Raw genomic sequence first — 144,179 nt, forward strand, 5'->3', positions numbered from 1 at the left:
GGGAAAAATGACTAGAAGGAGAAATTCACAACAAAAGAAAGAATCAAAGGCAATACTCTCTGCTACAGATCTAAACCATATGTATATAAGTAAAATGTCAGAGCTGGAATTCAGGATAACAATTATAAAGTTACCTTACCAGCTGGACTGAAAAAATAAAGAAGAAGACATTGGAAAATCACTTAGTGCAGAAATGAAATCCAATCAGTCTGAAATGAAAAATTCTTTAACTTAGATGTAGTCAAAATTGGATGCTCTAACAAGTAGAATAAATAAGGTGGGAGAGAGACATAGGAGGCAAGTTGATGGGAAGGAAGGAAGCTGAAGAAAAGAGGAAAGAAATTAAGGGACCAAGAGAGGAGGCTTCAAGAAATCAGTGATGACACAAAATAAAACAATACTAGAATTATTGGGATCACTGAGAGAGAAGAAAGAGAGAGAGGCAGAATAGATTTTTGAGAATATCATAGCTAAGAAAATCTCTAATCTGGGGAGGGAAAAAGCCATCAAAGTCAAGAGATAGAGAGGACCCCTCCCCAAAGCAGTGAAAATATATCAATACCTCAACATGTAATAATGAATCTTGCAAATTTCAGAGATAAAGACAAAATCCTGAGAGAAGCTGAAGCAAAAAAGCCCTTAGTATAATGGGGTAGGAATATTAGACTGGCAGAATGTCTATCCACAGAGACCTGGCAGGACAGAAAGGGATGGCATGATATACTCAGGGTATTAAGTGAGAAAAACATACAGACAAGAACTTTATCCAGGAAGGCTGTCATTCCAAATGGAAGAAGAGATAAAGAGCTTCCAGGACAAACAGAAAATTAATGAATTTGTAACCACTACACCAGCCCCACAATGAATATTGAGGGGGACCCTGTAAGCAAAGAGAGAGCCCGAAGTAACATAGACCAGAGAGAAACAGACAATCCACAATAACAAGCACTTTACAAGTAATAAAATGGCACTAAATTCATATCTTTCAATACTTACTCTGCTATTTTGAAATGAGCAAAATGCTCTAAGAAAAAGACACAAGATATCAGATTGGCTAGAAAAGCAAGATTCATCCGTATGCTGTCTACAAGACTCATTTTATTCCTAAAGGCTACTACAGATTAAAAGTTATGGGGTGGAGGGGCACCCGAATGGCTCAGTGGTTGAGCATCAGCCATTAGCTCAGGTCATGATCCTGAAGTTCTGTGATCAAGTCCCTCATCAAGCTCCCCATGGGGAGCCTGCTTCTCCCTCTGCCTATGTCTTTTCCTCTCCCTCTGTGTCTCTCATGAATTAATAAATAAAATCTTTAAAAAAAATTAAAAGTGATGAGGTGGAGAACTATTTATCATGCTAATGTACCTCAAAAGAAAGCTGGGGTAGCAACCTCATATAAGACAAATTAGATTTTAAACCAAAGACTGTAGTATGGGATGAAGAGCGACACTATATCCTACTAAAAGGGTCTATCAAACAAGAATTTCTAACAATTACAAACATTTATGCTCCTAACTTGAAGCAGCCAATTATACCAACAATTAACCAAATTTAAGAAACACACAGATGATAATACAATAATAGTAGGGGACCTCAACACCCCACTCATAGCAATGGATATATCATCTATGCAAAAGATCAACAAGGAAACAAGGGCTTTGAATGCACACTGGACCAGGTGGAATTCACAGATATATTCAGAGCATTCCACTTTAAAACAACAGAATAATCATTCTTCTCAAGCACACATGGATTATTCTCCAGAATAGAAAACATACTAGGTCACAAATCAATACCAGAAGATTAGGAATATTCCCTACATATTTTCAGACCACAGTGCTTTGAATCTTGGACCCAATCACAAGATTTGGAAGGAACTCAAACACTTGTTGGTTAAAGAGCATCCTGCTAAAGAATGAAGAGGTCAACCCAGAAATTAAAAAAAAAAAAAAACTTTTTAAAATCATGAAAACTAGTGAATATGAAAACATAAATGTTCAAAGTCTTTTGGATAAAGCAAAAGTGGTCCTAAGAGGGAAGTAAATTTTAATACAAGACTTTCTCAAAAAATTAGAAAAGTCTCAAAGACATAAGCTAACTTTACACCTAAAAAACTGGAGAAAGAACAGCAAATAAAGCCTCAACCAAGCAGGAGAAGAGAAATAAAGTTTAGAGCATAAATCAATGAAATAGAACCCAGAAGTACTTGAGAGAAGAACAATGAAAGTAGAAGCTGGTTAGCTGAAAGAATTAATAAGATCTACAAATCCCTAGCCAGAGTATTCATGAAGAAAAGAGAAAGGACCCAGATAAATAACATCATGAATGAAAAAGGAGAAATCATGACCAACACCAAAGAAATATAAATGATTTTATTTATTTATTCGTGAGACACACACACACACACACAGAGAGAGAGGCAGAGACACAGGTAGAGGGAGAAGCAGGCTCCATGCAGGGAGCCTGATGCGGGACTCAATCCCAGGTCTCTGGGATCACGCCCTGGACTGAAGGTGGCGCTAAACCACTGAGCCACCCGGGCTGCCCAAAAATGATTTTAGAACATATTATAAACAATGATATGCCAAAATTAGGCAACCTGGAAGAAACGGATGCATTCCTGGAAACTTATAAACTACCACAACTGAAACAGGAAGAAATAGCAAGCCTGAACACCCCATAACCAACAAGGAGATAAAATTAATAATAAAAAATCTCCCAATGAATAAGAGTCCAGGGCTGGATAGCTTCCCAGCATAACTGTACCAATATTTAAAGAAGAAATAGTACTTTTCTTCTGAAGCTCTTTCAAAAAATAGAAATGGAAGAAAATCTACCAAACTCATTCTATGAGGCTAAAATTACCTTGACCCCAAAACCAAAGACCCCATCAAAAAGGGCAATCACAGATCAGTATTCCTGATGAACATGGATGCCAAAATTCTCACCAAGATACTAGCCAGTAGGATCCAACAGTACATTAAAAGGATTATTTACCATGACCAACTAGGTTTACTCCTGCAGTACAGGGGTGGTTTAATATGCACAAATTAATCAATGTGATACATACATCAATGAAAGAAAGGACAATAGCTATATATGATCTTCTCAATTGATGCAGAAAAAGCCTTTGACAAAATATAGTATTCTTTCTTGATTAAAAGTCTCCACAGTATAGGGATAGAGGGAACATATCTCAACATCAAAAAAGCCATCTACCAAAAGCCCAGAGTGAATATGATCATCAATCAGGAAAACTTGAGATCTTTTCTAAAATGTTAGGAATACAACAGGGATACCCACCCTCACCACTGTTGTTCAACATAGTACTAGAAGTCCTAGCATCAGCAATCAGACAACAAAAAAGAAATAAAAGACGTTCAAATTAACAAAGGAGTATTCTAGCTATACATATGTATATAGTATATATATATATCATATATATCAATACATATTAGAATATTACTCAGCCATCAGAAAGGACTAATACCACTTACATCAATATGGATGGAACTGGAAGGTATTATGCTGAGTGAAATCAATTGGAGAAAGACAATTATCATATGATTTCACTTATATGTGGAATATAGGAAACAGCACAGAGGATAATAGAGTAAGGGAGGAAAAACTGAATGGGAATGTATCAGAGAGAAAAACCATGAGAAACTCTTAGCTATAGGAAACAAACTGAGGGTTGCTGGAGGGGAGGTGGTTGGGAGGAGGAGTTAATTGAATGATTGGCATTAATAGGGCACATGATGTGATGAGCACTTGGTGTCTTAGGCAACTGATGAATTATTGAACACTACATCTGAAAATAAATATGTAATATATGTTGGCTAATTCATTTTAAATAAAATAAATAAATAAAATACCACCTATATTGCTGAAATAATATTTTTAAATAAAATGTAAGTCACAATTTCCCTGCAAATTTTAACTTACAAATAAAAACATTAAAACTTGTGCTTTGCATAATACAAATGTATAAAAATTATTTTAAAATAACTTTTAAGTATTATGTCTGAACCATGGAATATCTCTATATAGAAGTTCTTATTTATGCCTGAGGCTGAACTATGTGGATATTTGTTGATTCTGATAACAGTTGACTTCCCATTACTTTAACTTTTCTTATAACGTCTAAAGATCTTTAAGTTTCAAGCACTTAATTATATTCCATAGCTAAGGAAGTCCTTGATAATATAACATAATTACAGGTCATAGTTATATTAACATCTTAATAAGACAATGATTTGCTTAATGAGAGGAAAAATATTGTAATCAAAATCAGTCTTATCTCTAGGAGGGGCAGAATATATTGTAAATTTTGAAGCATACTAGGATACCTGTCTGATGAAATAGATTTTACAACTACATTGACCATGACATTTAGTTGGTGGTCATAAAATTTACTTAGGTTAGTAAATATCCCTGTTAAAATTCATTGTTATCAGGAATAGTTGAAACTTTGAAATAAGACTGTTGTATAACCACTTATTGTCAGTTAATTTCTACATTATCTTTATTCATCCAAGTTGAATGATATTGTAGTTATTCTTGTGTTCTTATATACAGAAATAATGACTCAAGTGTAGGGAGGGTGGAACTATTGTTGCTTGAAATGTTGGCAATATAGGTTCAAAAATTTCCATAGTTGAGGGGCCCCTGGGTGTCTCATTAATTCTCCAACTCTTGGTTTAAGCTCAGCTCATGATCTCAGGGTTGTGAGACAAGCCATGCATTGGGCTCCATGCTCAGAGTGGAGTCTGCTTGAGATTCTTTTCTGACTTTCTCCTTTTTTCTCTGCTCCTCACTCTGCTTTCACGTTCTCTCATTCTCTAAAATAAATACATAAAAACATAAATAAAACTTTAATTTATTAAAGGGGAACACTCTTCCAGAGTTGTTGGGAATGCAAACTTGTACAGCCACTCTGGAAACAGGTTGGAGGTTCCTTAAAAATTAAAAAAAAATAGAACTACTCTATGACCCAGTAATTGAACAAGTATATATTTACCCAAAGGATTCAAAACTACAGATCTGGGGGAGTCCACCCACCCCACCATTTATAGCAGTACAATCAATAATAGCCAAACTATGGAGAGAGCCCAAATGTCCATTGACTGATGAATAGATAAAGAAGAGTTATATATACCACACACAATGGAATATTAGTTAGGCATCAAAAGGAATGAAATCTGTACATTTGCAACATTGTAAATGGAGCTAGAGTGTATTATTCTAACTGAAACAAGTCAGTCAGAGAAAGACAAATATCATATGATCTCACTCATATGTGGAATTTAAGAAAGAAAATAGGTGGCCATATGGGAAGGGGGAAAAGAAAAATTGGAAGGTAAATAAGGCAAAAGAGACTCTTAAATGTAGAGAATAAAGTGAGTTTTGTTGGAGGAAGGTGGGGGGATAGGCTAGATGGGGGATGGGCATTAAAGAGGACACTTGGTGTTTTTTTTTTTTTAATTTTTTATTTATTTATGATAGTCACAGAGAGAGAGAGAGAGAGAGAGAGAGAGAGGCAGAGACACAGGCAGAGGGAGAAGCAGGCTCCATGCACTGGGAGCCTGATGTGGGATTCGATCCTGGGTCTCCAGGATCGCTCCCTGGGCCAAAGGCAGGCGCTAAACCGCTGCGCCACCCAGGGATCCCACACTTGGTGTTTTTATGTAAGTGATGGATCATTGAATTCTACTGTATTTTAACTAACTCTAAATTTAAAAATTAAATTTAAAAAAGTAAGCAAAAAAAAAGAGAAGAGGTTAGAGTAGTGGGAAGGAGTTAGATTGTGAGGGCTTTTGTTGGTCATATTATAGTAGCATTGTTTACCTTTGTCATAAGACCTAGATTGTTATTTTTTCTAAAGATTGGTGGCTTGAGGAATAGCATGACACATGATCCAATATGTTTTTAAAGATTTATTTATTTATTTACTCATGAGACACACACAGAGAGAGGCAGAGACATAGTTGGAGAAGCAGGCCCCTCACAGGGAGCCTGATGTGGGACTCAATTCCCCCACCCAGGATCAAGCCCTGAGCGGAAGGCAGACACTCAACCCCTGAGCCACCCAGGCATCCCATGGTCCAGGATTCTTAATAATTAAATAATAGCATATTATGAATAAAATTTTTAAAAAATAGCTTATACGCTTAAAAAATGATAATATGAAATTTTCATTGGAAAGTGTAAGAGTTCAGATACTGTACTTGTTTAATCCATCTTTGTAATTGTAGTCTACCATGGAGTCTGGTAGCATAGAGGGCCTCCAAAAACATTCATTGCATGTATGCATGGGTTGATGTAGAATTTTTTTATGTTCATAATGAATATTTTGCGTGCTGTCTTCTACACACATTCTGCACCTAATAAACATTTTTGAATGATGATCTTTCTGCCTACTTTACTCATCTTTCACAGTCCAATAACTTTCATTAGAATATTAAGCTACTAAAACTAAAAATCTCATCTCTATAATGACCATGCATAAAATAAAATTCCACACTGGACTTGATTTTCTATATTTTTCTGTTTTCAAATCCTGTGACTCAAAATATATTTTATTTTTTTAAAGATTTTAATTAATTAATTTATTTATTTATTTGAGAGGGAGAGTGTGTACATGAGTGGAGGAGGGGCAGGAGGAGAGGGAGAAGCAGATTTGTTACTGAGCAGTTGAACACAGTTTGGGCCTGAATCACACATATTGGGCCTGAATCCCAGGACCCTGAGATCATGACCTGAGCTGAAAGAAGGCAGATGCTTAACCAATTGAGCCACACAGGAACCCCTCAAAATTGATTTTTATACATATATAATAAGACTGAGGGGATCCCTGGGTGGCGCAGCAGTTTAGCGCCTGCCTTTGGCCCAGGGCGCGATCCTGGAGACCCGGGATCGAATCCCACGTCGTGCTCCCGGTGCATGGAGCCTGCTTCTCCCTCTGCCTATGCCTCTGCCTCTCTCTCTCTCTGTGTGTGTGTGACTATCATAAATAAATAAAAATTTAAAAAAAAGACTGAGGTTAAGTTTTTGGCTTCTCTCATATTTTTAAAATAGTGAAGGAAAATGTGTTCTTACTAGAGTTATTATGTGACTCCAAAAATGAATTTTCATTGTTTGGTGTCTGTTAAAATTCTCAATCTATTTCTGAAATATTATGTTGTCCCCCTTTATAGAGATATATTGAAACAATTATCCAGAGGCTACTCTTAAATGTGACATGTGTCCCACACTCCAATCCATAGTATAAAGTGCTCATTTGCTCTTCCGGTCCAAATTGCTGAAACATTCAATGAATTCAACCATCTTTTTCTGTGCATAAAGCAGGAAGTAGCCATTATGGAAAGATTTGAAGAAATACCAAATATCTACTAACCAATAAATTCTTTCCCTTTTCAAATTATGTGTTTTGTACAAAATTCAAACCAATAAAACTAGTTTTGGTTAGTGTCAGAAAGTAATGCTACTTGAATAACTATTATGTGTTACAAACTTCCAAGTATTTTAAAAATTATCTTTATTGAGATATATACATTTTATTGTATTTAACTATGTTTTAAGCATGCAGTTTGATGAGTTTTGACAAATGGGTACACATATGTGACCATGATACCAAACAAGATACAGAAAACTTCTATCACTCTAATAACTTCATTCCTGCTTCTGTTTAATCTCTACATTCCCACTACACATAAACACTCATGTGATTTCCATGTCTATAGATTAGTTTTTCTTCTTCTAAAACTTCATATAAACGGAATGTGTGTTGGTAAATTGTTTGTATTTATTTATTTATTTATTTATTTATTTACTTACTTTGCTGAGTGGCATTACTTTGAAGATACCATTAATTTCTCACCTATTTGCTTATTAATGGACATATCAATTTTTTAGTTGTGGCTTTTTTTCTTTTTTCTTTCTTATTTTACAATTGCTATTATAATTTTTGCCCAGGTGACAAGTGTTTCTATGGACACATTTTCAATTCTTTTGATTAAATACCAAACAGTTGATTTCCTGGCTTTAGAGCAAATTATCATTAGCTTTATAATAAAATGCCGATTTTCCCCAGATTTGTTATAATATTACTATACACTCACCACTATATAGGAATGAATCGTTTACTACATTTATTCATGTTAATATTTGATATTGTCAGTCTTTCTATTCTGATGGTCTGTGAAGTAATATAAGATTCACATTGTGATTTAAATTACATTTTCTCTAATGTTAGTAATATTGAGTACCTACTCATGGGTCCAATGTTGTTGAGTATATCTCTTGAGTTTATTAAAATCTTTCAAATTTTTTTCAAGTACTTTTATAACTGCTTTATTGAGATATAATTTTCCCTAGGAATCTTCCAATCTACTTTCTGTCTGTACATATGATTTCCTTATTTTTAATATTTCATATAAATGGAATTATAGAATTTTTAAATATTTTCTGACTGACTTCTTAGACATAGAAAAACATTTTAGGTGTTTTTTCACATGTTAGCATATCTTAGTGCTCCATTTTTTATGGCTGACTTGCATTATATATATATATATATATATATATATATATACCACATCTTCCTTATACATTTCTCACTTAATGAAAATTTGAATTGTTTTCATTTCTTAGCTACTATGAATAACATGCTATGAACATTTGCGTACAGATTTTTTTTAATATATGCTTTAATTCCCTAGATTATATATTTGGGAGTAGAACTTCTGGGTTGTATGGTAGCTTCATATTTGAATTTTGAAGAAATGCCAAATATTTCTAAATGCATTACACAATTTTACACTGTAACCAATAGTGTACAAGGTTAAAATATATTCACTTTGTTGTCAAAAATTATTATTATTTGTATTTTTATCTTACCCATTTCAGTGGGTATGAAGGGTTACCTCACTATGGTTTTGATCTGCATTTTTCAGATAGCTAACAATATAGGATATTTTTAACTGTCTTATTGGCAGTTTGTATGTATAGCTTAGATGATTGTTTAATCATTTTTAATTGGGATATATATCTTTTTCTTATTGAGATATAACTATTTATGTATTTTAGAAATAAATTCTTTTTCAGGTGTATGATTTTCAAATATTTATTTTATTCTGTGAGTTGTATTTTTACTAATTTGATGTTATATTTTGTACCAATAAAACTTCTTTATGAAGTTCAATTACTGATATGTTGCAAAAATTCAATGTTGTTGGAGCAATAATTTATATAAAATAAGATACATATATTTTTTCTTCCAAAGTTTTCATATAAATCCCAGTTAGTTAAAATACAGTGTAATATTAGTTTCAGGTATAGGATCTAGTGACTTATCACTTACATAAAACATCCATTGATCATCACAAGTGCTTCCTTAATACTCATTACTCATTTTACCCATCCCCTCATTCACCTCCCACCAGCAACCCTGAATTTGTTCCTATTGTTAAGAGGCTGCTTTACGTTTGGCCTTTCTCTCTTCCTCCACAATGTTCATCTGTTTTGTTTCTTAAATTTCACATATGAATGAAATAATATGGTATTTGTCTTTTCCTGACTTATTTTTCTTATTGTTATATTATCTAGTTCCATCCATGTCATTGGAAATAGCAAGATTTCATTCCTTTTTATGGCTACGATTCCATTATGTATACTACAACTTCTTTATCCATTCATCAGCCAGCGGATGATTGGGCTTTTCCATGATTTGACTATTGATAATTCTGCTATAAATATAAGGGTACATCGACCACTACAAATAAGTATTTTTGTATCATTTGGATAAATACCCAGTATTGTGGTTATTGGATCGTAGACAAGTCTTATTTTTAACTTTTTGAGAAGCCTCCATAGTGTTTTCCAGAGTGGCTCTGCTATTTTGCATTCCCATCAACATTTTTAGAGGGTTCTTCTTTCTCCACATCTTCACCAACATCTGTTGGTATTGTTAATTTTACACATTCTAACAGGTGTGAGGTGATATCTCATTGTAGTTTTTATTTGTATTTCTCTGATAATAAGTGACGTTGAACATCTTTTCATGTGTCTGATAGCCATTTGAATGTCTTCTTTAGAAAAATGTGCATTTATGACATCTTCCTATTTTTTAAGTGGATTATTTGTTTTTTGGATATTGAGTTTACAACCTTTTATATAATTTGGATACTAACCCTTTATCAGATATGTCATTTGTAAATATCTTCTCCCATTCTGAAGGTTACCTTTTAGTTTTGTTGATTGCTTCTTTCACCATGCAGAAGATTTTTTATCTTGATTAAGTCTTAATAGTTTATTTTTTTCTTTTTTTTCTTTTGCCTCAGGAGACATTTTTAGCAAGAATATGCTATAGCTGAGGTCAAAGAGGTTGCTACATGTGTTGTCCTCTAGAATTTTGATGGTTTATTGTCTCACACTTAGTTATTTCACCTTTGAATTTATTTTTGTGTATGTTGATACAGGTTCATTATTTTTCATGTTGCTGTCCAGTTTTCCCAGTACCATTTGAAGATACTGTCTTTTCCATTGGATAGTTCTTCCTGATTTGTTAAAAATTAGTTGACCGTATAGGTGTTGGTCCATTTCTGGATTTTATCTTCTGTTCCATTGATCTACATCTGCTTTTATGTCAGCATTATATAATAGCTTTGTAATATAGCTTGAAGTCTGGAATTGTGATGCACCTAGCTTTGCTTTGCTTTTTCAAGATTGTTTTGACTTTTGGGATTCCATATAAATTTTAATATTGTTAGTTCTAGCTCTGTGAAAAATGCTGGTGGTATTTTGATAGGGATTACATTAAATGTATAGATAACATTGGGTATTAGAGATATTTTATTTTTTAAGATTTAAAAAAATATTTGATAGGGAGTGAGAGAGCACAAGCAAGGGGAGCTGCAGAGGGAGAGGGAGAATCAGGCCCTCCACTGGAAAGAAAGCCCAATGTGGGGCTCAATCCCAGGAATCTGGGATCATGACCTGAGCCAGATAGACACTTAACAAGTGGAGCCACACAGGCTCCCTATTATAGACATTTTAACACTATTTATTCTTGCAATCCATGAGCATGGAGTGTTTTTCCATTTAATTTTGTCATCTCCAATTTCTTTCATTGGTGTTTTATAGTTTTCAGAATAGAGATCTTTTACCTCTTTAACCCAATTAAAGTTGGGTTATTCCTAGGTTTCTTATGGTTTGGACCCAATTGTAAATGGGATCGGTTCCTTGATTTCCATTTTTGCTTCTTCATTATTGGTGGTATACAAATGCAACAGATTTCTGTATGTTGATTTTATATTCTGCAACTTTGCTGAATTTGTGTATCACATCTAGCATTTTTTGTGGAGTCTTTCAGAATATCATGTCTTCCACAAATAGTGAAAGTTTGACTTCTTTCTTGCTGATTTGATGATTTTTGTTTATCTTTTTTTCTGATTCCTGAGGCTAGGACTTCCAGTACCATGTTAAATAACAGTGGTGCAAGTATACATGCCTGTCTTGTTCCTAACTATAGAAGAAAAGGTCTCTGTTTTTCCTCATTGAGAATAATATTAGCTGTGGGTTGTTCTATATGTCCTTTATGATGTTGAGGTATGTTCCCTCTGTCCCTGCTCTGTCCCTTTTTATCAAGAAAAGATGCTGTACTTTGCTAAATGCTTTTATCTGCATCTATTGAGAGGATCATATAGCTCTTAACCTTTATTTTATTAATGTGATGTATCACACTGATTGATTTGTGAATAGTGAACCATTCTTGCAGCCCTGAAATAAGTTGCTCTTGATTGTGGTGAATGATTCTTTTAAGGTACTATTGGATTAGATTTGCTAGCACTTTCTTAGTATTTTTGCATCCATGTTCATAGGGATATTGGTCTGTAGTTTCATCTTATAGTGGAATCTTTGGTTTCAAATCAGAGTAAAGCCAGCTTGGTAGAATGAGTTTAGAGATCTTTGTTCCATTTCTTTTTTTTTTTTTGGAATATTTTGAGAATAGGTTTTAACTCTTCCTTATGTATTTAATAACATTCACCTGTGAAGCCATCTGGCCATGGACTTATGTTTCTTGGCAGATTATTGATTACTGATTCAGTTTCTTTGCTTCTTTTTGGTCTGTACAAGTTTTTTATTTCTTTCTATTTATTTTGGAGTCTATATGTTTCTAAGAATGCATCCATTTCTTCTAGATTGCCCAATTTATTGGCACATATTTTTCATAATATTCTCTTATTGTTTTTCTGTGGTGTTGGTTGTGATATCTCTCAGTCATGATTTTATTTATTTGGTTCTTATCTGTTTTCTTTTTGATAAATCTGACTAGGGGTTTGTCATTTTTATTAATTCTTTCAGAGAAGTAGCACCTGGTTTTATTGATCTGTTCTACTGTTTGTTTGTTTCTATTTTGTTCTGGTTCCATTCTAGTCATTTAATTCTGTTCTAATTTTTGCTGTTTCCCTTCTTTGCTGCCCTTAGGCTTAATTTGTTGTTCTTTTTCTAGCTTTTTTAGGTGTAAATTAATGTATTTGTAATTTTTCTTGCTTCTTGAGGTAGGCTTGTATATAATTCCCTCTTATCACTGCTATTGCTGCATCCCAAAGTTTTAGACCCGTTCACTGCCATTTATTTATTTATTTATTTATTTATTTATTTATTTCTATCTTATTTAATTTCCTGGTTGACCCATTCATTACTTAGTCCCACTTTGTTGCTTCTTTTGTCATTGTTTTTGGAGATTTTCTCTGTTTCTTTGTAGTCTTTTTCACTATTGGTCTTTCCCACTCAAAGTACCCCCTTTACTATTTCTTGCAGGGCTGGTTTAGTGGTCACAAACTCCTTTAATTTTTGTTTATCTGGGAATCTCTTTATCTCTCCTTCTATTCTGAATGGTAGCCTTGCTGAGTAGAGTATCCTTGGCTGCAGATTTTTTTTTCCATTTAACACATCAAATATATCATACCACTCTCTTCTGGCCTGCAGGTTTCTGTGGGTAGTTCTTCTGCTAATCTTATTTGTCTGCCTTTGGAAGTTAGGGACTTCTTTTGTCTTTCTGCTTTTAGTATTTTTTCATCTATGTATTTTTAAAATTTGTGTATAATATATCTTGGTGTTGGTCTGCTCTTGTTGATTTTGATGGGAGTCTCTGTGCTTCCTAGTTTTGAAAGTTCATTTCAAGTTCTTAACTTCCTTAAGTTTTCAGCTATAATTTCCTCAAATAAACCTTATGCCCCTTTTTCTTTCTCTTCTTCTTCTATGATATAAATACTATTATGTCTCATGGAATCACTCAGTTCTCTAAGTATACTTTCATGGTCCAAGTTTTTCTTTCCCTCTTTTGTTCAGCTATATTATCTTCCATAATTCTATGTTCTCTATCACTTATTTATATTCCTCTGTTTCTTACATACTTGTCATTTCATCCACTTGGTTTTGAATCTTGATAATTGCATTTTTCATTTAAGCCTATTTGGTTTCAACTCTTTTATCTCTGCACTAAGCATATCCCTGATATTTTCTATGCTTTTCTCAAGTTCAGCTACTACCCTTACGATTGTTTCTTTAAATTCTGGATCAAGCATATTACTTTAACTGGTTTTGATTAGATCCCTGGCCATGACTTTTGTTGTTCTTTTTTGGGGGATGGATTCTTCACTCTTGGCATTTTGTCTAGGTCTCTGTCTTTTCTGTGTTAGGAAAACCTTTTATGTTTCCTGCTCTTGAGAGTAATTGCTTTCTGAAGAAGAGGTCATATAATGCCCATGGCCTGGTGTCAGCTACATGCATTCTGGTGCTGTTTTATGGCTGTTCTTTCCCTCAGCTCAGTATTCTGCAGATTTTTTTCCTTCCCTGCAGTGGGGATTCTTTTTTTAAAGATTTTATTTATTCATGAGCGACACAGAGAAAGAGAGGCAGAGACACAGGCAGAGGGAAAAGCAGGCTCCATGCAGGGAGCCCAATATAGGACTCAATCCCAGGACTCCAGGATCATCAGGATCATGCCCTGAGCTGAAGGCAGATGCTCAACCACTGAGCCACCCAGGTGTCCCTGCAGTGGGATTAGAACTTGATCAGAGTGTGGTGAGTTTTTACTAAGTGTGCTCTGGTTTGCTTGTTAAGGAACCTGATGCTATTTCCAGGAGAGCTGAAGCTTTGTAGAACTCTATAGTCAGTAGATGTGGTAAGTATGGGGTTTGTTCTGTCTTCTGGGGGAGGGGCCTGCTATGTTATTTCTCAGACACACTTGCCTGAGAAAAGCAGTACCAGTAAAGATCATAGGGGCAGGGCTTGGTGTAAACAGTTTAGGCAGCCACTGTTGGTGCTGTACTGTTTACTGAAGTTAGTTTATGCTGACAGATGAGGAACGTAAATGGTACTAGTCAGCTTCTTTGCCCTGGAGAGGAATTTATGCTTGCTGCTGTCAGGGAAGCCCTCTCAGAAAAACCTAGCCCAAATGAATATTAGGTATTTTTCAGATCACTGTTTTCACACTGTGTCCAGGTTGCTTGCCTGCCTGGAGAAGTGCAGTGCACTTTGGGCTCCCTACCCCATCTAGGTTGGCTCACTTAAAACTCCCAACTTTAAGGACCTGATTTGGCCTGAGCCTTCACTAGTCTTCTGGGGCAGTGTCTCGCCACACTGGGATTGATTCAAGTTAGATGCAGAAGGGCAGTTACACTAGAGTACAATAACATGGGGTTTGGAACAAAGCATACTAAAGAGCCAGTGTCCAGGTTGGCCACCTTTGGGAGGTGTCTCTGTACCTATGCTGAAAGGTGGAGGGGAAGAAAAGGTGTCCACACACTCTTTTGTCCCAGAATAGGAAATGGCACCCCTCTCCGATGTGCTTCAAGAAGAAGGAGCCATCTCTTCCAGTGTGTCTTAGGTGAGCCTCAGATATTTCCATCTGTCTGAGGTTACCTGCTTGCCTTCTCTACTAGAACACTGAAATGCTTTCTGGGGTCTATACCAGCCAAGACATAGACGTCTAAAACTCCAGCCTTTGAGCCTTACTGGTGGCAAAATCTCATGAAAATCATCCCCTCTCATTTCCTCAATGTCTTTGGGAAAGTGTTTTCCTTGTGTGATCCCCCTGTGTGCTCCTCTCTCCCTAATCGGTGCTCCTTCCCCTCTGTAGCACCCTTGACCCATTTCTTCCCCACACCATTTCTCTGCACCTCCTACCTTCCATGATGTGGTCTCTTCTCTCCCTTTAGTTGTGTAGTTTGTTATGTCAATCCTCAGAATGATTTCCTGTGTATTCAGAATATTTTGATATTTATCTAGTTGTGCTCAAGGGATGATAAACGCCTACGATCCTCCTACTAATCCATAATTGTAGCTACTCTCCCTAAGTTACATATATTTTAAATATATATTAAAATGAGTTTGGGGGGCATGTTGGTGGATCAGTCAGTTAAGCATCTATCTCTAGCTCAGGTTGTGATCCCAGGGTCCTGGGATCAAACCCAGAATTGGGCTCTCCGTTCAGCGGGAAGCCTGTTTATCCTTCTCTTCCTCACTCATACACTCTCTCTCTCAAATAAAGAAACAAAATCTTTAAATAAAAATAACATGAGTTTTGGCACTTATATTTATTTCCTACATACCTAATGCAGTTAACCACTAATGAGGTTTCTATCAATATAAATCATTTTGTCACTTCTAGATCTTTATGTAAATGGAATAATGCAAAATGGAGTAATGCAAAAGGCATTGCTTTTTAACTGGTTTCTTTAAACATGTTGTTTCTGAGATTTATTCATGTTGTTATATGTATCAGTGTTTATTCATTTTTATTGCAATGTAGTTATGGCTATACTAGTGTCTTTATCCAGTCATCATTTGATAGAAATTTAGTTTCTAGTTTTTTGTTATTATGAGTAAATTAGCTGCAAACATTTGTTCATAAGTCCTTTGTGTTTACCCATTTTTTATTGAGGGAAGTATAAAAGTTTTTGTTCCATATACAAGACTTTTGTCATATATATTTTTTTATATGTATTCACTTTCATGAAGCAATTGTAACCTTGGAAAACATTAACAAACTGGTCTTGTTGAGGGTAAGAGCTAGTGTAACAGATATTTATACCAAAGAAAACCACAAGGCAACATGACATTTTCTACATAATGAAAGTGGAAGCTTTGCTCAAGGTTGCAGGAAAAGGGGACTGGAGGGAATAAAGAAGTCATAATAAGGTAGATAATGAACTAAAAAAAGAAAAAAAACAAATTCTCACTATTTTACCATATTGCCTGTGTTTTTTATTCCACCAAAATAAATTAATACTCATTTATCTGAATAAAACTTCTATTTATTTCATGTTTTATACTGTCCCTTCCTTTTTTTTTAATTTTTATTTATTTATGATAGTCACAGAGAGAGAGAGAGAGAGAGAGAGAGAGAGAGGGAGAGACACAGGCAGAGGGAGAAGCAGGCTCCATGCACCGGGAGCCCGACGTGGGATTCAACCCCGGGTCTCCAGGATCGGGCCCTGGGCCAAAGGCAGGCGCCAAACCACTGCGCCACCCAGGGATCCCTATACTGTCCTTTCCTTTTGACTCCTTTTACAGAAGGAACAAAATGGTAGGTGCTTCTCCTACCACAAATATATATTTATGGCATAACTTTTGCCAGTGAGAAAGGATGACAATACATTGTAGAGTCAAAGACACAGACTTTACACTCAGAAATATTGCAATTTTAATTATATTTCTGCTATCTTAGATGTGTGACTTTGTATAAGATACTCAGTATCTCTAAGCATCTAGGATTTCATATGTTTTATGATACATATAATGATTACATATAAAGCAGGGTAGTTTCAGGATTTAAAAATGTGTATTTATAATTTGCTTAGCTATTATGATACATGATGATTATTTGTCAGTTCCTTAATTATGGGGGTTATTTCATAATAAATAATATAGCTTTACATGCTCATAATTAAAAAGGTTTAGGATAGGCCAGATATTGCCTCTGATGCTATACTTCTGGCAAGGCCTCTAATATATCATCATCTTCAATTTAGAAACTGAAAGAGTTACATGATCTATAGAATTTATTCCTTTTAGTCTACTATTCACTTATTGTCAGGTTTCTTACAGTTTGAAGCTCCTTGAGGAATAGGATTTATCTTCACAGCAATATCATTGATTAATCAGCAGCAGAAGTAAGAAATATGGCCATTTTACTCATTATTTGTTCTTTAATAATGAGACTCAATAGATATCTTTCCCTAGTTTTATTTAATTCTTATTATTTTGATATTTGCTTTTTTATTTGTTTATTTTCCATCTTTTACCACTGGAATATAAGCTCCATACTGCCAAGATAATTTCTGTTGTATTCACTTTTGTTTATCCAGAATAAACAGTGTCTGATGCATAGTATCAGCATAGTACATATTTTTGATAAGAATAAATGATTTAATGCCATCTTCTAGAGTTTATAATAGAAAAGTCTATTAGGTAGTTTTTACAATGCCTTATGAAGTTTATGAATAAGAAAATAATCCAGTGAAGTAGAAACATCAGTTTATTTTGCATAAATAATGTGCTACTTTAAAATTCTCCTTTTAAAACTTGCTTCTGAGGGCAATCTGAAAAAGTACACCAAGAAAGATAGCTAATGATTTTTTAAAATTTGTATTTATTTGAGGAGAGAGAGTGAGCAAGAGAGAAAGAGAGCATGAATGGGAGGAGAGGAAGAAGCAGACTCCCTGCTGAGCAGGAAGCCCAGTGCTGGGCTTGATCCTGGCCCTCCAGGATCATGATCTGAACCAAATGCATTTTAAAGTAATCACACTCAACAAAGGGCTGAAACTCACAGCCCTGTAATCAAGAGTTGCTCACTAAACCAACTGAGCCAGCCAGGTGCCCCACCCCCTAAGAAGGGTAACTTCAGAATATTTCCACTTTGTCTTCAATAAATATTTAATGCCAAGGGAATAATTTTATTATTTCCTATTGAGTTTTTTCCAGTGAAATTAATACTGAATTGTTTCTTTCCTCAGAAAGAAAAGGTAGCAACAATAAAAATATAGATTTATATCCCTTTCCAGTAAAAATCGTCTAAAGTTCCAAAGTGTTGGAAGAGAAGCTGGGAGTGGTGGTGTTGACTAAAATGTTCAGTGAGTACAAGAACTGTGAAACAATATCAAACTCCACTTAACCTGTGTTCTAAAGAAAAGACTTCTGGATATGCAGTTTGAAAATCAGCTGTAGTATTGTCTGTGTGACCAAACCTTGAGTCACTTACTTAATTTTCCTAATTCACAATTATTTGTATTACAGACTCTTAAAATGAGTGAGAAAACTCATGGCTCTCTGTCTCTTTTAATTTAGTTAAGGAATGTTTATTTCATATACAATGTTCTTTTTAAGGAATATGACAAGCTCAGGCACCTGTGTGGCACAGTCAGTTAAGCATCTGACTCTTGGTCGTGGCTCAGGTCATGATCTCAGTGTCATGAGATACAGCCCCATGTCAGGCTACATGTTTAGCATGGATTCTGCTTCAGATTCTCTTCTTCTGCACTTCCCTGCTGTTCTCTCTCTCTCTCTCATAAATAAATAAATAAATAAATAAATAAATAAATAAATAAATACATAAATAAATAAATATTTAAAAATATGATGAGCATAATACAAAGTATTATCTATCATTTAAAGTATTGATTTTGCTCATTAAAAACTCTTACTAAATCTTCCAACTCTGAATTGAGCTTCCTGTTTAATTCCTTAACTATGTCAAACCTTACTGCTTGTGAGCAGCTAGCAGCTTTTATACCTCACTCTTCAAATAGCATTTCATTATTGTTGCCCTATGAGTTAATCAGTGACACCAATAAAGATATGTCATTATCAATACATTTTATTCTCTACAGGTGATATGTACATAGCATAGTTGAAGCTGACAAGTGATGGCTCTGTTAAGAGGGTGTGAGGAAAGAAAAGTAGTATAAATTACTAAAATTCCCTTGGTTTCAAGGATAAGTAGAGTGTCATAGAGTGAACATTTGCATCATTAAATATACTGAAAGTACTTATCAGTGATTTTGAAGATGAAGGATTTTTTTAGCTTTTCATCTGTTTCAAACATAAGGATAAGAATATCAAATACTTTTCTGAAAACTTGCAAAATTCCTAAATTCCCTTTTTAAAATCTTTAAGCCATGTTCATCTTCTGTTTTTTTAATGTTATTTAAGAGGACATGTTCATTTGAAAAATAACCCTGCTATTTGGTTAATTTTATATTTCCTTGATTCTTCACTCATCTTCAGTCATTTTTCATCTCTAAACTCTCTTCATTCCTTTCTACCATCAAATATATAGTGGGCCTATGAAAACAAACAAACAAACAACAACGACCAAAACAAAGCAAAACAGAAAACATTGCTGTCATCATTCTTAATACCTAAATTTACATTTTTAAATCTATCTTCTTCCTTTTATCAACAAACATATGAAAAGAATAAGTTATGCATTTATTTTACTTTAAGATAAGATTTCCATCTATGTGATTTTGAATTCTGCCTTTATCACACTTACAGAAATTGTTGTCTCAGAAGTCAGCTAGAAAACCCTAAATAAAAATTCAAAAGCCTATTCTCAGTACTTCACATAATCTAAATCTGGAATATACCACTCTAATGACAAGCCACTTTTTGAAAATTTCTTTCTCTTTACTTTCATTGACTGTGCACTCTTCTATTTCTTATTCCACCTCTAACTTGTTTTTCATTCTTCACTGACTCTTCTTTGTTCATTTTCCCCTTATGTCAAAGTTGTCTTAAAACTACTCCCACAAGGTCTTTTCTTGGCCTCTGGCCCCTGCCCAACCTAAGCAAATTAAACCACTCTTAAAATTTCAATTGTCACATTTCTATGAATACGAATCCACATTTCTAATTCTGTTGTAAGATTTTGTCATGTATTTTCAATTGCCTTGAATACTGCCATATTGATATTTAGATATCAGCATGTCCAAATCCAAATATATATCATTATTCTCCCACATGTATAATTTTTATTATGTGTGTTTGTAGAACCATTTTTTTATTTTTAAAAAATATTTAATTTTTGTCTGTAACCTGTATACCCAATGTGGTGTCAAATTTACAACTCCAAGATCAAGAGTCACATGTTTTATCAAATTAGTCAGCCAGGTGCCCCAGATCAGAAATTTTCAAAGTTACAACAATATATTAATTATCTACTATTGCATCAATGGTATTTCATCTTTCCTCATAAGTTTATGAGGCAGATAATACTCTCCTTTTATATATAGGGATGTGAATAGTATTTTATCACTTGTTTATATTCATATGACATTAGGTGTTAGATTCAGAATTTGAATGAATTTGTCTCAAGTACATTGCATTATGACATGTTAACTCCCAGTCATATTCAAAAATGTGGAGTTGGTTTTAGTTTTTTATTTCTTTTCTCTGTTAGCCTCAATCCCTTAACTACACACTTAAGAGACCCCAGGAAATTTTAATCTGAAATGTTTCATGTCTATACCTCTTTTCAATTTTTTAAAAATTTTCCTTGTCACTGCTAATGCCCTAATACAGGCCTTCATCATTTCTTACCTTGATTGCAGAAATTATGATAACTGCTGTCCCTTTTTCAGTCTAATTACATACTCAATTATATTCTATATGGTCATGGAGATGATCCTTAAAAAATACTTCGCTGTTTGTGTCAATACATTGTTACAAGTTGCCTGAAAAGGAAAATCAGAAGAGAACATCATATTCAAGGTAATCCAAAACCTTATATCAATCTAACAATCCAATTACTATACTTTTATTTGTGTTTCCACTAAACCCATATCAGGTTATTTTTACTATTCCAAAAGGGTGGGACTTTACTTTTATCCCCCTATACCTTTGCTCATACATTTTCCTATATATTTAATGCATTTCTCTTTGTTAAAAAATGATGCAAATCAAGAAACAGATTTACATATAAATAGGCAGTTCATTTAAAACAAAAGTTCAAAGCAAATTGATGAAGAATCAATAGTCTTTTCATTAATGGTGCTGGAAGAATTGGATATCTCTATCCAAAATAAATAAAATAACATAACATAAGGTAAACTTGATTGAAAACTAATATTATATACACACACACTGTCTCAAAATGTTTCAGCAACCAACAATCATAAAACTAATAGAAGAAAGCAAAGAGAAAATTATGTGGCTGGATTAGGAAAATATTTATAAATATTTAACAAAATTATATTCACAGGAGAATAAAAATAAATAATGGACATTATAAAAAAAAAAAACTTTTCTCCAAAAGACATTGCCAAGGTAATGAAAAGACAAGCTACAGGTACGCCTGGGTGGCTCAGCAGTTGAGTGTCTGCCTTCAGCTTCACGTGATCCTGGAGTTCTGGGATCAAGTCCCACATCAGGATCCCTACATGGAGCCTGCTTCTCTATTTGCTTATGTTTCTGCCTCTCTCTCATAAATAAATAAATAAATAAATAAATAAATTCTTTTAATAAAAAAGAAAAGACATGATACATATTAGGAGAAAATATTTACAAAACATATGTCTGATAAAGGACTCATAACCAAAATATAAAAAGAACATTCAGATATCAATAACATACAAACAATAAACTTACAAACAGGAGGAAATATATTAATAAACACTTAACAAAATATATGGATGGCAAATGAGCACACAAAATAATCATTTTCAGTTTTCATGGAAAAGCAGGTGAGAAACACAATGAGATATCTCTATACACCTAAATGGTTTAAATAATTTTTAATGATATACTAAGGGCTTATGAATTTATGGAACCAATCGGAGCTCTTATACACTGCATATAAAAATGCAAAATAATACAGTCACTTGAGAAAAAAAAATGGTTGTTTCTTAAAAACTTGAACATGTACTTACCATGCGATCTGGTAATCCCATTGACATGTATTTTCCCATGTAGAATAAATATTCTACTTCACACAAAAACCAATACAATGATGTTTATAGCTAATTTATTCATAATTATGAGACACCAGGAACAACACAAATACCTCTGGAAACCCATGAATAAATGAGTAAACACAGTGTAGTACATGCAGAGTTGAATATGACTCAGAAATTTAAAAAGAATAAACTATGAAAAAACTAAAAAGAAAAGACTATGAATCCATTCAATAACATTGTCAAAACGCTACATTCTAGGGAGGGGCAAGATGGTGAAGTAGCTGTCTCAACTCATCTGGCCCCACAAACTTACCTAGATAACTTTCAAAATATTCCGAACACTTACTTATGAATTCGACCTGAGATTTCTTTCTCTGTTTTTTTAATATTTTATTTATTTATTCATGAGAGATGCAGAGAGAGACAGAGACACAAGCAGAGGGAGTAGCAGGCTCCACGCAGGGAGCCCGATGTGGGACTCAATCCCAGGTCCTCAGTATCACACCCTGGCCAAAGGCAGCACTAAACCGCTGAGCCACCGACTGCTCGTTGACCTGAGATTTTAAGAGAGAACAGCTGGAGTGCTACAGAGAGAAAATTTTTCGCTTCTAACAAGGTAGGAAGGTGAAAAAAAAAAATGAAAAAGAATAAATTGTGGGGGAGGGGAACCGTGAGTAGCCCTGCTAAAGCAGATCAGGAAAGCCTCCAGGGCAGGAAAGTCCATCCCTGGAGAAGGGAGAACTTTAAAAATCCATGCCAGAGTTTTCCCTGATGGAAAAGTGCTAAGCAGGGAAATCGGGCAGAATTGCAGGAGGGACAGTGAAGCCCGAAGATTCCCGAAGTCACTATAAGGGGAGGGTAGACCAGGGGAAATCTCAACGCAAACCTTGGTCAGATATAGGTAAAGGGTTGGAGCGCTGCAGCCCTCTGGGGCATTTGGGAGAAGCCAGTCAGTTAGGCGAGGCTGTTCTGTTTGGAGGTGGCTGTGCCCCATTCCCTTTCGGAGAGGCGGTCCCCTGGAGCACAGTCCAATGGCACAAGAAGCCCAAACACACAAAGCCCATGATGCATTCCCCCTGGGACAGGCAGAAGCGAGGAGGGCACAGGACAGTGAGAACTCTCCTGTCGCTGGGTGCCCTGTGAGCTGTGCCAATCAGTGCACTGGAATCGGCCCCGGGAGCATCTAGGCCAGTGCGGACTGGGAGACTGCAATTACCCGCAGAGAGCTGGACTCCAGAGCTGGAAATCTGTTTGTCGCCATTGTTGTTTTCCCCCTTTGATTCACCTTGTGCCTGGAAGAGGCAGGGCCTCTAGGGAACAAAGGCCTCACAGGATAAACAGCTCATACTGAGTCCAGCACCTGGCAAGGGGTGGGGCATCTCTGCCTAGGCACAGAAACTTGAGAATTAGCACAGCATAACTTTCCCCCAGAAGACTAGCTGGAAGAACAAGGGAAGACCAATTTATTGACCAAGCAGCACTGGAAAACTCCAGAACTGAGGGAAAATACTATATAAAACTAGAGGGTCCTTTTTTTTTTTTTCTTAGTTTTTTTTTTCTTCTTCCATTATGACTTTTTTTTTTTTTTATGATAGTCACACACAGAGAGAGCGAGAGAGGCAGAGACACAGGCAGAGGGAGAAGCAGGCTCCATACACCGGGAGCCTGACGTGGGACTCGATCCCAGGTCTCCAGGATCGCACCCTGGGCCAAAGGCAGGCGCTAAACCGCTGCGCCACCCAGGAATCCCCATTATGACTCATTTTTATAGCAAACTAGAAATTGCCAATTTCACTTCAACTATAATATTTTACCAGCTCTTCATTTTTAAGGTTTTTTTTTCCTTTTTGACTTTCACATTTCTACAATTACATATCTTAGATATATTTTTCACTTCTGGATTCTGTTCAATGTATTCAATTTAATTTTGGGAGATATATGACATATGAGTATTTGCTTTGTTTTTTTGCTTTTTCTGCCTCATTTTGTTTCACAATAGTGGAAATTAGTATCTCCTAAAACATGACCAACATACACCCAGAACCAAGTGGTTCTGTTTTGGTTCATTATGTGAAATTATATTATCTCCCATTCTGCCCCCCCCTTTTTATCTTGTTTATGTTTTGGTGGTCAGTGTTGGGTCTTTATATAAGTATGGCTGGTTTATATAAATTTTGGATTGAGCATCTTCTAACATAAGGAACAAAACACTCAGAACCAATAGGATCACCCTCTAGAACCCCCTCAGGGAGTCTAGATTTTCTCTCCGCTACCACTTACTCACCACCACCATCCTCCCTTTTTCTATTTCTCTTTTTCCTCTTTTCTTTACTTTTTTTTCTTTTTCTTTTTTCTTCTTCTTTCTTTTTGGTTTTTAGCTTTTTATTTTTACTACTATGATTTGAAAATTGGTTTTCACTTTAGTGGTCATTTTGTTTTTCTTTGTTCTGTTCTTTTTATTCTTTTATGTTCCAGTCTGACCTCTTTGGAGTCATCTAGGGTGTATTTTACTTAGGTTGTGGTTGATAATTTTGACTCAGACCACTCATACAGTCACTCTCTAATAGACAAAAAGACTAGAAGGAAGATTTCACCACAAAATAAAGTACGGGAAACAGTATTCTCTGCCACAGAGTTTCAGAATTTGGATTTCAATATGATGTTAGTAATTCAATTCAGAAGTATGATTATAAAGCTACTGGTGGCTCTGGGAAAAAAAAAGCATAAAGGACTCTAGAGACTTCCTTACTGCAGAATTAGGATCTAATCAGGGCGAAATTAAAAATAAATTGAATGAGGGCAGGGCAAGAGGGCAGAGGAGTTGGGTCCCCAAGTCAACTGTCTCCACCACCTTACCTAGATAAGGTTCAAATCATCCTGAAAACCTACGAATTCGGCCTGAGATTGAAAGAGAGAATAGCTGGAATGCCACAGTGAGAAGAGTTCATGCATCCATCAAGGTAGGGAGATAGAAAATAAATAAATAAAAAAACATCCAGTAGGGGAGGGGCCCCCGGGAGGAGACCAGCTAAGGTCGGGCAGCGAGAGCCTCCAGGACAGGAAAGCCAGACCCGGAGAAGCATGAACTTTACAAATCTTCCCAGACAGAAAGGCGCTCCCAGGGAACTCAGGCAGGACCACAGGAGGGGCAGTGGAGCCCCCAGTTTCCCAGGGTCACTAACAGAGGAAGTGCGCCCCGCGGGAGAGCGAGCCACCCACCACCCGCCGAGCTCCCTAAAGGGCTGGAACACGTGCCGGGTGAGGCCTCGGGAGTGGCTCAGGTGAGGGCTCAGGCGGGGGCTCCGCATGGAAGGGGATGAGTGGCCCCATGAGTACGATTCCAGCCGCCCAGGCCCCGGAGCCCCGGCCGCAGGGGGACAGAGTCCAGGATCCTGCACTCTCCCCCGGGATACGGGGAGGCCTGGAGGGCACAGGACAGTGAGGACACTCCTGCTACCACCAGCCCTGAGCTGTAAAGATCAGAGACCCCGCCCCTGGAGCATCCAGGCCAGTATGGACTGGGAGACTGCAGTAGCTACTGCCGGAGGTGAATCCAGGGCTGGAGATCTGGCCGCCACAGCTGTGGTTGTTCCTCCCTGTGTGACCTTGTGCATGGGATGGAGCAGAGCTTCCAGGGAACAGGGGCCTCACAGGATAAACAGCTCCCACTGAGCCGTGCACCTGGCAGGGAGCAGGGCAGCTCCCCCAGGTGCACACACCTGAGAATCAGCACAGCAGGCCCCACCCCAGAAGACCAGCTGGAAGGACAGGGGAAGAGCAAGTTCTTGGCTGAGCAGTGCTGGAAAGGTCCAGGGGAAGTCGAGGGACTTGTAGTATATAGAATCAGAGGATAACCCTTCTTGTTTTTCCTTTTTCTTTATCTTTCTTGTATTGTTTTGTGTTTTTGTTTTTGTTCTTTGTTTCCCCCCTGTTTTTCTCTTTTTTTCCCTTCCTTTTCCTAATACAACTTGTTTTTAGCCACTCTGAATTGAGCAAAATGACTAGAAATAAGAACTCACCACAAAAGAAAGAATCAGAAATAGTACTCTCTCCCACAGAGTTAAAGAATTTGGATTACAATTCGAAGTCAGAAAGCTAATTCAGAAGCACAATTATGAAGTTACTGGTGGCTCTGTAAAATGCAAAAAGAACTCAAGAGACTTCATGACTGCAGAATTTAGACTTAATCAGGCCAAAATTCAAAATCAATTAAAGGAGATGCAATCCAAACTGGAGGTCCTAAAGACGAGGGTTAATGAGGAACAAGAATGAGTGAATGACATAGAAGGCAAGTTTATGGCAAGGAAGGAAGCTGAGGAAAAAAGAGAAAAGCAATTAAAAGATCATGAGGATGGGTTAAGGGAAATAAATGACAGCCTCAGAAGGAAAAATCTACATGTAATTGGGGTTCCAGTGGGCGCCAAAAGGCACAGAGGTCCAGAATGTGTATTTGAAAAAATCATAGTTGAGAACTTCCCTAAATTGGGAAGGGAAACAGGCATTCAGATCCAGGAGATAGAGAGATCCCGCCTAAAATTAATAAAAACCTCTCAACACGTCAACATTTAATAGTGAAACTTGCAAATTCCAAAGATAAAGAGAAAATCCTTAAAGCAGCAAGAGAAAAGAAATCCCTAACTTTTATGGGGAGAAGCATTAGGATAACAGCAGACCTCTCCACAGAGACCTGGCCGGCCAGAAAGGGAAGGCAACATATATTCAGGGTCATAAAGGAGAAGAACCTGCAGCCAAGAATACTTTATCCAGCAAGGCTCTCATTCAAAATAGAAGGAGAGATAAAGAGCTTCCAAGATAGACAGAAACTGAAACAATATGTGACCACCAAACTGGCTCTGCAAGAAATATTAAGGGGGACTCTGTAAAAGAATGAGGAAGTCCAAGGAAACAATCCACAACAACAGGGACTGAACAGGTATCATGATGACACTGAATTCATATCTTTCAATAGTACCTCTGAACGTGAATGGGCTTAATGACCCCATCAAAGGTGCAGGGTCTTAGACTGGATAAAAAAGCAAGATTCATCTATTTGCTGTCTACAAGAAACTCATTTGAGACCTAAAGACACCTCCAGCCTGAAAATGAAAGGTTGGAGAACCATATAACTTTCAAATCGTCCTCAAAAGAAAGCAGGGGTAGCCATCGTTATATAAGATAAATTAAAGTTTATCCCGAAGACTGTAGTAACAGATGAAGAGGGACACTATATCATACTTAAAGGATCTCGCCAACAATAAGACCTAACAATCATGTATTTTTATGCCCCGAATGTGGGAGCTGCCAAGTATATCGATCAATTAATAACCAAAGTTAAGACATACTTAGATAATAATACACTTATACTTGGTGACTTGAATGCAGCACTTTCTACAATCGACAGATTTCTAAGCACAACATCTCCAAAGAAACGAGAGCTTTAAATGATACACTGGACCAGAGGATTTCACAGATATTTTCAGAACTTTACATCCAAATGCAACTGAATACACATTCTTCTCAAGTGCACATGGAACTTTCTCCAGAATAGACCACATAGTGGGTCACAAAACAGGGCTTAACCAATACCAAAAGATTGGGATTGTTCCATGCATATTTCCAGATCATAATACTTTATACATAGAACTAAATCGCAAGAAGAAGTTTGGAAGGATTTCAAACACGTGGAGGTTAAGGACCATCCTGCTAAAAGATGAAAGGGTCAACCAGGCAATTAGGAAAGAATTAAAAAGATTCATGGAAACTAATGAGAACGAAGATACAACTGTTCAAAATCTTTTGGGATACAGCAAAAGCAGTCTTGAGGGGGAAATACATCGCAATACAAGCATCCCGCAAAAAACTGGAAAAAACTCAAATACACCAGGCAACCTTGCACCTAATGGAACTGGAGTAAGAATAGCAAATAAAACCTATACCCAGCAGAGAAGAGAGTCAATGAAGACTGGAGCATAACTCAATGAAATAGAGACCAGAAGAACTGTGGAACAGATCAAAAAAACCAGGAGTTGGTTCTTTGAAAGAATTAATAAGATAGATAAGTCATTAGCCGGCATTATGAAAAACAAAAGAGAAAAAATTTTAATTAATCAAATCATGAATGAGAAAGGAGAGATCACCACCAATACCAAGGAAATACAAATGATTTTAAAAACATATAATGAGCAACTGTATGCCAATAAATTAGGTAATCTAAAGAAATAGACGCATTTTTGGAAAGCCACAAACTACCAAAACTGGAACAGGAAGAAATAGAAAAAGGGAACAGATGAATAACCAGGGAGGAATTTGAAGCAGTCATCAAAAACCTCGCAAAACACAAAAGTCCAGGGTCAAATGGCTTCCCAGGGGAATTCTATAAAACATTTAAAGAAGAAACCATACCTATTCTACTAAAGCTGTTCTGAAAGATAGAAAGAGATGGAATACTTACAAACTCGTTTTATGTGGCCAGTATCATCTTAATTCCAAAACCAGACAAAGACCTCAGCAAAAAGGAGAATTAGATACCAATATCCCTGATGAACACAGATGCAAAAATTCTCAACAAGATACCAGCCAATAGGATCCAACAGTACATTAAGAAGATTCTTCACCATTACCAAGTGGGATTTATCCCCGTGATGCAAGGCTAGTTCAACACTGGTAAAGCAATCAATGTGATAGATCATATCAGCAAGAGAAAAAACAAGAACCATATGATCCTCTCCATAAAAGCAAAGAAAGCATTTGACAACACACATAATCCATTCCTGATCAAAACTCTTCAGAGTGTAGGGATAGAGGGAACATTCCTCAGCATCTTAAAAGCCATCTACCAAAAGCCCACGGCAAATATCATTCTCAATGGGGAAACACTGGGAGCCTTTCCCCTAAGATAAAGAACAAGACAGGGATGTCCACTCTCACCCCTGCTATTCAACATAGTACTAGAAGTCCTAGCCTCAGCAATCAGGCCCCCCAAAAAACTAAAAGGCATTCAAATTGGCAAAGAAGAAGTTAAACTCTCTCTCTTTGCAGATGACATGATACTGTATGTAGGAAACCCGAAAGACTTCCCCATAAAATTTCTAAGACTCATACAGCAATTCAGCAGTATGGCAGGATACAAAATCAATGCTCAGGAGTCAATGGCATTTCTACACACTAACAATGAGACTGAGGAAAGAGAAATTTATGAGTCAATCCCATTTACAATTGCACCCAAAAGCATAAGATCCCTGGGAATAAACCTAACGAAAGAGGTAAAGTATCTATAACCTAAAAACTACAGAACATTTCTGAAAGAACTTAGGAAGACACAAAGAGATGGAAAAATATTCCATGCTCATGGATTGAAAGAATTAATATTGTGAAAATGTCAGTGTTACCCAGGGCAGTGTACACATTTAATGCAATTCTTATCAGAATACCATGGAATTCCTTCACAGAGTTGGAACAAAATCATCTTAAGATTTGTGTGGAATCAGAAAAGACCCTTAATAGCCAGGGGTACATTGAAAAAGACAACCGGAGTTAGGGGCATCACAATGCCACATTTCAGGTTGTACTACAAATCTGTGATCATCAAGGCAGTGTGGTAATGCCACAGAAACAAACACATAGATCAGTGAAAAAGAATAGAGCATCCAGAAATGCCCCCTCAACTTTATGGTCAACTAACATTCAACAAAGCAGGAAAGACTATCCAGTGGAAAAAAGAGTCTCTTCAATAAATGGTGCTGGGAAAATTGGACAGCCACATGCAGAAGACTGAAACTAGACCATTCTCTTACACCATACACAAAGATAAACTCAAAATGGATGAAAGATGTAAATGCAAGACAAGCATCCATTAAATTCCTAGAGGAGAACACAGGCAACACCATTTTTGAACTTGGGCACAGCAATTTCTTGCAAGATACATCCATGAAGTCAAGGGAAACAAAAGCAAAAATGAATTATTGGGACTTCATCAAGATAAGAAGCTTCTGCACAGCAAAAGAAACAGTCAACAAAACTAAAAGACAACCTACAGAATGAGACAAGATATTGGCAAAAGACGTATAAGAGAAAGGCTAGTATCCAAGATATATAAAGTATTTATTAAACTCAACAGCAAGGAAACAAAGAATCCAATCATGAAATGGGCAAAGACATGAACAGAAATTTCACAGAGGTAGACATAGACATGGCCAATATGCACATGAGAAAATGCTCCGCATCACTGGCCATCAGGGAAATACAAATCAAAACCACAATGAGATACCACCTCACACCAGTGAGAATGGGGATAATTAACAAGGCAGGAAACAACAAATGTTGGAGAGGATGTGGAGAAAGGGGAACCTTCTTGCACTGTTGGGATTGTGAACCGGTACAGCTTTCTGAAAAACTGTGTGGAAGTTCCTCAAAGAGATAAAAATAGAACTTCCCTATAATCCAGTAATTACAGTGCTGGTGATTTGCCCCAAAGATACAGTTGCAGTGAAACGTTGGCACTCCTGCTCCCTAATGCTTATAGCAGCAATGTCCACAATATCCAAACTGTGGAGGAAACCTCTGTGCCCATCCTAAGATACATGGATAAAGAAGATGTGGTAGATATATATATAATGGAATATTACTCAGCCATTAGAAACGACAAATACCTACCATTTTCTTCGACATGGATGTAACTGGAGGGTATTATGCTAATTGAAGTAAGTCATTCGGAGAAGGACAAACATTATATGGTCTCATTCATTTCGGGAATATAAAAAATAGTGAAAGGGAATAAAGGGGAAAATAGAGAAAATGAGTGAAAATATCAGTGATAGTGACAGAACATGGGAGATTCCTCCCTCTGGATAATGAACAAGGGGTAGTGGAAAGGGAGGTATGTGAGGGATTGGGTTACTGTGTGATGGGAACTGGTGATATGCTATATATTGGCAAATTGAACTCCAATAAAAAATAAATTTAAAAAAATTAAATGAGATAAAATCCAAACTGGATATTCTGTTAGGGTTAATGAGGTGGAAGAAACAGTAAGTAGCACAGAAGCTGATGATAGGAAGGTAGCTGAGGATAAAAGGAATAAAAAACAATTAAAAGCCCTTGAGCAAAGGCTTAGGGAAATTAATTATTGCTTGAGAAGGAAGAATATACATATACTGGGGATTCCAGAAGAGGTTAAGAGAGAGAGAGAGAGGACCACAAATACTTGAGCAAATCATAGCTTAGAACTTTCCAAATCTGTGGAAGGAATTAGGCATTCAGACCCAAGAGATAGGGAGGACACCCCCACAAAATCAATAAAAACCGTTCAGCACCTTAGCATTTAATAGTGAAACTTGCAAATTTTAAAGATAAAGAAAAGTTTCTTAAAGCAGTGTGAGTCAAGAGATTCTTAAATTATATGGGGAGAAATATCAGATTAACATAAGACCACTCCACACAGACCTGGCAGGCCAGAAGGGCCTGGCATGATATATAAAGGGTACTAAATGAGAAGAACATGCACCCAAAGATACATGATCCAGCAAGGCTGTCATTCAGAATAGAAGGAGAGATAAAGAGCTTCCAGGATAGACATAACTGAAAGAATATGTGAGGACCAACCTGGCTCTGCAAGAAATATTAAGGGGGACCCTATAAAAGAAAGAGGAAGCCCAAAGAAATAATCCACAAAACAGGGACTGAATAGGTATTACAATGCACTAAATTCATATCTTTCAATACTTACTCTGAACATGAATTGGTTAAATGATTCTATCAAAAAATGCAGGGTATTGGACTGGATAAAAAAAGCAAGACCCATCTATATGCTGTCTATAAGAGACTCAATGTAGACCTAAGGACAGTTCCAGCCTGAAAATGAAGGGGTGGAGAACCATTTACCTTTCAAATGGTCCTCACAATAAAGCTGGGGTATGATCCTCATATCAGATAACTTAAAGTTTACATCAAAGATTATAGTAAGAGATGAAGAGGGACACTATATCATACTTAAAGGGCCTACCCAACAAGAAGACCTAATAATCATGAATATTTATGCTCCTAATGTGGCAGATGCCAAATCAATCAATCAATTAATAACCCAAAATAAAGAGATATTTAGAAAATAATATACTAATAGTAGAAGATTCAACATGGCCATTCTGCAAATGACAGATCTTCTAAGTAGAACATCACCAAAGAAACAAGGCCTGGAATGATACAGTGGATGAAACAGATTTCACAAATATATACAGAACATTACTTCCTAATGCAAATGAATGCACATTCTTCTCATGTGCACAAGGAACTTTCTCCAGAATGGACCACATACTGGTCACAAAGTAGGTGTCAACCAATACCAAAAGATTGGGATTGTCCCCTGCATATTTTCAGACCATAAAGCTTTGAAACTTGAATTCAATTACAAGAAGAAATTTGGAAGAAATTCAAACACGTGGAGGTTAAAGATCATCCTACCAAAAGATGAGTGGGTCAACCAGGTAATTAGAGAAGAATTCAAAAGACTCATGGAAGCTAAGAAAAATGAAGATAAAACCAAAATATTTGGGATGCAGTAAAAGCAGTCATAAAAGGGAAACACCTGTCAATACAAGCCTCCCTCAAAAACTGGGAAAAAACTCAAATACACAAGCTAACCTTGTACATAAAGAACTGGAGAAAGAACACCAAGTAAAACTTACAGCAAACAGAAAAAGAGAAATAATAAATATTTGAGCAGAACTCAATGAAATAGAGACAAGAACTGTAGAACCATTCAACAAAACCAGGAGTTGGTTTTTAAAAGAATTAATAAGATAGATAAACCATTAGCCAGCCTTATTAACAAAAGAGGACTCAAATTTATAAAATCACAAATGAAAGAGGAAAGATCGCAACCATTACCAAAGAAATACAAACAATTTTAATAATGTGTTATGAGCAGCTATATGCCAACAAATTAGGCAATCTAGAAGAAATGGATGCATTTCTGGAAAACCACAAACTACAAAAACAGGAACAGGAAGAAACAGAAAACATGAACATGCCAATAACCAGGAAGGAAATTGAAGCAGTCATCAAAAAACCTCCCAAGACACAAAAATCCAGGGCCAGATGGCTTCCCAGGGGAATTCTACCAAACTTTTAAAGAAGAATACCCATTCTACTAAAGCTGTTTCAAAGGATAGAAAGGAACAGAATACTTCCAAACTTGTTTTATGAGGCCAGCTTTACCTTGATTTCAAAACCAGACAAAGATGTCACCAAAAGGAGAATTCGAGATCAATATCCCTGATGAACACATATGCAAATATTCTTAAAAACATATTAACCAATAGGATCCAACAGTACATTAAGAAGATTATTCACCATGACCAAATGGGATTTATCCCTGGGATTGAAGAGTGGTTCAGTATTAGTAAAACAATCAACATGATAGGTCACATCAATAAGAGAAAAAACAAGAACAATATGACCCTCTCATTAGATGCAGAGAAAGCATTTGACAAAATACAGCATGCATTCCTGATTAAAATTTTTCAAAGTGTAGGGATAGAGGGGCATTCCTCAATATCTTAAAAGCCATTTATGAAAAGCCCACAGTGAATATCATTCTCAAAGTGGAAAAGCTGAGGGCCTTTCCCTTAAGATCAGGAACATGACAGGGATGTCCACTCTCACCACTACTGTTCAACATAGTACTTGATGTCCTAGCCTCAGCAATCAGGCAATAAAAAGAAATAAAAGGCATTCAAATTGGCAAAGAAGAAGTCAAACTCTCCCTCTTTGCAAAGGGCATGATACTGTATATGGAGAACCCAAAAGACTCCATCCCAAAATTGCTAGAACTCATATAGCAATTCAACAATGTGGCAGGATACAAAATGAGTGCGCAGAAATCAGTGGTATTTCTATACAGGAACAATGAGACCAAAGAAAGAAATTAAGGAATAAATCTCATGTATAATTACACCCCAAATCATAAGATACCTAGGAATAAACCTAACCAAAGAGGTAAAGGACTTATACCCTAAAAACTACAGAACACTTCTGAAAGTAATTGAGGAAGACAAAAATAGATGGAAAAACATTCCATGCTCATGGATTGGAAGAATTAATATTGTGAAAATGTCTATGCTACCCAGAGCAATTTAGATGTTCAATGCAATCCTTATCATAATTTCTTGGACTTTCTTCACAGCGTTAGAACAAAGGACCTTAAGATTTAGACCCTGAAGAGTCAGACAAATATTGAAAAAGAAAAAGAATGCTGAAGCATCACATTGCCTGATTTCATGCTGTAGTACAAAGCTGTGATCATCAAGACAGCATGGTACTGGCACAAAAACAGACACCTAGATCAACAGAACAGAATAGAGAACCCAGAAATGGGCCCTTAACTCTATGGTTAATTAATTTTCAACAAAGCAGGAAAGAATATCCCCTGGAAAAAATACAATCTATTAAATAAATGGTGTTGGAAAAATAGGACAGCCATGTGCAAAATAATGAAACTAGACTATTCCCTTACACCACACACAACGATAAACTCAAAATGGATGAAATATCTAAATGTGAGACAAGAATCCATCAATATCCTAGGGGAGAACCCAGGCAACAACCTTTTTGAACTTAACCACAGTAACTTCTTTCAAGATATATCTATAAAGGCAAAGGAAACAAAAACAAAAATGAACTATGACTTAATCAGGATAAAAATCTTGTGCACAGCAAAAGAAACATACAGCAACACTAAAATACAACCTACAGAATGGGAGAAGATATTTGCAAGTGACATTTCAGATAAAGGGCTAGTATCCAATATCTATAGAGAACTAATGAAACACCCAAGAAACAAACAATCCAATCATGAACTGGGCAGATGACCTGAACAGAAATTTCACCAAAGAAGATAAAGACATGGCCAACAAGCACATGAGAAAATGCTCTGCATCACTTGCCATCAAGGAACTACAAATCATAACTACAATGAGATACCACCTCACAACAGTGAGAATGGCTAAAATTAACACAGGAAACAACAAATGTAGGAGAGGATGTGGAGAAGGGGGAACCTTCTTGCACTGTTGGCAGGAATGGAAACTGGTGCAGCCCCTCTGGAAAACAGTTTGTAGGTTCCTCAAAAAGTTAAAAATAGAGCTACCCTATGACTCAGCAATTGGACTAGTGGGGATTTAGCCCAAAGATACAAATGTAGTGAAACGTTGGTCCACCTGCACCCCAACATTCATAGCAGCAATGTTCACAATAGCCAAACTGTGGAAGGAGTCCTGATGTCATTCGACTGTTGAATGGATAAAGAAGATGTGGTATATGTATACACTCCAATATTACTCAACCATCAGAAAGGACTAATACCCACCATTTGCTTTGATGTGGATGGAACTGGAGGGTATTACGCTGAGTGAAGTAAGTCAATCAGAGAAGGATAATCATTATATACACTCACTCATACAGGGAATATAAAAAATAGTGAAAGGGATTATTAGGGGATGGGGAACATTAGAGAGGGACACAAATCATGAGAGTCTCTTAACTCTGGGAAACAAACAACGGGCTGCAGAAGGGGAGGTGCATGGGGTGTTGGGGTAACTGGGTGATGGGCATTAAGGAGAACATTTGATGGGATGAGCACTGGTTGTTATAGTATATGTTGACAAATCAAACTTCAGTAAATAAAATTTTAAAAAAACCCTAAAGGCTACATTCTCTATAATTCTACTAATATGATATTCTTAAATAAACCAAACAATAGGAGAGGAGGCTAGAAAGATGTCAGAGTGAAGTAAGTATCCTAAGCTTGCCTTGTCTTATGGATGAAACTAGATACATACATAGCAGGGTAAATAACTAGAAAAATGTCTGGAACACCAGTAGAACAAATTCCACTACTGAAGTAGAGAACATGCCACATACAAAAAAGGTAGGGAAGGTGAGAATGTGGTTTCAGAGCAAAAGGGAACATGGCTGTTCATTGTTGGAAGGGAGCCGGGGTTACAGAGAAAAGAAAAATACAGATTATCTTAGCAAGGAGGCTGTGCAAAGAAGGCAAATCCCCATAACATGTGGCTTTAAAAGTGAGAGGGATTGAATTTTGTTATTTATTGCAACCAGTTGGTCTTAGAGCTTGAAATTTTAAGAATCAGTGGGCTCTTCTCTGACATACTACAGAGGAGGGCATTAGGAAGCTGAGTTCTTGCCCTTAAAGAGACAGCATGACAAACAGCTAGTAGAGATACAGCCTGGAAGCAGCAGTTTGAAAAATGCAGGGAGCAGATGAAAGGGAGAGTTATTTACACATTTTAATGTGTCCAAGAGAAGCAGGGGTCACTGAGACTTTCTCTAGGAATAACGAAGCTACCACATATTATTTCCCTCTACAGCTCCTAAGCATAAACTCATGGTCACCTGTTGAAACTAGCATGGTGCCAACACTCACTATCTAACTTGCTTACACCAAGCCATATCACCATGCACTTTGGCAGATCCACACGTTCCAGCCATATTTGCCTCACTTCTGGCACTGAGAAGTCCCTCCCACAGAAGACCTGTGCAAATCTCCCCAGCACCATTTTTCCCAACTACTGCCTTTTACAGGGCTTCAATTCCAGCAGCAGTGGTGGCAGGTGGCAGTTTGAAATCAGACTAGTTTATAACTTGTTAAAATGTGACTCCCCTAGCTGGTGACCAAACAATGCCTGCAACAGGCAAAGAGAGTCTCTGTAGACAACTTGACTCAAGGAGAAAGAAGCCAGAACTGAACAACAGGACACATGAAATACACATAGGAGACTCCCACTGAGGCACCAGATCCTGAAGGACAGGAGACGCTGCATTGCAGGACACTACAGGACCTTTTCTTCATAAGACCATTACCTTCAAGAGCAGGAGACATAGGTAACATTCCTAATACAGAAAAAAAGATACAGAGATTTAGAGAAAATGAAGAAACATAGGAATATGCCCTAAATGAAAAAGCAGGGCAAAATCACAGCAATAGACCTAAGTGAAATGGATATAAATAATATGGCAGAAAGACTATTTAAAGTAACAATCATAAAGATACTCAATGGACTTGAGAAAAGAGTGGAGGACATCATGAGATCCTTAACAGAGAGATACAATGATCAGAGATGAAGAACTCAATACCCAAATTTTAAAATATACTTGATGGAATAAATAAAAGACTAGAGGAAGCAGAGGAACAAAGTCATGATGTGAAAGACAGATTAATGGAAAGCAATCAAGCTGAGCAAATGAGAGGTACAACAAAATATGCAAATTGAGAATAGTCTTAGGAAACTCAGGGATTACATCAAGCATAACATTCCCCTTATAAGGATCCCACAAAAACAGAAAGAAAAAGCACAGAAAAATTATTTGAAGAAACAATAACTGAAAACATCCTTATTCTGAATAGAGAAACCAATATCCAGATTCAGCAGTCACAGAGATCGCCCACCCCAAAATCAACTCAAGGATGCCTGCATTAAGACACATAATTAAAATGGCAACAAGTAGGGATAAAGAAAAAAATAAAAACAGCAAGAGAAAACAAGACAAATGCATACAAGGGAATATGCATAAGGCTCTCAACAGATTTTTCAGCAGAATTTCTGCAAGCAAGAAGATAGGGGTATTATATACTCAAAGTACCGAAAGGGAAAAATCTCTAGCCAAGAATACTTTATCCAGTAAGGCTATCATTCAGAATAGAAGAAGAAATAAAAAGTATCTCAGATAAGGAAAACTGAAGGAGTTTATGACGATTAACCCAGCCACACAAGGAATATTAAAAGTAATATTGTGCATGGAAAGGAAAGACAATAAGTGAAATAATGAAAAGTAAAAAAAAAAAAAAGTAAAAAAAAATCACAAAAGCAGTAAAAATAAATATTTTTGTAAAAATCAGTCAAGAAACTCACAAAATAAAATTATGTAAAATATGACACCATATACATAAAATATGTATGTTGGGAGTAAAAATGGTTTCAAATTTAAGCAAAAAACTCCAATATAATAAAAACTACTATTTACATAAGAAGTTATATACAAGCCTAATGGTAACCACAATTCAAAAGAAAGTAACAGATCTCGAAGAATAAAAAGAATGTAATACAAGTTTTATCACAAAAGAAAGACAATAAACCATGAGAGTAAGAGAAGAAAAGAACAGAGAAAAACTGCAAAAATGCAGAGAACAAGTAACAAAATGGCAAGAAAATACATATCCATCAATAAATATTTTGAATGTGAATGGACTGATTCCATCAAATAAAGAAGTGAGGTGACAGAGTGGATAAAAAACCAAGACCCATCTATATGCTGCCTAAAAGAGATTCATTTTAGACTTAAAGACATTTGGAGATGAAAGTGAGAGGATGAGAAACATTTATCATGCAAATTAATGTCCAAAAGTGCCAGAGTAGCAATATTTATATAGGACAAAACAAAATTTAAAATACAGACTATAATAACAGACAAAAAAAGGGCACTATATAATTATAAAGGGGATAATTGAACAAGAAGATATAACAATTGTAAATACTTATGCAACCAAGGGAAGCACCTAGATACATAACACAGTAAATAACAAACATAAAGGAGCCAGTCAATAGCAATAAAACAATAGTAGGGGACTTTAAGAATGCACTTAAATTGATGGACACATCATCCAAACAGAAAAGAAACAAAGAATGTTATTCAGCAACACACTCAAATGTTGGGGGGGGGGAGTGGGAGACATCACAATTCTAGACTCAAGCTGTAATACACAGCTGTAATCATCAAGATAGTGTGGTACTGGCATAGAAACAGACAGATAGATCAATGGAACACCATACAGAAACCATAAATTGACGCTCAACTTTATGGTCAAATACTCTTTTGCAAAGCAGGAAGGAATATCCAATGGAAAAGACAGTCTCTTCAATAAATGGTGCTGGGAAAATTGGATAGCCACATGCAGAAGAATGAACCTGGAGCACTTTCCTAAACCATACAAAAAAAATCAACCCAAAATTGATGGAAGACCTAAATGTGAGACGGAAATCCATTAAAATCCTAGAGAAGAACACAGCAGCAACCTCTTTGACTTCAGCTGCAGAAACTTCTTGCCTTACACGTCTTCAAATCAAAGGGCAACAAGAGCAAAAATGAACTATTGGGATAGCATCAAAATTAAAAGCTTTTGCACAGAAAAGGAAACTGTCAACAATGGAATAGGAGAAGATATTTATAAATGTCTTATCATATAAAGGGCTAGTATCCAAAATCTATAAATACTTATCAAACTCAACACCTACAAAATAAAAAGTCCAGTCAAGAAATGAGCAGAAGACATGAACAGACATATCTCCAAAGAAGACATACAAATAGCCAACAAATACATGAAAAAATGCCCCAGATCACTTAGACATTGGGGAAATACAAATGAAAACTACAATGAGATTAATACCTCACACCAGTTAAATTTTGTGAGTTCTTGTGACCACCATGGCTTAAAGTTTGGAGTTTTAAAACTCAGCAGTCTTGGCACAAGGAGAGTCCAAAAGACAATGTGCTGCTCTTAGAAAAGAAGGTGGGGTAAACAACCCGCAGCTGTACCGTGTGGGAGCACTGGAACACAGTGGAGAAGTTGTTTGTTCATCTTGGAGTGTATCCCAGAAAAGTAGCATTCATGGAGAGATCCTTCTAGGAACAAAAGAACTGGCAGATGCTATTCCTTTCACCCACCCCTCAACATAAGCACATGGCCACCTGTGTAAAATAGTGCAACCTGGACCTAACTTGCTTACACCAAGCCCCTCCCCCCCCCGGCTCTGGTGAATATACCTTTCCCTGTCATATGTGCCTCAGTCCCAGTGTGGGGGATATCCCCAAAAGACTTGCCCAAAGTGCTGCCTATACAGGAGTATTACAGTCTCAGTTCCAGTGGTGGTAGTAACAGATCTCATTTCTCAAAAAAATCAGAGCACACATTTAAAATTCAACACATTCAGACCAGAGAATAAACACCATGCACAACATGCAAAGAGGGCCTCTGCAGGTGACTGGCCTGAAGGATAAAGTGGCTAGGACACAAACAGCAAAGTGCAAATAATGCACATGGAGACACTCTTGAATTTTCAGGCCTTGGGGAACAGGAAACTCTATACTGCAAGACCCCATTTCTTCTTAAGGCTACTACCTTCAAGAACAAAAGATATATCTGACTTTTCTAACACAGAGAAGCAGGAACAGAGATGTTTAGTTTACAAAATGAGGAAACAGATGAAATTGGCCCAAATGAAAGAAAAAGACAAGGCTGGAGATCTTAGTGTAGCAGATATAAGTAAGATGACTGATAGAAAATTTAAAATAATGATCATAAATATACTTGCTGGACTTGAGAAAAGAGTGAAAGGCATCAGTAAGATCATTAACACAGACATAGGAATAACATAGCATACATATACAGGTCTCAATGAATGAATTCAGAAGCATATTTGATAGAATGACTAGCAGCCTGGAAGAATCAGAGCAATGAATCAATGATCTCAGAGACAAAATAGTAGAAATTAATCAAGCTGAACAAAAGACAGAAAAATAATTATGCAAAAGAATAATAGGCTTATTGCACTGAAAGACTCCATCAAATATAATAATATTCATATTATAGGAGACCCAGAAGAAGAGAGAAAAGGAGGCAGAAAATTTATTTGAAGAAATCATAATTGAAAACTTCCCTCATCTGGGAAACAGATATCCAGATCCAAGAGGCATAGAGAATCCCCAACAAAATCAACAAAAGTCGATTCACACCAAGACATATTGCAAGAGAAATGACAAAATATATTGATAAAGAAAAATCTTAAAAGCTGAAAGGGGTGCCTGAGTGGCTTAGTTGATTAAGCATTCAACTCTTGGTTTCAGCTCAGGGTTGTGAGATTGAGCCTTGCTTGCATCAGGCTCTGTGCTGGCATGGATCCTGCTTAAGATTCTCTCTCTTTCTCTTTCTCTCTCTCTCTCATTCTGCCCTGCCTCTTCTCTGAAAGAAAGAAAGAAAGAAAGAAAGAAAGAAAGAAAGAAAGAAAGAATTAAAAATTAAAAAAAAACAGCAAGAGAAAAGTAAACAGTTACATACAAAGGAAACTGCATAATGCTATCAGAAGATTTTTCAGTAGAATTTATCCTAGCCACAAGGGAGTGAGAGGATATATTTGAATTGCCAAAAGGAAAAAAAGAAAAAAAAACCTACAACCAAGAATATTCCAACCAACAAAGTTATTACTCAGAATAGAAGGAGAGATAGTTTCCCAGACAAACAAAAATTAAGCAGTTCATGATGACAAAGTAGCCCTGCAGGTGGGGATTTTGTGAGTGGGAAGGAAAGACCAAAAGTGAGAGTTTGAAGGTAGGAAAAAACAGAAACACAAAAGCAGTAAAAAGTGAATTTTTCTATAAAAAATCAGCAAAGGAACTCATAAAATAAAAGGATGTAAAATTCGACATGTCTAAAATGGCGAGGAGAGGAGTAAAGAATATGTTCAAACACAAATGAGCATTGATTTAACATAGACTGCTAAATGCAGAAGGTGTTATATAGAAACCAAATGGTACTTACCAATTAATAACCAGTAATAAATATGCAAAGTATAAAGAGAAAGAAATCCAAATATATCACTTAAGAAAACCAGTAAATCATGAAACAGAGGAAGACAAGAAAAGATCAGAGAAAAATCTTCAGAAATATCCACAAAACAAGAAATAAAATGGTAATAAATATATACCTATTAATAAATACTTTGAATATAAGTGGATTAAATGCTTCAATTAAAAGACATAAGGTATTAGAACAGATTAAAAAAACAAGACACATCTATATGCTGCCTATGAGACTCATTTTATATTTAAAGACATCTGCAGTTTGAAAGTTAGGAGATAAAAAAATATTGATCCTGTAAATGAATGTCAAAAGAAAGCCAAAGTAGCAATATTTATATCAAACAAAATAGGTTTTAAAACAAAGACTGCAACAAGAGATAAAGAGGGACACTATATAATAATAAAGGGGACAGTCCAATAAGAAGATATAATTGTGAATATTTACGCACCCAACATAAGAGCACCAAAATACGTTAAATAGTTAATAACAAATGTAAAGGAACTAATTGGTAATAATGCAAGGGACTTTAACACTTCACTTATATTGCTGGACAGATCATCTAAACAGAAAATCAACAAGGAAACAATGGCTTTGAATGACACGTTGGATCAGATGGTTTTAATACAAAAAGAAATAAAAGGCATTCAAATTGGCAAAGAAGCAGTCAAACTCTCCCTCTTTGCAGATGACATGAGACTGTACCTAGAAAACCCAAAAGACTCCACCCCAAGACACATAGATTAATGGAACAGAATAGAGAATTCAGAAGTGGATCTTCAGCTTTATGGTCAACTAATATCGACAAAGGAGGAAAGAGTATCCACTGGAAAAAAAGACAGTCTCTTCAATAAATGGTGCTGGGAAAATTGTACATCCACATGCAGAAGAATGATACTAGACCACTCTCTTATACCATACACAAAGATAAACTCAAAATTGATGAAAGATCTAAAAGTGAGATAAGATTCCATCAAAATCCTAGAGGATAACACAGGCAACACCCTTTGTGAACTTGGCCACAGCAACTTCTTGCAAGATACATCCAAGAAGGCAGGAGAAACAAAAGCAAAAAATGAATTATTGGGACTTCATCATGATAAGAAGCTTCTGCACAGCAAAAGAAACAGTCAACAAAACTAAAAGACAACCTACAGAATGGGAGAAGATAGTTGAAAATGATGTATCAGATCAAGGGCTAGTATCCAAGATCTATAAAGAACTTATGAAACTCAACAGCAAAGAAACAAACAATACAACCATGAAATGGGCAAAAGACATGAAGAGAAATCTCACAGAGGAAGACATAGACATGGTCAACAAGCACATGAGAAATGGTCTGCATCACTAGCCATCAGGGAAATACAAATCAAAACCACAATGAGATACCACCTCACACCAGTGAGGATGGGGAAAATTAACAAGGCAGGAAACAGCAAATATTGGAGAGGATGTAGAGAAAGGGGAACCCTCTTGCACTGTTTGTGGGAAAGTGAAGTGGTGCAGCCACTCTGGAAAACTGTGGAGGTTACTCAAAGAGTTAAAAATAGATCTGCCCTGCGAGCCAGCAATGGCACTGCTGGGGATTTACCCCAAAGATACAGATGCGGTGAAACGCTGGGACACCTGCACCCCGATGTTTATAGCAGCAATATCCACAATAGCCAAACTGTGGAAGGAGCCTCAGTGTCCATAGAAAGATGAATGGATAAAGAAGATGTGGTTTATGTATACAATGGAATATTACTCAGCCATTAGAAACAACAAATACCCCCTATTTGCTTCGACGTGGAGGGACCAGGAGGATATTTTGCTGAGTGAAATAAGTCAATCGGAGAAGGACAAACATTATATGTTCTCATTCATTTGGGGAATATAAATAATAGTGAAAGGGAATAAAGGGAAATGAGTGAAAATATCAGTGAGGGTGACAAAACATGAGAGACACTTAACTCTGGGAAATGAATAGGGGCTAGTGGACCGGGAAATGTGCAGGGGGTTGGCTGACTGGGTGATGGGCCCTGAGGGGGGCCCTTGGTGGGATGAGCACTGGGTGTTATGCTATATGTTGGCAAATTGAACTCCAATAAAAAAAGAGAGAAGGAAAAAAAACCCATTCTGATTATTTAATTAATTAATGTATTTATTTATTTTTCTTTGCTAACAGGGGACTTTGTGCTAATGTATCCTAGTCTGCTGTGAGGAAATAAACTGAAAAGGGTTCATTTCATAGAGCCCATCTGCATTACTTTGGAATTCCATAACATAATACCATTGACTGGGTGACTTAAAGCAGTATAAATTTATTTTCTTACAGTTTTGAAACCTGGAGGTCCAATATCAGAGTGCCAGCATGGTCAGTTTATGGTGAAGGCTTTCTTCCTGGCTTGCAGAATTCGAACTCAATGACTCCCACTTGCTCATTTTATTAAAGATTATTTATTTATTCCTGAGAGACACGGAGAGAAGCAGAGACATAGAGAGAGAAGCAGGCTCCTCACAGGGAGCCCGATGTGGGACTCAATCCCCAGACTGGGATCACGCCCTGAGCCAAAGGCAGACACTCAACCACTGAGCCACCCAGGCGTCCTGTAATGCAAAATTATTTTTCTGAACTTTTAGAAACATTTCTTCAGGATGGTCCTTTGAAGTTTATGGTTTTAAATAGTTCAAAGTTATTTAGTTGTTTTCTGAGATTCCTCTGCCTCTTTTCTCTTGTTCTATCTAGATTTTCTTCTCTCTTTTGCCTTTGTTTCCTAGTATTTCTGTTCGAAATTTATTTCCAAGAATTTCTTCTAAGTGTAAGCCTTTGTTATATGTGAGAGTTTTGGACCTGGAAAAGGGTGGCTTAACAAGAGAAAATATTTCTGGGGTGACTGAGGGGCTCAATTGGTTAAGTGTCTGCCCCAGCTAAGTCATGATCACAGGTTACTGGGATTGAGTCGCAAGTTGGGTTTTCTGCTCAGTGGGGAGTTTGCTTCTCCCTCTGCTCCTTCCCATTGTTTGTGCTCTGTCTCTCTCTTAAATAAATAAATAAATAAATAAATAAATAAATAATCTTTTTTTTAAGAGAAAATATTCCTATCAATCTCCACCCTACTTCAGGAAAATACCAAATAAAATAATTTCCCTTGTGATTTCAGAGGGGCTAAGCCAGAGGAAAATATCCCAACCTACCCTCACACCACTCAAGAAAGCTTCAGTAGTTCCAATGGTATTGCTGTGCAGAACAGGGAGTAAATCTTCTGCCTGCCCATTTATATCGTGGGATGATCAGGGAGTTGATGGTATATCCCCTGTCCAGAAAAATGAAAAAATATTTGTTTATAGGAGACTCAGAGAAGGCAGAACATAGGCAGAGGGAGAAGCAAGATCCCCACAGGAAGCCCAGTGCAGGACTTGATCCCTGGACCCTGGGATCATGCCCTGAGCCAAAGGCTGATGCTCAACCGCTGAGCCACCCAGAGGCATCCTGTGTTTTTGTATTCTTTAGGTAAATATCCAGTAGTGGAATTAGAGCATCATATGGTAATTCTATTTTTATTTTTTTTAAGAATGTCCATACAGTTTTCCACAGTGGTTGCACCAGTTTGCATTTCACCAAAATTGTAGGATGGTTGCCTTTTCTCCACATCCTTGCCAACACTTATTGTTTCATATATATATATAATCATATATAAATATCATATATAATATTATATATAAAATATAAAATTATTATTTATATAATTATATTATTTATATTATTATATAAAATTATATAATATTTTATATATAATATTTATATATAATTTTAGCCACACTGATAGATGTGAGGTATCTTAATGCAGTTTTGATTTACATATTCCTAATAATGAGGGATTTTGAGCATCTTTTCACATGTTTATTTGCCATCTGTGTCTTTTTTCAAAAAATATCTGTAGCTTCTCTCCATTTTAATTGGATTGTTTTACCTATTTTTAAAGTTGAGTTCTATAAGTGCTTTATAATATTATGAATATTAACACTTTATCAAATATATCTTCTGCAAATATCTTCTCTCATTCATTGAATGCCTGTTTGCTTTGTTGGTTGTTTCCTTTGTTGTGCAGAAGATTTTTATTTTGATGCAGTCCCAATAGTTTATTTTTGCTTTTGTTTCTCTTGCCTGAGGAAACATATCTCAAAATGTTACACTGACTATGTCAGAGAAATTACTGTCTGTGCTCTCTTCCAGCATTTTTACGGTTTCACATCTCACATTTAGGTCTTTAATACATTTTGAATTTATTTTTGTGTATGGTATGAGACAATGTTCTGTTTCATTTCTGCATGTAGCTGTCCAGCTTTTCCAATGGGATTTGTGGGAGACATTGTCTTTTTCTCATTGCATATTCTTTCCTATATTGTCAAAGATTAATTGGCCATATAATTCTGGGTTTATTTCTGAGGTCTCTATTCTGTTATACTCATCTATTAGTCTCTTTTTGTGCCAGTACCATACAGTTTTGTCTGCTACAGTTTTTATTATATTTTGATATCTAGGATTGTGATACCTCTGGTTCTGTGCACCTTTTACAAGATTGTTTCAGCTATTTGGGGTCTTTTTTATTACTTTATACAAATTTTAAGATTATTTCCTCAGTTCTATAAAAATTCTGTTGGTATTATGGTAAGGATTGCAATAAATCTGTAGATAGCTTTGGGTAGTATAGACATTTTAACAATAATTGGTCTTCAAAACCATGGACATGGAATATAATTTGATTTATTTTCATCATCTTCCATTTCTTTCATCAATATTTATAGTTTTCAGAGCATAGGTTATCTCTTGGGCTAAGTTTATACCTAGGTGTGTATACATATAAATTTTTTTGTGCATCTGAAGTATTTTTCATTTAAAAAGATCCAATTTTATTCAATGATGCATAATTAAATCATGAATTAATGTACTTTGACAAGTGCTTTTTCTACATCTGTTGAAATGATCATGTGGTTTTCAGTCATTTTCTTGTTGATATGATGTATCATGTAGATTGATTTGTGACTATTGAAACATTCTTCCATCATAGGAATAAATCTCACTTGATCGTGGTGAATGATTTTTTAATGTGTTGTTGGATTTTGTTTGCAAATATTTCATTGATGATTTTCCATCTGTGTTTATCAGAGATATGGGCCTGTTGTCCTCTTTTTTCCTACTGTCTTTATCTGGATTTATTTTTAGGGTAATGCCAGCCTTATAGAATAAAATTGGGGATTTATTATCAGGGGAATGCTGGCCTCCTAAAATAAATTTGGAGGCTTTCCTTCTTTTTCTACTTTTTTGGAATAGTTTGAGAATAATATGTATTAACTGTTCTTTAAATATTTGGTAATATTCACCTAATCAGCTCTCTGGTACTGGATTTTTGCTTTTGGGAGTTTTTTTTATTACAGATTGAATCAATGCTGGTAATTGGTCTGTTTAAATATTATATTTTTTTTTCCTGATTCAGTTTTGGGAGTCTATGTTTCCAGGAATTTATTAATGTTATCTAGATTGTCTAATTTTTGCATATAATTTTTCATAATACCTCATTACCCTATGTATTTCTGTGATTTCAGTTGTTATTTCTCTTCCTTCTTTTCTGAATTTGTATATTTGAATCTTCTCTGTCTGTCTGTTTCTCTCTTTCTGATGATTCTGGCTAAAAGTTTCCCAATTTTATTGATCTTTTCAAAGAACCAGCTCATAATATCATTAATCTGTTATGGTTTGTTTTTTTTACTTTCTATTTTTTAGTTACTACTGTAATTGTTATTATTTCCTTACTTCTATTGGTTTTTGGTTTAATTTATTCCTTTTCTAACTTCTTTAAGTGAAAGATTAGGTTGTTTATTTGAAATTTTTCTTGGTTTTTGAGGTAGGCCTATTTTGCTATAAACTTACATTATAGACTGGTTTGATCCCAAAGATTTTGGACTACTATGTTTCATTTTTTCCTCTAATTTTTAGGTTGACTCGTTTATTTTCTACTAGCATGTTATATAATGTCAATATATTTGTGTCTTTTCCAAATTTATTAATTGTAGTTGATTTCTTGTTTCATAGAGTTGTTGTTGAAGAAAATGCACAGTATGACTTCACTCCTTTTTAATTTGTTGAGATTCATTTTGTGGCCTAATATGTGATCTGTTCTAGAAAATATTTCATTTACCTCTGAGGAGAATGTATATTCTGTTGTTTTATGATGGAATATTTAGAATATATCTGTTAGATTAATTTGGTCCCATGTGTCATTCAAAGCCACCTTTTCTCTGTTGATTTTCTGTTTGGATGGTTTACCTATTAATGTAAGTGGGCTATTAAAGTTTCCTACCATTATTATTACTACATATTTATGTTTCTTATTTTTCTTATATGTTTCCTTTATGTTTTTTATTAACTTCCTTTATGTATCTTATTAAATATTTCATATATTTGGAAGAATCCATGTTGGCTGCATAAATATTTATAGTGCTATGTCTCCTTGTTGTGTTGTTCCCTTTATAATTATATAGTGCCCTTATTTATCTCCTATCATAGTCTTCATTTTAAAGTCCATTTTGTCTATGTATTTATTGCTAGCCCTACATTCTTTTCACTCCATTCCCCTGATAAATACTTTTCTGACTCTCCACATTCAATCTGCACCTGTCTTAAGGTCTAAAATGAGACTCTTGTAGGCAGCATATAGAAGGGCCTTACACTTTTGCTCTTTGCCCTGTCTTTTGATTGGAGAATTGAGTTCATTTACATTCAAAGTGATTACTGATAGATATGTACTTATTGCCATTTTGTTACTTGCTTTATGGTGGTTATTTACTTCGCTGTTAATTTTTTTCTCTTAAGCTTCTCTCTAATGGTTTCCTGGCTTTCTTTAGTGATGCACTTCATTCCTTTCTCATTATTATTATTTTTTTGCTTCTATCACTGGTTTTTCATCTCTGGTTATGATTAAGTTTGCACATAACATCTTATGTGTTTATTAGTCTATATTACATTGATGGTCACTTATATTTGAACCCATTATTTACTCCCTTTTCCCCTCAACATTTTAGGTATATAGATATATTTCTTTTTATTTTGTGAATCCTTTTACTAATTTTTATATTTAATTTTACTGCTTTTCTGTTTGTACTTTTCTTATCCATATTTATGGTCTTTCTTTTCCCCTTTAACATTTCTTGTAAGGCTGGTATATGGGTTATGAATTCTTTAAACTTTTCTTTGGGGAACTCAATGTCTCTCTCTCTCTCTCTTTAAATTTTGAATAATAGCCTGCTGGATAGAGTACTCTTGGCTGCAGTTTTTTTCTAACAGTGTCTTTTACATATTATACCACTCCCTTCTGTCTTGCATTGTTTATGCTAAAAATTCAGTTGATCTCATTATGGGTTTCCCTTGTATATAACTCTTCTTTTGCTGATTTTAAAATTATATTTATCACTACTTTTTGCCATTTTAATGACTACATATCTTAGTGTGGATCTCCATAGTTTGACTTTCTTGGGGGAATCTTTGTACTTCTTGAATTGGGATTTCTGTTTTCTTCCACACTTTCAGGAAGTTTTTAGTATTATTCTTGAAATAAATTTCTGCATCTTTTTCTCTGTCCTGGGATTCCTCAAAAGCAAATAGTATTACACTTGAAGGTGTGACTGGGTTCCCTAAATATACTTTCATTTATTGTTATTTTTTCTCTTTCCTATTAATCTTGGTTGTTTTCCATTTCTCTCTTCTTCATGTTGGCAATTCATCCTGCTTCTTCTAGTCTACCATTTATTCCATATAATGCATTTTTAATTTTGATTATTGAATTCTTCCTCAATAATTGATTCTTTTTATTTTTTAATCTCTTTGTTAAGGGTTTCATGTAGTTTCATGTTTTTTTTCTTAAGGCAAGTGTTTTTAAGACCGTTATATTAAACGCTATCAGGCTTATTACTTATTTCTATTTCAATTAGCTGTCTTGCTATTATTTTGTCCTGTTATTTCTTTTTTTACAGTAAACAATTTATTTTTTAAAGAGTTTATTTATTTAATGCATGAGAGACACACAGAGAGAGGCAGAGACACAGGAAGAGGGAGAAGCAGGCTCCGTGTAGGAAGCCTGATGTGGGACCCAATTCCAAGATTCAGGGATCATGCGCTGAACCAGAGGCAGATGCTCAACCGCTGAGCCACTCAGGTGTCGCTATGGTGAAAAAATTTATATTTAGATTTATAGCCAGCTGAACTCAGTTTAGATGATCCCAACTTTGTTGGCAACATCCAAAGCATCATAGTCAGGAGCCAGTTGAACATATGCTTTCTTCTCTCTATCAAGCCTTATCAAGGTGTTGACCTTGGCCACACCAATATCATAGAGCTTCTTCACAGCCTGTTTGATCTGGTGCTTATTGGTCTTGACATCCACAATGAACACAAGTGTGCCGTTGTTTTCTATTTTCTTCATGGCTGACTCAGTAGTCAGGGGGAACTTGTTGATGGCATAGTGATCAAGTTTGTTTCTCTTGGGGATACTCTTTTGAGGATATTTGGGCTGCCTTTGGAGATGCAAGGTCTTGGGTCATTGGAATGTAGGTGATGTGCGGATCTTCTTTTTTTTTTCTGACTGTGCATGCCTTTCAGCACCGTTTTTTTATTTTTTTATTTTTATTATTATTATTATTATTATTAGCTTTCAAAGCTTTTGCTTTGGCTTCAGCTTTGGGAGGGGCAGGGCTTTCTTCTTTGCCTTCAGCACCATCTTCGTAAAAGGCTGTCCTATTCTTTCATTTGGCTAGTAGAGCTCTGTATCTTCATATTTTCTGCCTGTCTGTGTACTTTACTATGTGAGTCAACTACCTTTACAGCTTTTGAAAGCAGTGACAACTGACCTGAGATTTGGAGCAGCCAAAACACAACAGCAGAGTGCAGGCAGACACACAAAAAACAACTCCTGAAGCACCAGGCCCTGGAGATTCTGAGACCTCTTCTTCACAAAGCCAATACTCTCAGAATCAGGAAACATGACAGGCTTCTTACACAGAGAAGATGGAAATTTAGAAAAAAATGAAAAGACAGAGGAACACATCCCAAATGAAGCAACAAAATAAGGTCACAGCCAGAGATCTAAGGAAAACAGATATACATTACATGCCGAATGGATAAACTAAAGCTACCATCATAATGATACTCACTGGGTTTGAGAAAAGAATGAAAGACTTTAGAGAGGTCTTTGCCACAAAGTAAGAGTTAAAAAACTGTCACAAGGAAAAGTGCAATAACCGATATTTGAAATAAGCTTGATGCAATGAACACAAAGGCTTGAAGAAGCAAAGGAAATAATAAGTGGTATATAAGTTAAAATAATGGAAAATAATTTAGTTGAACATAGAGAGAAATAATTATTGAACATGAGAATAGATGTTGAGAACTCATTGACTCCATCAAACACCTAACATTCATATTATAGGACTCCCATAAGAAGAAGAGAATGAAAAGGGGACAGAAAATTTATTTGAGTAAATAATAACAGAAAACTTCCCTCATCTAGGGAAATAAACAGACATCCATTTCCAGGGGATACAGTGAACTCCTATCAAAGTAAAAAAAAAAAAAAGGCAGGCCAACATAAAGACACATTGTAATTAAATTTGCAAAATATAAGAAGATATGGTATATGTATACAATGGAATATTACTCAGCCATCGGAAATGACAAATACCCACCATTTGCTTCGAGGTGGATGGAACTGGAGGGTATTATGCTGAGTGAAGTAAGTCAATCGGAGAAAGACAAACATTATATGGTCTCATTCATTTGGGGAATATAAAAAAAGTGAAAGGGCATAAAGGGGAAAGGAGACAAAATTAGTGGGAAATATCAGTGAAGGTGACAGAACATGAGAGACACCTAACTCTGGGAAATGAACAAGGGGTGGTGGAAAGGGAGGTGGGTGGGGGGTTGGGGTGATAGGGTAACAGGCACTGAGGGGGGCACTTGATGGGATGAGCACTGGATATTATGATATATGTTGGCAAATTGAACTCCAATAAAAAAATAGAGAGGCAAAGAAAAAAATCTTAAAAGAAGCAAGACATAACAAGCCTCTAACCTAGAAAGGAAGACCCATAAAGCTAGTTGTAGATCCCTCAGAAATTTTACAAGCCAGAAGAGAGTAGCATGATTTATTCAATGTGATGAATGGGAAAAATTTGCAGCAAAGAATACTCTTTCCAGTAAGACAACCATTCAGAATAGAAGGAGGGATAAATAGTTTCCCAGACAAACAGAATCTAAAAAAAGTTCATGACCACTAATTAAAACCTAGAAGAAATATTAAAAGGGACTTTTTGAGTGGAAAGGACAGAATAAAAGTGACAAAGACAAGAAAAACAAAATCTTCAGTAACAACAGCAAAAAAAGTACTAAAATGGAACTAAATGCATATCTGTCAATGAATCCTCTGAATGAAAATGGACTAGATGCCTTAATCAAAAGACATGGGGCTTAAGAATGGATAAAAAAGAATATAAAGGTACTCATTCAAGACCTATATACACTTGCAGATTGAGTGAGGGGATGGAGATTTATCTTACAAGTGGATGTAAAAAAAAAAAGCTAGAGTAGCAATACATATATCAGATAAACTAGACATTAAATCCAAGACAATATCAAGAGATGAAAAGGGCACTCTATCCTAATAAAAGGGACAATCCAAAAGAAGAGTTAACAATTGTAACTATTTAAGTCCCCAAGAAAATCCAAATATATTAAACAATTAATAAGAAACTTAAAGAAACAAATTGATAATGATAAAATTATGGTAGGGGATTTCAACACCCCACTTACAGTAGTAGACAGATCATCAAAGCATAAACTCAACAAGCAAATACTGGCTTTGAATGACACACTGGACCAAATGGACTTAACAAATATATTCAGAAAATGCCATTCTAAAGTGGCAGAAAACACATGATTTTCAAGTGTACACATAACATCCTCCAGAATAGATCACATACTAGGTCATAGATCAGGCTTCAAAAATACAAAAATATTGAGATCATACCCTGCATTGCTTCTCAGCACAATATAAAACTTGAAGTAAATCACTAGAAAACATTTGGAAGTCCACAAATACATAGAGGTTAAAACATATCCTAGTAAAGAAATTACAAACGAAGGAAAATTGCATGGAAATAAATGAAAAGAAAACAAGACAGAAAAAAAACTTTGGGATTCAGCAAAAGCAATCATAAGAGGGAAATATATAGCAATATAGACCTACTTTAAGAAGAAAGAAAAACCTCAATCTACTTTGAAAATAAAGAAGGTAGAAAATGAATAATAAATGAAGCCTAAAGACATCAGAAGACTGGAAGTAATAAGGACTAGAGAAGAAATAAATGATATGGAGACTAAAAATAACAATAGAAATGATCAATGAATCCACGAGCTGGTTCTTTGAAAAAATAGTAAAATTGATAACCCCCTAGCCAGGCTAATGACAAAGAAAAGAGAAAGAAATCAAATAAATAAAATAAAAAATGACAGAGGAGATAAAAACCAATACCACACAAATACAAACAACTATAAGAGAGCATTATGGAGGAGGGGCAAGATGGCGGAAGAGTAGGGTCTCCAAATCACCTGTCCCCACCAAATTACCTAGAAAACCTTCAAATTATCCTGAAAATCTATGAAATCGGCCTGAGAATTAAAGAGAGAACACCTGGAATGCTACAGTGAGAAGAATTCGCGCTTCTATCAAGGTAGGAAGACGGGGAAAAAGAAATAAAGAAACAAAAGGCATCCAATGGGGAGGGGCCACGGGAGGAGCCGGGCTGAGGCCGGGGCGAGTGTCCCCAGGACAGGAGAGCCCCGTCCCAGAGAAGCAGGAGCTGCACCGACCTTCCCGGGCGGAAAGGGGCTCGCAGGGAGTTGGAGCAGGACCCAGGAGGGCGGGGATGTCCTCGGGTTCCCTGGGACACTAACAGGTACCTGCACCCCGGGGAGAGTGCGCCGAGCTCCCTAAAGGGCTGCAGTGCATGCAGGGCTGGACTGGGGAGCAGCTCTGAGGGGGTCGGGCGGAGGCTCTGCGGAAGGGGCTGCGTGCCCAGGGAGCAGCTCGGAGGAGGCTCCGGCAGAGGAAGCTCCGGCAGAGGAAGAGGCTCCGTGCGGAGGGGGCTGCGCGGCCGGGAGCAGCTGGGAGGGGCTCGGGTGGCGGCTCCACAGAGAGGCGGCTGCGCTACCCCGAGCGCGAATCCAACAGTGCAGGCGCGGGATCACTGGGCGCCTGGGACAAGCCCAGGATCCGGCCTCCCCCCGGGAAAGGCAGAGGCCAGGAGGGCCCAGGACAGCAAGGACGCTCCTGCCCCAAGCTAAGCAGATCAGCGGCCCCGCCCCGGAGCCTCCAGGCCCTGCAGACCGAGAGCTCCGTAGTTCCTGCGGGAGCTGAATCCAGGGAGCCAGAGCTGGCCGCCGCCACTGTGGTTGTTCCTCCTGGGGCCTCAAGGGGTAAACCACCCCCACTGAGCCCCGCACCAGGCAGGGGGCAGAGCAGCTCCCCCAAGTGCTAACACCTGAAAATCAGCACAGCAGGGCCCTCCCCCAGAAGACCAGCTAGATAGACAAGTTCCAGGGGAAGTCAAGGGACTTAAAGTATACAGATTCAGAAGACACTCCCCGATGGTTTGTTTTTGTTTTTTTTCTTTTTTCTTTATTTCTGTTTGATTCCCCCACCCTTTTTTTCCCTTTCTTTCTTTTTCTTCCTCTTTTTCTTTTTTCTTCCTTTTCCCTTTTCTCCTTTTCTCTTTTCTTTATTTCTTTCTCTCCTCTCTTTTTCTCCTTTTACCAATACAACTTGCTTTTGTCCACTCTGCACTGAGCAAAATGACTAGAAGGAAAACCTCACCTCAAAAGAAAGAATCAGAAACAGTCCTCTCTCCCACAGAGTTACAAAATCTGCATTACAATTCAATGTCAGAAAGCCAATTCAGAAGCACTATTATAGAGCTACTGATGGCTCTAGAAAAAAGCATAAAGGACTCAAGAGACTTCGAGACTACAGAATTTAGAGCTAATCAGGCAGAAATTAAAAATCAATTGAATGAGATGCAATCGAAACTAGAACTCCTAATGACGAGGGTTAACGAGGTGGAAGAACAGGTGAGGGACATAGAAGACAAGTGGATAGCAAAGAGGAAAAGTGAGGAAAAAAGAGACAAACAATTAAAAGACCATGAAGATAGATTAAGGGAAATAAACGACAGCCTGACGAAGAAAAACTTACGTTTAATTGGAGTTCCCGAGGGTGCCGAAAGGGCCAGAGGGCCAGAATATGTATTTGAACAAATTCTAGCTGAAAACTTTCCTAATCTGGGAAGGGAAACAGGCATTCAGATCCAGGAAATAGAGAGATACCCCCCTAAAATCAATAAAACTGTTCAACACCTCGACATTTAATAGTGAAGCTTGCAAATTCCAAAGAGAACATCCTTAAAGCAGCAAGAGACAAGAAATCCCTGACTTTTATGGGGAGGAGTATTAGGGTAACAGCAGACCTGTCCACAGAGACCTGGCAGGCCAGAAAGGGCTGGCAGGATATATTCAGGGTCCTAAATGAGAAGAACATGCAACCAAGAATACTTTAGACAGCAAGGCTCTCATTCAAAATGGAAACAGAGATAAAGAGCTTCCAAGACAGGCAGCAACTGAAAGAATATGTGACCTCCAAACCAGCTCTGCAAGAAATTTTAAAGGGGGACTCTTAAAATTCCCCTTTAAGAAGAAGTCCAGTGGAACAATTCACAAAAACAAGGACTGAATAGATATCACGATGACACTAAACTCATATCTCTCAATAGTAACTCTGAATGTGAACGGGCTTAATGACCCCATCAAAAGGCTCAGGGTTTCAGACTGGATAAAAAAGCAGGACCCATCTATTTGCTGTCTACAAGAGACTCATTTTAGACAGAAGGACACCTAAAGCCTGAAAATAAAAGGTTGGAGAACCATTTACCATTCGAATGGTCCTCAAAAGAAAGAAGGGGTAGCCATCCTTATATCAGATAAACTAAAATTTACCCCGAAGACTGTAGTGAGAGATGAAGAGGGACACTATCTCATACTGAAAGGATCTATTCAACAAGAGGACTTAGCAATCCTCAATATATTGCACCGAATGTGGGAGCTGCCAAATATATAAATCAATTATTAACCAAAGTGAAGAAATACTTAGATAACAATACACTTATACTTGGTGACTTCAATCTAGCTCTTTCTATACTCGATAGGTCTTCTAAGCACAACATCTCCAAAGAAACGAGAGCTTTAAATGATACACTGGACCAGATGGATTTCACAGATATCTACAGAACTTTACATCCAAACTCAACTGAATACACATTCTTCTCAAGTGCACATGGTACTTTCTCCAGAATAGACCACATATTGGGTCACAAATCGGGTCTGAATTGATACCAAAAGATTGGGATCGTCCCCTGCAATTTCTCAGACCATAATGCCTTGAAATTAGAACTAAGTCACAACAAGAAGTTTGGAAGGACCTCAAACGCGTGGAGGTTAAGGACCATCGTGCTAAAAGATGAAAGGGTCAACCATGAAATTAAGGAAGAATTAAAAAGATTCATGGAAACTAATGAGAATGAAGATACAACCGTTCAAAATCATTGGGATGCAGCAAAAGAAGTCCTAAGGGGGAAATATATCGCAATACAAGCATCTATTCAAAAACTGGAAAGAACTCAAATACAAAAGCTAATCTTACACATAAAGGAGCTAGAGAAAAAACAGCAAATAGATCCTACACCCAGGAGAAGAAGGGAGTTAATAAAGATTTGAGCAGAACTCAAGGAAATCGAGTCCAGAAGTACTGTGGAACAGATCAACAGAACCAGGAGTTGGTTCTTTGAAAGAATTAATAAAATAGATAAATTAGCCAGCCTTATTAAAAAGAAGAGACAGAAGACTCAAATTAATAAAATCATGAATGAGAAAGAAGAGATCACTACCAACACCAAGGAAATACAAATGATTTAAAAAAAAATATTATGAACATCTATATGCCAAAAAATTAGGCAATCTAGAAGAAATGGACACATTTCTGGAAAGCCACAAAGAACCAAAACTAAAACAGGAAGAAATAGAAAACCTGAACAGGCCAAAAACCAGGGAGGAAATTGAAGCAGTCATCCAAAACCTCCCAAGACACAAGATTCCAGGGCCAGATGGCTTCCCAGGGGAATTCTATCAAACTTTTAAAGTAGAAATCATACCTATTCTCCTAAAGCTGTTTGGAAAGATAGAAAGAGATGGAGTACTTCCAAATTCGTTCTATGAGGCCAGCATCACCTTAATTCCAAAACCAGACAAAGACCCCACCAAAAAGGAGAATTACAGACCAATATCCCTGATGAACATGGATGCAAAAATTCTCAACAAGATACTGGCCAATAGGATCCAACAGTACATTAAGAAAATTATTCACCATGACCAAGTAGGATTTATCCCTGGGACACAAGGCTGGTTCAACACCCGTAAAACAATCAATGTGATTCATCATATCAGCAAGAAAAAAACCAAGAACTATATGATCCTCTCATTAGATGCAGAGAAAATATTTGACAAAATACAGCATCCATTTCTGATCAAAACTCTTCAGAGTGTAGGGATAGAGGGAACATTCCTCGACATCTTAAAAGCCATCTACGAAAAGCCCACAGCAAATAATCATTATCAATGGGGAAGCACTGGGAGCCTTTCCCCTAAGATCAGGAACAACACAGGGATGTCCACTCTCACCACTGCTATTCAACATAGTACTGGAAGTCCTAGCCTCAGCAATCAGACAACAAAAAGACATTAAAGGCATTCAAATTGGCAAAGAAGAAGTCAAACTCTCCCTCTTCGCCGATGACATGATACTCTACATAGAAAACCCAAAAGTCTCCACCCCAAGATTGCTAGAACTCATACAGCAATTCGGTAGCGTGGCAGGATACAAAATCAATGCCCAGAAGTCAGTGGCATTTCTATACACTAACAATGAGACTGAAGAAAGAGAAATTAAGGAGTCCATCCCATTTACAATTGCACCCAAAAGCATAAGATACCTAGGAATAAACCTCACCAAAGATGTAAAGGATCTATACCCTCAAAACTATAGAACACTTCTGAAAGAAATTGAGGAAGACACAAAGAGATGGAAAAATATTCCATGCTCATGGATTGGCAGAATTAATATTGTGAAAATGTCAATGTTACCCAGGGCAATATACACGTTTAATGCAATCCCTATCAAAATACCATGGACTTTCTTCAGAGAGTTAGAACAAATTATTTTAAGATTTGTGTGGAATCAGAAAAGACCCCGAATAGCCAGGGGAATTTTAAAAAAGAAAACCATATCTGGGGGCATCACAATGCCAGATTTCAGGTTGTACTACAAAGCTGTTGTCATCAAGACAGTGTGGTACTGGCACAAAAACAGACACATAGATCAGTGGAACAGAATAGAGAATCCAGAAGTGGACCCTGAACTTTATGGGCAACTAATATTCGATAAAGGAGGAAAGACTATCCATTGGAAGAAAGACAGTCTCTTCAATAAATGGTGCTGGGAAAATTGGACATCCACATGCAGAAGAATGAAACTAGACCACTCTCTTTCACCATACACAAAGCTAAACTCAAAATGGATGAAAGATCTAAATGTGAGACAAGATTCCATCAAAATCCTAGAGAAGAACACAGGCAACACCCTTTTTGAACTCGGCCATAGTAACTTCTTGCAAGATACATCCACAAAGGCAAAAGAAACAAAAGCAAAAATGAACTATTGGGACTTCATCAAGATAAGAAGCTTTTGCACAGCAAAGGATACAGTCAACAAAACTCAAAGACAACCTACAGAATGGGAGAAGATATTTGCAAATGACGTATCAGATAAAGGGCTAGTTTCCAAGATCTATAAAGAACTTATTAAACTCAACACCAAAGAAACAAATAATCCAATCATGAAATGGGCAAAAGACATGAACAGAAATCTCACAGAGGAAGACATAGACATGGCCAACATGCATATGAGAAAATGCTCTGCATCACTTGCCATCAGGGAAATACAAATCAAAACTACAATGAGATACCACCTCACACCAGTGAGAATGGGGAAAATTAACAAGGCAGGAAACAACAAATGTTGGAGAGGATGCGGAGAAAAGGGAACCCTCTTACACTGTTGGTGGGAATGTGAACTGGTGCAGCCACTCTGGAAAACTGTGTGGAGGTTCCTCAAACAGTTAAAAATATACCTGCCCTACGACCCAGCAATTGCACTGTTGGGGATTTACCCCAAAGATACAAATGCAATGAAACGCCGGGACACCTGCACCCCGATGTTTCTAGCAGCAATGGCCACTATAGCCAAACTGTGGAAGGAGCCTCGGTGTCCAACGAAAGATGAATGGATAAAGAAGATGTGGTTTATGTATACAATGGAATATTACTCAGCTATTAGAAATGACAAATACCCACCATTTGCTTCAACGTGGATGGAACTGGAGGGTATTATTCTGAGTGAAGTAAGTCAGTCGGAGAAGGACAAACATTATATGTTCTCATTCATTTGGGGAATATAAATAATAGTGAAAGGGAAAATAAGGGAAGGGAGAAGAAATGTATGGGAAATATCAGAAAGGGAGACAGAACGTAAAGACTGCTAACTCTGGGAAACAAACTAGGGGTGGTAGAAGGGGAGGAGGGTGGGGGGTGGGAGTGAATGAGTGACGGGCACTGGGTGTTATTCTGTATGTTAGTAAATTGAACACCAATAAAAAAAAATAAATGTGAAAAAATAAAAATAAAAATAAATAAATAAATAAATAAACCTAACCAAAGAGGTAAAGGATCTATACCCTAAAAACTATAGAACACTTCTGAAAGAAATTGAGGAAGACACAAAGAGATGAAAAAATATTCCATGCTCATGGATTGGCAGAATTAATATTGTGAAAATGTCAATGTTACCCAGGGCAATTTACACGTTTAATGCAATCCCTATCAAAATACCATGGACTTTCTTCAGAGAGTTAGAACAAATTATTTTAAGATTTGTGTGGAATCAGAAAAGACCCCGAATAGCCAGGGGAATTTTAAAAAAGAAAACCATATCTGGGGGCATCACAATGCCAGATTTCAGGTTGTACTACAAAGCTGTGGTCATCAAGACAGTGTGGTACTGGCACAAAAACAGACACATAGATCAATGGAACAGAATAGAGAACCTAGAAGTGGACCCTCAACTTTATGGTCAACTAATATTCAATAAAGGAGGAAAGACTATCCATTGGAAGAAAGACAGTCTCTTCAATAAATGGTGCTGGGAAAACTGGACATCCACATGCAGAAGAATGAAACTAGACCACTCTCTTTCACCATACACAAAGATAAACTCAAAATGGATGAAAGATCTAAATTTGATACAAGATTCCATCGAAATCCTAGAGAAGAATAGTGGCAACACCCTTTTTGAACTCGGCCACAGTAACTTCTTGCAAGATACATCCACGAAGGCAAAAGAAACAAAAGCAAAAATGAACTATTGGGACTTCATCAAGATAAGAAGCTTTTGCACAGCAAAGGATACAGTCAACAAAACTCAAAGACAACCTACAGAATGGGAGAAGATATTGCAAATGACATATCAGATAAAGGGCTCATTTCCAAGATCTATAAAGAACTTATTAAACTCAACACCAAAGAAACAAACAATCCAATCATGAAATGGGCAAAAGACATGAAGAGAAATCTCACAGAGGAAGACACACATGGCCAACATGCACATGAGAAAATGCTCTGCATCACTTGCCATCAGGGAAATACAAATGAAAACCACAATGAGATACCACCTCACACCAATGAGAATGGGGAAAATTAACAAGGCAGGAAACAACAAATGTTGGAGAGGATGCGGAGAAAAGGGAACCCTCTTACACTGTTGGTGGAACTGGTTCAGCCACTCTGGAAAACTGTGTGGAGGTTCCTCAAAGAGTTAAAAATAGACCTGTCTTACGATCCAGCAATTGCACTGTTGGGGATTTACCCCAAAGGTACAGATGCAATGATATGCCGGGACACCTGCTCCCCGATGTTTATAGCAGCAATGTCCACAATAGTCAAACTGTGGAAGTAGCCTCGGTGTCCATCGAAAGATGAGTGGATAAAGAACATGTGGTTTATGTATACAATGGAATATTACTCAGCTATTAGAAATGATAAATTCCCACCATTTGCTTCAATATGGATGGAACTGGCGGGTATTATGCTGAGTGAAGTAAGTCAATCGGAGAAGGACAAACATATGTTCTCATTTATTTGGGGAATATAAATAATAGTGAAAGGTAATATAAGGGAAGGGAGAAGAAATGTGTGGGAAATATCAGAAAGGGAGACAGAACGTAAAGACTGCTAACTCTGGGAAACGAACTAGGGGTGGTGGAAGGGGAGGAGGGCGGGGGGTGGGAGTGAATGAGTGATGGGCACTGTGGGTTATTCTGTATGTTAGTAAATTGAACACCAATAAAAAATAAATTAAAAAATAATAATAAAAAATAAAAAATAAATTAATAAAATAAAGGTAAAAAAAAGATAACATTATGAAAAACTGTATGCCAACAAATTGGATAACTTGAAGAAATGGATAAATTTCTAGAAATACATAAATTAAGATTACTAAAAAAGAAGACATAGAAAACTTAGACAAAAATTCTTTCAACAATCTAAAGGGCCAGATGTCTTCAAAGGGGAATTCTAGGGGGATCCCTGGGTGGCTCAGCATTTTTGCTCCTGCCTTCGGCCCTAGGCATGATCCTGGAGTCCCGGGATCGAGTCCTACGTGGGGCTCCTTGCATGGAGCCTGCCTCTCCTTATGCTTGTGTCTCTGCCTCTCTCTCTCTCTCTCTCTCTGTGTGTCTCTCATGAATAAGTAAATAAAATCTTTAAAAAAGGGGGGGGAATTCTACCAAGCATTTATTTTTATTTTATTCTATTTTATTTTTTTATTTATGATAGTCACAGAGAGAGAGAGAGAGAGAGAGAGAGAGAGGCAGAGACATAGGCAGAGGGAGAAGCAGGCTCCATGCACTGGGAGCCCGATGTGGGATTCGATCCCGGTTCTCCAGGATCGTGCCCTGGGCCAAAGGCAGTCGCCAAACTGCTGCGCCACCCAGGGATCCCTCTACCAAGCATTTAAAGAAAAGTTAATACCTATACTTCTCAAACAATTCCAGAAAAAATAAAAATGGAAGTAAAATTTCCAAATATGTTGTATGAGGCCAGCATTACTCTGGTAAATAAATAAATAAATAAATAAATAAATAAATAAATAAATAAAATAACTACTAAGAGCTACAGGTCAATATATCCAATGAATATTAATGCAAAACTTCTCAATAAAACAATGACATATCCAATATACATTAAACATATTATTCAAAAAAATAAAGATTAAGAAAAAAAACATTACTCACCCCAATCATGTGGGATTTACTCCTGAGTTGCAAGGGTGTTTCAGTATTCACAAGTCAAACAAGGTGATACACTACATTAATAAAAGTAAGTATCAAGGGGGATCCCTGGGTGGCGCAGTGGTTTAGCGCCTGCCTTTGGCCTGGGGCACAATCCTGGAGACCCGGGATCGAATCCCACGTCGGGCTCCCGGTGCATGGAGCCTGTTTCTCCCTCTGCCTGTGTCTCTGCCTCTCTCTCTCTCTCTCTCTCTCTCTCTGACTATCATAAATAAATAAAAAAATTAAAAAAAAGTTAAAAAAAATTAAAAAAAAATAAAAGTAAGTATCAAAATGATACAGTACTAGTTTTATACAAGAAAAATAAAAGTGAATTAAAGCTTAAAAAAATGATACAGTACTTTCAATAAATAAGGAAGAAGCATTTGACAAAGTACAACATCCATTCATGAAAAAATCCCTCAGTAAAGTAGGTTTAGAAGGAATCTGCCTCAACATCATGAAGCCATAAATGAAAATCCAACAGCTAGAGGTCAGGGCAAGCTGGCAGAGTAGGGGTCCTCAACTCACATGGAGCCACCAACTTATCTAGATAACTTTCAAACCATCCTGGAAGCCTAGGAATATGACTTGAGAATTAAATAGAGAACAGCAGGAACACTACAGAGAGAAGAGTTTTCACTTCTAACAAGGTAGGAAGGTGGAAAAAAATAAAAAAGAGTCAAGAAGGGGAAGGACACCACAAGGAGCCAGGCTAAAGCCCAATGATGAAAGCCTCCAAGACAGGAAAGCCCAACCCCAGAGAAGCAGGAACTTTAAAAAATCTGCACCAGATTATTCCTGCATAGAAAGGTACTTACCAGGGAAATCGAACAGAATTGCAGGAGGGGCAGTAAAGCCTCCAGTTTCCCAGTCACTAATAGAGGAAGTGTGCCTGGGGGGAAGCACACTGCGCACTGCAGGCCAATAGCGGCAAAGGGCTATTGATATACCCAGCGGGGCATGGGGAGAAGCCAGTCGGTCAGGAGGGAAGTTCCAGACAGAGGGGTTTGTGCCCTGCTGCCTTCAGGAGAGGCGCCCTGGAAACTTCATTCCAGTAGCAAAGGGCCCCAGATCCCAGGGTTCCAAGCAGACACAGGCCAGGATCCTGCATTCCCCCTGGGACAGGCAGGATCAGGGAAGGCATAGGACATTGAGTACTCTTCTGCCACTGGATGCCCTACAAGCCATGCAGGTCAGCACACCCATGCAGCCCGAGGAGCATCTAGGCCAGTGGGGACTGGGACATTGTGATAGTTACTACAAGAGCTGACTCCAGGGCTGGAGACCGCCACCAGTGTAGTTGTTCCTCCTAGTTTCACACTGTACTTGGGAGAGGCAGGGATGCCAGGGAACACAGGCCTCATTGGGTAAACAGCTCCCACTGAGCCCAGCACCTGGCAGGGGGAAGGGAAGCTCCCCCAGGTGCACATACCTGAGAATCAGCACAGCAGCCCCTCCCCCAGAAGACCACATTTTCCCACATTTCCCACATTTCCCACTTTTCCCACATTAACTACAATATTTTACCACATCTTCATTTTTGACATTCTTCCTTTTTGACTTTTGACTTTAGAATTTCTACAATTACAGGTCCTAGATATATTTTCCACTTCTAGATTGCCTTCAACATACTCAACTTAATTTTGGGAGATATACATGATATTTTTTTTTGCTTTGTTTTGTGTTTTTTGTTTGCCTCATTTTTTCTTCAATGGCAGAAGGTAATACCTTCTAAAACATGACCAGCATGCACCCAGAACCAAGTGGTATACCATGCAGGTTCATTCTTTGAGATTCCTCATTCCCATTCTGCCCTCTTCTTTTATCTCATTTATGTTTTGGTGGTCAGTGTTGGGGCTTTCTACAATTATTTCTGGTTTATATAAATTGTGGACTGGGCATCTTCTATCATACAGAACTTAATCTACTCAGAACCAAGAAGATCAACCTCTAGAACCCATCAGGTAGAATGCATTCTCCCTCTACTACAACTTCATCACCGCCACCATCTCCCAGTCCCCCCGTTTTTTTTTCTTCTCCTTTTATTTTTCTTTTTTTCTCTTCTTCTTGGGATTCTTGGCCCTTTATTTTTTACTACTTTGTTTTAAAATTTGTTTTTCACTTTAGTGGCCTTTTACTTAATTTCTGATATTTATTTTCAATTTCTGGTCTCTGACTTCATCAGAATCATCTAGGGTGAAATTTACTTATATCATGGTTGATATTCTTGACTCAGCATGTGCATGCATCTATTCTGCACTGAGAAAAATGACTAGAAAGAACTCACCACAAAAAAAAGGAGTCAGAAACAGTACACTCTGCCACAGAGTTACAGAAATTGTATTACAATTTGATGTCAAGAAGCCAATTCAGAAATACAATTATAAAGCTACTGGTGGTACTGGAAAAAAGCATAAAGGGTTCAAAAGACTTCATGACTGCAGAATTTAGATCTAATCAGGATGAAATTAAAAATCAATTAAATGAGATGCAATACAAGCTGGAGGTCCTAAGGACAAGGGTTAATGAGGTGAAAGAGAGTGAGTGACATAGAAGACAGATTGACAGCAAGGAAGGAAGCTGAGGACAAAAGAAAAAAAACATTAAAAGACTTGGGGAAAGGTTAAGGGAAATAAGTGATAGCCTCAGAAGGAAAGATCTACGTATGATTGGGTTTCCAGAGAGCACTGAGAGGGACAGAGGGACAGAAGCATATTTGAACAAATAATAGCTGAGAACTTCCTTAATTGGGAGAGGGAAACAGGGATTCAGATCCAGGAGATACAGGGGTACCCCCAAAATCAATAAAAACCATTCAACACCTCGAAAATAAATAGTGAAACTTGCAAATTCCAATTATAAAGAGAAAATTCTTAAAGCAGTGAGAGACAAGAGATCCCTAACCTTAATGGGGAGAAGTATTAGGTTAACAGCAGACCTCTCCACAGAGACCTGGCAGGCCAGAAGGGGCTGGCAGGATATATTCAGGTCCCAAATGAGATGAACATGCAGCCAAGAATACTTTATCCAGCAAGGCTCTCATTCAGAATAGAAGGAGGGATAAAGAGCTTCCAAGACAGGCAGAAACTGAAAGAATATGTGTCCACCAAACCAGTTTTGCAAGAATATTAAGGGGGGCATGTAAAAGAAAGAGGAAGCACAAAGACATAATCCACAGAAACAGCGAGTTAATAAATATTATGATGACACTAAATTCATATCTTTCGATGCAAACTGTGAACATGAATGGGCTAAATGATCCCATCAAACTACGCAGGGTTTCAGATGAGATAAAAAACAATCCTCATATCAGATAAATTAAAGTCCATCCCAAAGACTGTGTAAGTGATGAAGAGGAACACTCTATCATAATTAAATGGTCTAGCCAAAAACAAGACCTAAGCATCATGAATGTTTATGCCCCTAATGTGGGAGCTCCCAAGTATATCAATCAATTAATAACCAAAGTTAAGATATACTTAGATAATAATAAAACACGAAAACTGGGAGACTCCAATATGGCACTTTCTGCAAATGACAGATCTTCTAAGCACAACATCTCCAAAGAAACAAGAGCTTTAAATGATAAACTGGAGCAGACGGATTTCACAGATATATACACAACTTTGCATCCAAACGCAACTAAATACCCATTCTTCTCAAGTGCAGATGAAACTTTCTCCAAAATAGACGACATACTGGGTCACAAATCAGATCTCAACTGATACCAAAAGATTGGGATTGTCACCTGCACATTTTCAGACCATAATGCTTTAAAACTAGAACTCAATCACAAGAAGAAATTTCAAAGAAACTCAAAACGTGGAGGTTAAAGAGCATCCTGCTAAAAGATCAAAGAGCATCCTGCCAAAAGGGTCAACCAGGAAATTAGAGAAGAATTAAAAAGTTTCATGGAAACTAATGAAAATTAAGATACAACTGTTCAAAATCTTTAGGATACAGCAAAATCAGTCCTGAGAGGGAAATACATTGCAATACAAGCATCCTCAAAATTGGAAAAAAAGTCAAATACACAAGCTAACCTTGCACCTAAAGGAACTGGAGAAAGAACAGCAAATAAAACCTACACCTCGCAGAAGAGAGTTAAAAAAGATTTGAGCAGAACTCAATGAAATAGAGACCAGAACTGTAGAACAGATCAACAAAACCAGGAGTCTGTTCTTTGAAAGAATTAATAAGATAATAAAGCTTTAGCCAGCCTTATTAAAAGCAAAAGAGAAAAGACTCAAATTAAAAAATCACAAATGAAAAAATAGATAAAAAACAAAACCAAGAAAATTCAAATGATTTTAAAAGAGTATTATGAGCAGCTGTATGCCAATAAATTAGCCAATCTATAATAAATGGATGCATTTCTGAAAAAAAAACTCAAATTACCTAAACTGGAACAGGAAGAAATAGAAAAACTGAACAGGCCAATATCCAGGGAAGAGTTTGAATCAGTCATCAAAAACCTCCCAAGACACAAAAGTCGAGGGCCAGATGGCTTCCCAGGGAAATACTATCAAACTTTTAAAGAAGAAATGATACCTATTCCACTAAAGCTGTTCGGAAAGATAGAAAGGGATGGAATACTTCCAAACTCATATTATGAGGCCAGCATCACCTTAATTCCAAAACCAGACAAAGACCCCACCAAAAAGGAGAATTAGAGACCACTATCCTTGATGAACACAGATGCAAAAATGCTCAAAAAGATACTCGCCAATAGGATCCAACAGTACATTAAGAAGATTATTCACCAGGACCAAGTGGGATTTATCCCCGGGATGCAAGTTTGGTTCAACACTCCTAAAGCAATCAATGTGATATATCATATCAAGAAGAGAAAAAACAAGAACCATATGATCCTCTCAATAGATGCAGAGAAAGCATTTGACAAAATACAGCATCCATTCCTGATCAAAACTCTTCAGAGTGTAGGGATAGAGGGAACATTCCTAAGCATCTTAAAAGCCATATATGAAAAGCCCACAGCAAATATCATTCTCAATGGGGAGACACTGGGAGCCTTTCTCCTAAGATCAGGAACACGACAGGGATGTCCACTCTCAAGACAGCCATTCAACATACTACTAAAAGTGCTCGTCTTAGCAATCAGGACACAAAAAGAAATAAAAGGTATTCAAATCATCAATGAAGAAGTCAAACTCTCCCTCTTTGTAGATGACATGATACTCTACATAGAAAACCCAAAAGTCTCCACGCCAAGTTTGCTAGAACTCATACAGCAATTTGGCAGTGTGGCAGGATACAAAATCAATGCCCAGAAGTCAATGGCATTTCTATACACTAACGATGAGACTGAAGAAAGAGAAATTAAGGAGTCAATCCCATTGACAATTGCACCCAAAAGCATAAGATACCTAGGAATAAACTAACAAAAGAGTCAAAGGATCTCGACCCTAAAAACTACAGAATACCTCTGAAAGAATTTGAGGAAGATACAAAGAGTTGGAAAAATATTCCATGCTCATGGATTGGAGGAATTAATACTGTGAAAATGTCAATGCTACCCAGGGCAATGTACACATTTAATGCAATCCGTATCAAAATACCATGGACTTTCTTCAGAGAGTTGGAACAAGTCATCTTAAGATTTGTGTGGAATCAGAAAAGATCTCGAATAGCCAGGGGAATATTGATAAAGAAAATCAGAGCTGGCGGCAACACAATGCCAGATTTCAATTGTACTACAAAACTGTGATCATCAAGACACTGTTGTACTGGCACAGAAACAGTTACATAGATCAATGGAACAGAATACAGAACCCAGAAATGGGTCCTCAACTTTATGGTCAACTTTGACAAAGCAGGAAAGACTGCCCACTGGAAACAGCACAGTCTCTTCAATAAATGGTGCTGGGAAAATTGGACAGCCATGTGCAGAAGAATGAACCTAGACCTTCTCTTTCACCATACACAAAGATAAAGTCAAAGTTGATGAAAGATCTAAATGTGAGATAAGAAGCCATCAAAATCCTAGAGGAGAACACAGGCAAGACCCTTTTTGAACTCGGCCACAGCAACTTCTTGGAAGATACATCTATGAAGTTAAGGGAAACAAAAGCAAAAAAAAAATGAACTATTGGGACTTAATCAAGATAAAAAGCTTCTTCACAGCAAAAGAAACAGTCAACAAAAGTAAAAGACAACCTAGAGAATGGGAGAAGATTTTTGCAAATGACAGATAAAGGGCTAGTATCTAAAATCTATAAAGAACTTGTTAAACCCACAGCAAAGAAACAAAGAATCCAGTCATCAAATGGGCAAAAGACATGAATAGAAATTTCACCAAAGAAGACATACTTCATGGCTAACAAGCGCATGATAAAATGCTCTGCATCAATTACCATCAGGGAACTACTAATCAAATTCACAATGAGATACCACCTCACACCAGGAGAAAGGTGGAAAATAACAAGAGAAAAAACAACAAATGTTGGAGGGGATGTGGAGAAGGGGCAACCTTCTCGCATTCTTGGTGGGAATCTGAACTGAGACAACCACTCTGGAAAACTATGTGGAGGTTCCTCAAAGATTTAAAAATAGGGCTACCCTATGACCCAGCAATTGCACTACTAGGCATTTACCCCAAAGATACAAATGCAGTGAAATGGAAGGACACCTGCACCCCAATGTTTATAGCAGCAATGTCCACAATAGCCAAACTGTGGAAGGAGCCTCAGTGTCCATCGAAAGAAAAATGGATAAAGAAGATGTGGTTTATGTATACAATGGAATATTACTCAGCCATTAGAAATGACGAATTCCCACCATTAGCTTCAAGGTGGATAGAACAGGAGGTCATTATGCTGAGTAAAGTAAGTCAATCGAAGAAAGAAGCTTTATATGGTTTCAATCCTTTGGGGAATATATAAAATAGTGAAAGGGATTAAAGGGGAAAGAGAGACAATAAGTTGGAAATATCAGAGTGGGTGACAGAACATGACAGACTCCTAATTCTGGGAAACAAACAAGGGGTAGTGGATGGGAAGGTGGGAAGGGGAATAGGTTACTGGGTGATGGGCACTGAAGGGAGCACATGACAGGATGAGCACTTGGTGTTATACTATATGTTGCCACATTGAACTCCAATAAAAATATACAAATAAAATAAAATAAAATATATAATATAAGTAAGCCACAAGAATTTTAAAAATACAGCTTAGATAATAGAGTGAGTACTCTTGTAATAATTTTGTATGGGGAAAGGTGGTGATTACACTTCTCGTGGGGAAAGCTGAGTAATGTACAGAATTGTTGAATCACTAAGTTGTAGCCCTGAAATAATGTAACATTTTGTGTTGACTATACTTGAATAAATATTAAAAAAGTAAATCCCACAGCTAATATCATCCTCAATGGGGAAATATTGAGATGTTTCCCTCAATGGCAGGGAACAGGACAGTGATGTTCACTCTCAACAGTGTTATTTAACAATACTTGAAGTCCTAGCCATAGCAATCAGACAACACAAAGAAAGAAAAGGCATACATATCAATGAGATAGAAGTAAAACTGTCACTATTTGAAGATGACAGGATGCTATATATAGAACTCCCTGAAAGACTCCATCAAAGTACTGGAAACTTGATACATGGATTCAGTGAAGTTGCAGGATAGAAAATCAACTTGCAGAAATCAGTTGCATTTCTATATACCTATAATGAAGCAGCAGAGAGAAATCAAGGACTCAATCTCATTTACAATTGAACAAAAACTTAAAGATACCTGAGAAAAACCTAATCAAAGAGGTGAAATATTGGTACTCAGAAAATATGAAACATTGATGAAAGAAATTGAATAAGACACAAAGAAATGGAAAAATATTCCATGCTCATCGATTAGATCGAATATTGTTAAAATGTATACTCTACCCAAAGCTATCTCCACATTTAATTCCATTCTTTTCAAAATAACAACAGCATTTTTTGCACTTCTAAAACAAAGAATCCTAAAATCGTATAGAACCACAAAAGAACCTGGATAGCTAATGTAACTTTGAAAAAGGAAAGCAAAGCTGGAGGGATCAAAATTACAGACTTAAAGCTATTTTACACAGGTGGAGTGATCAAGACTGTATCTATGGTACTGGCACAAAAGTGAAGTGGACAGATAGGTTAATGGAACATAGTCTGAACAGTGCAGGAGACAATTAAAAAAGAAAACTAAAAGGCAACCTATGAAATGGAAGAAGAGATTTGCAAATGACATATCTGATAGGGGATTCATATCCAAAATATCTAAAGATCTTCTAAAACTCAAGACACAAAAAACAATAATCCATTCAAAGCATGACAGAAAACATGAATATACATTTTTCCAGAGAAGATTTCCAGATGGCCAACAGACAACTGAAAATATGCTCAACATCACTCAAGATCAGATAAATACAAATTAGAACCACAATGAGATGTCACCTTATACCTGTCAGAATTGCTAAAATTAGCAGGATTGCAAACAGGTGTAACCTGTTATATAACCTGCAACCAAAGTGCTTCCATACTTGAATGAATAAAGAAAATATGATATATATAATATCACATCATATCATAATATATATAACTAGTATTAACATTATAATATTAAGAAAATATTAGCTATAAAAAGAATGAGAGCTTGGATGGACCTAGAGGGTATAATGCTAAGTGAAGTAAACCAATCTGAGAAAGACAAATGCTATAAGATTTCAATCAAGTGTAGAATTTTAGAAACAAAACAAATAAAAGAATAAAGAGATACAAAAACCTGGCTCTTAAATACAGAGAAAAAACTTGTGGTTATCAAAGGGCAGATGGGTAGGTGGATGGATGAAATAATGGGATTGAGTATAATTATCTTGGTTACCACTTAGTAATTTACAGAATTGTTGAATAATTATGTTGTACACCTGAAACTAATATAAGTGTATATTAATCATATTTCAATTAATATAATATAATGTAATTAATAACATTTTAATAATATAATAATTATATCAACAAATGTAGAAAACAACATTTGAAAGAAATGGAATAACTATTCATGATAAAATCTCTCAGAAAAATAGTAATATTAGGGAATGTTATCAACTTCATAAAGAAGATGTACAAAAATCATATAGGTTACATTATTCTTAATTTTGAAAAACTTGGAGCTTTTACGATAAAGTCAAGAACAAGGAAATAATATTTATTCTCATCATTCTTTTTCAACATTATATTAGTAGTTAGCTAATGCAATTACAAGAAAATTTAAAAATATATACTAATTGGGAAGATAGACATAAAAATGGATTTGCTCACAGATAGCATGTTTGTATATATTCAAAAATGTGAAAGAATTGACAAAAAAGCTGCTGAAACTGATAAATAATTATAGCTATGTTGCCAGATACAAGTTTATTATACAAGTCAAATTCTTTCTATATGCCAGCAATGAACAATTGGAAATAAAAATTAAGAACAATAGCATTTGCATCAGTACACCCCAAAATAAAATACTTAGATATAAATCTAACAAAAATATGTACAAGATCTGTATTTAAAAAGCCTACAAGACTATGATGAAAGAAGTCACATAAAAACTAAATAAGTGGAGAGATGTTCCATGTTCATAGTTTCGATATTTTGAAACTATTAATTCTTCCTAGCTTGATTTGCAGATAAAATTCAATCTCAATCAAAATGCCCATTTTTTGGATATTAACAAACTGATTCTAATTTTAAATGGGGGATCAAAAGAACTAGAATAGACAGCACAACAATTAAGACGAATAAAGTCAGAAGACTGACAGTACTCAATTTCAAGTCTTCCTATAAAGCTATAAAGATTTTAAGATAGTGTGCTGTTGGTGAAAGGAAAGGGGAATAGATTGGTGGAACAGAATAGAAGTCTGAGGTGTCAACCTATAAAATTATTGTCACCTTATCCTTGACAAAGTAGCTAAAGCTATTCAATGAAAAAAAAATAGTCTTTTCAACAAATAGTGCTGAAATAACTATATACCCACAAGCAAGCAAGGAAATCAATCAATAAATAAATATCTAGATAAATTCCTTACAATTTCACAAAAATTACCTGAAAATAGATCACAGACATAAATGTAAAATGAAAAACTTCAAAATTCTTAGAAAATAATATAGGAGAAGATCTAGATTACCCTAAATTTGGCAAATACATTTTAGATACATCATAGGTTAAATACGTGAAGGAAAGAATTGACCAGCTAGATTTGGATAATACATTTGAAAAAATCTAATATACATATTATATTTTTATATACTATATATGCATATATAATTTATATTACAGAGAGAGTTTGTGTGAACTTGGAGAATGGCTGGGGGGAGGTGGAGAGGGAGAAAGAAACTGAAGCAGACCCTGGGCTCAGTGCAGTTTGACATGGGCCTGGAACCTATGACCAGGAGATCATGACCTGAGCGGAAAACAAAAGTCAGACTCTTAACCGAATGAAACACCCATGTCCCCCCAAATCATATATCTGATCAAGGACTGATTCTTAAAGTTACAAACAACTTTTAAAATTTAACAATAAGGAAACAAATGACTTGATCAAAACTTAGGCAAAATATCTGAATAGACACTTCACCATAGATATATATGACATAATACAATTTTATGTAAATACAACGTAAAAATGGGTACTGAGTCAAATATTTTCAAAAACTATATTTATGAACATTGGGGTACAGGTGTCCCAGCATTTCACTACATCAATGAAGGGGAGGTGGGTGGGGGGGATGAGGTAACTGGATGATGGGCAATAAGGAGGGTACTTGATGGGATGAGCACTGAGTGTTATACTGTATGTTGGCAAATTGAATTCAAATAAAAATAAACAGGGCAATATGGCAGAAGAATAGGGTTCCCCAAATCACCTGTCCCCACCAAAATACCTAGATAACCTTTTTGCATCCTGAAAATCAACGAATTTGGCCTGAGATTTAAAGAGAGAACAGCTGGAATGCTACAGTGAGAAGAGTTCGTGCTTCTATCCAGGTAGGAAGACGGGGGGTGGGGGGGTGGGGAGAAATAAAGAAACAAAAGGCATCCAAGGGGGAGGGGCCCCGCGAGGAGCCAGGCTATGGTCACAGGGTGAGTGCCCCCAGGACAGGAAAGCTCCGTCCCAGAGAAACAGGAGCTTCACCAATCTTCCCGGGCGGAAAGGCGCCCACAGGGAGTTAGAGCAGGACCCCAGGAGGGTGGGGATGCCCTCAGGCTCCCTAGGACACTAACAGACACCAGCACCCCGGGGAGAGTGCTCTGAGCTCCCTAAAGGGCTGCAGCGCGAACACGCATTGACGCAGGAGCAGCTCGGAGGGGCTCAGGCAGCGGCTCTGCAGAGATGGGGCTAGGCGGCTGGGATCCCGAATCCAACAGCGCAGGCCCGGGAGCACAGGGACCCTGGGACACAGCTCAGGATCCGGCCTCCCCCCGCGACAGGCAGAGGCCGGGAGGTCCCAGGACAGCAAGGACGCTCCTGTCCCGAGCTGAGCAGATCAGCGGCCCCGCCCCCAGAGCCTCCAGGCCCTGCAGACCGAGAGCTCTGTAGTTACTGCGGGAGCTGAATCCAGGGCTCCAGAGCTGGCTGCCGCCACTGTTGTTGTTCCTCCTGGGGCCACACTGGGTAAAAAACCCCCACTGAGCCCTGCACCAGGCAGGGGGCAGAGAAGCTCCCCCAAGTGCTAACACCTGAAAATCAACACAATAGGCACCTCCCCCAGAAGACCAACTAGACGGACAACTTCCAGGGGAACTCAAGGGACGTAAAGTACACAGAATACAGAAGATACTCCCTCGTGTTGTTTTTGTTTTTTGGTTTGTTTGTTTGTTTGTTTTGCTTTTTGATTTCTGTTTGCTTCCCCCACCCTTTTTTTCCTTCCTTTCTTTCTTTTTCTTTCCTTTTTCTTCTCTTCTTTTTTCTTCCTTTTTTTTCTTTTTCTCTTTTCTTTCCTTCTTTTTCTACTCTTTTTTTCTCCTTTTCCCAATACAACTTGCTTTTGGCCACTCTGCACTGAGCAAAATGACTAGAAGGAAAACCCACCTCAAAAGAAAGAATCAGAAACAGTCCTCTCTCCCACAGAGTTACAAAATCTGGATTACAATTCAATGTCAGAAAGCCAATTCAGAAGCACTATTATAAAGCTACTGGTGGCTCTAGAAAAAAAGCATAAAAGACTCAAGAGACTTCATAACTGCAGAATTTAGATCTACTCAGGCAGAAATTAAAAATCAATTGAATGAGATGCAATCCAAACTAGAAGTCCTAACGACGAGGGTTAACGAGGTGGAAGAACGAGTGAGTGACATAGAAGACAAGTTGATAGCAAAGAGGGAAACTGAGGAAAAAAGAGACAAACAATTAAACGACCATGAAGATAGATTAAGAGAAATAAACAACAGCCTGAGGAAGAAAAACCTACATTTAATTGGGGTTCCCGAGGGCGCCGAAAGGGACAGAGGGCCAGAATATGTATTTGAACAAATCATAGCTGAAAACTTTCCTAATCTGAGAAGGGAAACAGCCATTCATATCCAGGAAATAGAGAGATCCCCCCCTAAAATCAATAAAAACCGTTCAACACCTTGACATTTAATAGTTAAGCTTGGAAATTCCAAAGATAAAGAGAAGATCCTTAAAGCAGCAAGAGAGAAGAAATCCCTGACTTTTATGGGGAGGAGTATTAGGGTAACAGCAGACCTGTCCACAGAGACATGGCAGGCCAGAAAGGGCTGGCAGGATATATTCAGGGTCCTAAATGAGAAGAACATGCAACCAAGAATACTTTATCCAGCAAGGCTCTCATTCAAAATGGAAGGAGAGATAAAGAGCTTCCAAGACAGGCAGGAACTGAAAGAATATGTGACCTCAAACCAGCTCCGCAAGAAATTTTAAGGGGGACTCTTAAAATTCCGCTTTAAGAAGAAGTCCAGTGGAACAATCCACAAAAACAAGGGCTGAATAGATATTATGATGACACTAAACTCATATCTGTCAATAGTAACTCTGAACGTGAACGGGCTAAATGACCTCATCAAAAGGCTCAGGGTTTCAGACTGGATAAAAAAGCAGGACCCATCTATTTGCTGTCTACAAGAGACTCATTTTAGACAGAAGGACACCTACAGCCTGAAAAGAAAAGGTTGGAGAACCATTTACCATTCAAATAGTCCTCAAAAGAAAGCAGGGGTAGCCATCCTTATATCAGATAAACTAAAATTTACCCCTAAGACTGTAGTGAGAGATGAAGAGGGACACTATATCATACTTAAAGGATCTATCCAACAAGAGGACTTAACAATCCTCAATATATATGCCCTGAATGTGGGAGCTGCCAAATATATAAATCAATTAATAACCAAAGTGAAGAAATACTTACATAATAATACACTTATACCTGGTGACTTCAATATAGTCCTTTCTATACTCGATAGGTCTTCTAAGCACAACATCTCCAAAGAAACGAGAGCTTTAAATGATACCCTGAACCGATGGATTTCACAGATATCTACAGAACTTTACATCCAAACACAACTGAATACACATTCTTCTCAAGTGCACATGGAACTTTCTCCAGAATAAACCACATACTGGGTCACAAATCGGGTCTGAACTGATACCAAAAGATTGGGATTGGCCCCTGCATATTCTCAGACCATAATGCCTTGAAATTAGAACTAAATTACAAGAAGAAGTTTGGAAGGACCTCAAACACTTGGTGGTTAAGGCCCATCCTGCTAAAAGATGAAAGGGTCGGGATCCCTGGGTGGCGCAGCGGTTTGGCGCCTGCCTTTGGCCCAGGGCATGATCCTGGAGACCCGGGATCGAATCCCACATCGGGCTCCCGGTGCATGGAGCCTGCTTCTCCCTCTGCCTGTGTCTCTGCCTCTCTCTCTCTCTCTGTGACTATCATAAAAAAAATAAATAAATAAATATTAAAAAAAAAAGATGAAAGGGTCAACCAGGAAATTAAGGAAGAATTAAAAAGATTCATGGAAACTAATGAAAATGAAGATGCAACCATTCAAAATCTTTGGGATGCAGCAAAAGCAGTCCTGAGGGGGAAATACATTACAATACAAACATCCATTCAAAAACTGGGAAGAACTCAAATACAAAAGCTAACATTACACCTAAAGGATCTAGAGACAAAACAGCAAATAGATCCTACACCCAGCAGAAGACGAGAGTTCATTAAAATTCGAGCAGAACTCAAGGAAATCGAGTCCAGAAGAAATGTGGAACAGATCAACAGAACCAGGAGTTGGTTCTTTGAAAGAATTAATAAGATAGATAAACCATTAGCCAGCCTTATTATAAAGAAGAGAGAGAAGACTCAAATTAATAAAATCATGAATGAGAAAGTTGAGATCACTACCAACATCAAGGAAATACAAACGATTTTAAAAACATATTGTGAACAGCTATACGCCAATAAATTTGGCAATCTAGAAGAAATGGACGCATTTCTGGAAAGCCACAAACTACCAAAACTGGAACAGGAAGAAATAAAAAACCTGAACAGGCCAATAACTAGGGAGGAAATTGAAGCAGTCATCAAAAACCTCCCAGGACACAAAAGTCCAGGACCAGATGGCTTCCCAGGGAAATTCTATCAGACATTTAAAGAAGAAAACATACCTATTCTACTAAAGCTGTTTGATAAGATAGAAAGAGATGGAGTACTTCCAAATTCGTTCTATGAGGCCAGCATCCCCTTAATTCCAAAACCAGACAAAGACCCCACCAAAAAGGAGAACTACAGACCAATATCCCTGATGAACATGGATGCAAAAATTCTCAACAAGATACTGGCCAATAGGATCCAACAATACATTAAGAAAATTATTCACCATGACCAAGTAGGATTTATCCCCTCGACACAAGGCTGGTTCAACACTTGTAAAACAGTCAATGTGATTCATCATATCAGCAAGAGAAAAACAAGAAACATATTATCCTCTTAATAGATGCAGCGAAAGCCTTTGACAAAATACAGCATCCATTCCTGATCAAAACTCTTCAGAGGGTAGAGATAGAGGGACCATTCCTCGACATCTGAAAAGTCATCTACGAAAAGCCCACAGCAAATATCATTCTCAATGGGGAAACACTGGGACCTTTCCCCTAAGATCAGTAACAAGACAGGGATGTCCACTCTCACCACCGCTATTCAAAATAATACTGGAAGTCCTAGCCTCAGCAATCAGACAACAAAAAGACATTAAAGGCATTCAAATTGGCAAAGAAGTCAAACTCTCCCTCTTTGTAGATGACATGATACTCTACATAGAAAACCCAAAAGCCTCCACCCCAAGATTGCTAGAACTCATACAGCAATTTGGTAGCATGGCAGGATAAAAATAAATGCCCAGAAATCAGTGGCATTTCTATACACTAACACTGACCATGAGGAAAGAGAAATTAAGAAGTCGATCCCATTGACAATTGCACCGAAAAGCATAAGATACCTAGGAATAAACCTAACCAAAGAGGTAAAGGATCTATACCCTAAAAACTAGAGGACACTTCTGAAGAAATTGAGGAAGACACAAAGAGATGGAAAAATATTCCATGCTCATGGATTGGCAGAATTAATATTGTGAAAATGTCAATGTTACCCAGGGCAATTTACACGTTTAATGTTATCCCTATTAAAATACCATGGACTTTCTTCAGAGAGTTATAACAAATTATTTTAAGATTTGTGTCGAATCAGAAAAGACCTGGAATAGCCAAGTGAATTTTAAAAAAGAAAACCATACCTGGGGGCATCACAATGCCAGATTTCAGGTTGTACTACAAAGCTGTGGTCATCGAGACAGTGTGGTACTGGCACAAAAACAGACACATAGATCAATGGAACAGAATAAAGAACCCAGAAGTGGATCCTGAATTTTATGGCCAACTAATATTCGATAATGGAGGAAAGACTATCCATTGGAAGAAAGACAGTCTCTTCAATAAATGGTGCTGGGAAAATTGGACATCCACATGCAGAAGAATGAAACTAGACCACTCTCTTGCACCATACACAAAGATAAACTCAAAAGGGATGAAATATCTAAATGTGAGACAAGATTCCATCAAAATCCTAGAGGAGAACACAGGCAACACCCTTTTTGAACTCAGCCACAGCAACTTCTTGCAAGATACATCCACGAAGGCAAAAGAAACAAAAGCAAAAATGAACTATTGGGACTTCATCAAGATAAGAAGCTTTTGCACAGCAAAGGATACAGTCAACAAAACTCAAAGACAATCTAGAATGGGAGAAGATATTTGCAAATGACATATCAGATAAAGGGCTAATTTCAAAGATCTATAAAGAAATTATTAAACTCAACACCAAAGAAACAAACAACCCAATCTTGAAATGGGCAAAAGACATGAACAGAAATCTCACAGAGGAAGACAGACATGGCCAGCAAGCACATGAGAAAATGCTCTGCATCACTTGCCATCAGGGAAATACAAATCAATACCACAATGAGATCCCACCTCACACCAGTCAGAATGGGGAAAATTAACACGGCAGGAAACCACAAATTTTGGAGAGGATGTGGAGAAAAGGGAACCCTCTTACACTGTTGGTGGGAATGTGAACTGGTGCAGCCACTCTGGAAAACTGTGTGGAGGTTCCTCAAAGTGTTAAAAATAGACCTGCCCCGGGATCCTTGGGTGGCGCAGTGGTTTAGCGCCTGCCTTTTGCCCAGGGCGCGATCCTGGAGACCCGGGATCGAATCCCACGTCGGGCTCCCGGTGCATGGAGCCTGCTTCTCCCTCTGCCTGTGTCTCTGCCTCTCTCTCTCTCTGTGACTATCATAAATAAATAAAAATTAAAAAAAAAATTAAAAAAAAAAATAGACCTGCCCTACGACCCAGCTATTGCACTGTTGGGGATTTACCCCAAAGATACAGATGCAATGAAACGCCAGGACACCTGCACCCCGATGTTTATAGCAGCAATGGCCACAATAGCCAAACTGTGGAAGGAGCCTCGGTGTCTGTCGAAATGTGAATGGATAAAGAAGATGTGGTTTATGTATACAATGGAATATTACTCAGCCATTAGAATCGACAAATACCCACCATTTGCTTCAACGTGGATGGAACTGGAGGGTATTATGCTGAGTGAAATAAGTCAATCGGTGAAGGACAAACATATGGTCTCAGTCATTTGGGGAATATAAATAATAGTGAAAGGGAATATAAGGGAAGGGAGAAGAAATGTGTGGGAAATATGAGAAAGGGAGACAGCACATAAAAACTCCTAACTCTGGGAAACGAACTAGGGGTGGTGGAAGGGGAGGAGGGTGGGGGATGGGGTGAATGGGTGACAGGCACTGAGGGGGGCACTTGATGGGATGTGCACTGGGTTTTATTCTGTTATGTTGGTAAATTGAACACCAATAAAAATAAATTTATTATAAAAAATAAAAAATCCAAAAATTAAATATAAATATTTAACAAATGATTTGCAAATCAGATATCTACTAAGCTACTTGCATTTCAATTAAATAAAAATACTTTATAACTCAATAGTAATACAGACATAATTTCTTTTAGTATATGAAACTTGTACAAAACATTAAAAAATGTATAGATGATAGCCAAGGACAAGAAACAATGCTTTATTTCTAAGGACAGCAAACTATGGCTTTTTTAACCAAATAAAGCTTATTTTTACAAATAAGGTTATATTGTACATAGCATTGCTCAATTTTTTACTATTCATGATGGCTGTTTTGCAGTACAATTACATAATCGAGTAGTGCCTAAGAGGCTTTATGACTTTCAATGCCAAAAATATCTACTATTTGGGTATTTAAAGAAAATATTTGGCAACCCTTGTTTACATCATTACTCAGAAAATAAATACATATTTTTTAAAAAGTTAGATATACTTCATACCCCATCAAATAATGAAAGTTAAAGAAACTGTCAATTGCATGTGATGGCAAGTATATAGATCAAATGGAGCTATCAAAAACTGCTGATGGAAATGTAAAGTGGTACAATTATTTTGGAAAACAGCCCACTTTTCCTTTTTTTAAAATTATTTATGGCTTAAATTTGAAAAATTGTACAGAGTTCCTGTGTGCTTTTAAGTCAGTTTACCATAATAATACCTTTAAAATAATAGCACTTTATCAAAATGACTTTGACTTTTGTATAATGCTAGTAACTGAAGTACAGATTTTATTCATATTTTAACATTTTATTGTAGTTGCTTGTGAATACAGAGATAGATGGCATAAGAAAATTAATTTCAAAACTTCAAAGGCATTAATAACAGTAAGAGTGTGTTGAATATTTGAGAGAGGTAGTTTTCTTAGTGTTTTCTCTTTACCCTGATGACTGGAGCAGAATCCTAGGACAGAAGTATTAGCCACCTTTCACTAGCCAACTTTTGAACAATATTGAAAAATAGGCAATTTTACTCCACATGTGCAGGTTCTTATTGAGGCACTTGAAGATTCCTGAATAAGTCAAGAGTCACAGTAACTTCCCAAGTGCCTTTTCCACCTTTGTTGATAGTAGTAAAATGTTTCAGATTCCCACTGTGCAGACCTCTCTTCCTACTGCTAAGTGTTGGGAGACTAAGGGATTTCAGGCTCTTAGGCTCTGTAATTCTTCATTCTTCATACCTATTTGTGAATATAACATTTAATTCTGAGGAGTCTTTCCTGACCCCCGATCATATATATAAGGATTTCCCAAAAATGTTAATTTTATATAAAATGTGTGGTCTTCTTAACTCTCAATATAATGAGGATTTATTTTTTATGTATATCTTTTTTTATTGGAGTTTGATTTGCCAACATATAGTATGACACCCAGTGGTCATCCTATCAAGTGCCCTTCTCAGGGCCCATTGCCCAGTCACCCCATCCCCCCACCCGCCTCCCCTTCCACTACCCCTTGTTCATTTCCCAGAGTTAGGAGTTTCTCATGGTTTGTCACCCTCTCTCATTTTTCCCACTCATTTTCTCTCCTTTCCCCTATAACCCCTTTCGCTATTTTTATATTCCCCATATGAATGAAACCATATAATGTCTGTCCCTCTCTGATTGACTTACTTCACTCAGCATAATACCTTCCCATTCCATCCACGTTTGAAGCAAATGTTGGGTATTCATAATTTCTAAAGGCTGAGTAATATTCATATATATATATATATATATATATAATTATAGATATCTTTCAATGGACACAGAATTTCCTTCTACAGTTTGGCTATTATGGACATTGTTGCTATAAACATTGGGGTGCAGGTGTCCCGGTGTTTCATTGCATCTGTATCTTTAGGGTAAATCCCTAGTTGTTCAATTGCTGGGTCATAGGGTAGCTCTATTTTTAACTCTTTGAGGAACGTTCACACAGTTTTCCAGAGCGGCTGTCCCAGTTCACATTCCCAGCAACAATGCAAGAGGGTTCCCCTTTCTCCACATCCTCTCCAACATTCGTTTCCTTCTTGTTAATTTTCCCCATTCTCATTGGTGTGAGGTGGTATCTCATTGTGGTTTTGATTTGGATTTCCCTGATGGCAAGTGATGCGGAGCATTTTCTAATATGCTTGTTGGCCATGTCTATGTCTCCTTTGGTGAAATTTCTGAGGATTTAATTTTGTATTTTTTTTTTGTATCCACAAGAACACACAGACACAGACAAAAGCACACTGCATGTTTATATGTATATATGTACTTTGTTTTCTTTATCTTTCCTTTTTCCTAAACAATGATAATTTGCATGCCATTTTTAATTGTTCTTTTCATATTCCACACTCACCCACCTTGATGTATGTCTATGCCATCAAAATTAATTGCTAGCTTCTCATCAATTGTAAAGAAGTATCTCTTTATTTAACCAATCCCATTATGCTGGAAATCTGTTTTTAATTTTTACAAGTATATTTAATTCTTTAAAAACGGTTTTGTATATTTAATCTCTATAATATTATCAAATATTTTCCTTGTGTTCAATTTCTTGAATAATCCTGGGTTAAACAGGGACGCCTGGGTGGCTCAGTGGTTGGGCACCCCCACTTGGGGGTGCCCAGAGGGAGCAAGCTTCTCTCTCTGCCTGTGTCTCTGTCTCTCAGTGTGTCTCTCATGAATGAACAAATAAAATCTTTAAAAAAACAGCTCTAAAAAGGCTGCCCTTTTGTACTACTACCAGAAGTATATCAATATATTTATTACAACATATAGCTCTCAAAAATATGTTCTTTAGAATCTACTTGGTCTTTGGTAATTTGATAGGAGAAAACCATACCAAATGTTTTATATGCTTCTTTTGATTACTATGAAAGCTAATCAAATTTTAATTTATTTATTGTCCATTTGTATTTATTCTTTGTTAAATTGCCCATATTTTTTGTTCACTTTTCCTATTTGAGTGACCTACTCTGTATTGATTTGTAGGGGACATGAAAATGATAAATAGACTAAAAACTTGCCTGCCATATACATTGTCAATATATATATTTTACCATTTGTCATTTTTAAAAATGTATGCTTTTAAAAGTTTTTGTTTGGCTACAGGTTGGGATCTTTCATACAACAGTTTCTAATTAATATTTATATATTCACATTTAACAATCTTTACACTTGTGATGCCTTTATCTCAATTGTGCATGAAAATGTGTGTGTGTGTATGCACATGCACAATAGATAAAATTCCTAATACCCAACTTCATACTTAATGATAAAGCAAAATTATTCCTTTTTTCACAGGCCAGTCACTTATCCCAACTTTTCCTTTCTTCTACGGTCTGCTCACTCTCACCTTAATTCCTCATAATTAAAGGGATTTGCCAGGATTCTTCATACTTTCTACCTATACCACTCTATCAATATAATGACTTTAAAGATGGCTTCCTGGGTGGTTCTTCAATTTATTTAAAACTAAAGTATCTGGCAGAAAGTATCCAAAGTTTGTGGTACATTTTTGGCAACACCCATTATTTTCAGTATGAATAGGCATCTTCATCAATAATATGAAAAGCCATACCAATTATATACACAGTACCATTAAGTCCTTGAGCCTATTGCCATATTCTGTTTGTTTCATTGATCTGTTTATGCCTGTATATCACACTGTTTTAATTACTTTCTATTTTAAAATATAGTATACTGTCTAGTTGGAGAAATGTTTCCACATTATTTCATTCTTTCTCAAAAAATGCCACAATATATCACACATTTATCCCACCATATTAATTTTAGAATTATTTTTCCACAAGTATAAGGTAAGTGGTTAAAGGAGGTTGACAGTACTTGTATTTTGATTGAAAAAGACACAAAGAAATATTTAAAGAAAATTGACATAATTACAATATTGAGATTTCCTACCCAAGAAATAAATGATTTTGCAATTTATTAACATCTCATTTTATGTTCTTAAATAGAATTTAAATTTTGTTTCAGTACGATCCCTGAATAATACTTTCTAATTTTATTCCTAGACATTTTATATCTTTATTCTTGTTATGATTATGAAGTAGATAATTTCCCCAATATATTTTCTAAATGATAATTATTGGTGTATGTTAAAGTTTATAGTGTGTTTTTTTGTAACTGGCTACATCACCTAACTCTTATTATTTGTAATAGTTTCTCAATCGATTTTTAAATATTTCCTAAATGGCTCATCATACCATCAACTAATCATTCTATTTTATTTCCTTTTCTTACATATATTACAAATTTTTTATTAATTCCATTGGCTTCAATGTCTAAACAATGATACAGTCGTGAAAATAGATACTTTTTCCTTGCTCATGAAATAAAAAGAATAATTTTTACTACTAAGTATGAATTGGGGTATTGGTGATTTTATCTCCTTACAAATCTGAGTTAGGCTAAGAAAGTGTTAGTTGAATTTACCAGAACGTTCTACATTTTCTCTTCCTAACTTGTCAACACTCCTTCAATTTGGGGAGGTTTTTTTTTAAGATTCTTGTTATTATTCAGTAGAGAGAGAGAGAGAGAGAGATGCAGAGACACAGGCAGAGGTAGAAGTAGGCTCCATGCAGGTAGCCTGACGTGGGACTCGATCCAGGGTCTCCAGGATCACGCCCTGGGCTGAAGGTGGAGCTAAACCACTAAGCCACCAGAGCTGCCCTATTTGGGAAGTTTTTTGATGGCTTCCTGAATATTCCTTCAATCCATTTCAAAGTGTAAAGTATCTGGCAGAAATTATCCAGATACTTTACAGTATGATAAAGTCTATGCACTTAACATACTCTATTTTCAGACTTGGCAAAGTCCCATTACCACAGCATCAATTTTTGCTTCTTTTATATCACTGTGTTTTGTTTGAGGAAATGTTTTTTTTTGTTTGTTTGTTTTAGGTTTAGTTTTTGGCTTTTTGTTGCTTTTCTCAATTTTCCTTTGCATTATTTCATTTCCTGGAAGTAAAAATTTAAGCTATTCTTTTTTTAACTCTACAGATAGACTAACGTAATTTAGAAAGTAGAACACTCAAACTGATATTGAATTATAAGTAGATTACCAGAAATGATAAGCAGCAAGGTATAAAAGACTTCAGTCTTGCCGTGCTTTACATAATTTGAAAATTAAGCTGCATATTACAGCATAATACCATGTTCACTTATTATACAATCATGAGAAGACACTTTTTCAGAGTTATATGCAAATAAATCATTGCTTATAGATATACAACATTATTTTCAATAAGATCCCATGATATTCTATGTTGGAGGAACCAATGAAGGAAGAAAAAATCTCATAGAAATCATTTAAATAATTTGAGCTCCTTAGAAATTTTAAAGAATTGGATGAAAAGAATACCTCACTGTCTTAAATATCTTTTTAATTCATATTTTGCATCCTCAAAAACTTAAAGAAAGGCAACCAGATTCTATACAGTGTTTCTATGGTTACATCATGAAACAAAATCATGTTTTTTTAGATTGTTATTAAAGGGTTTCTTACTAATTTTTATCACCTTACTTTCCAGATTTTTCTATATACCTATAGGTAGTTTTAAAGGAAAAAAATCTCCCAATTGCTAGGGGATAATTTTGAACCACCATGATATTCCTTTTCAAGGAGATTAATAAAGGAGTCATTAAAAATCAGGAATGTAGGATTCGCGCTCCCGGGCCGCGCAACCCCCTCCGCGCAGCTGCCGCCCGAGCCCCTCCGAGCTGCTCCTGGAACCGCGCAGCCCCCTCTGCACGGAGCCTCTTCCTCTGCCCGAGCCCCTCCGAGCTGCTCCCGGGGCCGCGCAGCCCCCTCCGCGGAGCCGCCGCCCGAGCCCCTCCGAGCTGCTCCGTGTCCCGCCGGGTCCCGCCGTGCGCTGCAGCCCTTAGGGAGCTCGGCGCACTCTCCTGGGCTCGCAGTTGCTCCAAAAAGGAGAATTACAGACCAATATCCCTGATGAACATGGATGCAAAAATTCTCAACAAGATACTGGCCAATAGGATCCAACAGTACATTAAGAAAATTATTCACCATGACCAAGTAGGATTTATCCCTGGGACACAAGGCTGGTTCAACACCCGTAAAACAATCAATGTGATTCATCATATCAGCAAGAGAAAAACCAAGAACCATATGATCCTCTCATTGGATGCAGAGAAAGCATTTGACAAAATACAGCATCCATTCCTGATCAAAACTCTTCAGAGTGTAGGGATAGAGGGAACATTCCTCGACATCTTAAAAGCCATCTATGAAAAGCCCACAGCAAATATCATTCTCAATGGGGAAGCACTGGGAGCCTTTCCCCTAAGATCAGGAACAAAACAGGGATGTCCACTCTCACCACTGCTGTTCAACATAGTACTGGAAGTCCTAGCCTCAGCAATCAGACAACAAAAAGACATTAAAGGCATTCACATTGGCAAAGAAGAAGTCAAACTCTCCCTCTTCGCCGATGACATGATACTCTACATAGAAAACCCAAAAGTCGCCACCCCAAGATTGCTAGAACTCATACAGCAATTTGGTAGCGTGGCAGGATACAAAATCAATGCCCAGAAGTCAGTGGCATTTCTATACACTAACAATGAGACTGAAGAAAGAGAAATTAAGGAGTCAATCCCATTTACAATTGCACCCAAAAGCATAAGATACCTAGGAATAAACCTAACCAAAGATGTAAAGGATCTATACCCTCAAAACTATAGAACACTTCTGAAAGAAATTGAGGAAGACACAAAGAGATGGAAAAATATTCCATGCTCATGGATTGGCAGAATTAATATTGTGAAAATGTCAATGTTACCCAGGGCAATATACACGTTTAATGCAATCCCTATCAAAATATCATGGACTTTCTTCAGAGAGTTAGAACAAATTATTTTAAGATTTGTGTGGAATCAGAAAAGACCCCAAATAGCCAGGGGAATTTTAAAAAAGAAAACCATATCTGGGGGCATCACAATGCCAGATTTCAGGTTGTACTACAAAGCTGTGGTCATCAAGACAGTGTGGTACTGGCACAAAAACAGACACATAGATCAGTGGAACAGAATAGAGAATCCAGAAGTGGACCCTGAACTTTATGGGCAACTAATATTCGATAAAGGAGGAAAGACTATCCATTGGAAGAAAGACAGTCTCTTCAATAAATGGTGCTGGGAAAATTGGACATCCACATGCAGAAGAATGAAACTAGACCACTCTCTTTCACCATACACAAAGATAAACTCAAAATGGATGAAAGATCTAAATGTGAGACAAGATTCCATCAAAATCCTAGAGAAGAACACAGGCAACACCCTTTTTGAACTCGGCCATAGTAACTTCTTGCAAGATACATCCACGAAGGCAAAAGAAACAAAAGCAAAAATGAACTATTGGGACTTCATCAAGATAAGAAGCTTTTGCACAGCAAAGGATACAGTCAACAAAACTCAAAGACAACCTACAGAATGGGAGAAGATATTTGCAAATGACATATCAGATAAAGGGCTAGTTTCCAAGATCTATAAAGAACTTATGAAACTCAACAGGAAAGAAACAAACAATCCAATCATGAAATGGGCAAAAGACATGAACAGAAATCTCACAGAGGAAGACATAGACATGGCCAACATGCATATGAGAAAATGCTCTGCATCACTTGCCATCAGGGAAATACAAATCAAAACCACAATGAGATACCACCTCACACCGGTGAGAATGGGGCAAATTTACAAGGCAGGAAACAACAAATGTTGGAGGGGATGCGGAGAAAAGGGAACCCTCTTACACTGTTGGTGGGAATGTGAACTGGTGCAGCCACTCTGGAAAACTGTGTGGAGGTTCCTCAAACAGTTAAAAATATACCTGCCCTACGACCCAGCAATTGCACTGTTGGGGATTTACCCCAAGATACAAATGCAATGAAACGCCGGGACACCTGCACCCCGATGTTTATAGCAGCAATGGCCACGATAGCCAAACTGTGGAAGGAGCCTCGGTGTCCAACGAAAGATGAATGGATAAAGAAGATGTGGTTTATGTATACAATGGAATATTACTCAGCTATTAGAAATGACAAATACCCACCATTTGCTTCAGCGTGGATGGAACTTGAGGGTATTATGCTGAGTGAAGTAAGTCAGTCGGAGAAGGGCAAACATTATATGTTCTCATTTATTTGGGGAATATAAATAATAGTGAAAGGGAATATAAGGGAAGGGAGAAGAAATGTGTGGGGAATATCAGAAAGGGAGACAGAACGTAAAGACTGCTAACTCTGGGAAACGAACTAGGGGTGGTGGAAGGGGAGGAGGGCGGGGGGTGGGAGTGAATGGGTGACGGGCACTGGGGGTTATTCTGTATGTTAGTAAATTGAACACCAATAAAAAATAAATTAAATAAAAATCAGGAATGTAGATCTTGTCATTTAGAATAAATCAGTGATTTTAAATATGTGCAATTCTGTCAATCCTTCAGCAGACACCTGAATCACAGAAATACAAAAATATTATACAAGCAACAAGTGATGGAGGATATGTTACTAGAAATCATAATGGCAGACAAGAGTAGTTTCAGAGAGCATGGGCTGGGCATGTATTGGTAGGAAATAACTATAGGAAATTAGTTTTCATTCTGAATAGAAAACATTCTATTAACCCAAAAGACCAATGGAAATAGTAGCACTCACAGAGTATTGCAACGAAGACCTCCAATTTAGCCAACATATGCATTCTCTGTTTGTTGGGAGCTTTGCTAAAATGACTATTAGATTTGATTGTGTATTTCAATTGGTTCCCCTTTCAATAAGTTTTAAACAATGAAAGTGCACTGGTAAGATTACTAACAGCCAAAGGATTAGTAGATAATATTCTGATGCCCAGCCCAGTGACACCAAATAAGAACTCTTAAGGGTGAAATGATATTGTCCTTACCAAATAGAAACTGTAGATTATATGTAATTCTTAAGTTGATGACCTGGAGTTTTCTTTTGAGAAACCTCTGAAATTAGCAATCAGTAATACCATAGAATATCCTTAAGAAGTCAGAGATTATGATTGTCTTCTAAGTGAATCATAGTGTTCTGAAAGAACCAGCACTTGTCTTCAGCTCTCTGAAATTAAAATGTATGATTTATAAACTATTTTCATCTGCTTCAGAGGTAATTTCTATATATTTAAACTATCAATAGAGATTTAAATAATCTAAATCTGTAATCACCATTATTTCTTGAGTCCTATCTTGCTCCATGTTTTTAAGAACTTCTGACTGAAGCTTCAAAGAGAATTATCAAACTGGATGTCATAGCCCAAAGTATAGACATAAAGATCCTGATGGCATAGTGAAGTCATATCAAAGCTGAACATTTCAAGGCCATAAAGAAAAATTGAAGGGACAGGGTGTCAAATATATATATCTAGGTAAAATTACTCTTAAATCAGCTTTAAATATGGAAGGAAGGGGTCAGAATATACCACTTAAACTCTCCTTTTATTGTGGTTAATTTTTAATAGATAAGTTACTTTTGATATATGTATATGAGCCAATACGCAAGTATAAGGAAAAAGAAGGAAGAACAATAATCAAAGTAAAGTCAAAAAGGAATGAGGAACCTATGTATCTATGTATAAGCTAGATTTAACCAATAGAATTAGAACTCATTAATTAGCAGAAACTAGTGATAACAGCAGAGAAAAATCTGGAGAGCTTTAAATTGATGAGATAAGAATAAATACATTTGAATCTATGAAAAAAGAACAGGTAAAAGAAGAACTAGGAAATGGGGGGGGAGGGGCAGCATACAGGGCACAAAGGATATGACATCACAAAGCCCACTAGCTCAAAGCAGTTACTAGCACTGTTTATCTGCTTGGGAAGCAGAAGGTGAGACTTCCCCTTAGAGAACGGCCCATGTCTTCCTCACTGGTTCTTCCAGATCCACGTTAGTCCTAACTCAGCCATTCCTAATTCCCAAAATAGTGAAGACCAGCCTCATGAGTATGGAAGACACTGAAGAAACCCCAGCAGGTAACCAAAGCCTGACTGAAGGCACCTCAGTCACATTGAATAGGGACACTGGTCCAGATAAAGTTCTTGCTTCACTAGAGGGCAAGAGGAAGAGAAAAGGGTACTTGCCAACTGAGTCAGTGAAGATCCTCCGAGACTGGCTGTATGAACACCGGTTTAAGGCCTACCCTTCAGAAGCAGAGAAGCGAATGCTGTCTGAGCAGACTAATTTGTCTTTCCTGCAGATCTCTAACTGGTTTATCAATGCCCGCAGACGTGTTCTTCCAGAAATGCTTCAACAGGATGGAAATGACCTCAACCAGACCATCATATACCACCAAAAAGGCAAGGCTGCTGATGTGACCCATGAGCAGAGCACAGATTTATCTCCACAGTCCAGGTCAGGGCCTCGAGGTCCAGACAAGATGCAGTGCCTGCCCTTGAGCCTCCTTCCAGTGGGCCAGAAGACAGAGGAGAAGCTGCTAGATTCAGAGTTGTCTCCAGGCCAGAAGCTGACCCCAAAGGCCCAGCCAAATAAAATGGTCAAGTTTTCCACTAGTGAATCCTTGCTTATGACATCTCCCAAGCCTGAGTTAACAGAGGAGTACAAGGACTTCAGTAGCTTCCAGCTGCTGGTTGATGCAGCTGTGCAAAAAGCTGCAGAACTGGAGCTACAGAAGAAACAAGAGCCCAATCCATGATGTCCAATGTCCCTGAAAAGCTCAAGTTGCCAGTCCCTTGTCTACAGTGGTAGATCCATTTATGTTCCCCCAGCTAACTCATAGTTTTACCTTTTATAGAGACATTATTCTTCCTAGGAATTTTATGAGAGCCATCACTGGCTATTAGGACTCAATTCTCTAGCTATTTCAGCGTTTCCAAATGGACTTGTCATGATTGACACTAAAGTAAAGATATCTTCTCTACTTCTACTTCTTCCTACGTTTAAAGGCTTCAGACAATCACACACCTGAGACTAGACACGGTGCTAATGAATCTTCAGAACCCTTGCTTTGTTTTTTCTAGCCAGACTTTATTGTCCTAGGACTGCTGCAGATACTGAATCACCAATCTTTCTCCCTCTCTCTAACTTTCCTTGTCAATTAGCATGAATAATGGAAAAGAAAGGCTCTATAAAAGATGACTATAACAGCACTGGCATAATTTTAATGTTGAGCTTTTTGTGAAAATATCAACTTTATGTTTTCTTTTGTAAGTTTATTGACAATCTTAAAGAGTAGCTAAATTTATGCAAGAAGTAAGCATGAGCATCAAAATACAGTGAATTCATAAACATGTTACAGATAAGGATGCACTCTTATTTGGTGTACTAGAGAAAAGTATGCAGTAAATATAGGAGAATTCTATGTGGTAATCTCCTGCTGTTGCAGTATAGTGTTAGAGAATACTTCTTTGTTTCTTTTCATTTTGTTTTGTTTTGTTTTTTGAAGGGCTTAAACAACAAATTTATTTTCCACAGTTCTGGGGCCTGGAAGTCCAACCTCAAGATGCCAACTTGATCACATTATTATGAGGGCTCATCTCTTGGTTCGTACCCAGCATCTTGTATCTTGTATGATGAAAGAAACTGGCTCTCCCGGGAGCATCTTTTATAAAGGCATTCACCCCATTCATGAAAGGTCTACCATTATGACCTAAGCCCCTCCCAAAGCCTTAGCTCAAATATAATCATTTTTGGGATGTTTTCAACACATGAATTTTAACATATGAATTGGGGGGGACACAAACATAACAGGAAATAGTAGTAATGTGTACGTGCTAAATATAAAAATATATTACCATTTAAATATGTTAAGTGTTAAATATCTATATATGTATTTAACATTTCAGTTGCTGCTTATTGTCCTTAGGATAAAATATAATTTATTTTTAAACACTTTTTTAAAATTTGAATGCAATTGACACACAATGTTGCATTACTTTCAGGGTAAGCACAATACAGTGCTTCAATTTCTCTTTATGTTATGTTCACCACAAGCATGGTTACCAACTATCACAATGCAATACTATTACAACATAATTGATTACATTCCCTATATGGTGCATTTTATTTCATGACTTATTTATTTCATAACCGGAATTCTGTACTTCCACCTTCCCTCATTCCTTTTGCCCACTGCCCCTTCTACGTCTGGTAGCCATCATTTTGTTTTCTGTATTTATAGGCTTGATTCTGCTTTTTGTTTATTCATTTGTTTTGTTTTTTAGAGTCCATATATGACTGAATCATGTGGTACCTATCTTTCTCAGTTTTACTTTACTTAACACAATACCATCTATGTTCATCAATGTTACAAGTCACAAGATCTTATTCTTTTTTACAGTGTCAATTTGCCTATTGAAGGACACTTAGGTTGCTGCCATATCTTGGCTATTATAAATAATGCTGAAATAAACATAGATGCACACAGATCTTTTTGAATTAGTGTTCTCATGTTGGGTACATAAACAGTAGTGAAATACTGGATTGCATGGTATTTGTATTCATAATTTTTTGAGGAAACTCCATAATGTTTTTTACAGTGGTTGTACTCATTTACACTCCCACCAATAGTGCAAGAGGATTCCTTTTTCTTTATATCCTCACCAACACTTGTTATTTGTTTTTTGCTTTTTCTTTTTTGCCATTCTGACAGATGTAATGTGATGTTTCATGTAGTTTTCATCTGCATTTCCATGATAATTAGCAATATTGAGCATCTTTTCATGTTTTTGTTAGCCATCTATTGGTATTCTTTAGAAAAATGTCTATTCAGGTCCTCTGCCCATCTTTTAATCAGGTAGTTTGTTTTTGAGTTGTGTATGTTCTTGATATATTTTGGATAGTAATTCTTTACTAAATATATCATTCACAAATATCTTCTCTCAGTAGATTGCTTTTTTGTTTTGTTGATGGTTTCCTCCACAGTACAGAATACTTTTATTTTTATGTAGTCTCTATACTTTATTTTTGCTTTTGCTTCTCTTGCCTTAGGAGACACACCTAAAAAAAAGAAAAAAAATGTTGCTATGGCTAATGTCAAATTAAATCACTACTTGTGTTCTTTTCTAGGATTTTCATGGTTTAAGGTCCCAAATTTAGGTCTTTATTCCATTTGGAGAGTCTATGGTGTTACAATGTGTTCCAGTTTCATTATTTTGCATGTAGCACTCCAATCTCCCCAGCACCATTTGTTGAAGAGAGTATCTTTTCCATATTGTTTGATCTTATGTCTTTTATCATAGATTAATTAAACATATATGTGTGGGTTTATTTATGGACTCTCTATTCTGTTATATTGATCTTTCTATTTTTGTGCCAGTACCATACTGTTTTGATTACTACAGTTTTGTGGTATATCTTGAAAGCTGGAACTATGATACCTTCAGCTTTGTCCTACTTCTCCACAATTATTCCGGTGATTTAAGGTCTTTTGTATTCCCATACAAATTTTAGTATTACTTGAGCTAGTTCTGTGAAAACTGCTCTTGGTATTTAATAGGGATCACTTAGAATCTGTAGATTTCTTTAAGTAGTGTATGGACATTTTAACATTATTCTTCCAATCCATAAGCACTGAATATCTTTCATTTGGTTGTGCTGTCTTCAGTTCCTTTCATTAATGTTTTATAGTTTTAAGAATACAAGTCTTTCACCTTCCTGATAAAGTTTATTCCTAGGTATTCTATTTCTTTTGGTGCAATTGTAAAAAAAATGTTTTCTTAAATTCATTTTCTTCTTCTTTATTATTAATGTATAGAAACACTACCAATATATTCCCTATCTCTTTATTGAATATCTCACTGAATTCCTGTCTTTTCTCCAGCCTGGTGGGCATAATTACAATCATTAATTCAAATTCTTTACCAGGCATATTGTTTATCTCTATTTCATTTAGGTTTTATGGAGGTTTTGTCCCTTTTTTGGTATGTATTCTTTTGTCTCTCCATTTTACTTGACTTTCTGTGTTTGTTTCTATGGATTAGGTGGAACAGCTACTTCACCTAAGCTTGAATGAATGATTTTCTGTATGGTCATCCCCTAGGATGTGTGCTTGATAAATTTTGCTGGCTTGCTGGAGCTGTGGCTGGCATGAGCTGGTTATCCTGTGGCTAATCCACACAGTGGGTACCCTGGAAATAGTGCTAAAACTTAAATGATCATGGGTTGATGTAGTCCCTGGGCTCTTCACACATTAGGTGGCCTGATGGGACATTTAAAGCTGAAGTGGGTATAAGCTGGGTTATCCAGAGGCTATAATTAGATTGCCCTGGCAGAGCAGCCAGAGCTGAGGCAGCAAGTAGGTTGGGAAGTCTCAGTGTTTTCCATGCAGAAGGCATTCTGACAAGACATTTAAAGTGGGTGAAGTCTAGAAGGTCCTGTGGTTCTTCATTCTGAGGGTACCCTGACAGGATAGCTGAATCTGAACTTAGTGAAAACTGGGGGATCTTTGGGATACTCCCTGATAGGGATGTTCTAGCAGAGTAGTTGAAGCTAAGATGGTCTGCAGATTGGGAGGTTCTGGGGCTCTCCACGTAGAATGCACCCTAGCAGGACAGCTGAAGCTAACATGGATATAAGTGGGAGGATCCTGTGGCTTTTAGCAAACTGAACATCGTGGTAGGACAGCTAAAGCTGAAGTGGATGCAGGCTTGGGTGTCCTGGGCTTCTATGTGCTGAGGCCACCCTGACAGGACAGCTGAAGCTGAGGTAGGTACAAGGCAGGGGACTCCAGAACATTCTATGGAGGGATGCTCCCTGTAGGGTAGCTGGAACTGAGCTAGTGCATCAGCCAGGAGGTCCCTGGGCACTCTAAGCAGAGAGTGCCCTAGCAGGATAACTGAAACTGAAATGAGTGTAAGCTGAAGTGTCCCAGAGGTCTACACACAGAAGGCATCTGAGCAGAATAGCTGGAACTGAAGTGGGTATAAACTGGGGTGTTTGAAGAGTCTCCACACAGAAGATACTCTAAAGGAATGGCTATAGCCAAGGTGGGGTCTAGACCAGGAGGTGATGAGGCACTCTGTGCTAGGGGCATCCTGGCAAGACATCTAAATATAAAGTGGGCATGGGCCACTGTGATCTCTGGGCTCTCTGTGCAAATGTGTCTTGGCAAGACAGCTGAAGCTGAACTGGGTTCAAACCAGGGTCTCCCAGGGTGTTCAGTTTTGTGGGTGCCCTGGCTGGGTAACTGAAGCTATTGTTCTGTGATTTTGGGGTGTTCTACATAGAGAGAACCCTGGTGGGGTAGTTGGATCTGAAGCAAACATCAACTTGGAATGTACAAGGCCATTTAGTACTAGGATACTCTAGTAACCTGCCTGAAGCCAAAGGGGTACAGGCAAGGAATGTTTTGTGGTACTTTTTACATGTGTCAGATATAAAGTTTGGAAATAAACTGAATGCTAACCAGGGGTGTCTGAGTGTGTACCACACTATGGCTACCCTGGTGAGATCATGGGGGCTGGTGTGGGCTAGAGGCCCAGGGGTCACTGAGGTGGTATGCCAGTTAGGGCACCAGGACTGTTCCCCAGTCTGTGCTTTTAAGTTAAAAGGAATTGGAATTTTTTTTTTTTATTCATGAGAGGCACAGACAGAGAGAGAGAGAGGCAGAGACACAGGCAGAGGGAGAAGCAGGCTCCATGCAGGGAGCCCGATGTGGGACTCGATCCCGCGTCTCCGGGATCACGCCCTGGACCGAAGGCAAGCGCTAAACCGCTGAGCCACCCAGGGATCCCGAATTGGAATTTTTTAAAAAGATTTTTATTTATTTATTCATGGGAGACACAGAATGAGAGAGAGAAGCAGAGGGAGAAACAGGCCCCATGCAGGAAGCCTCATGTGGGATTCAATCCTGGGACTCCAGGATCACTCCCTGGGCCGAAGGCAGGCACTAAACCACTGAGCCACCTGGGGATCCCATGGAATTGGAAATTTGAAGCTAATAAATCTATTTAATATGACTGGCTTTCTTTTTAGACATATACTTAGGTATAAAATAAAGTCTACACATACAAATCATAAGCTCAAATCTAGATTTGAATTTTCACATATTACGTGTATGAAAATATTTTAGAACAACAGAAAAAGAGGCTAGAAGGTGGCAGAGTAAGAGGATTATAAGATCACCTCATCACACAAATAAAACTAGATAGTACTAACATCAGTGTAAATAAACCAGAAAACGACCCAAATCATGGCAGAAGAAAATACACAACTAAAAGTGGAGAAAATGCCACATAGAAGGAAGGAAAGGGTAAAGAAGTTCTATAGATAGGGTTGGAGATGCTATTGGGAATTAAACAGACCATAGCCATCCACTGGAGGAAGGGAGCTTCTTTCTGGTGCTGGGAAGGGAGAGAATCAGACAAAAAGATAAGAGAGCCTGCACCGGGAAGACTAACCCTTGTAATATTTGGCTTTGAAAGCCAGAGAGGCCAATTTTATGAGTTCTTACAACCAGCAGGACTTTTAGTCTAGAATTTTAAAAATCAGCACGCTTGCTTCTGAGAGAACCTGAAGAATGATAGGAAGCTGAGTCCCCAACCTTAAAGAGACAGCACAGCAAATAGTTGGCAGAGAAACAACTTAGAAGAAGCAAATTGAAAAATTCCAGGGGGCACACTTCTTGTGGCTTTTGCCCTTCCTGCTCTATGGCCATGCTCCTGATCATCACTTTAGAAGAAATCACTGGATCCTAAACTCAGGGTTGGGTCCGACAGCCTCAGGTTCTCCCAGCCCAGCACGGATCATCTGGAAAAATGGACCATGACACAGATACAGAATGAATGAATGCACATGTTTGTTGCCTGAGAGCATTGGCCTTCAGCCAGCATTCAACTTTTTTCTTATTAAAGCACATTAATGAAGTAAATAGAGCAGGCAAGATGGCTGAAGAGTAGGGTCCTCAAGTCACCTGTCCCCACCAACTTACCGAGATAACTTTCAAATCATCCTGAAAACCTACAATTTAGGTCTGAGATTTATTTTTTAATGAATTTATTTTTTTATTGGTGTTCAATTTGTCAACATATAGAATATCACCCAGTGCTCATCCCGTCAAGTGCCCACCTCAGCGGCCATCACCCAGTCACCCCCACCCCCTGCCCACCTCCCCTTCGACCACCCCTAGTTCGTTTCCCAGAATTAGTAGTCTTTCATGTTCTGTCCCCCTTTCTGATAATTCCCACTCATTTTTTCTCCTTTCCCCGTTATTCTCTTTCAATATACTTTATATTCCCCAAATGAATGAGACTATATAATGTTTGTCCTTCTCCGATTGACTTATTTCAATCAGCATAATACCCTACATTTCCATCCACGTCAAAGTAAATGGTGGGTATTTGTCGTTTCTAATGGCAGAGTAATATTCCATTGTATACATAAACCACATCTTCTTTATCCATTCATCTTTCAATGGACACCGAGGCTCCTTCCACAGTTTGGCTATTGTGGACATTGCTGCTATAAACATCGGGGTGCAGGTGTCCCGGCATATCACTGCATCTGTATCTTTGGGGTAAATCCCCAGCAGTGCAAATGCTAGGCCGAAGGGCACATCTAATTTAACTCTTTGAGGAAACTCCACAGTTTTCCAGAGTGGCTGCACCAGTTCACATTCCCACCAACAGTGCAAGAGGGTTTCCCTTTCTCCACATCCTCTCCAAAATTTGTGGTTTCCTGCCTTGTTAATTTTCCCTATTCTCACTGGTGTGAGGTGGTATCTCATTGTGGTTTTGATTTGTATGTCCCTGATGGCTAGTGATGCGGAGCATTTTCTCATGTGCTTGCTGGCCATGTCTATGTCTTCCTCTGTGAGATTTCTGTTCATGTCTTTTGCCCATTTCAGGATTGGATTGTTTGTTTCTTTGCTGTTGAGTTTAATAAGTTTTTTATACATCTTGGAAAATAGCCCTTTATCTGATACCTCATTTGCAAATATCTTCTCCCATTCTGTAGGTTGTCTTTTAGTTTTGTTGACTGTATCCTTTGTTGTGCAAAGGCCTCTTATCTTGATGAAGTCCCAATAGTTCATTTTTTCTTTTGTTTCTTTTGCCTTCATGGATGTATCTTGCAAGAAGTTACTATGGCCGAGTTCAAAAAGGGTATTGCCTGTGTTGTCCTCTAGGATTTTGATGGAATCTTGTCTCACATTTAGATCTTTCATCCATTTTGAGTTTATCTTTGTGTATGGTGAAAGAGAGTAGTCTAGTTTCATTCTTCTGCATGTGGATGTCCAATTTTCCCAGCACCATTTATTGAAGAGACAGTCTTTTTTCCAGTGGATAGTCGTTCCTGCTTTGTCGAATATTAGTTGACCATAAAGTTGAGGGTCCACTTCTAGATTCTCTCTTCTGTTCCATTGATCTATGTGTCTGTTTTTGTGCCAGTACCACACTGTCTTGATGACCACAGCTTTGTAGTACAACCTGAAATCTGGCATTGTGATGCCCCCAGATATGGTTTTCTTTTTTAATATTCAACTGGCTATTTGGGTTCTCTTCTGATTCCACACAAATATTAAAATAATTTGTTCCAACTTTCTGAGGAAAGTCCATGGTATTTTGATAGGGATTGCATTAAACATGTAAATTGCCCTGGGTAACATTGAGATTTTCACAATATTAATTCTGCCAATCCATGAGCATGGAATATTTTTCCATCTCTTTGTGTCTTCTTCAATTTCTTTCAGAAGTTTTCTGTAGTTTTTAGGGTATAGATCCTTTACGTCTTTGGTTAGATTTATTCCTAGGTATCTTATGCTTTTGGGTGCAATTGTCAATGGGATTGACCCCTTAATTTCACTTTCTTCAGTCTCATTGTTAGTGTATAGATATGCCACTGATTTCTGGGCATTGATTTTGTATCCTACCACACTCCTGAATTGCTGTATGAGTTCTAGCAATCTTGGAATGGAGTCTTTTGGTATTCTACATACAGTATCATGTCATCTGCAAAGAGGGAGAGTTTGACTTCTTCTTTACACATTGAATGCCTTTTATTTCTTTTTTGTTACCTTATTGCTGAGGCTACGATTTCTAGTACTATGTTGAATAGCAGTGGTGAGAGTGGACATCCCTGTCGTGTTCCTGATCTTAGGGGAAAGGCTCCTAGTGTTTCCTTGTGAAGGATATTTGGTGTGAGCTTTTCGTAGATGGCTTTTTAGATGCTGAGGAATGGTCCCTCTATCCCTACACTCTCTGAAGAGTTTTGGTCAGGAATGAATGCTGTGTTTTATTTATTTCTGGGTTGCAAGGTTGGTTCAACACTTGTAAAACAATCATCGTGATGGATCATATCAACAAGAGAAAAACCAAGAACCATATGATCCTCTCATTAGATGCAGAGAAAGCATTTGACAAAATACAGCATCCATTCCTGATTAAAACTCTTCAGAGTGTAGGGATAGAGGGAACATTCCTCGACATCTTAAAAGCCATCTATGAAAAGCCCACACCAAATATCATTCTCAATGGGAAACACTGGGAGCCTTTCCCCCCCTAAGATGAGGAACGAGGCAGGAATATCCACTCTCACCACTGCTATTCAACATAGTACTAGGGGTCCTAGCCTCAGCAATCAGGCAACAAAAAGTAATAAAAGGCATTCAAAACGGCAAATAAGAAGTAAAACTCTCCCTCTTCGCAGATGACATGATACTATACATAGAAAACCCAAAAGACTCCACCCCAAGAATGCTAGACCTCATACAGCAATTCAGCAGAGTGGCAGGATACAAAATTAATGCCCCTAAGTCAGTGGCATTTCTATACACTAACAATGTGACTGAAGAAAGAGAAATTAAGGAGTCAATCCCATTTACAATTGCACCCAAAAGCATAAGATACCTAGGAATAAAACTAAGCAAAGTGGTAAAGGATCTATACCCTAAAAACTAGAGAACACTTCTAAAATAAATTGAGGAAGACACAAAGAGATGGAAAAATATTCCATGCTCATGGATTAGAAGAATTAATATTGTGAAAATGTCAATGCTACCCAGGGTAATTTACACATTTAATGCAATTACTATCTAAATATCCTGGACTTTCTTCAGAGAGTTGGAACAAATCATCTTAAGATTTGTGTGGAATCAGAAAACGCCCCGAATAGCCAGGAGAATATTAAAAAGAAATCCATAGCTGGGGGTATCACAATGCCAGATTTCAAGTTGTACTACAAAGCTGTGGTCATCAAGACAGTGTTGTACTGGCACCAAAACAGACACATAGATCAATGGAACAGAATGGAGAATCCAGAAGTGGACCCTCAACTTTACGGTCAACTAATATTTGACAAAGGAGGACATACTATCCACCAGAAAAAAGACAGATAGAAAGAGATGGAGTCCTTCCGTAAATGGTGCTGGGAAAGTTGGACATCCACATGCAGAAAAATGAATCTGGACCATAATCTTACACCATACACAAAGATAAACTCAAAATGGATGAAAGATCTAAATGTGAGACAAGAGTCCATCAAAATCCTAGGGGAGAACACAGGCAACACCCTTTTTGAACTTGGCCACAGTAACTTCTTGCAAGATACATCCCTGAAGGCAAGAGAAACAAAAGCAAAAATGAACTATTGGAACTTCATCAAGATAAAAGCTTTTGCACAGCAAAAGTTTGTCAACAAAACTAAAAGGCAACCTACAGAATGGGAGAAGACATTTGCAAATGACCTTTCAGACGAAGGGCTAGTATGCAAGATCTATAAAGAACTTATTAAACTCAACAGCAAAGAAAAACAAACAATTTAATCATGAAATGGGTGAAAGACATGAACAGAAATTTCACAGAGGAAGACAGACATGGCCAGCAAGCACATGAGAAAATGCTCTGCATCACTTTCCATCAGGGAAATACAAATCAAAACCACAATGAGATACCACCTCACACCAGTGAGAATGGGGAAAATTAACAAGGCAGGAAACAACAAATGTTGGAGAGGATGTGGAGAAAGGGGAACCCTCTTGCACTGTTGGTGGGAATGTGAACTGGTGCAGCCACTCTGGAAAACTGTGTGGAAGTTCCTCCAAAAGTTAAAAATAGACCTGCCCTACGACCCAGCAATTGCACTGCTGGGGATTTACACCAAAGATACAGATTCAATGAAACGCCAGGACACCTTCACCCCAATGATTATAGCAACAATGTCCACAATAGCTAAACCTTGGATGGAGCCTTGGTGTCCATCATAAGATGAATGGATAAAGAAGTTGTGATCTATGTATACCATGGAATATTACTCAGCCATTAGAGATGACAAATACCCACCATTTGCTTCAACCTGGACGGAATTGGAGGTTTATATGCTGAGTGAAATAAGTCAATCAGAGGGGAAATATTATTGGTCTCATTCATTGGGGGAATATAAAATATAGTGAAAGGGAATAAAGGGGAAAGGAGAGAAAATGAGTGGGAAATATCAGAGAGGGTGACAGAACATGTGAGACTCCTGTCTCTGGGAAATAAACAAGGCGTGGTGGAAAAGAAGGAGGTCTGGGGTGGGGTGACTGGGTGACAGGCACTGAGGGGGGAACTTGATGGGATGAGCACTGGGTGTGATGCTATATGTTGGTAAGTTGAACTCCAATAGTATGAAATTTTAAAAAAATAAATTAAAATAAAAATTTAAAAAATGCCAGGGGCAGTTATTTACTCATCTCAAAGCATATCCTGGATGGGCAGGATTCCCAGTACATCCCCTTTAGGAACAATGAGCTAGAAAATTCTTTTTCCCTTTCACATCCTTCAGCTAAACAGTCATTGGTGGGAACCAGCACAGTGTTCATATTAACTATCTACTTAGCTTACACCAAGCACTACCCCCAGCTTTGGTGAATCAGCTCTTTCAAGTCATGCTTACCTCACTCCTGGCCCTGTGATTCCCCTCCCATGGAAAACCAATGCAAACATTGCCAATGCATCATCCTCTTACTCCTGTGTTTTGTGGGGCCTTGCATGTGGGTGTGGTGGCTGCAGTGGTCCCTGCGAAATTCCAGTCGGCAGGTGGTTAAAATTGTACATTCCATCTGCATGCTTTGTGAATCCTCTTAGGCCAGCCCAGTCCCAACAGCAATAATAGCATGTCTCATTTCACAAGGAGATCCCTTTGCACCTTGGTAAAACTGTGTACCACAGCACAGCTAGGGACCTAATACTGCCTATTACAGGCAGACTAAGATACTTAAGATGAATAAACTGAAGGAAATAGTGGTCAGAATAAAACATCAGTGTGCACACAACGAACATAGGAGACACACTTCAAGTGCCAGATTTTGATGAACAGGGACTCAGCAGTGTAGGGCAATAGGATCTCTTCTTTATAAGGTCATCAACTTCAAGAACAGGATATATAGCTGACATTTTTAACACAGAGAAACAGACCCAGAGAATTAGCCAGAATAAGAAAACAGAAGAATATGTCCTAAATGAAGGAACAGAACAAAAAAAAAATAGACCTGAATGAAACAGATATAATATGCCTAATAGAGAAATTAAATTAATGATCATAAAGATGCTCACCTGACATAGAAAAGAGTGGAGGGCATCAGTGAGATCCTTAACAAGAAGATAAGAAAGAATAAATCACAGATGAGGAACATATACCTGAAATTAAAACTACACTAGATGGAATAAGTAACCCGCAAAGGAAGCAGAGGAACAAATTATTGACCTGAAAAATGAGTATTAGAAAATCAAGTTTAGAATGTGAGAGAAAAATAATAATCGAAAATGAGGTTAGATTTAGGGAACTTAGCAAGTCTATCAAGCTTAATAATATTTGCATAATATGTATCCCAGAAAAAGAAGAGAGTGAAAAGTGGGCAGAAAATTTATTTCAAGAAACAATTGCTTAAAATTTCCCTGATTGGGATGCCTGGGTGGCTTAGCAGTTGACTGTCTGCCTTTGGCTCAGAGTGTGATCCCAGGGTCCTGGAATTGAGTTCTGCATCAGGCTTCCTGCATGGGACCTGCTTCTCCCTCTGCCTATGTCTCTGCCTCTCTCTGTCTTTCATGAATAAATAAATAAAATCTCAAAAAAATAAAAATAAAATTTCCCTGATCTAAATAAGGAAACAAATATCCAGGTCCAGGAAGCATAGAGATCCCCCAACAAAATCAACTAAAGGAGGTCACACAAAGACACATTGTAATTAAAATGACGCAAACTAGTGATAAAGAGAGAATGTTAAAATTACCAAGAGAAAAGAAGACAGTTACATACAAGGAGAGCCCCATAAGGCTTTCAGCAGATGTTTCAACAGAAACTCTGCAAGCTGGAAATGAGTGATATGATATATTAATAGTGCTTAAAAGAATAAAAAAAGTATTGTAGCCAATAATATATCCAGGAAGGCTATCTTCACAATACAAGGAGAGATATTTTCCCAAACAAAAGCTAAACAAGTTCATAACTATAAAATAAGCCCTATAAGAAATGTTAAAGGAGGAATTTCTGAGTGGAAAAGAAAGATCATAATTAACAATAAAAAAGAAGAAAGCACAAAAGCTGAAAAATATGTATATTTCTAGAATCAGTAAAGAGACATTAAAAAAGGATGTAAAATATGACATCATGTCCTTAAAACAGGGGTGGATGGTGGGGGATGGGGAAGAGGATTAAAGAATGTGTTAAAATGTAAGCAACCATCAACTATATGTGGGATGCTATATGAAGAATATATTATATACAAACTTAATGGTTACCATAAATCACAAATGCAAAAAAAAGAGACATAAATCTAAGCATATCACTAAAGAAAGCCAGCAAACCATGAGAGAAGACTAAAAGAGAATAAAGGATCAGATAGGAACTACAAAAACAAACACCAAACAAGTAACAAAATGGCAATAAGTATACATCTATCAACAATTATTTTGAATGTAAATGTACTACACACTCAAATAAAAAGACATAGGATGACTAATTGGATAAAAAAATACAAAACAAAACCAAGAATCATCTATAAGCTGCTTAGAAGAGATTCATTTCATAATTAAAGACACCTGCAGGTTGAAAGTGAAGGGATGGAGAGATATTTATCATACCAATGGATGTCAAAAGAAAGAGACATATATCAGGCAAAATAAACTTTAAAACAGACATTATATGGTCTCATTCATTTGGGGAATATAAATAATAGTGAAAGGGAATAGAAGGGAAGGGAGAAGAAATGGGTAGGAAATATCAGAAAGGGAGACAGAACATGAAGACTCCTAACTCTGGGAAACGAACTAGGGGTGGTGGAAGGGGAGGAGGAGGAGGGCGGGGGGTGGGGGTGAATGGGTGACGGGCACTGAGGGGGGCACTTGACAGGATGAGCACTGGGTGTTATTCTGTATGTTGGCAAATTGAACACCAATAAAAAATAAATTTATTATTAAAAAAATAAAAAGTTAAAAAAAAATAAAACAGACATTATGCCAAGAGAGAAAGAGGGAAATCATATAAAGGAGACACTATAAACAGGAAGATATAACAATTATAAATATTTATGCATCCAGCATAGTAAACCCCAAATACATAAAGCAACTCTTAAGACATTAAAGAAATTGATAGTAATACAGTGATAGTAGGGGAATTTAATACCCTGCTTATATGAATGGAGAGATTAAACAGAAAGTCTACAAGGAAACAAAAGTTTTGAAGGACAAACTGGAGCAGAGGAATTTAACAAATATATTCAGAATACTCCACCCCATCCTAAAAGAGCAGAATACATATTCTTTTCAAGTACATATGGATCAATTTACAAATAGATCACATATTAGGCCACAAAATAAATCTCAATGAATTAAAAAAAGATTGAATACCATGTATCTTTTCTGACCACAATGTTATAAAATAGAAATCAACCACAAGAAAAAAATCTGGGAAGAGCACAAATACATGGGAGTTAAATGACATGCTAATAAAAAATGAATCCTCAACCAAGGAATCAAAGAAGAAATAAAAAGTACACAGAGAAAAATGAAAATTAATGCATAATGTCCCAATATCTATGTTATACAGCAAAAGTGGTGCATAGAGAGAAGTTTGTAGCAATGTGGATCTAATTCAAGAAGCAAGAGAAACCTCAAATAAACAACTTAACCTTATATCTAAAGAGCTAGAAAAAAACACCAACAACCAAAGCACAAAGAATAGCAGAAGGAACTAAAAAATACAAATTATATCAGAAATAAATGATATGGAAACTAATACAACAGTACAACAGATCAATTAAATTATGAGCTGGTTCTTTGAAAAGATCAATAAAATTGATAAACCAATATCCAGACTCATCAAGGAAAACAAAAAGAGAGACAGGACTCAAATAAATGAAATCACAAATGAAAGAGGATAAAGAACTGAAACCACAGAGAGGAGGCAAGATGGTGGAAGAGTAGGGGTCTTCGTTTAATCTGGTCCCCTTCATTTTATATAGATAACTATCAAACCATCCTGAACATGTATGAATTCAACCTGAGATGTAAGGAAAGAATGGCTAGAACCCTACTAATAGAAAAGTGACCACTTTTTGCAAGACAGGAGTTCAGAAATGAGGATTGGAAGGGATAAGTCAGAAAATGAGTAGCAAGGGGATGTAGTCTTTGTAAACTGGATACAGGAAAGTGAAATGGCCTTGGACCTCGAAATCGGGACCTTTAGAAATCTGTTTTTGCAACAGAGTTCCCTGCCTGAAGGGTGCTCAGTGGCCAAACAGGGCAGAATCACAAGTGGGACAGTGGAATCTCAATATTCCTGGAGGACAGAAAGAACATGAATGCCTGAGCTGACAGAGTTCCCAAGCACTGGAGCAGGGTAATGGGTTTAGGTTAGTGAGCCTGGGAGGAGGCTCAGCTTGTTGTGCCATAAACTACAAACTGTGGCTGTAACTGCAGCTGGATCAGGTGACTGTACACCATGTTGGGTCCCTTCAAAGGACTGGAACACAATAACTATCTGCCTTCCTCTGGGAGAGGAGGAGGGGGTGTAAACTCCACCTGGTGAACACTCTCTGTGCCAGGGCCCTGCAAAAGACAGAAACAGGGCAACCCTCAGCTTCCTCCGAGAAGGGCAAAGGGAGTGCATGCATGAACAGGCAAAAGCTCTCCCTGCTAAATCCCTAAAAATTGCACAAATGAGTGACCCGCTGCCTGCTCCCAGGGAAGATTAGAGTTGGCAGGCACCATGGAAGTCTGCAGAGTTTGGCAGATGCTGGGGTTTCTCAGATCCAGGGTTGGAGATTAGGGCATGGCCATTTTTATTTTCACCCTCTAAAGAGGCACCTAATGTTTCAGGCAAAAATGCATCACACAGAAAAAGCTTAAACTGAGCCCAGCCCCCTGGCTAGAGGCAGTGAAACTCTGCCCAGACACAACAGCTGAGAATCAGCACAAGATGACCCTCCCCAAGAAGACTAGCTGGAAGAACAGGTGAACAACAAGTTTACTGGCCAAACAGAACTGGAACACTTCAGACCTAGGAGAAAATAGTGTATAGAACTCAAGGTTTTTTCTTATGATTCATTTGTTTTTTAGTTAAAAATTTTCCAATTATTTTTATCTTTCTAACCTTTTAAACTAGTTTCTAATTTTACCATTTGTTTTTAGGTCTTTAATGTTTTAACTTTCATATTTTACAATTAGATGTTATAGATGTATTTTTCATTTTTGCTTTCATTTCACTGCATTCAATTTTATTTTATCTATATATGAATGTTTTTCTTTCATTATAATTTTGGAATTTAGTATCTTCAAACACACAAACCAAAATATACTCAGGACCCAGTGGATCATTCTGTTTTGTCCAGTCTGTGAGATTATGTTCTCTCCCCTTCCCCCATCCACTCTTTTTCCTTCTCTCTCTCTCCCTTTTTCGTTTTTGCCTTTCTTTTTTGTTGTCTTTTTTCTTTTCTTTTTTGTTTCTTGAGCTCTTTGGAATTGTCTAGTGTGTATTTTGTTTAGGTCATGGTTGATATTTTTGACTCTGCTCATTCAAACAACCATTCTTCACTGAACAAAATGACTAGAATGAACAATTAACAACAAAAGAAAGAACTAGAGGTAATACTCTCTGCCATTTATATGGATGTAAGTAAAATATCAGAGATGGAATTCAGGAAAACAATTATAAATTTACTATTTGGGCTTGAAAAATGCATAAAAGACTAGAGAATCCCTTAGTGCAGAATGAGATATAATCAGGCCGAAGCTAAAAATACTCTAACTGAGATACACTAAAAACTGGATACTCTAAGAGCTAGGGTAAATGAGGCAGAAGAGGGAATAAGTGACATAGAAAATGAGCTGATGGCAAGGAAAGAAACAGAGGAAAAGAAGGAAAAACAGCTAAGAGCCTATGAAGAGTGGCTTCATGAGTTAAGTGATAATTGAAAAAAAAATATAACATCTATATTATTGGAATTCCTGAGGGGCGGGGGTGGGGGGAGAAGGTATATTTGAGCAAATCATAGCTGAGAACTTCCCTAATCTGGGGAAGGAAACAGGCATTCATATCCAAGGAGTAGAGAGAACCCCTCCCAAAGTCAATAAAAATACACCAACAACCTGATATATAATAGTGAAGCTTGCAAATTTCAGAAATAAAGACAAAATGCAGAAAAGAGCTTGAGACAAGAGATTCCTAACATGTAGAGAGAGAAATATTAGATTAACAGCAGACATTCACGGAGACCTGGCAGGCCAGAAAGAGCTGGCATGAAATATTCAGGTTACTAAATAAAAATAATTTAAAAAAAAAGCATGCGGTCAAGGTTATTTTATTAAAAAATGCTGTCATTCAGAATGGCAGGAGAGATAAAGAGGTTTTAGGACAGACAGAAACTGAAAGAATATGTTAATATCTTTAATATACCTGCAAGAAATATTAAAGGGTATCCTATAAGCAAAAAGGGAACCCAAAGAAACAAAGACAATCTGCAGAAACAGTAACGGTACAAGTAATATAATGGCACTAGATACATATCTATCAATAGTTACTGTGAACATGAATAGGATAAATGCCCCAGTCAAAAGACAAAGGGTATCATGTTGGATTAAAAAAAAAAAGACCCATCCATATGCTGTCTACAAGACACTCAGTTTTTTTTTTTTTGACACTCAGTTGAGACCTAAAAATACTTCAGACTGAAAATGAGGGGGTACAGAAATATTTACCACCAAATTGAGCTCAAGGAAAGAAGAGGTAGCAATATTTGTATCAGGCAAATTATTTTTTAAACCAAATACAGTAGTAAGAGATGAAGAGGAACACTATATCATAATTAAGGGTCTATCCAACAAGAAGATATAACTATTACACAACTTGGTAGCATTCAATTATATCAACCAATTAATAACCAAAGTAAAGAAAAATGTAGATAATAATAAGTTAATAGTAGGAGACTTCAACACCCTACTCACAGCAATGGACAGATTATCTAAACAGAAGATCAACAAGTAACAAGGGCTTTGAATGACACACTGGCCCAGCTGGGCTTTCCATCCTAATGCAACAGAATACACATTATTATGAACTGCATATAGAACTTTCTCCAGAATAGACCATATACTGGGTCACAATTCAGGTCTCAACTGATATGAAAAGATGTAGATTATCCCCTGCATATTTTCAGACCACAGTGTTTTGAAACTGGAGCTCAATCACAAGAGGAAATTTGAAAGGAGCCCAAACACTAGGAAGATAATGAACATTTTATTAAAAAATTAATGGGTCAACCACAAAATTAGAGAATAATTTAAAAGTTTCTTGCAAACTAATGAAAATGAAATCACATCTGTTCAAAACTTTTGGGATACAGCAAAGGTGGTCCCAAAAAGGAAGTATATTTCAAAATAAGCTTCTAAAAATTAGGTAAATCTCAGATACACCATTGTAACCTTACATCTAAAGTATCTGGAGAAAGAACAGCAATTAAAACTTAAACTACTCAGGAGGAGAAAAATAATAAAGATTAGAGCAGAAATGAATGAAATAGAAAACAGAAGAACGGTAGAACAGATCAATGAATCTAAGACCTAGTTCTTTAAAATAATTAAAAAGATAGATAAAACCCTAGCCAGACTCAATTAAAATAAAAGGGAAAAGATCCAAATTAGTAAAATCACAGATGAAAGAGGAGTGATCACGACCAACACCAAGGAAATATCGGTTCTGAGTGTATTTTGGTCCATCTGTTAGAAGGTATGCAACTCCAAAATTATAAAACAAACTAAAACAAAACAAAACAAAAAACAACAAAAATCTGTCACAACTTATATAGCTACTAAAATTAAATTGAATATGTTTAAAGGAAGTAAAAAATAATGAATATATCTATGAGCTATAATTATAAAGATATGAAAGTCAAAAAGGAAAAAAAACTTAAAAATGATTAGTTGATAAAATATTGTAGTTAAGACAGGAAAAAAAAGAATATTGGAAATTTTCAACCTGAAAGATAAATGAATCATAAAGAAAACACCTCAGTTCTATATAATATTTTCTCTCAGTCCTCGAGTTTTCCAGTGCTGCTTGGTCAGTAAACTTGTTCTTCTGGGAGAGGGGCCTGCTGCTCTGATTCTCAGGTGTCTGTGCCTGGATGGGGATGTTCAGCCCCTCACCAGGTGGCTGTGCTCAATGTAAGATGTTTGCTCTGTGAGGCCTTTGTTCCCTGCAGGCTTTGCTTCTCCAGGGTGAAAGTAGAAAAAAAACAAAACAACAGAAAAATGGCAGCAATCAGATCTCCAGCCACGGAGCCAAGAGCTCCAAGTGTGTACTGAACTGCAGTCTCTTAGCGGGCACTGCCTCATATCCTCCAAGGTGCAGGAGCTAGGGCACTGACTCATATAATATGAAGAGTGCTGATTTGTGGGAGGGCTCACAGTCTTTTGAGCTCACCAGATTTGCCTCTCCTAGAGGGAGGGGAGGATAGCCCCCTTCTCTCTGCAGCCAGGTCCTGGGGCGTTCACCTGCTGGATGTGTTCACACCTGATCTGCCTCTCCCAGATGCTCACTGAAGGGTTGCTGCATTCCAGTCCTTTACTGGAACATAGGAAAGCAGTGGTCCCCTGATCCCACCTTGGCTTGCAGTTTATGGCAGAAGCTGAGCTCTCTCTCGGACACCCCTATTCTTTCTGTTTCTTCGGGAATACTGAGACTTCACTGCCCTTCTGTGATTTTGCCCTATTTCACCACTGAGTACTTTTCAGGCAGGGAAGACTGTCTCAGGAACAGATTTCTAAATGATCCAATTGTATCCCCTAGTGCTGTACTATTTTCCTGGTGCCAGCTTCCAAAGAATTCCTCCCCTTGCCTTTTATCTTCCAATATACCCCTTCCGTTTCTCTTCTCTGCACTCCTACCTTGTAAGAAGCAATCATTTTTCTCTCTAGTATTCTAGCTGTTCTCTCTTTACATCTCAGGTTTAATTCATAGATATTAAGGATGGTTTGAAAGTTATATAGCTAAATGGGGGACCAGATGAAATGAGGACCCCCTACTCTTCCATCATCTTGCTTCCTCCCTCAAGGCCATCATTTAAAAGAGCAACTAGTTTATAAAATAGCCAGCCTTAGAACTTTACCAAATGGTGGAAAAGCTGCTGGAACTCTCTCTGGGTCAGAGGGAATGGGAAGCCATATGATTTATACTTCCCTTCAACCTTGAAAGTGCAGACCAGAGAAAGGTCCAGTGTCATATCCACCTTGCCATTTCAGCAAGCCCCAGGTCTCCTAACCCACACAGGCCCAGACATGCTCCAGCACAGGATAAAAAGCCCCCATTTAAAAGAACAACTAGCATATAGAAGATCTAGTTTTAGAACTCCACAAAATGGCAAGGGAGCTATTGGAATGCTCTCTGGGAAGGAAGGAGTGAGGACATGATCTATGCTCCTCTTCCAACTAAAAATCGGCAAACAAAATTCTTCTTTAGTAATAATTCTTGAGATGATTATAAATGCAATTGAGGCAAATCGTCATAATCTCCACATACTCCTCTCAGCAAATCACAGAATAAGGACAACTATATTTGCTGGCAAATTAGTTGATTATTTAGAAAAAAGAAACTAGTTATTTTTGTTTGTTTCAATTTTAAGTAATTACCTTCTTTCAGTATTTTATTTTGTCTATATAGTGAACTAAATATTTTAGTTCAGGAAAAGATATTCCTATAGAAATAAAAGGCAAAAACAAAATTTCATTAGATTATTTTAGATCTGATAATTTCCTTAACCCCACACATGACCCAGTGTCATTATAATACAGAGATCTTATCCTGTTTGTTAATAATCATTTTCACCTGACATTGTTTCTACTCATTATTTACATAAAATTAATACAAGAGTATTTAAATGCAGATTGTAGAAACTACAACTGGTCAATTTAATACAATTCAAATATAAATGCTTTTTTAGAAAAAAGACTCAGTAGATATACATTAAAATATATGCATATTATTTTTAATTGAATAAACTTGGTTGACAATTTTAATCCTGTGACACTATATTGACTTAAGAATATTTCATGAAGGGCAGCCCAGGTGGCTCAGCGGTTTAGTGCCACCTTCAGCCCAGGGCCTGATCCTGGAGACCCAGGATTGAGTCCCAAGTCGGGCTCCCTGCACAGAGCCTGCCCTCTCCCTCTCCCTCTGTCTCTGCCTCTCTCTCTCTCTCTCAATCTGTGTGTGTGTGTCTCATGAATAAATAAATAAAATCTAAAAAAAGAATATTTCATCAAGATGAATTAAAATTATGTCATTTGTGACAATATGAGTGGACCTTAAGGGTATTATGCTAAATAAAATAAGTCAGACTGAGAATGACAAATACCATATAATTTCACTCATATGTAAAATCTTAAAAAAGAAAACAAAGCAAAACAAATAATAAGCAAACAAAAAGTGGAATCAGATCTATAAATACAGAGAACAAACAGTCCCCAGGAAGGAAATGGGTGGGAGGATGAGCAAAATAGGTGAAGAGGAGTGGAAGATACAAGTTTCCAATTTTGTAATGAATAAGTCACAGGAATAAAAGGCACAGAATAAGCAATATAGTCAATGATATTATAATATTATACATATATAATATTATAATAGCATTATATGATGACATATGGTAGTTATGGTGAGCATTGCATAAGCTATAGAGAACTTCAATCTCTATGTTGTACTCCTGAAATTAATGTAACATTGTGTGTGTATTTATTTATCTATTTATTTATTTATCTATTTATGAAATAATGTCTAATTTCTGCAGTTGAGTTATATTGTAATTATTTTTTCCTAATTTATGTGAAGCTTTATTTTCCTTTAATTTTTAATATTACTAACAGTTCACATTGATGCTTAGCCTTTTTAAAATCTATGCTCATTTTTTTTCCTTTTAGTTTTTTTTATTGGAGTTCAATTTGCCAACATAGAGCATAACACCCAGTGCTCATCCTGCCTACTACCCCCTCAGTGCCCATCACCCAGTCACTCCAGCTCCCTCCCACTTCCCCTTCCACTACTCCTTGTTCATTTCCCAGAGTTAGGTGTCTCTCATGTTTTGTCACCCTCACTGATGTTTTCGCTCATTTTCTCTCCTTTCCCTTTATTCCCTTTCACTAATTTTTATATTCCCCAAATGAATGAGACCATATAATGTTTGTCCTTTTCCTATTGACTTATTTTACTCAGCACAATACCCTCCAGGTCCCTCCACGTCGAAGCAAATGGTGAGTATTTGTTGTTTCTATGCTCATTTTTCAAAAGATTTTACTTATTTATTCATGAGAGATAGAGAGACAAGCAGAGACATAGGCAAAGGGAGAAGCAGGCTCCCTGTAGGGAGCCCAATGCGGGACTCAATCCTGGAACTCGGGGATCACCCCCCAGGTGGAAGGCAAATGCTCAACCACTGAGCCACCCAGGCATCCCCATGCTCATGTTTTTACTATGATTAATGCAAGTGAGTGGATCTCTCTCTCTATCCATAGTCCTGTTTTAAATGTGTTTATTTTATTCCCCTGTATATCCCTAACTATACTTCTTAAGCCTGCAAGGTAAAACTTTGAGATATACATATAATATATATCATATAGTTATATTATTGATACATATATATCATATATATACTTTGATACATATATATTTATATTATATTAATTTATTCATAAATATAGAAATATATAAATCAATATATATGTATTGATACATAAATGTATATAATAAATATAACATATAAATATAAATCAATAACTTTAGTAAATCATTAAATGTGTTTATTGTGTAAAGGTGTTTAATGATTTTTACCCCTCCATATCTGTATCTATACTTCTTAAGCCTGCATGGTAAAACTTTGAAATAAATAAATAAATAAATAAATAAATAAATAAATAAATAAGATATGACATATTTATTTCATTTATTCATAAATATTTGAAACATATATAGAAATAAATATATACAAATCAATAACCTTAGGAAATGTAATAGTGATACAGGTATATGCTGCTAAATTTTGACAACTTGGTAATGATTGAATTTTACAGTTGGTAAATTAGTTTTATTCTGATGTTTCATCAGCATTCATAACTGCAGCAATTTGGAAGTTTTATTTTTCTTTTACATATCCCAGCACATCTTTAGACTAGTCTTAATTATTACATTAACAGTTCTTGTTAAAATAAACCCACCAGCTTTATATGTTTTGGTTTTTGGTTTTTGCAGTGCTATGAATTGAAATAATAATAATGGTTGTAAAATAGTAATTGCTTAACATATGGATCTGGTTTAATCAAAAGATGGAAATAGTCTTGTGACTGCTTAGTAAACATTGTATGTTCTTCCTCTGAAAATTATATTTGTGTATGATACAGCTTTCAGAGATGAAATTCTCAGGTTAAACATGAGCCTTTGATATTGTCAAAAAAATGATTTTCTTCATTTCTCTAAAATGTCACAGAATGATAAAAAGATTTATCTTTTCTTATACTTTCTGTATATCACATAATTGCTCTTTTCTACCTTTTCAAATATTTGGTGGGTTTTTTTATTTGATTTCTTTCAATTTCAATGAAATCCACTTTTTTATAATATTACAAATTTGAACTCTTTATCTAATGTGCACATGAAAAATAAACCATTTTGTCCAGTGTTAAGTCTGGTCTACTCAGGTGGTAAAATGAATACATTAATTAAATTTTTATTTTTTTTTTTTTTTTTTTTTTTTTTTTTTTTTTTTTTTTTTTTTTTTTTTAATTAAATTTTTAAAAGGATAGCTAAAAAAAAGGATAACTGTTTAGAAGTTGTGGACTTTATGATATGAATACTTGAATTCTAAAACCAGAAAACTTGTCTTTAGTTCTATTGAATAAGCATATATACAGCCCCCTCTTCTTTTGTTTCTAAGAGAGACTCATTTAGTTGCAAGAATGAGATATATTCAAGCTAGTTCAGATAAGGATAATCTCTCGAATAGCTTGAAGAACAAAAATATTGACAAAATATCATACATATGCAAGAATTCAAAAAAGACAATCTGGTTTTAAGGTTTTCTTAAGAGACTTCTATAAACAGCACTGTTGTTACAAATAAAGGTTCATGATCAAAACTGCTTAGAGCTAATTCTAAACTCTGTCAGGAGTTTGATTTTAGGCAAATTATTTAAAGCCTCAATTTTATTTTTTGTTTCGTTTTCAAAAATCCAAAAATGATAAGAACCAACTCATAGAGATAGTATGAAGATTAAATGAAATTATTTGTGCTGGTAAATTATTTTCATGATTGAGTTACTACTTGGTAAGTTCTTTATTACTGAAATTATGTATATTTGCTTCCTTCAGCTCTACTATAGAATACTAAAACTTCCTGTTCTTCTAGTTCTAATCCTAAGGGACTTATTTTTTTTTTATAAATATCATGTCTCTATAGCAGCAGCACCTTGTACAAGGTATGTCGTCACTTTCTGGTCAACCTATACGTGATCCAACCTTGAGTACTTTTAGCTGCTGCTGAAGTAACAATTTCAAATGATAATGAAAATTGTTGTCTAGTCATCAGGGATTTGAGATGGTAAAATCTGTAAGATTAAGATATAGGTAAAATAGGCAATAAATGCTGTCATAACCTAATTAATCACTTTTTACAAATGATGGAAATTATCCAAATATACTTTTTCAACATCAAAAACAACAATTAAAAAAAAAAACCGCTAACTTGAGAAAAGAGAGGTGAACAAAATATGTGACCATCTAGGGGATCTGTGAATAGATTAAAAAGTTGTATGAAACACAGAGATTTGCTATTGCTGTTCTCATAAAGGGATATAGTAGGGCCTGAGAATGTATTGCATATCACAAAACATTTTGCATGTCAAATAAAAATATCTGAAAAAAAGGCTGCCCATTAGTGATTCAGTTTAATTCTAAATGTTAATGAATAGTTTTCTCCATTTTTATAGTTGTTACTCATCAGTAAGTAAACGATTGATATTTAATTATATAATAGCCAACATTAACAAAGATTTTTTTGACAGAATAGCCAGTTAACTATTTCAATTCTTACTTCATTTCCATGGCATTATCAGATATTTTTACTCTATATTTGTATTTCATACACATTTCTGTAATTCAATATTCATGAACACACTAAATGCTGTACATGAGAAATCTGATATTCATTGGAAATGGAGTAAAACTAAATTGGTGGATATTTGAAGAAAATTGGCAAATAAATAAAAAACAGATAGAATTTAAAAAATAATAATATAATTTTCTATAGTTTTTACCTGGGAAATATAAGCAGTAGGTCATATTGTTTTATTTATTCTTTTAATAAATTAATTTAATAAATTAATTCTTTAATTGGTGTTCAATTTACCAACATACAGGATAAGACCCAGTGCACATCCCATCAAGTGCTCCCCTCAGTGCCCATCACCCAGTCACCCCCACCCTTTGCGCCTCTCCCCTTCCACCACCCCTAGTTCATTTCCCAGAGTTAGGAGTCTTTATGTTCTGTATCCCTTTATGATATTTCCCACACATTTCTTCTCCCTTCCCTTATATTCCCTTTCACTATTATTTATATTCCCCAAATGAATGAGAACATATAATGCTTGTCCTTCTCCGATTGACTTACTTCACTCACCATAATACCCTCCAGTTCCATCCACGTTGAAGCAAATGGTGGGTATTTGTCGTATCTAAGGCGGAGTAAAATTCCATTATATACATAAACCACATCTTCTTTATCCATTCATCTTTTGATGGACACCGAGGCTCCTTCCTCAGTTTGGCTATTGTGGACATTGCTGCTGTAAACATCGGGGTGCAGGTGTCCCGGCGTTTCATTGCATCTGAATCTTTGGGGTAAATCCCCAACAGTGCAATTGCTGGGTCGTAGGGCAGGTCTATTTTTAACTCTTTGAGGAACCTCCACATAGTTTTCCAGAGTGGCTGCACCAGTTTACATTCCCACCAACAGTGTAAAAGGCTTCCCTTTTCTCCACATCCTCTCCAATATGTGTGGTAATCTGCCTTGTTAATTTTCCCCATTCTCACTGGTGTGAGGTGGTATCTCATTGTGGTTTTGATTTGTATTTCCCTGATGGCAAGTGATGCAGAACATTTTCTCATGTGCATGGTGGCCATGTCTATGTCTTCCTCTGCGAGATTTCTGTTCATATCTTTTGCCCAATTCATGATTGGATTGTTTGTTTCTTTAGTGTTGAGTTTAAGAAGTTCTTTATAGATCTTGGAAACTAGCCCTTTATCTGATACGTCATTTGCAAATATCTTCTCCCATTCTGTAAGTTGTCTTTTAGTTTTGTTGACTGTATCCTTTGCTGTGCAAAAGCTTCTTATCTTGATGAAGTCCCAATAGTTCATTTTTGCTTTTGTTTCTTTTGCCTTCGTGGATGTATCTTGCAAGAAGTTACTGTGGCCAAGTTCAAAAAGGGAGTTGCCTGTGTTGCCCTCTAGGATTTTGATGGAATCTTGTCTCACATTTAGATCTTTCATCCATTTTGAGTTTATCTTTGTGTATGGTGAAAGAGAGTGGTCTAGTTTCATTCTTCTGCATGTGGATGTACAGTTTTCCTAGCACCATTTATTAAAGAGACTGTCTTTCTTTCAATGGATAGTCTTTCCTCCTTTATCGAATATTAGTTGACCAAAACGTTCAGAGTCCACTTCTGGGTTCTCTAGTCTGTTCCATTGATCTATGTGTCTGTTTTTGTGCCAGTACCACACTGTCTTGATGACCACAGCTTTGTAGTACAACCTGAAATCTGGCATTGTGATGCCCCCAACTATGGTTTTCTTTTTTAAAATACCCCTGGCTATTCGGGGTCTTTTCTGATTCCACACAAATCTTAAGATGATTGAATTTCCTCCCTGGTTATTGGCCTGTTCAGGTTTTCTATTTCTTCCTGTTCCAGTTTTGGTAGTTTGTGGCTTTCCAGGAATGCATCCATTTCTTCTAGATGGCCTAATTTATTGGCATATAGCTGTTCATAATATGTTTTTTAAATTGTTGGTATTTCCTTGGTGTTGGTGGTGATCTCTCCTTTCTCATTCATGATTTTATTAATTTGAGTCTTCTCTCTCTTCTTTTTAATAAGGTTAGCTAATGGTTTATCTATATTATTAATTCTTTCAAAGAACCATCTCCTGGTTCTGTTCATCTGTTCCACAGTTCTTCTGGTCTCGATTTCGTTGAGTTCTGCTCGAATCTTATTAACTCTCTTCTTCTGCTGAGTGTAGGATCTATCTGCTGTTTTTTCTCTAGCTCCTTTATGTGTAAGATTAGCTTTTGTATTGGAGTTCTTTCCAGTTTTTGAATGGATGCTTGTATTGCGATGTATTTCCCCCTTAGGACTGCTTTTGCTGCATCCCAAAGACTTTGAACGGTTGTATCTTCATTCTCATTAGTTTCCATGAATCTTTTTAATTCTTCCTTAATTTCCTGGTTGACTCTTTCATTTTTAGCAGGATGGTCCTTAACCTCCACGGGTTTGAAGTCCTTCCAAACTTCTTGTTGTGATTTAGTTCTAATTTCAAGGCATTATGGTCTGAGAATATGCAGGGGACGATCCCAATCTTTTGGTATGGTTCAGACCCGATTTGTGACCCAGTATGTGGTCTATTCTGGAGAAAGTTCCATGTGCACTTAAGAAGAATGTGTATTCAGTTGAGTTTGGATGTAAAGTTCTGTAGATATCTGTGAAATCCATCTGGTCCAGTGTATCATTTAAAGCTCTTGTTTCTTTGGAGATGTTGTGCTTAGAAGACCTATCGAGTATAGAAAGAGCTAGAATGAAGTCACAAAGCATAACTGTATTATTATCTAAGTATTTCTTCACTTTGGTTATTAATTGATTTAAATATTTGGCAGCTCCCACATTCAGGACATATATATTGAGGATTGTTAAGTCCTCTTGTTGGATAGATCATTTAAGTACGATATAGTGTCCCTCTTCACCTCTCACTATAGTCTTCGGGGTAAATTTTAGTTTATCTGATATACGGATGGCTACCCCTGCTTTCTTTTGAGGATCATTTGAATGGTAAATGGTTCTCCAACCTTTTATTTTCAGCCTGTAGGTGTCCTTCTGTCTAAAATCAGTCTCTTGTAGACAGCAAATAGATGGGTCCTGCTTTTTTATCCAGTCTGAAACCCTGTGCCTCTTGATGGGGTCATTAAGCCGTTCACGTTCAGAGTTACTATTGAAAGGTATGAGTTTAACATTATCACGATATCTATTCAGTCATTGTTTTTGTGGATTGTTCCACTGGACTTCTTCTTAAAGGGGTATTTTAAGAGTCCCCCTTAAAATCTCTTGCAGAGCTGGTTTGGAGGTCACATATTCTTTCAGTTCCTGCCTGTCTTGGAAGCTCTTTATCTCTCCTTCCATTTTGAATGAGAGCCTAGCTGGATAAAGTATTCTTGGTTGCATGTTCTTCTCATTTAGGACCCTGAATATATCCTGCCAGCCCTTTCTGGCCTGCCAGGTCTCTGTGGAGAGGTCTGATGTTACCCTAATACTCCTCCCCATAAGAGTCAGGGCTTTCTTGTCTCTTGCTGCTTTAAGGATCTTCTCTTTATCTTTGGAATTTGCAAGCTTCACTACTAAATGTCAAGGTGTTGAATGGTTTTTATTGATTTTAGGGGGGATCTCTCTATTTCCTGGATATGAATGGCTGTTTCCCTCCCAGATTAGGAAAGTTTTCAGGTATGATTTGTTCACATACATATTCTGGCCTCTGTCCCTTTTGGCGCCCTCGGGAACCCCAATTAAAAGCAGGTTTTTCTTCCTCAGGCTGTCGTTTATTTCCCTTAATCTATCTTCATGGTCTTTTAATTGTTTGTCTCTTTTTTCCTCTGTTTCCCTCTTTGCCATCAACTTCTCTTCTATGTCCCTCACTCGTTCTTCCACCTCGTTAACCCTGGTCGTTAGGACTTCTATTTTGGATTGCATCTCATTCAATTGTTTTTTAACTTCTGTCTGATTTGATGTAAATTCTGCAGTCATGAAGTCTCTTGAGTCCTTTATGGTTTTTTCGAGAGCCACCAGTAGCTTTATAATAGTGCTTTTGAATTGGCTTTCTGACATTGAATTGGTATCCAAATTTTGTAACTCTGTGAGAGAGAGGACCGTTTCTGATTATTTCTTTTGAGTTGAGGTTTTCCTTCTAGTCATTTTGCTCAGTGCAGAGTGGCCAAAAACAAGTTGTTTTGGGAAAAGGAGAAAAAGAGAGGAGAGAAAGAAGGAAAGAAAAGAGAAAAGGAACAAAGAAAAAAGAAGGAAAAAAGAAAAAAGAGAAGAAAAAGAGAAAGAGAAAGTAAGGAAAAAAAGGGGTGGGGGAAGCAAACAAATCAAAAAGCAAAAAAAAAAAAAAAAAAAAACACGGGGGAGTATCTTCTGATTCTGTATACTTTAAGTCCCTTGACTTCCCCTGGAACTTGTCCGTCTAGTTGGTCTTCTTGGGGAAGAGCCTTTTGTGCTGATTTTCAGGCGTTAGCACTTGGGGGAGCTGCTCAGCCCCTGCCTGGTGCTGGGTTCAATGGGGGTTGTTTACCCCGTGCGGCCCCAGGAGGAACAACCACAGTGGAGGCGGCCAGCTCTGGAGCCCTGGATTCAGCCCCTGCAGTAACTACAGAGCTCTGGGTTTGCAGGGGCCTGTATGCTCCGGGGCGGGGCCGCTGATCTGCTCAGCTCAGGGCAGGAGCGTCCTTGTTTTCCTGGGCCCTCCTGGCCTCTGCCTGTCCCAGGGGGAGGCTGGATTCTGGGCTGTTTCCCGGTGCCCAGTGCTCCCGGGCCTGTGCTGTTGGATTCGCACTCCTGGCCGTGCAGCCCCCTCTCCGCAGAGCTGCAGCCCGAGCCCCTCCGAGCTGCTCCGGGGGCCAGCCACGCGGGCTGCAGCCCTTCATGGAGCTCGGCGCACTCTCCCCAGGGCGCAGTTGCTCTGTTACTGTCCCAGGGAGCCTGAGGGCATCCCCGCCCTCCTGGGGTCCTGCTCCAAATCCCTGCGAGCCCCTTTCCACCCGGGAAGATTGGTGAAGCTCCTGCTTCTCCTGGACGGAGCTCTCCTGTCCTGGGGCACTCGCCCCAGCCTCAGCCCTGCTCCTTGCGGGGCCCCTCCCCCTTGGATGCCTTTTGTTTCTTTATTTTTCCCGTCTTCCTACCTTGATGGAAGCGTGAACTCTTCTCACTGTAGCATTCCAGCTGCTCTCTCTTTAAATCTCAGGCTGAATTCGTAGATTTTCAGGATAATTTGAAGGTTATCTAGGTAATTTGGTGGGGACAGGTGATTTGGGGACCCTACTCTTCCGCCATCTTTCCCTTCCTCCCCCGGTCATATTGTTTTAGAAGAAATGGGAATTATTTTTGTTCTCACCAAAACATCTAAATCAGGAGATAACGGGAAACAACACTCTCCCTTTAATTTATCTATAGCTCAGAGAAGAAATACAGAAATCTTCCTTTCTGATTTACTCAGAATGTGAAAATTAAAGGATGCAAAATACACAGTACAAGATAGTACTTCTAGCATATTCCAGAGAGTATCTAATCTGTGATTTCAATTAAGTTTCTTCTTTATTTTTTTTCCTATGGGTAAAAAGTGATAGAAGAAGAAAAAATAGGGGATCCCCGGGTGGCTCAGCGGTTTAGCGCCTGCCTTTGGCCCAGGGCATGATCCTGGAGACCTGGGATTTAGTCCCACATCAGGTTCCCTGCATGGACCCTGCTTCTCCCTCTGCCTGTGTCTCTGCCACCTCTCTCTCTGTGTCTCTCATGAATAATTAGATGAAATCTTTTTTAAAAAAGAAGAAAAAAATAACATTTCCCAAATACATTGTGTTTAGATAAGGATGACTCTATCTGTATCTCTCTATATTAATCTATGTATTGCTTATTTATAAAGTCTACTGACAATCTTTAAAATATGGATAGTAAAGCATTGAGTACTTCTAAAACATTTTTATCTGTCACACACATGATACATAGATATTCATATCACCAGATTATGGAATCAAGGTCTGTACTCTATTTTTTATTTTAGTATTCTGTTGTTTTTCTCTGTATTATTAGTTAAATAATAGGGGGTCCCTGGGTGGCTAAGTGGCTTAGTGCCTGCCTTCGGCCCAGGGTGTGATCCTGGAGACCCAGGATCAAGTCCCGCGTCAGGCTCCCTGCATGGAGCTTGCTTCTCTCTCTGCCTCTCTCTCTCTCTCTCTGTCTCTCTCTCTCTCTCTCAGTGTGTGTGTGTGTGTGTCTCTCTCCTGAATACATAAAATATTTAAAAAATAATTTGGTCTCTTTACTTAGATCTATATAATAAATTTTGAAATACTTTGCACTTGCAAAATAATTCCATGTAAATTCAGGAGGAATAGACTTTTGCTTAAAGTAAAGTGTAAAGTTGAATCCCAGCAGGTTAAAATAATGAGTTATTTTCCCCTTTGAGCTATAGTGATTTATTATCACCACAATGATTATTAGGACATCAACACTCCATTAATTAGGATTTTAGTAACCTAAATTCTTGCCTAGTTGCTCTTATTTTTATCTCATTAAAACCACTTTTATAAAAATATATTTTCCTGTTGTAATCAAAAAGGTAATGGGATATCAAAAGCATTTCTGTTATTTTTATTAAATTAGGTTAACAAGGTGAATATTTCATAGTACAACAAAGACTTGTAATATATCATTTGTCAGTGTCATTCTTAATAATTTACTCTCTCATGTTTGTTTTATGAATTATGTTTGAACTATTTCTATAGTTTTATTTTTAATTGATATGGCTTCATTCAATCATTACTAGAAGTCTTCTCAATGTTGTTCACCTTTTACAATCATTTCATTATTTGAACAAGCTGATATTCAAAATTCTGCTCTCTAGTGCCCCTTTTTAACTAGTTTAGTCTACTCATACTATTCCCTTGCCTTGCTTCCATTGGCTTTTTGCTCTGACCTTGTACTCTGTCCTTTCATGTGAAAAACAGCCTGTATCAATTCACTTTTTTTTTACTTTGCAATTTCTACAATTTAAAAAGTGTCATTTTCTTTCTGAGAAAGAAAATAAAAACATGAGTCACTGAATAGTAGTAATTATAAGTGTATGTCTTTCCAATAAAAGATTTCTATGTATAAGGAAGGGGAGAAAGAAGGAGTATTCCCATATTGTACATTTTTAAAACAGCATATTTCTCAATAAATTAGAAATAAGAGTAGATCATCATGCTGTAAAAAATACTAGTAGGGTGATATCATAAAGTTTCCATGGAAATTTTGTATCATGATTAGCTATCAAATTAAATGATGAAGTCATAAGTAGGTTAAAAATGGACCCCCCAAAAATGCTGTCATATAACTTCAAGCAACAAAATGTTTATTTCGACCAGCAAATTTGTTGACAGTTAACTGCTTAACATAACCAGATTCATTACTTGAGCCAACCTACACATAATTGTTCTGAATATGTAAATGTACTCTGTCAAAGTCTTAATTAAGGCCTTTCATACAGATTTTTAAAGGATACAACATAGAGATTTCTGATCATCTTTTCATTGTTCAAGATATGTACAAGTATGCATATATACACAGAGCTTGTGACACAGTGTCAGAATTCCAATCAATTATATATCTTTATATATAAATAAATCTCTATATTAAAAGTGCAAAGTATGAAGCTGAAACTGTGACCTTTAGAGATTAAAAGGCAATATAATATTTAGAGCAATAATTAAAGAAATTGAAAGACCTCTTTACTATATGATATTTTGGCTATTAATCCTTAACTGTGTGATACAACTCTTTTTATTGATAGAGAGATAAGGAGGAGAGGGAGAGGGACAAGCAGACTGTACTTAGCATAGAGCCTGATGCAGGGCTCAATCTCATGACCCTGAGATCATGAACTGAGCTGAAATCAAGAGTCAGACATTTAACTAACTGAGCCATCCAGACACCTCTGTGTGATAGAATTCTTATTTAGTCCAGTTGAAGTGTCAAAACTCATCATGATTTTTTTTAATTTTTCGAGTGCCTGGTTATAAGGAACCTAGAAACTTTTCTCAGTTAAAAATTCTGCATAGACATTAACAAAGAAGCTAAATAAAATGTTCCCTGTTAGTCATTTCCATGACCAGTTTGAAATCCTTCCATGGACAGAATATCTATGTGGGAGCTTGTGAATCCAGTTAAGAGTTTATTAAATTCGGAGATCCCTGAATGGCTCAGTGGTTTAGTGCCTGCCTTCAGCCCAGGGCATGATCATGGAGTCCCAGGATCGAGTCCCACATCGGGATCCCTGCATGGAGCATGCCTCTCTCCCTCTTCCTGTGTCTCTGCCTCTCTCTCTGTGTGTGTCTCTCCTGAATAAATAAATAAAATATTTTTTAAAAAGAGTTTATTAAATCTTGGAGCAGTCCAAGATTAAGCAAAGTTGATTAAGAAGGTAGTCTTACATCCAGGTACAGTGGTTATTCCTTCAGTATGTCTTCCTCTTATCAGTAGCACCACAGACCAAGGACGCAGAAAAATCATGTCCACCTGTGGCTTGAGTGATAAGCATCTATAGACCTAAATACTGGCTCTAGACCTTGATGTGGCCCACGAACTAGCTGTATTCCCTACACAGAGTGGGAGTCCTTGGAAGTCTGCCCAATAAATTTAATCAGGCTATGTATTCTGAAATTAGCCTAACTTGTATTTAGCCTAACACAGAAACAGACCATGGACAGTCCCAATGGCAAAGGGACCAGAAGTAGATACAATCATTTTTGCCACTGGAGATCCACAAGATTTCATTCTTTTTGATGGCTGAGTAATATTCTATTCTATATTAGACATGTTCCCAGAGGTAAGGGAAAAAAGAAAAAATGAACTATTGGGACTTCATCAAGATATAAAGCTCCTGAATAATGAAGGAAACAATCAATAAAACTAAATGACAGACTATTGAATGGGAGAAGATATTTGCAAATGAAATATCTAATAAAAGGTTAGTATCCAGTATAGATTTAGTATCCAAAATCTATAAATAGTTTATCAAACTCAACACCCCAAAAACAAATAATCCAGTTAAGAAATGGGCTGAAGACATGGATAGACACTTTTCCAAAGAAGACATCCAAATGGCTAACAGACAAATGAAAAGATGCTCCATATCACTCATCACCAGGGAAATATTAAATCCAAAGCATTATGAGATACCACATGATGCCTGTCAGAATAGATAAAATTAACAACTCAGAAACAGTAGGTATTAGTGAAGATGTAGTGAAAGGGGAGTCCTCTTCTATTATTGGTAGGAATGCAAACTTGTGTAGCCACTCTGGAGAAAAGTTTGGAGGTTCTTCATCAAGTTAAAAATAGAATTACCCTATGATCCTGCAATTGAACTATTAGGCATTTACCCAAAGGATACAAAAATATAGATTTGAAGGGGTACATGCAACCCAATGTTTATATAATATATATATATTAGATACATATATATGTATTCATATAATGGAATATTATTCAGCCATTAAAATGAATGAAATGTTGCCATTTGCAATGATGTGGATGGAGGTAGAGTGTATTATGCGAACTGAAATAAGTCACTCAGAGATAGACAAATACCATATGATCTCACTCATATGTGGAATTTAAGAAAGCAAACAGATGAACATACGGGATGGAGGAAAAGAAAAAAGAGAGAGACAGAAATAAGACATAAGTGACTCTTAATGATAGAAAATAAACTGGGAATTCATGGAGGGATAAAGGTGAAGGATGGGCTAAATTGGTGATATGTATTAAGGTGGGCACTTCTTGTGATGAGCACTGGGTGTTATATGTAAGTGATGAATCAATTAATTTTACTCCAGAAACCCATATTGCACTATATGTTATCTGAGAGAATACAAATTTAAAAAAAGTAAGTAAAATCAATGGATTTTGGGATTTATAACATGTGTGGAAGTAGCACATATGATAAATATAGGAAATGAGTGGAAATGGTAAATGGAATTGATAAACTTACTTGAAATTTTATATGGAAATCCAAGAGACAAAAATTATTGAACAATAATATAGTTGGAGTATTTATAGTACTGATTTTAATATTTACTATAAAGCTACAGTATTTTATTTGGCAACTGCAATGGGACAGAACACTGTCCAAATATAAATTCATAGATATTTGGTCTTTGATTTTTAATAGTGGTGCCTAGGTAATTAAATGGTCAATAAATGGTTTTAGAATAATTTCCTGGGGGAAAGAATATCTTTTTATAAATGTTTTGAAATATCTGGTTGTTGATATACAAAACTATGCACATGAAGATGAACTCATGCTATATAGAAAAGCTAATTTGAGATATATCATAACTGAAAGTGTAAAACTCCTAGAAAATTTTTAAAAATATTTTGCTAATTTCAAGTTATCAAAGAATAAACAAGAGGAAAAATGTTAACAATTAAATAAAAATATAATAACAAATTATGCTTCATTAAAATTAAAAAAGTATAACCTTCAAATAGCAAGTTACAGCAAAATTTACACTTTAATAAATATTTGTAATACAAAATCTGACAAAATACTTCTAAACTAGAATATATAATGAACTCATGAATCACACTAAAAATCAATTAGAGGTGGAGATATATGTATGTATGTATATATATATATGTATATATATATATATGACAAACAACTAGAATTCATAAGAGAGGATTCAAATAAATGTAATTATAAATGAAAGAACACATACTAATACCATAGATATACAATCATCATAAGAGAATACTATGAGCAATTATATGCTCAAAATGTACTATCTACAAGAAATGGATATATTCTTAGAAACATACAACATACCAGAGATGAATCATGAAGAAATAGAAAATATAAACAGATCAATTACTGCAAAAGGGATTGAATCAGTAGTTTAAAATCTATAAGCAAAGAAAAGCACAGGTCCAGATGACTTTACTAGTGAATTCTACCAAATATTTAAAGAATAACTAAAATTATTCCTTCTCAGAGTCTTAAAAAATAGATAAAAGAAATTTTCAAATTTATTTTACAGGTCCAGCATTATCTCAATATCAAATCAGAGAAAGAAAATACAATAAAAGAAAATTATAGGTCAATATTCCTAAAGAACACAGATGCAAAAATATCCACAACAAAAATATTTGCAAATCAAATTCAATAATAATTTAAAAGGATCATATACCATGATGAAGTAAGATTTATCCCAGGGATGAAAGGATGGGAAAAAATGGCTAAAACAATAAATGTAATAACTACATTAGAAGAATAAAGGGTAAAAAATCTTATTATCACAATAGATGTAGAAAGAGTATCTGAAAATTTCAACATTCTTTCTTTATTTTTTATTTTTTTTATTTTTATTATTATTATTTTTAATAAATTTATTTTGTATTGGTGTTCAATTTACCAACATACAGAATAACACCCAGTGCTCATCCCATCTAGTGCCCCCCCAGTGCCTGTCACCCATTCACCCCCACCCCCTGCCTTCTTCCCCTTCCACCACCCCTAGTTCGTTTCCCAGAGTTAGGATTCTCAACAAACTGGGTATAGAGGGAATGTATCTCAATATATTAAAGATAATATATAACAAGCCCACAGCTAACATGATTCAAAGTAGTGAAACACTGAAAGCTTTTTCTTTAAGATCAGGAGCAAGACAAGGATACCCAATCTCACCATTTTTATTCAACATATCACAAGAAGTCCTATTGAAAGGAAGTACAAATTGGAAAGGAAGAAGGAAAATTATCTCTATTTGAAGAAGACATGATATTATAAATAGAAAACCCTAAAGATTCCAGAAAAAAATCCTGTTAAAACTAACAATTTTAGTAAAGTCAACATCAAATCCCTATCAGCATTCCATTGACATTTTTCAAAGAAATAGAGAAAATAGTCCTAAAATTCATATACAACCACAAAATATCCCAAATTGCTAAAGAAATCTTGAGAAAGATCAAAGCTGGAAGCAACACATTTACTGATTTCAAACTATATTACAAAGCTATAGTAATCGAAACAGCATGGTATTAGAACAAAAACAGACATAGATGAATGGGACAAGATTGAAAGGTAGAAATAAACCCTAGCCAAGAATATCCACTAAAGTAATGCAGTATCTTTAATAAACGGTGGATAGCCACATGCAAAAGAATGAAAATAAACAAAAATCAATCCAAAATGAATCAAAGATTTAAGCATCAGACCTAAAACTATAAAACTCCTAGGAGAAAATATAGGGGTAATCTCTCCTCGACATTAGTTTTGGCAATATTTTTTTTAATATTTTTTAATTTATTCATTCAGAGAGAGAGAGAGAATTTTTTGGTTTTGATACCAAAAGTATAGACAGTAAAAGCAAAAATAAACAAGTGGGATTACATCAAAATAAAATGTTTCTAGACAATAAGGAAAGCCATTAATAAAATGAAAAAGGAACATATGGAATGGGAGAAAATATGTTCAAACCACAAATCCAATAGAGTAAATACCCAATATACAAGGACCTTATACAACTCAATACCATGAAAATGAATAACTCAATTTAAAATGGGCAAAAGACCTGAATTTACATTGTTCTGAAGAATCCATGTAATTGGCCAACAGGTGTATGAAAAGGTGTTCAATATCACTAATCATCATGGAAATAAAATCAAAAGCACAAAAGCTTTCACCTGATCCCTATTAGAATTTGTATTATCAAAAAGACAAAAGGTGATAAATGTTGGTGAAAATGTGAAGAGAATGAAACTATTATATGCTGTAGGTGGGAAAGTAAGCTATTACATCCACTAGGGAACAAAGTATAGAAGCCCCTCAAAAAATTTAAAATAGAACTACCATATGATCTATCAATCCCACTTCCAGGAATGTATCCAAAGGAAATTAAATCATTATCTTGAAAAGATAACTGTGCTATCATATTCATAACAGCATCATTCACAATAACCAAGGTAAGGAATCAACTCAACTCAAGTGTCCATCAATGGATGAATGGATAAAAATAATCACATACACACACACACACACACACACACACACATTAAAATATTATCCAGCCTGGGGGCAGGGCAAGATTGCGAGGAGTAGGGTCCCCAAGTCACCTGGCCCCACCAACTTACCTAGATAATTTTCAAATCAACCTGAAAACCTAAGAATTTGACCTGAGATTTAAAGAAAGAACAGCTGGAACCCTACAGAGAGAAGGGTTTTCACGTCTAACAAGATAGGAAGGTGGAAAAAAAATAAAAAAGAATCAAGTCGGGGAGGAGCCCCACAAAGAGCCTGGCTAAGGATGGGCGGTGAAAGCCTCCAGGACAGGAAAGCCCAGCCCCAGAGAAGAGGAACTTTAAAAATCCGCACCAGATTCTTCCCAGATGGAAAGGCACTGAGCAAGGAAATTGGGCAGGATCCCAGGAAGGGCAGTGGAACCTCCAGTTTCCTGGAGTCACTAATAGAGGAAGAGTGCCTGGGGGAAAGTGCGCCACAGACTCCTGGCTGATCTTGGTAAAGGGATGGAGCACACGCGGCGATCACAGGAGAAACTCAGGCGGGGTCTCCGAGTGGAGGGGGCTATGCCATGATGCTCTCCAGAGCCCTAAGGAGGGAGCCCTGGGAGTATGATTCCAGGAGCACAAGGCCCAGATCCCAGGGCACCAAGCAGACACAGCCCCCAATCCTGCACTTCTGCCTAGACAAGCAGAGGGCACAGGACAGTGAGGACTCTCCACCGCCGGGCGCCCCCAAGCTGTGCAAGTCAGCATCCCCCACCACCCCAGGAGCATCCAGAACAGTGCAAACTGGGAGACTGTGGTAGTTACTGCAGGAACTGACTCCAGAGCTGAATAGCTGACTGCCACCAGTGTGGTTGTTCCTCCTGTTCCTCCTTGTATCCCTGTGTGCATGGGAGGGGAGGGGCCACCAGGGAACAGGGGCCTCATTGGGTAAACAGCTCCCACTGAGACCAGCACGCAGCTGGGGGTGGGGCAGCTCCCCTAATTGCACACACCTGAGAATCAGCACAGCAGGCCCCTCCCCCAGAAGACCAGCTGGAAGGGCAGGGGAAGAGCAAGTTCTTGACTGAGCAGCACCAGGGAAAGAAAGGGATTTGCAATATATAGAACCAGAGGGTACCCCTCCTTTGTCCTTTCTTCCTTTTTCCAATGCAACTCGTTTTTATATCAGACTATAAATTTCCATTTTTTTCTCTTATCCCACCTTAAATACAATATTTTAGCATCTCTTCATTTTTAAGTTTCTTCCTTTTTGACTTTCATATTTCTACAATTAGAGGCCCTAAATATATTTTCCACTTCTAGATTCCCTTCAATATACTCGAATTAATTTGAGGAGACACTATATATATATATATATATATATATATATATATATATATATATTGTGTTTTGTGTTTTTTGTTTTTGCTGCCTCATTTTGTTCTACAATGGCAGAAATTAATACCTTCTAAAACATGACTAGCATGCACCCAGAACCAAGTGATATTCCGTGCTGGTTCATTCTGTGAGATTCCTCATTCCCATTCTGCCACCCTCTTTTATCTCATTCATGTTTTGGTGGTCAATGTTGGGGTCCTCCACAAGTATTTCTGGTTTATATAAATTTGGGACTGAGCATCTTCTAACATACAAAACTTAATACACACATAAACAAGAGGATCACCCTCTAGAACCCCTCAGGTAGACTACATACTCCCTTCACTACAACTTCTTCACCACCACCATCTCCCAGTACCCGCTTTCTTTTTCTTCCCCTTTTTGTCTTTTTTCTTAATTTTTCCTATTCTTTTTTTTTAATTTTTATTTTTATTTATGATAGGCACACAGTGAGAGAGAGAGAGGCAGAGACACAGGCAGAGGGAGAAGCAGGCTCCATGCACTGGGAGCCCGACATGGGATTCAATCCCGGGTCTCCAGGATTGCGCCCTGGGCCAAAGGCAGGCGCTAAACCACTGCACCACCCAGGGATCCCTAATTTTTCCTATTCTTCATCAGGTTTCTTGACCTTTTATTTTTTACTACTTTGTTTTAAAATTTGCTTTTCAATATACTGTTCCTTCTGTTTTCTTTCATTCTGATCTTTGATCTCAATTTCTGGTCTCTGACCTCAGCAGAATCATCTGGGGTGAAATTTACTTAGGACATAGTTGATATTCCTGATGCAGGCCACTCATACAGCCACTCTGCCCTGAGCAAAATGACTAGAAAGAAGAACTCACCAGAAAAGAAAGAATCAGAAACAGTACTCTCTGCCAGAGCGTTACAGAATTAGGATTACAATTTGATGTCAGAAAGCGAATTCAGAAGCACAATTATAAAGCTACTGGTGGCTCTGGAAAAAAAAGCATAATGGAATCAAGAGACTTCATGACTGCAGAATTTAGATCTACTCAGGCTGAAATTAAAAACGATTAAATGAGATGCAATCCAAACTGGAAGTCCTAATGACGAGGATTAATGATGTAGAAGAATGAGTGAGTGATTTAGAAGACAAGTAGATGGCAAGGAAGGAAAATGAGAAAAACGAAAAACAATTAAAAGACCATGAGGAAAGGTTAAGGAAAATAAATTACAGCCTCAGAAAGAAAAATCTATGTTTAATTGGGGTTCCAGAGGGCGCAGAGAGGGACAAAGGGCCAGAAAATATATTTGAACAAATCATAGCTGAGAACATCCCTAATTTGGGAAGTGAAATGGCATTCAGATAAAAGAGATGGAGAGGTCCCCCTCAAAATCAATAAAAAACATTCAACACTCCAGCATTTAATAGTAAACTTGCAAATTCAAAGATAAAGAGAAGATTTTTAAAGCAGTGAGAGACAAGAGAGCCCTAACTTATATGGGGAAAAATATTAGATTAACAGAAGACCTCTCCACAGAGACCTGGCAGGCCAGAAAAGGCTTGCAGGATATATTCAGGGTCACAAATGAGAAGAACTTGCAGCCAAGAATACTATATCCGGCAAGGATCATTAAGAATAGAAAGAGAAATAAAGACTTTCCAAGATAGGCAGAAACTGAAAGAATATGTGACCAACAAACGAGCTCTGCAAGAAATATTATGAGGGACCATATATAAGAAAGAGGAAGCCCAAATAAATAATCCACAAAAAGAGGGACTGACAGGTATTATGATGACACTAAATTCATATCTTTCAACAGTAACTCTGAAAGTGAATGGGCTTAATGATCCCATCAAAAGGCGCAGGGTTTCAGACTGGATAAAAAATCAAGAACCATCTATTTGCTGTCTGAAAGAGACTCATTTGAGACATAAGGACACCTCCAGCCTGAAAATGAAAGGTTGGAGAACCATTTACCATTCAAATGATCCTCAAAAGAAAACAGGGGTAGCAATCCTCATATCAGATAAATTAAAATGTATTCCAAAGACTGTAGTAAAAGATAAAGAGAGACACTAGATCACATTTAAATGGTTTATCCAACAAGAAGACGTAACCAACATGAATATTTATGCCCCTAATGTGGGAGCTGCCAAGTATATGAATAAATTAATAACCAAAGTAATGACATACTTAGGTAATAATACACTAATTCTAGACTTCAATATGGCACTTTCTACAAATGACAGAGTTTCTAAGCACAATATCACCAAAGAAACAAGAGCATTTAAAGCTCTTGGACCACAAGATACACCGGACCACATGGATTTCAAAGATATTTACAAAACTTTACACCCAAACGCAACTGAATACACATTCTTCTCAAGTGCACATGGAACTTTCTCCAGAATAGACCACATACTGAGTCACAAATCAGGTATTAACTAAGATCAAAAGACTTGGATTGTCCCTGACCATAATGCTTTGAAACTAGAAGTAAATCACAAGAAGAAATTTGGAAGAAACTCAAACACGTGGAGTTTAAAAAGCATCCTGCTAAAAGATAAAAGGGTCAACTAGGAAATTAAAGAAAAATTAAAAATATTCATTGAAACTAATGAATATGAAGATACAACTGTTCAAAATCTTTGGGATATAGCAAAAGCAAACAAGGAGGGAAATACATTGAATTACAAGACTCCCTCAAAAAAATAGAAAAAACTCAAGTACAGAAGCTAACCTTACACCTAAAGGAAGTGAAGAAAGAACAGCAAATAAAAACTACACCAAGCAGAGAAGAGTTAATAAAGATTCAAGCAGAACTCAATGAAAAAGGGACCAGAAGAACTGTAGAACAGATCAACAAATCCTGGATTTGGTTCTTTGAAAGAATTAATAAGATAGATAAACCATTAGCCAGCCTTATTAAAAACAAAAGAAAAAAGACTCAAATTAATAAAATCACAAATGGAAAAGGAGAGATCACAACCAATACCAAGAATATAAACATAGTTTTCAAAGTGTCTTATAAGCAGATATACGCCAACAAATTAAGCAATCTAGAAGAAATAGATGCATTTCTGGAAAACCACAAAACACCAAACTGGAACAGGAAGAAATAGAAAACCTGAATGGGCTGAAAACCAGAGAGAAAATTGAAGCAGTCATCAAAAACCTCCCAAGACACAGAAGTCCAGGGCCAGATGGCTTCCCAGGGGAATTTTACAAAGCGCTTAAAGAAGAAACAATATCTATTCTATTAAAGCTGCTCCAAAACGTAGAAAGGGATGAAATACTTCTGAACTCATTTAATGAGGCCAGCCTCACCTTAATTCCAAAACCAGACAAAGACCCCACCAAAAAGGAGAAGTCTAAACCAGTATCCCTGATGAACACAGATGCAAAAATTCTCAACAAGATACTAGCCAATGGGATCGAACAGAACATTAAGAAGATTATCCACCATGACCAAGTGGGATTAATCACCGGGATGCAAGGCTGGTTCAACACTCGTAAAGCAGTCAATGTGATAGATCATATAAACAAAAGAAAAAACAAGAACCCTATGATCCTCTCATTAAATGCAGAGAAAGCATTTGACAAAATACAGCATCCATTCCTGAACAAAACTCTTCAGAGTGTATGGATAGAGGGAACATTCTTCAGCATCTTAAAAGCCATCTATGAAAAGCCCACAGCAAATATCTTATTTTATTTTTAAAGATTTTATTTGGGATCCCTGGGTGGCGCAGTGGTTTGGTGCCTGCCTTTGGCCCAGGGCACGATCCTGGAGACACGGGATCAAATCCCACGTCGGGCTCCCGGTGCATGGAGCCTGCTTCTCCCTCTGCCTGCGTCTCTGCCTCTCTCTCTCTCCTCTCTGTGCATTCTCATGAATAAATAAATAAAATCTTAAAAAAAAAGATTTTATTTATCTATTCATAGAGACAGAGAGAGAGAGGCAGAGACACAGGCAGAGGAGAAGCAGGCATCATACAGAGAGAGCCTGATGTGGGACTTGATCCAGGGTCTCCAGGATCACGCCTTGGGCTGCAGGCAGCGCTAAACCGCTGTGCCACCAGGGCTGCCCACCCACAGCAAATATCATTCTCAATGGGAAAACACTGGAAGCCTTTACCCTAAGATGCGGAACACAACGGAGATATCCACTCTCACCTCTGCTATTCAACATAGTACTAGAAGTCCTAGCCTCAGCAATCAGGCAACAAAAAGAAATGAAAGGCATTCAAATTGGCAAAGAAGAAGTCAAACTCTCCCTTCACAGATGACATGATACTGTACATAGAAAACCCAAAAAACTCCTTCTCAAGATTGTGAGAACTCATACAGCAATTCGTGAATGTGGCAGGATACAAAATGAAGGCCCAGAAATCAGTGGTATTTCTATACACTAACAATGAGACTGAAGAAAGAGAAATTAAGGAGTCAATCCCATTTACAATTGCACCCAAAAGCATAAGATACCTAGGAATAAACCTAACCAGAGAGGTAAAGGATGTATACCCTTAAAACCACAAAACACTTCTGAAAGAAATTGAGGAAGACACAAAGAGATGGAAAAATATTCCATTCTCATGAATTGGAATAATTAATATTGTGAAAATGTCAATGCTACCCAGGGCAATATACACGTTTAATGCAATCCCTATCAAAATACCATGGAGTTTCTTCAGAGAGTTGGAACAAATCATCTTAAGATTTCTATAGAATCAGAAAATAACCTGAATAGCCAGGATAATTTTAAAAAAGAAAACCATAGCTGGGGGCATCACAATGCCAGATTTCAGGTTGTACTACAAAGCTGTGGTCATCAAGACAGTGTGGTACTGGCACAGAAACAGACACATAGATCAATGGAGCAGAATGGAGAATCCAGAAGTGGACCCTCAACTTTATGGTCAACTAATATTCGACAAAGGAGGAAACAATCCACTGGAAAAAAGACAGTCTCTTCAGTAAATGGTGATGGGAAAATTGGACATCCACCTGCAGAAGAATAAAACTAGACCACTCTCTTGCACCATACACAAAGATAAACTCAAAATGGATGAAAGATCTAAATGTGAAACAAGATTACATCAATATCCTAGTGGAGAACACAGGCAACTCCCTTTTTGAACTTGGCCACAGTAACTTCTTGCAAGATACATCCATGAAGGCAAGAGAAACAAAAGCAAAAATGAACTATTGGGACTTCATCAAGATAAGAAGTTTTGCACAGCAAAACAAACAGTCCACAAAACTAAAAGACAACCTACAGAATGGGAGAAGATATTTGCAAATGACATTTCAGATAAAGGGCTAGTATCCAAGATCTATAAAGAACTTATGAAACTCAACAGCAAAGAAACAAACAATCCAATCAGGAAATGGGCAAAAGACATGAACAGAAATCTCACAGAGGAAGACATCGACATAGCTAACAAGCACATGAGAAAATGTTCTGCATCACTTGCCATTAGGGAAATACAAATCAATACCACAATGAGATACCACCGCACACCAGTGAGAATGGGGAAAATTAAGAAGACAGGAAACAATACATGTTAAAGAAGATGTGGAGAAAGGGGAACCCTCTTGCACTGTTGGTGGGAATGTGAACTGCTGCAGCCACTCTGGAAAGCTGTGTGGAGGTTCCTCAAAGAGTTAAAAATAGACCTGCCCTATGACCCAGCAATTGCACTGCTGGGGATTTACCCCAAAGATATAGATGCTGTGAAACTCCGGGACACCTGCACCCCAATGTTTATAGCAGCCATGTCCACATAGCCACACTGTGGATGGAGCCTCAGTGTCTGTCGAAAGATGAATGGGTGACGAATATGTGGTCTATGTATACAATGGAATATTTTTCAGCCATTAGAAATGACAAATACGCACCATTTACTTCCACGTGGATTGAACTGGAGGGTATTCTGAGTGAAGTAAGTCAATCGGAGAAGGACAGACATTATATGGTGTCATTCATTTGGAGAATATAAAAAATAGTGAAAGGGAATAAAGGGGAAAGGAGAAAAAATGAGTGGGAAATATCAGAAAGGGAGACAGAACATGAGAGACTCCTAACTCTTGGAAACGAACTAGGGGTGGTAGAAAGGAGGTGGGCGGTGGGTGGGGGTGACTGGGTGATGGGCACTGAGGGGGGCACTTGATGGGATGAGCACTGGGTGTTATTCTATATGTTGGTAAATTGAACACCAATAAAAATAAATTTATAAAAAATAAATAAATCATTTTAATTTGTTAATTTTGACAACAGAGAATTATTTGTTTAGTCTCCTTTGAACTTAAGTATAAAGAAAATAAATTACTAAGTTATTATATAGGAAAAAAAGAAATAAATGAGAACAGTAATTTAAAAAGTGGTTTTGTTAGAAAAAATATAGATATTAAATGAGGTTTCACAAAATTTATTTAAATGTTCTCTTGATGGCTTTTACACCAAAAGTCTTTCTTTCTGATTTGTAATCAGCCAACTGGGGACCTATCAAACTTCAGACTGATTAAATACCTATTCTCCAAGTTTTATTTTATTTGTTTTAATCTATGCAATAATAGTTAACTACTGACACTTTGCTAGAGTGATGTAAGGATTAACTCAATTAAAATACAGCATGTAAGAAAGCTGATGGCAGAACCTACCAATAAACTCTACTGAAATAATTGTTCCTGGATTCTGCTACTGATTGTGTAATTATCAGAGAAAAATATTACATATTATTTACAGAGATTTTCAGCAGTAAGAGATAAGTTTAAAAATGACTGAAGCTTGTGTGTCACTTAACCAAAAACTTAATCAACCAGAGATTAGCTTTAATCATCTTTAAAAGTAACTGAGATTTTATTAACTCTTGAATTTTATTTTCACCTGGGTTTCCCAAGTAACTGTATAAAAGAATCATGCACTAATCAATGTTATTTTACTATACCGATTTTCCAAATAAGGGCAAAATTTAAAAACTTAACAATATTAAATAGATATAGTTTAAATAACTCAGGCAGATTATAACATCTATCAGATGATCCCGTTTTTATTTGAAATTTATTTAAATCAAAAACATCAGGGCAGCCCAGGTGGCTCAGTGGTTTAGCGCCTCCTTCAGTCCAGGGCATGATCCTGGAGACCCGGGATCGAGTCCCACGTCGGGCTCCCTGCATAGAGCCTGCTTCTCCCTCTGCCTGTGTCTCTGCCTCTCTCTCTGTCTCTCTCTGTCTCTCTCTCTGCGTGTGTGTCTCTCATGAATAAATGAATAAAATCTATTTTAAAAAATCAGAAAATATCAAAGAAAATCAACCAATTGCCCAAACCACTAACTCAATAGATGCACACAAAAAGTAATTTTATTATGTAGTACTGCACTTCTCTCTTCTCTACCTACCACAAATAATTACTACATAATTAATGGATATCAAATACAGTGTTGAACAAGGAGGGAAAAGATAAAAGACATTAAAACAATTGGGCAGAGAAATATACAATTATGTTTTCACAGAAATGGAATGCATTTTGATCTTTCATATTCTTGTGACCTTTTGGAATGGTAAGACATTGAGAAAATACTTTTATCATTTTCCTGTTTCAAAATTACACTATTAAATATTACACAAATTTGTCCAATGATAAAACTATAATGAAAAGTTATATTTTCTTTGTAGACATTCAATCAATAACTGGTAAACTAGGAGTATCCCTTTAAATATTTTTTTAGGACTTAAAGTTTCACATTTTTAGAGAAAATGTAGTACAAATTGGTTTTGTTTGGTTAGATGGCCTTCCAAATGACACAATGAGACTATTCTGTTTAGGAAAAGATCTCTCTTTCTCTCTTTCTCTCTGTATCTTTTTTTTTTCTTTGGATCTGATCATTTCCACCCTTGCCCCCTTTTTTTGCCTCTGGCTTTAAAACAAAAATAAACTGTAAAACAGTATTGGAAATATCAAATTACAGCATTTGGCATTCATCAGAATAGAAGAAATTGATACATTTTCCAGTAAAGTTTTTTTTAAAGATTTATTTATTTACTTATTCATGATAGACACACACAGAGAGAGAGGTGCAGAGACACAGGAGGAGGGAGAAGCAGGCTCCATGCCGGGAGCTGACACGGACCTCGATCCCAGGACTCCAGGATCATGCCCTGGGCCAAAGGCAGGCGCTAAACCACTGAGCCACCCAGGGATTCCCTTCCAGTAAAGTTTTAAATTAATGTCCTTGAGTTCATACAAGAAAACACTGCTTCCTTAAAATAAATGCCATAAAAAATCTGAATTTTGTACCAAAACAGGAGTTTATGAAAGAGAAAATTATTATATTTATTCACAATTGTTCTATAAAATAAAAATATGCTAGAGTAGTTTAGTGATGCTAACATATCAGAAACTTGACTAGAACTAAGCACTAAACACTGAAATGCCATAGTAATTTTGGTTAACCTAAAAGAAAATTTATTAATTTTTGTGTTGAAACAGTTGAAATCAAAGAAGAATCCCAGTGGATCAAATTTGTCTATAACTGACCCTAGTTTCCCTAAAACTATTAATCTAAGAAAGTAGCATGTTTAACAAAACTAAGGTGATATTCAATTATATTTCCAATTCCTAATACATTTCCTTATGTATACATACTGCAAATAAAGAATACACTTGGTGGATAACATACTGTTATGTGTCCCCCATGATATATGCTAAATGATGTTCAAGTCATAGTGTGATCCACTCTTCTTTAAGTGTGGGTAGGACCTGTGATTTCTTTCTAACCAAAAGGATATGGCAAAAGTGATGGGTTGTCACTTCTTAGACTACATTTTATACTCTATCTTGCTTGCACACTTGCTGGCTTATTGAATAAAATCGTCAAATTGGGAAAGCCCATCTGCCAAGGAATTGTGGGCAGCTTCTGGTTAATGACAAGGAGAATGCAGGGTCATCAGTCCTACAAAAGCAAGACAATAAATTCTGATAAGAATTTTTTTAAGATTTTATTTATATATTCACAAGAGACACAGGGAGAGGCAGAGACATATATATAGGGAGAAGCAGGCTCCTTTCAAGGACCCTGATGCAGGACTTGATCCCAGGACCCTGGGATCACACCCAGAGCCAAAGTCAGATGCTCAACCACTGAGCTACCCAGGTGTCCCTGACAAGAATCTGAATAAAATGGAAGTGGATATCTCTGTCTATTCAGGCCTCCAGATACAAACAAAACTGTACTTATACCTTGATTGTACCCTTGTGAGACCCTAAGAAGAGAGCCTACTAATCCGTGCTCAGATTTCTGATCTACAAGAAATTATGAGTTTAATAAATATGCATTGTTTTTTTGCTCCTAAATATGTGGTTATTTGTTCTGAAACAATATAAAACTAAAATAAGATAAATAAATAATTCAATAATGTTGGCTTTTGGAAAACTACTGAGCAGCTCCATGCTGCTATTTTATAAAGAGTTAAACATTTTCCTCATTTGCTAAAATAGCATCTATGGATTTAAGACCAATGTTGATTTACAAAAATATCTATATTACACCACCACAAGCAAAACAAAACAAAGCAAATGTTACATACTCATTCCTAACCAAGCACTTCTGTTACAATATACCTTTTATTTATCACTTAATTTAATTCGTGGGAGAAAAGATTGAAAGACCTTATAAAATCTTAAGCTGCATTAGAAAAACAGTATAAGCTGTGCTTTTAATATTATGGTATCTTTTTCTCCATTAACTTAGGCTTTAGCTGGTTATTTCTCAAATGCACTATGTAGTTTTGCTAACATCTTTAATTCTTATTAAAGAGAAGAATAAATCTTTATGATATCAATGCTTTAATTTTTAAAGACAGTGTTTAATAAAGATGTAGCTTTACAAGTAAAGATGTTTAAATTACTCTTGCATAATTCTTTCCTCTATGTCATTTGCTTATTGTAATGAGCATAAATGAAAATCCAGAAGTACTGCCAGATTTTCAGAATGTAACATATTGGATTGACTTTCTAAAATAATTCTTCCACTGGGGATATATTTTATGAAAATTGAACAATTTTTCCTTACTAAAAGTTCAAAGTTTTAAAAAGAAAAAAATTGACTGAAAACAGAAAAATCAGGGATGCCTGGGTGGCTCAGTGGTTGAGCATCTGCTTTCCGCTTAGGCCATAGTCCTTGAATCCTGGGATCAAGTCTCACACCGGGCTCCCTGCAGGTAGCCTGCTTCTCTCTCTGCCTATGTCTCTGCCTCTCTCTGTGTTCTCTCATGAATAAATAAATAAAATCCTTTAAAAAAAAAAGAAAACAGAAAAATCAGTTCTGCTAATAAAACTTTCTCAAAATATCAGAGACCTGTGAGACTGCTTGTTTTTTAAAATTTATTTTTTATTTAAATTCTAGTTAGTTAACATATTGTGTAATATTAATTTCAGGTTTAGAATTTGGTGATTCAAGACTTCTATACAACAGCCACTGCTCATCACAGTAAGTGCCCTCCTTTACCTATTTAGCCCATTTCCCAACCTCCTCTCCTCTGGTAACCATCAGTCTACTCTCTATAGTTAAGTCTGTTTCTAGGTTTGCCTCTATTTCTCCCATGTTTGTTTCTTTTATTTCTTAAATTCCATATTTGAGTAAAATTATATGGTATTCCTCTTTCTCCAACTGACTTATTACACATAACACAATACTTTCGAATTCCATCCTTATCATTGCAAATATCAAGATTTCATTCTTTTGGTCTGAGTATATATATTATATATATATATAATAAAATAACATCTATCTTCTGTATCCACTCATCAGCTGATGCACATTTGGGCTCTTCCTGTAATTTGGCTGATATTGATAATGCTGCGATAAATATTTATCTCTTTGAATTACGATTTTTCATTCATTGGGTAAATACCTAGCAGTGCAATTGCTGGCTTAAACGTCTATTTTTAACTATTTCAGTAATCTCCATAGTGTTAAGAAATGAATAAATCTTATTAGAACTTATTACATATGTATGGAATAAAATATCAATATATATTAATATTAAATATTTATATAAATATAAATATATATAATTTACTCCCAGAGTTGGAATGCTAATCATTATTTAAATATTCTCTGCACTTTTTCTTTTTTATTTTTTTGGTAATTATATTTTTATTAAAGGAATATTTAAATGAAGTTGTGAGTTTCTGTTATTTATTTATTTATTTATTTATTTATTTATTTATTTATGTATTTATTTTTTATAGGAGTTCAATTTGCCAACAAATAGCATAACACCCAGTGCTCATACCATCAAGTGCCCCCCTCAGTGCCCATCACCCAGTCACCCCCACGCCTCGTCCACCTCCCTTTCTACCAGCCATTGTTCGTTTCCCAGAGTTAGGAGTCTCTCATGTTCTGTCTCCCTTTCTGATATTTCCCACTTTTTTTTTCTCCTTTCCCCTTTATTCCCTTTCACTGTTTTTTATATTCCCCAAATGAATGAGACTATATAATGTTTGTCCTTTTCTGATTGACTTATTTCACTCAGCATAATACCCTCCAGTTCCATCCACCTCGAAGCAAATGGTGGGTATTTGTCGCTTCTAATGGCTGAGTAATATTCCATTGTATACATAAACCACATCTTCTTTATCCATTCATCTTTTGACGGACACTGAGGCTCCTTCCACAGTGTGGTTATTGTGGACATTGCTGCTATAAACATCGGGGTGCAGGTGTCCTGGCATTTCACTGCATCTATATCTTTGGGGTAAATCCCCAGCAGTGCAATTGCTGGGTCATGGGGCAGATCTATTTGACTCTGAGGAACCTCCACACAGTTTTCCAGAGTGGCTGTAGCAGTTCACATTCCACCAACAGTGCAAGAGGGTTCCCCATTCTCCACATCCTCTCCAACATGCCCATTTCATGACTGGATTGTTTGTTTCTTTGCTGTTGAGTTTCATAAGTTCTTTATAGATCTTGGATACTAGCCCTTTATCTGAAATGTCATTTGCAAATATCTTCTCCCATTCTGTAGGTTGTCTTTGAGTTTTGTTGACTGTTTCCTTTGCTGTGCAGAAGCTTCTTATCTTGATGTAGTCCAAATAGTTCAATTTTGCTTTTGTTTCTCTTGCCTTCAAGATGTATCTTGCAAGAAGTTACTGTGGCCAAGTTCAAAAAGGGTGTTGCCCGTGTTCTCTAGAATATTGATGGAATCTTGTCTCACATTTAGTTATTTCATCAATTTTGAGTTTATCTTTGTGTATGCTGTAAGACAATGGTCCAGTTTCATTCTTCTGCACGTGGATGTCCAATTTTCCCATCACAAATTATGGAAGAGACTGTCTTTTTTTTCCAGTGGATAGTGTTTCCTACTTTGTTGAATATCAGTTGAACATAAAGTTGAGGGTACATTTCTGGAATCTCTATTCTGTTCCATTGATCTATGTGTCTGTTTTTGTGCCAGTACCACACTGTCTTGATGAGCACAGCTTTGTAGTACAACCTGAAATATGGCATTGTGATGCCCCCACCTATGGTTTCCTTTTTAAAATTCCCCTGGCTATTCGGGGTCTTTTCTGATTCCACACAAATCTTAAAATAATTTGTTCTAACTCTCTGAAGAAAGTCCATGGTATTTTGATAGGGATCGCATTAAACGTGTAAATTTCCCTGTGTACAATTGACATTTTTACAATATTAATTCTTCCAATCTATGAGCATGGAATATTTTTCCATCTCTTTGTGTCTTCCTCAATTTCTTTCAGAAGTGTTCTATAGTTTTTAGGGTATAGATCCTTTACCTCTTTGGTTAGGTTTATTCTTAGCTATCTTATGCTTTTGGGTGCAATTGTCAATGGGACTGACTCCTTAATTTCTCTTTCTTCAGTCTCATTGTTAGTGTATAAAAATGCCACTGATTTTGGGCATTGATTTTGTATCCTGCCACACTGCCAAATTGCTGTATGAGTTCTAGTCATCTTGGGGTGGAGGCTTTTGGGTTTTCTATGTAGAGTATCATGTCATCGGCGAAGAGGGAGAGTTTGACTTCTTCTTTGCCAATTTGAATGCCTTCAATGTCTTTTTGTTGCCTGATTGCTGAGGCTAGGACTTGTAGTCCTATGTTGAATAGCAGTGGTGAGAGTGGACATCCCTTTCTTGTTCCCGATCTTAGGGAAAAGGCTCCCAGTGTTTCCCCATTGAGAATGATATTTGCTGTGGGCTTTTCATCAATGGCTTTTAAGATGCTGAGGAATGGTCCCTCTAACCCTACACTCTGAGGACTTTTGATCAGGAATGGATGCTGTATTTTGTCAAATGCTTTCTCTGCATCTATTGAGAGGATCCTATGTTTCTTGTTTTTTCTCTTGCTGATGTGATGAACCACATTGATTGTTTTACGAGTGTTGAACCAGCTTTGCACCATGGTGATAAATCCCACTTGGTTATGGTGAATAATCTTCTTAATGTATTGCTGGATCCTATCGGCTAGTATCTTGTTGAGAATTTTTGCATCCATGTTCATCAGGGATATTGGTCTGTAGTTCTCCTTTTTGGTGGGTTCTTTGTCCGATTTTGGAATTAAGGTGATGCTGGCTTCATAGGACAAGTTTGTTTGGACTCCATCTCTTTCTATCTTTCCAAACAGCTTTAGTAGAATAGGTATGGTTTCTTCCTTAAACGTTTGATAGAATTCCCCTGGGAAGCCATATAGCTCTGGACTTTTGTGTCTTGGGAGGTTTTTGATGACTGCTTCAATTTCCTCCCTGGTTATCACCCTGTTCAGGTTTTCTATTTCTTCCTGTTCCATTTTTGGTAGTTTGTGGTTTTCAGATGTGTCTAATTCTTTTAGATTTCCTAATTTATTGGCATATAGTTGCTCATAAGAAGTTTTTAAAATCATTTGTATTTCCTTGGTATTGGTGGTGATCTCTCCTTTCTCATCATAATTTTATTCATTTGAGTGTTTTCAATCTACTTTTTAATAATGCTGGCTAATGATTTATCTATCATATTAATTCTTTCAAAGGACCAACTCTTGGTTTTGTTGATCTGTTCCACGGTTCTTCTGGTCTCTCTTTCATTGAGTTCTGCTTGAATGTTTAATAATTCTCTTCTTCTGCTGGGTGTAGGATGTATTCGCTGTTTTTTCTCCAGCTCCTTTAGGTGCAAGGTTAGCTTTTGTATTTTATTTTTTTTCAGCTTTTGGATGGAAGCTTGTTTTGCAATGTATTTCCCCCTTAGGACTGCTTTTGCTGTATCCCAAAGATTTTGAACAGTTGTATCTTCATTCTCATTAGTTTCCATGAATCTTTTTAATTCTTCTCTAATTTCCTGGTTGACACTTTCATCTTTTATCAGGACAGTTCTTAACCTCCACTTGGTTGAAATCCTTTCAACTTCTTCTTGTGATTTAGTTCTAATTTCAAAGCATTATGGTCTGAAAATATGCAGTGGAGGATCCCAATCTTTTCGTATCTGTTAAAACCTGATTTGTGACCCACTATTTAGTCTATTCTGGGGAAAGTTCCATGCGCACTTGAGAAGAATGTGTATTCAGTTGCATTTGCATGTAAAGTTCTGTAAATATCTGTGAAATCCATCTGGTCCGATGTATCATTTAAAGCTCTTGTTTCTTTGGAGATT

General features: G+C 37.0%; 1 protein-coding gene and 1 long non-coding RNA gene across 2 annotated transcripts; one reads left to right on the forward strand and one right to left on the reverse strand.

Annotated features, from left to right (window-relative positions):
• Positions 1-20,526: 20,526 nt before the first annotated feature.
• On the reverse strand, positions 20,527-88,991 carry LOC118353652 (uncharacterized). The gene is made up of 4 exons (XR_004812916.2): positions 88,860-88,991; positions 88,574-88,752; positions 44,776-44,894; positions 20,527-20,735 (listed from the first exon to the last, which is right to left on the reverse strand). It is a non-coding gene; the product is annotated as an uncharacterized LOC118353652 (long non-coding RNA).
• A 473-nt stretch (positions 88,992-89,464) lies between these two features.
• On the forward strand, positions 89,465-90,800 carry TGIF2LX (TGFB induced factor homeobox 2 like X-linked). The gene has a single exon (XM_025431874.3). The coding sequence runs from the start codon at positions 89,633-89,635 to the stop codon at positions 90,344-90,346; it is 714 nt and encodes a 237-aa protein (XP_025287659.1). The 5' UTR covers positions 89,465-89,632; the 3' UTR covers positions 90,347-90,800.
• The last annotated feature ends 53,379 nt before the right edge of the window (positions 90,801-144,179 follow it).

This window comes from Canis lupus, chromosome X, assembly GCF_003254725.2.
Source record: "Canis lupus dingo isolate Sandy chromosome X, ASM325472v2, whole genome shotgun sequence".
In the NCBI taxonomy this organism is placed as follows: Eukaryota; Metazoa; Chordata; class Mammalia; order Carnivora; family Canidae; genus Canis; species Canis lupus.

What these genes read in the sequence shown, in the direction of transcription:
- TGIF2LX (XM_025431874.3), top strand. Translation starts at nt 89,633, where the DNA reads ATGAGTATGGAAGACACTGAAGAAACCCCAGCAGGTAACCAAAGCCTG.